The sequence below is a fragment of the Malus sylvestris genome, chromosome 12 (assembly GCF_916048215.2).
Source record: "Malus sylvestris chromosome 12, drMalSylv7.2, whole genome shotgun sequence".
Lineage (NCBI taxonomy): Eukaryota > Viridiplantae > Streptophyta > Magnoliopsida > Rosales > Rosaceae > Malus > Malus sylvestris.
Genome location: NC_062271.1, coordinates 5,262,732 through 5,390,744, shown reverse-complemented (window position 1 = coordinate 5,390,744; position 128,013 = coordinate 5,262,732). Strand labels below are relative to the sequence as shown.

Genomic DNA, 128,013 nt, shown 5'->3' with positions numbered 1-128,013 from the left:
AAATATACTATTGTGTGTGTGTGTGTAAACATGGGTACATTCATAAAAAATAACCAAAAAATTATTGTATCAAAACATGGGTACATTCTTCAAAATGGGTACATTTAGCAAAAATAAAAATGGGTACAAATAAATAAAAAAATATGGGTACAATACAAATAAAACTTTCAAAAATATGGGCACAAAAAGAAATTAATATATGGGTACAAATTAAAATTGAAAGGAAAATTGGTACAAATTAAAAAAGGGTTGCAAATTAAAAATGGGTACAAACTAAAAATAAAAATATATGATAAAAAATTTAGCCATAAATATAAATATACTAATTGTAACATTTTTAATATTAAATGAATATATTTAGAAATAAAAAATATTTTATTATTGAAATAATTAATGATATTATTAATACAAAGGACCTTGATCAAAAATTGAAAAGTAATAAGGTTTTAATCAATAGAGTAGTAAAAATAAGGATGAAAACCTAATTACTCCTTATTTTAATATATATAACATTGAATGATATGAAAATGAGTAGTTACGATTGAAGGTAAACAGTTTAAATAGTTATGAAAATTAAACCTAACGGCTCAAACATTCATACCATTGACTGATATGTAGCATTGGAATCACACTCACAAATCAAAGAAGAAAAAATATGGACTTCGAAATATTAAGGGGAAACTTGTAAACTGGTTAAGTTGATTAATCAGCATCTGAGTACACATATGACATGATTAATGGTCTTCTCTTCTAGCCATTTGATTGTCAGTAAAATTTTACACTAAAGGGTGATAGATTCGGACTAAACCGCACGAAGAATCAGCCATAATAATTTTTTTTTTTTAATCAAACTCGCAATCCACAAAATTCAAACTTAAAATATTCCACTAACAAGTGAAAAAAAATAACACTAGACAATACTACGAAGTGGTTTTGTCTTTTCTAATGCAAGCAATCTACAAGTTCAGAATTAAGTACTCTTAGCTGCTTGAGCAATATGTTCTTTGTTGCACCTCCTACAACTTTTTTATTTCATATATTCATTCTGCACATAACGGAGAACATAGCACAAAGCCGAGTACAGTGACGTTCTAGAATTCATATAGCCAACCCCATATAATGAGATCAGGCTTTGTTGTATCCATTCTGCACATAAGTTATCTGAAGTTAATGCATTGCCTTGCACAAGGAGTTGGCCAGTTTAGTGATTACAATTAATGTTGTTGATTGCCCAGAAAGCAATCTTTTAGTTCAGCTCACGTGGAAGACCAAAAACCACAAAGCTCAACAAATGCCCTAAATCCTGGGGCGTCTCTAATTGGTTCGGTGTCCGTCACCTCGAGGACATCCGAGAATATGGTTCGGTGCACCAATTCTATATTTTAACTCATTCAAAAATGTGATAATATGTATTCAAAACTATAGTGATGTAAGTATGCCTGGCCATGCATAGCTATACGCCCATTACCAAATTTCGGCATGTCAAATAGTACAATATTAAACGGAAACAAAAAAACTTGTAGGTTCTATGAGTCTATAGTGTAAGAGTTTTACTCCTAATGTGAGTAAGACCAAACTATATTTAGTGTGTGTTTTGATATGCGAGTACTTAGACAAATATTAGCAACGGATGCACGTCTTTGGCCTCTTTCTCAAGTTAATAGAAGATCGAAGCATGAATGAGTTCTTCTGCAGGTACGAACCGATATTAATTAGGGTTTACTTCTGAGTAGTCATTCTGACTAGTAGATGGTGGATTAATGGCTTTATTGGTTTCGATAGTTGCTCAGTGATGTCTGCATAAATAATGCTTTCATATAGTTCAAGTGTAAATTATTCCAAAAATCCATGTTTAGCAGCAGAATTCTCACAGCTCAAAACAATTTATTTGTTACTTTTCCTTACCAAAGAGATAAGAATTTGATACAAGAAAACTTTATCGCATATGGATTTAGGACATATTCTAGTTTCTTATGCCGATATTTACAATTTGACAAGATACAGATTCAGAAAATACTGACCGACGTTGCTAGATGAAAGGGAAAAGGATGTACTCGGCATAGAAGAGATTCCAAATAAATCTGTAGTAGTTGGCAATTGCTTCCTGCAGAATATGCATTCAAACTTGTACAATCAGATGATGAACTAAACATTCTCTGTCACGTTATCGGAATATTAAACATCGCAAAATAGTCGTGCTGACTTTCCGTATTCCAATTTGTAGTACTTGATTTCATTAGACCATTTACCTTGGTGTAATTCGCTTTCTCGAGCACCCAAGTCTGAAAGGACATAAGAATAAAGTAGTAAGAGTTTAACATTAGCCATAAGTTCATTCAACATTTATTTATCCATGAAAGGGGCGCAAGCTGTCGTAAATGCCTGTATAGTGGTAATCAGAGAGGTCCAAGATACGAACCTGGAAAACTAAACTCAGTGCCAAGATTGCATGCATGGGTATCATTAAGCTACGTCTGAATGCCTGCACCACAAGTAACTCAAGGACTTGAAAATTTTTGGGTCGAAGGACTTGAATGGCTATCTGTCCAAGTGCAAGGACTGCGCAATCATCTAAATGTAAACTTCAAAGGGATGCATACTCACCTCCGGCATTAAACTTGCTGCGAATATGGAACCAACATAATTTAGCAGCAGAAGCCCAGAACCAAGGAACGCAATGTTTCTAACACCGAGTTTTGTTGCAAACGTTGATATTTCAAACCTGCAATCATCCTAATTCAAATGAGTATCTGATGACATCTGTAATATTAGGCTTCAAACAGAAAATATTGGTGTATTTAAGCAAGAAAAGTAACAATATTGGTCAAGCATATTAAGAAAATTGAGAATTCACTAATTCAGCGACTAAGATCAACTAGGCCAGTTTGGGGTAGAGGGTCCAAGATATAATGTGTGGTTCATGTGTAAAATTAGTCAGACGAGAAAAAACAAAAGGAAACAGGAGTAACATTAAAACTAATAGCAAAGTTTGGAACTATTTTTAACCTTTCAAAAGTAACTTGTATAGATAAAAATTTACGAGGAGCAAGTATCAAATGAGATATCAGCAGCCACAAAGTAATTAGCCCTACAACTCACTTGCGGTCCCCCTCTACATCCGGAAGATCTTTTGTTATCGCAATAACCAAAGCAAACAATGTTACAAAGGTAGTGATAAAAGCAACGGCCGAGCTGCAGATAGAATTTGAATTTCAGCATTAGTATGTACACAGCTAAAATATCTGAAGTATATAGCGAGATTCACAAGAAAATGCAAGATTATAAGTAAAAATCTTCAGTTGTTAGAGAAAGATCGCTTTCTGTTATCTGTCATAAGTCCATACTCATGGGTCTAACTTCAACAACTCCTTTTCAATCGTGTACTAGTCCAATCTAATTTTGGAATCACACCATTGGTCATACACTATGCTATGGTTTTATCTGTATCTACATGACACAACAAAAAAAGGGCAAGTAACACACCTCCACTCAAATTGAAGCCCAAGGGCAGCTCTAGTGGCATAATATACACCGAAATTGAGAAGGAAACCCCGTACCTGCAATAGTTATTTTGTTAATCTCTTGTGACATCCCCACTGCTGGAGAAACATATGAAAAGATAATATTCATTTCACATATTTATACAAGAGATCACGGTAGCTATTTCCACAACACCATAAAAGCAACCACAGAGATCCTAACCCTTTTAAAACTCTTTACTTTTCAGGCTCCGTGCTACTAAGTTGTTTAATTCAGACACATTAATTTTCAGACAGTCATATTAGTTAAACCTATACTAATTCAGTAAGAGAGGGTGTTACACTATTGTAGCATTAGATGCTTCAGCAATATAATAATGTCAAACTACTGTTTTGAGCATAATTTTCACACTTGGAAAATTGTTTTGTTTCACTTGGCTTCTAAAATAAATTACTCCCTTATCTGTAACTTACCACGGGCCTGCTACCCTCCCCTCTTTTTCCACAAATTAAAAATAAAAACTCAATATTAGCTTTAATCTTTATTTGGAGGCTTTAAGGATAGCCCATGAATTTCAAATTCCACATAATACAATATCAAACGATTGAATTCTGAGTTGCACTAACTTTAGAATGGAGCCAAAACATCCAAAAAGAGCACATCATTGTATTGTTAGAATTGGAGAAGGGGTGAAAATTAGCAATACCGTGGCAATTATAAGAAAAGCAGCAACAGGAAATCTTTTCATTCTAAGCGGAGGAACAGAATATATGGTGCCAAGGAAAAGACCAAGACAGTAGAGAGAAGTAATGAATGGCCCAAAGTTCAGTCCAACGATCAACAAGCCAGTCACCGCAAAAAATACCACCAAGAGCCATGCTGATTTAACTGAAAGATCCCCAGCAGCGATAGGTAAATAAGGTTTGTTTACCCTGAAACGCAATGTAAAAGAGGCAGAATAAGTTCAAAGAAACTGACATGAAATAACTTTGATGAATATGTCACACAGCAGGAGAACAGATTAGTTGACAGTTTAGCAAAAGGTCAAGATCATCTGGCTCTTCAAAGAGTAAACAACACATTCTTAACAAGAGTCTCTAAGTCCGATGATTATATGCATCCACTTTAAGTCTATGACGATTCAAGGCATCGATAACATTCTGATAAGGGCCAACTTGTGCAGGATCTTTAAAAAAATAATAATGACCATTAACCCTTTTGTGGTTGTTTGGAACTAATATTTCAAGTTAAGGTTGTATAAATGTGTGCGGCGTACTTGTCAATTTTGATATCGTAAATCTGATTGATGCCAACTATATAACCATTCCCACATAGTAGAGCAAAAAGACCAGAGAATGCCTTAAACAGCAGAGACCACTTTATCAGATTGGAGTTCTCAATCAATGCTCTTGCCACCAAAGCACTGTGGACAAAACAAAAAAGAAACTCGGTCAACTACAGCAGCACTGAGTTGGAACTTAAACTAGTTTACTAGCCAGTGTTCTCTGTGGTAATTTACTTACGTAGACCCCAGAACTGTCCCACGTATGGTATGGGGCCTCAAGAATCTCCAACAAGCATCTTTAAAATCTGAAACTTTGGTCAATACTGGATCAGATTCAGCAGCTCCAACTTGACTGCAGGCCTGGCCAGCATTCACTTTCAGTTTAATGCCATAAGAAGACGCTCGAGTCTCATAAACTGATAGACTATAGTCTATAGTGTACAAAATTTGAATGCAACCGTGCATATGGAACCAAACCAATCACCAAATTTCCTTTTCTTCTACTTGCATTTTCTAGAGTAAAAAAAATAGGTTCATCAACTATCCCAAACTTCTAACCAGTTTTTGCTGCTTTGACATGTTCAGTATTAAGACTTTTTTCTCTTTGACAATGCGATACTCTATTCAAACCACTAACCCACATCCGTGTTCAACATGGATTAACAAACAAGTCAAAACTTCCAGTTCTTCTAACACCCACAACTACATTTACATGGATTAAACTTCCAAATATATAACTATATATAACTATATATCTTTCTCTCTCTCTCTCTCTCTCTCTCTCTCACTAACTGGAGTAAAACTAAATAAAACCATCTGAAAAAAAAACAAAAGATCAAATCTTTGTTGTGAATTTTGAGATTGGAATTGTTTAACAGCCACTGCCAAGAGAGACAGCCCAATTGGAGCAATTAAAACTTAAGAGTGGAGAAATGCAGCATACCCAGATGGAATTTCGCCTCTTTCGGCAGCTAAGCAAGGATTTGGAGCTGCTTCTGGACACCCCAATTGAGTACAACTTTGTCCTGCAGCTTGAGAGAAAAGCAACCGATTTTGTAGTGGTGGGCCGAACAGAAATTGGAGGCAAAGAGGATGAGGTGCTGCAGTGAGGTGTTATAGCTGGGAACCGCAGAGAAGAAAGCTCCATGTCTGGGGAGAGAGAGAGAGAGAAAAGAGAGAGGAGAGAGAGAGCAGGATAGGATCCCCCCAACGTGGCTTTTTGTTTTCAATAATTTTACTTAACTGTTAATTGTGATAAATTCAAAAAAAGAAGAAGTTTTCCGCTGCCGGGGTTCGAACCCGGAATCATAATCTTTGATTTAACCATTGCTACAGCGGATGCTATGTGAAACCTTGAGTACTAAAGGCATATAAATATGCACAAATGCTCAACCTGCAAATCCCCCAAGACCCCTACACAAGAAAGGACAGACTCCTCATCAATTGCAAGTAACATATAAGGGGTTGATGTATGCTTATTTAACTGAAAAATTATAGAAAAAGTAGAAGAGGACTTAGATACATAAAAAATAACGGATGAATGACATGTCATTTAAGAACAAATGGAGATGCAAGATATCGAACCCCGTACCTCTCGCATGCAAAGAGAACTACATCCCCAAATTGGTATCTTTTTTTTCCAATGGTTTTATTTAACTATTGCTTGTGGTTCGAACCAGGAATCAAAATCTTTGGTTTAACCATTGCTACAAAGGTTACTTTGTGAAAACTTGAGGATTTAATTGTATATAAATGTTTACAAATGCTTCACCTGTAATTGCCCCGAGACCTATACAGCAAAAATGAAAATCTCCCCCCTCAATTGCAAGTGAAATATGAGGGGTTGTTGTGGGCCTATTTAACTGAAAAATTATAGAGAAAACAGGAGAGGACGTTGATAACTCATATATTTCATACATCTATACCATCTATTTGTAGTCTCTTTGTGATGTTTTTGAGTTAAACTTGTTGCGCTTTACTCAATTGTGTTAATGTGCAGTTACGTGTACTTTAGGATAAATTTGAAGGCAAAAGAAGTGAAAACATACCATTTTTGGAGCTGACCCTTAGTCAAATGTGGAAAGGAGTTTGATGGCCTGTCTTGAAGTCTAAATAAAGGTTGGTTGCCTGTTTTGAAGCCTAAAGTTGTTAACTAATTTGAAGTCCAAATAAAGAATTCAAGGCGAATCTGGCTTGTTAGAGCATCTCCAAAGGAGATGTCAAATACAGTATGTCAAAACTTTAGTTGATGGCTGATGTGGCAAATTGAATACTAGTGCTAAATTTTTTTTTTTTTTTTTCTAATGGATGTGTCAAAATTTTATTTTATTATTTTATTGGGCCTAGAGTTACATTAACTATTAAAAAATAATCAAAATTAGAGAATAAAAATAAAAGAAAAAAATGAAAAATGGAGATGAAGGGTATCGAAACCCGACCTCGCGCATGCAAACCGACCCGGAATCATAATCTTTGATTTAACCATTACTGCAGTAGATGGTTTGTGATAGCTTGAGGATTCAATTGTATAGAAATGTTTACAAATGCTTGACTTGCAAGGGTTGTTGTAGGCCTATTTAACTAAACAATTATAGAGTGAGAGAGATAGAGTAGAAGAGGACTTGGAAACTGAGACACGCGAAAAACAGCATATGAATGACATATCGTTTAAGAACAAAAATAAATGGGAAAATGAAAAATGGAATGACATATCGTTTAAGAACAAAAATAAAGGAGAAAATGAAAAATGGAGATGTGGGGTATCAAACCTGTACCTCTCGCATGCAAAGAGAAATACATGTTGGACCAGGAATTTTATTTTCAACGGTTTTATTTAACTATTGCTTGCGATTAAATAGAAGGAAAAAAATATCTTCCGTTGCTAGAGTTTGAGCCTGGAATCATAAACTTTGACTTAACTAGTGCTATAGCAGATGCTTTTTGACAACTTAAGGATTTAATTGTATATAAATGTTTACAAACGCTTGACCTGCAAATGCAAGAGAGTCAGAGACCACTATAGAAAAAAGAAAAATCCACCCCTCAATTGCAAGTGACATATAAGGCGTGTTGTTCGCCTATTTCACTGAAGGATTATAGAGAGAGCAAGAGTGGACTAGGAGAATGAGATACTTGAAAAACAGTAGATGAGCGACATGTCGTTTAAGAACAAAAAATAAAAGGAAAAATGAAAAATAAAGATGCAAGTTATCGAACCTCGTACCTCTACCAATCATAAACTTCGATTTAACCATTGTTGAAGAATTGGAGAGAGAGAGAGAGAGAGAGAGTTGGAAACTGAGACACACGAAAAGAAACGGATAAACGGCATGTTGTTTAAGAACCAAAATAAAAGGAAAAATGAAAAATGATGAGGCAGGTTATCGAATTCCGTGCCTCTCACTTGCATAGCAAGCAACATCCCCAACTAGACACACGAAAAACAGCGGATGAACGTCATTTAAGAACCAAAATGAAAGGAAGAATGAAAAATGATGAGGCATGTTATCGAATCCCGTGCATCTCACTTGCATAGCAATCATCATGCCCAACTTGACATTTTGTTTTCAATGGTATTATTTAATCCCCACAACGTGGCTTTTTGTTTTCAATGATTTTACTTAACTGTTAATTGTAATATAAAAAAAAAAAAAAAAGAAGTATTCTGCTGCCGGGGTTCGAACCCGGAATCATAATCTTTGATTTAACCATTGCTACAGCGGATGCTATGTGAAACCTTGAGTACTAATGGCATATAAATATGCACAAATGCTCAACCTGCAAATCCCCCAAGACCCCTACACAAAAAAAGAAAGACTCCTCATCAATTGCAAGTAACATATAAGGGGCTGATGTATGTCTATTTAACTGAAAAATTATAGAAAAAGTAGAAGAGGACATAGATACACAAAAAATAACGAATGAATGACATGTCATTTAAGAACAAATGGATATGCAAGATATCGAACCCCGTACCTCTCGCATGCAAGGAAGGCTACATCCCCAAATTGGCATTTTTTTTTCCAATGGTTTTATTTAACTATTGCTTGTGGTTCGAACCAGGAATCAAAATCTTTGGTTTAACCATTGCTACAAAGGTTACTTTGTGACAACTTGAGGATTTAATTGTATATATACGTTTACAAATGCTTCCCCTGTAAATGCCCCGAGACCTATACAACAAAAATGAAAATATCCCCCCTAAATTGCAAGTGACATATAAGGGGTTGTTGTGGGCCTATTTAACTGAAAAATTATAGAGAAAACAGGAGAGGACGTTGATAACTCATATATTTCATACATCTATACCATCCATTTGTAGTCTCTTTGTGATGTTTTTGAGTTAAATTTTTTGCGTTTTACTCAATTTTGTGTTAATGTGCAGTTACATGTATTTTAGGATAAATTTGAAGGCAAAAGAAGTGAAAACATACCATTTTTGGAGCTGACCCTTAGTCAAATGTGGAAAGAAGTTTGGTGGCCTGTCTTGAAGTCCAAATAAAGGTTGGTTGTCTGTTTTGAAGCCTAAATAAAGTTGTTAACTAGTTTGAAGTCCAAATAAAGAATTCAAGGTGAATCTGGCTTGTTAGAGCATCTCCAAAGGAGATGTTAAATATAGTATGTCAAAATTTTATTTGATGGCTGATGTGGCAAATTGAATACTAGTGCTAAATTCTCCTTCTTTTTCCAACGGATGTGTCAAATATTTATTTTATTATTTTAATGGGCCTAGAGTTACATTAACTATTAAAAAATAATCAAAATTAGTTTTAGTTTTTATTCTATTGGTTGTTAATGGGACCCATGCATTAAAAATTAAATTAAATATATTTGACTCATTCTTTGTTTGTTGTAATAAAAGGCAGCTAGAAACATGGTCTTAAATATCGATATTATCGGCGATATTTCGCCGATAATATCGTTTTTTTTAGAGGACGATATTTTCACACTTATCCACTTAATTATCATCAATATATCGATATTTTTGTCGATATTATCGTGATAGTATCGGAGACGATATTTTCAGCATTTTAATACATTATTTAGGCAATATATCGCGATAATATCGCGAGATGAAACCCAAAAATACTTGAAGGCAGGGAATCCACTTGGAGATGCTGTGGTTCGGCGGTGGTCTCCCGATCCGATTTGGGGGAAATCGTTACAAAAGTCGGTGGGTATCTAGGCGGCCACCTAGGCACTCGCTAGGAGCTTTAGGCACTCAAGGCGGTGCTAGGTGGTGCTCAAGGCGGTTTGAAATTCTTGCCAGCATTGAAGGCTCTGCAACTATTGATGTCTCGAACTCTCATTGGATCTGCAACTTTAATTCCCGCATCTGCATCAAAACTCCCATCTGCGTCCGCATTTGAATATACCCATGGTTGCTTTGCTAGAGGTTTTTGGAAAAAGAACGAGAGAGAGGGAGGGAGAGAGATTTCTGGGATTTTGTGTTTCACAGGCTGATAGGAAATAAGAGAGAGAGAGAGAGAGAGACTTATGGGATACGAAAAAGAAAAAAATAAAGTAGAGGAAGAATAAGTGAGAGAGGAGGAAGAGCATACAAAAAAGAAACCCCAAATAAAAACTTTCCGTTTTCCAATGCGTCAAATGTGTTGGTGTGTGTTGATTTTGAAAATTTTACACTATTTTATGTCTGACATAGGATTGGGAGTCTCAATTTGGGACCTTGGGTTATGTGAGGGAGGTGAGGTGGAGGGGTCACTATGTGGTTTAAAGAAAATGTTAAACACTAATTTCATTCAAAATATCTTATATTTATTATTTTATTTTTTTAAATTAAATTGTTTTATTTGGGAAATCCATCTTTGAGACCTTAAAAGTCTCTTTGAAGATCAGATCATGCTATATACTTGAAAATCTAACGTCACATATACTATTTTTTTGTAAAAAAAATAACATATTTTTCATGTCTTTCTTATATTTTACATAGTAAATTTAATTAACTTATATAATATATAATTAAAATTTCTTAAATCCACTTAGTCCGCCTAGGCACCTAGGCGCTAGGCTCCAGTCCACCGCCGGACTAGCGCCTAGCGTCTTTTAGAACCTTATTTTTATTGCATTTTATCATTCTTTTATTATCTTATCCATGAATTTCATGTTTCAATTTCGCGCATAGAGAGGGGATTCGGGGGTTTGGGGTGTTAGTCTCACGCGCTCCTGAGAGAGTTTCTGAGAGATAGGATGCATGTTTCAATTTGACTTGCTGTATTACACACCGGATAAACTAATCCGACTCCACCAATTTAATACCTCTCACCCTCGCTAATTGATACCCTCCAAAACCTCAATATAATTGGCTATCACAATGGTAGATAGATGTGTTGCCTTTGCACTACGATGTGGATTCAAATCTCGTTGGTTACCTAATCTAGGATAAATTTCTATATTTAAAAAAACACCAAGGAGATTCGAACCCCTCCCATTTTACACTTACTCTACACATAGAGATGATGAAGATAGTGAAAATTTTGAACCTCATAGGTACTCTATGTGGTACTACTAAGTCACTCATATATCTTACCATGCAATGTATAAAGTGTAAAATATTGTACTAATTCATTATATATAAATGATTATGGTATGTTTAAACTTCTTTCGTTAATTACTACATATTTTCTACACTCACAATGTTTGCCAGCTCGGTATATAATCAACTTAAATAAGTTAAATCCATCATGCAATGCATTTCCTTCCAATTTTTTGTGATAAACTAATAGATAATTGACTAAATAAACATCCTGCAAAGTTTCAATAAAAATTTCCAAGTTTTTTCTTACAATTTCCGTGGTTTTTATTCAATTTTTATCGATATCGATAATATCCCGATATTTCCATTGAAATTTCCGTGTTTTTGGACTACCGATATTTCCGATATCATCGATATTTTAGACCTTGGCTAGAAAGCAAAGAGTCAAATGACTCACATGCCACATCATATATGGCATATCCATTGGAGAACACTTAAGTGTCTTTTAATCCTATTTGGCAGATTTGACATCTCATTTGGAGATGGTTTTAAAAAAACCAAGAATGGAATGGGAAAATAATTGGGATCTCTAGCTTGATTTGGAGGTGCCAAATAATGGATGAACGACATGTCGTTTAATAATAAAAATAAAAGAAAAAAATGAAAAATAGAGATGAAAGGTATCGAACCCCGACCTCGCGCATAGTGGCGAAGCCAGGATTTCCTGAGGGGAGGGGCGAAATTCAAAAGAGTGCAATGTTCATTGAAACGGTTGCCTTCACATTAAAGAGTACAAAGTTTTGAGTCAATATTCATAACAGAAAACAGTCTCTTTACCAAAAGCGTCGTAAGCGGTAATATCAAAGCCATGTAAGAAGCTTAAATTGGATAGGATTAGATTCTAAAAAACGTTAGGCTCTAGTCAGGCATCGAACTGGGGCCTAGTAGCTAGGCGCCTAGGCGAGATTTAGGTAGGAGCCTAGATGGATTTAAATAAATTTCTTTTATCGTAAAATAAGCATTATACAATATTTATAGATAATGTGAGAGTTTAAAATAAATACGCTGGGATCTTAAAAGAGGGAAAAAATACATACAAGAATAATTATAAAAAATAAAAAATAAAAAAAGAAGAAGAGAGAAATGGGTTAACAAATCACAAAAAAAAGGTGGGGTCATAAGGAAAAAAAAAAGGAAAATACTTGAATACTGATTAATCAGTACTCAATTTACTCACTATGACAAGTGCCCTAATAACATTATAACACCTATCTATTTAATATTTTCCCAGGATAATATTTGGGTAATCAACAATGAGTACCCAATTTCACTGACTTCATATGTGGAGAAACCATTTTACAACACATGTCCTTTAAAGTTTCTCCAAGCACTTTGGAGAGATTGGGATGAGGTCGACGGATGAGAGAGATTGAAGGGAAAATCTGGGTTGGATTTGACGTTGTGGGAGGTAGGAAGAAGGAATGAGTATGTGATTGACGGAGCAAAGTTTGACGGAAGTGAGAGGGACGGGATGAGCTCTGCGACTTGGGCTTAAAGGAGAAATTGGCTGTTTGGTTATAGGTGCAAGGTTATAGTTCCTTGTTTGGTTATAGGTTTCAAGGCTTTAGTAAATTACACGTGGCTATATGTAATTAGACCACATAGCAATGTCAGTATACTGGGCCTTCATAACCAAACACCTCATTTCTCCTATCATTACCCTTGCCATGGCAAATCTGCAAACTCAGAAGCCCTTCATCGATCTCATCGCAGCCTTCTCCTCCAACCTCCCTCCTCTGTCGAATCCACCCTCGTTCCTTCCACCCAACCTTCTCCCTCCTCGCCCTTCCTTTGAAAATCCGACGCCTTCGTCTGCAAATCCCGACCGAACCAACATCTGACCCTCGATTTCGACGAGAGCAGAGGGGCTGAACTAGCGCTCCTAGGCATGTTTTCCGGCGAAGGGAGGAGCGGCCGCCACTCTTCGCCCTCACGTAGCTTCGCCACTGCCCGCAAATGCCCTGAGACACCTATACAAAAAAACCCACCCCTCAATTGCAAGAGACATATAAGGGGTTGTTGAACACTTATTTAACTGAAAAGAGAGAGAGAGAGAGAGAGAGAGAGAGAGAGGACTTGGAAACCGAGACACACGAAAAACAACGGATGAACGACATGTCGTTTAAGAACCAAAATAAAATGAAGAATGAAAAATGGTGAGGCAGGTTATCGAATCCCGAACTTGGCATTTTGTTTTCAATGGTATTATTTAATTCCTTGCGATAAAAAAAAAAAAAGATCTGCTAGAGGGGTTCGAACCCGAAATCATAAACTTTGATTTAACCATTGCTACAACGGATGCTTTATGACAACTTGAGGATTTATTTGTATATAAATGTTTACAAATGCTTGACCTGCAAATGCCCCGAGACCACTTTTCAAAAAAAGAAAAACCCACCCCTCAATTGCATTTGACATTTGAAGGGATGTTGTTCTCCAATTTCACTAAAGAATTATAGAGAGAGCAGGAGACTACTCGGAAAATGAGATACTTGAAAACATCATATGAACATATCGTTTAAGAACAAAAATAAAAGGAAAAATGAAAAATGGAGATGCAGGTTATCGAAACCCGTAATTCTCGCATGCATAGTGAGCTACATCACCAGCGTGGCATTTTGTTTTCAATGATTTTATTTAAAAATTCCTTGCGATAAAAAAAGAAGAAAAAAAAAGACCTTCCGCTGTCGAGGTTCAAACCTGGCATCATAAACTTTGATTTAACCATTACAGATGCTTCATAACTACTAAGGATTTAATTGTATATAAATGTTTACAAATGCTTGACCTGCAAATGCCCCTATACCACTTTACAAAAAATGAAAAATCCACCCCTCAGTTGCATTTGACATTTAAGGGGATGTTGTTCGCCTATTTCACTTAAGAATTATGGAGATGCATGTTATTGAAACCCGAACGTCTCGCATGCATAGCGAGCTAAATCCCCAAACTGGCATTTTGTTTTCAACGGTTTTATTTAGGAATTCCTTGCGATAAAAAAAAAAAAAAAAAAAAAAAAAAACTGAACAAATGTCTTCCGCTGCAAGAGTTCGAACCACAAATCGTAAGCTTTGATTTAACCATTACTACAGTGGACGGTTTGTGACAACTTGAGGAGTTAATTATATATAAATGTTTACAAATTCTTGACCTGTGTATACCTCGAGACAACTTTACGAAAAAAATTGCATTTAACATATAAGGGATTGTTGTAGACCTATTTAACTGAAGAGTTAATGAGAAAGAGTTACCTAAAAATAAAAAATAAAAAAAAGAGAGAGAGAGATCATAAGAGGACTTAGAAACTGAGACAAAAGAAAAACAACGGATGAACGACATGTCATTTAAGAACCAAAATAATAGCAAGAATGAAAAATGGTGATGTAGATTATCAAATCCCGCACCTCCCGCTTGCATAGGGAGCAACATCCCCAACCTGGCATTTTGTTTTCAACGGTTTATTTAACTATTCCTTGCAATAAAAAGAAAAAAAAACGATCTTTGTTGGAGCGGAAAAATTCACTGTATGGGTTCGAACCTGGAATATTAACATTGATTTAACCATTGCTACAACAGATGCTTTGTGACAACTTGAGGAGTTAATTATATATAAATGTTTACAAATGCTTGACCTGCAAATGACTCGAGACAACTTTACAAAAAAATTGTATTAGACAATTAATAGTATGTTGTTCGCCTATTTGGCTGAAGAATTATAGAGAGAGCAGGAGAGAGAACTTGGAAAATGAGATACCTGAAAAGAGCATATGAACATGTCGTTTAAGAAGAAAAATAAAAGGATAAATAAAAAATGAAGATTCTGGTTATCAAATGTTACATCCCACATCGCCCAGGGGAGTGGATCTTGTAAGCCTTATATGTATATTCTCATATCTACCTAGCATGAGGTCTTTTGGGAGCTCACTGGCTTCGGGTTCCATCGGAACTCTGAAGTTAAACGAGTTCGGGTGAGAGCAATCTTAGGATGGGTGACCCACTGGGAAGTTCTCGTGTGAGTTCCCAGAAACAAAATTGTGAGGGCTTGGTCGGGGCCCAAAGTGGACAATATCGTGCTACGGCGTAGTCGAGCCCGGGATGTGGTGGGGGCCCAGGCCGGGATGTGACAATTTGGTATCAGAGCCAATCTTTGGCTGGAGGTGTGCCGACGAGGATGTCGGGCCCTTAAAGAGGGTGGATTATTACATCCCACATTGCTCAGGAGAGTGGATCTTGTAAGCCTTGTATGTATATTCCCATCTCTACCTAGCACGAGGCCTTTTGGGAGCTCATTGGCTTCGGATTCCATCGGAACTCCGAAGTTAAGCGAGTTCGCGCAACAGAAATCCCAGGATGGGTGACCCACTGGGAAGTTCTCATGTGAGTTCCCAGAAACAAAATTGTGAGGGCTTGGTCGGGGCAAAAAACGGACAATATCGTGCTACGGCGTAGTCGAGCCCGGGATGTGGTGGGGACCCAGGCCGGGCTGTGACAATTTGGTATCAGAGCCAATCCTTGGCTGGAGGTGTGCCGGCGAGGACGTCGGGCCCTTAAAGAGGGTAGATTATTACATCCCACATCGCCCAGGAGAGTGGATCTTGTAAGCCTTGTATGTATATTCCCATCTCTACCTAGCACGAGGCCTTTTGGGAGCTCATTGGCTTCGGATTCCATCGGAACTCCGAAGTTAAGTGAGTTCGCGCAAGAGAAATCCCAAGATGGGTGACCTACTGGGAAGTTCTCATGTGAGTTCACATAAACAAAACCGTGAGGGCTTGGTCGGGGCAAAAAACGGACAATATCGTGCTACAACGGAGTCGAGCTTGGAATGTGGTAGGGGCTCGGGCCAGGATGTGACATCAAACACCATACTTCTCGCGTGCGTAGCGAGCTACATCCCCAACTTGGCATTTTATTTTCAAAGGTTTTAATTAACTATTCCTTGTGATAAATGAGGAAAAAAAAAAGTTCTTCCCCTGCCGTGATTCAAACTCGGAATCAGAAACTTTGATATAACCATTGCTACAGCAAATGTTTGTGAGAGCTTGATGATTTAACAATATATAAATGTTTACAAATGATTGGCTTACAAATCCCCCGAGACCCCCTATACATAAAAAGAAAAACCCACCCCTCAATTGCAGGTGACATATAAGGCTGTTGTAGACTCATTTAACTGAAGAGTTAATGAGAGAGAGTTACCTCAAAAAAATGAGAGAGAGAGAGAGAGAGAAATGAGAGAGAGAGAGAGATCAGGAGATGACTTCGAAACTGAGACAAACGAAAAATAGCGGATGGACCACATGTCATTTAAGAACCAAAATAATAGGAAGAATGAAAATGGTGATGCAGGTTATCGAATCTCGGGCCTCCCGCTTGCATAGCAAACAACATCCCCAACCTGGCAGTTTGTTTCAATGGTTTTATTTAACTATTGCTTGTGATAAAAAAGAAAAAAGGAATACAAAACTTTTCGTTGCTGAGGTTTGAACCTAGAATCATCAGCGCTTATTTAACCATTGCTACAACGGATACTTTGCAACAACTTTAGGAGTTAATTCTATAAAAGTGTTTATAATGTCTGAACTGCAAATGCCTCGAGACAACTTTACAAAAAAAACAAATTGCATTTGACATTTAAGGGGATGTGTTCCCTTATTTCACTAAAGAATTATAGAGAGAGCCGGAGAGAACTTGGAAAATGAGATACCTGAAAACAGAAGATGAACAACATGTCGTTTAAGAACAAAAATAAAAGGAAAAATAAAAAATGGAGAGGTAGGTTATCGAACCCGATGCTTCTTGCGTGCCTTTTGTTTTTAATGGTTTTATTTAACTAGTCCTTCTGATATATGTGGAAAAAAAAACAGTTCTTTCGCTACTGGGATTCAAACCCAAAATTAGAAACTTTGATTTAACCATTGCTACAACGGATGCTTTGTGAGAACTTGATGATTTAACTGTATATAAATGTTTACAAATGATTGGCTTGCAAATGCCCTGAAACCCCTATACATAAAGAAAAGGCCATCCGTCAATTGCAAGTGACATATAAGGGATTGTTGTAGGCCTATTTAATTGAAGAGTTACTGAGAGAGAGAGTTACCTCACAAAAATGAAAGAGGGAGAGAGAGATTAGGAGATGACTTAGAAACTGAGATAAATGAAAAACAGCAGATGGACGACATGTCATTTAAGAACAAAAATAATAGGAAGATTGAAGATGATGATGCAAGTTATCGAAACTCGGGCCTCCCGCTTGCATAGCGAGCAACATCCCCAACCTGACATTTTGTTTTCAATGGTAATATTTAACTATTGCTTGCGATAAAAAGAAAAAAGAAATTCAAAACTTTCCGCTGACGGGGTTCGAACCTAGAATCATAAACGTTGATTTAACCTTTGCTATAGCGGATGCTTTGTGACAACTTGAGGAGTTAATTGTATAAAAATATTTACAATGCCTGACCTACAAATGCCTCGAGACAACTTTACCAAAAAAAAAAAAAAATTTGCATTTGACATTTAAGTGGATGTTGTTCCCCTATTTCACTGAAGAATTATAGAAAGAGTAGGAGAGAACTTGGAAAATGGGATAGCTGAAAACAGCAGATGAACAACATGTTGTTTAGGAACAAAAATAAAAGGAAAAAAATGAAAAATGGAGATGCAGGTTATCGAACCTTGTACTTCACGCGTGAGTAGCGAGCTACATCCCAACCTTGGCATTTTATTTTCAATGGTTTTAATTAACTATTCCTTGTAATAACTGAGGAAAAAAATGTTTACAAATGATTGGCTAGCAAATCCCTCGAGACCCCTATACATAAAAAGATAAATCCTCCCCTCAATTGCGAGTGACATATAAGGGGCTGTTGTAGACCTATTTAATTGAAGAGTTAATGAGAGAGAGTTACCCCAAAAAAATGAGAGAGAGAGAGAGAGAGAGAGAGAGAGAGAGAGAGAGAGAGAGAGAGAGAGAGAGAGAGAGAGAGAGAGAGAGAGATTAGGAGATGACTTAGGCACTGAGACAAACGAAAACCAGCGGATGGACGTCAATTAAGAACCAAAATAATTGGAAGAATGAAAATAATGATGCAGGTTATCGAATCTCAAAATCATAAACGTTGATTTAACCATTACTTCAACGGATTCTTTATGAAAACTTGATAAGTTAATTGTATAAAAATGTTTATAATGTTTGACCTTCAAATGCCTCGAGACAACATTAAAAAAAAAAATTAGATTTGACATTTAAACGGATGTTGTTCCCCAAGTTAACTGAAAAATTATAGAGAGAGTAAGAGAGAACTTGGAAAATGAGATGCCTGAAAACAACAGATGAACAACATGTCGTTTAAGAACAAAAATAAAAGGAAAAATGAAAAATGGAGATGCAGGTTATCGAATCCCATACTTCTCGCGTGCCTAGCGAACTACATCGCCAACTTGCCATTTTGTTTTCAATGGTTTTATTTAACTATTCGTTGTGATATATGAGGAAAAAAATAGTTCTTCTGTTGCCGGGATTCGAACCCGGAATTAGAAACTTTCATTTAACCATTGCTACAATGGATAACTTGATGATTTAACTGTCTATAAGTGTTTACAAATGATTGGCTTGCAAATCCCCCGAGACCCCTATACATAACAGGAAAAACCCTAACCTGAATTGCAAGTGACATATAAGGGGTTGTTGTAGGCCTATTTAACTGAAGAGTTACCTCAAAAAAAATGTGTGTGTGTGAGAGAGAGAGAGAGAGAGAGAGAGAGAGAGAGAGAGAGAGAGATCAGGAAATGACTTAGAAACTGAGACAAACGAAAAAAATTGCATTTGACATTTATGTGGATGCTGTTCCCCTATTTAATTGAAGAATTATAGAGAGAGCATGAGAGAACTTGGAAAATGAGATACATGAAAACAACAGACAAAAATAAAAGGAAAAATGAAAAATGGAGATGCAGGCTATTGAACCATGTACTTCTCACGTGCCTAGCGAACTACATCGCCAACTTGGCATTTTGTTTTCAATGGTTTTATTTAACTATTCCTTGAGATATATGAGGAAAAAAACAGTTCTTCTGCTGTCGGGATTTGAATAAGGAATAAGAAACTTTGATTTAACCATTGCTACAACGGTTGCTTTTTGAGAACTTGATGATTTAACTTTCTATAAATGTTTACAAATGATTGGCTTGCAAATCCCCCTAGACCCCTATACATAAAAAGAAAAACCCACCCCTCAATTGCAAGTGACATATAAGGGGCTGTTGTAGGCCAATTTAACTGAAGAGTTATTGAGAAAGAGTTACCTCAAAAAAATGTGAGAGAGAGAGAGAAAGAGAAAGAGAGAGAGAGAGAGAGAGAGAGATTAGGAGATGACTTAGAAACTGAGACAAATGAAAAACAACGGATGGATGACATGTCATTTAAGAACCAAAATAATAGGAAGCATGAAAGTGGTGATGCAAGTCATCGAATCTCGGGCCTTCTGCTTGCCTATCGAGCAACATCCCCAACATGCCAGTTTGTTTTCAATGGTTTTATTTAACTATTGCTTGCGATAAAAAGGAAAAAAGAAGTAGAAAATCTTCCATTGCCCTGGTTCGAACTCGGAATCATAAACATTGATTTAACCATTGTTACAGCGGATGCTTTATTACAATTCTTGAGGAGTTAATTGTTTAAAAATGTTGATAATATTTGACCTGCAAATGCCTCAAGACAACTTTACAGAAAAACAAATTGCATTTGACATTTAAGGGGTTGTTGTTCCCTTATTTCACTGAAGAATTATAGAGAAAGCCGGAGAGAACTTGGAGAATGAGATACTTGAAAACAACATATGAACAACATGTCGTTTAAAAACAAAAATAAAAGGAAAAATGAAAAATGGAGATGCAGGTTATCAAACCCTGTACTTCTCGGGTGTGTAGCATTTTATTTTCAATGGTTTTAATTAACTATTCCTTATGATAAATGAGGAAAAAAAAGTTCTTCCGCTGCTGGGATTCAAACCCAGAATCAGAAACTTTGATTTAACCATTGCTACAACAGAGGCTTTGTGAGAACTTGATGATTTAATTGTATATAAGTGGTTACAAATGATTGGCTTGCAAATCCCCCGAGACCCCTACACATAAAATGAAAAACCCTCCCCTCAATTGCAAGTGACATATAAGGGGCTGTTGTAGAACTATTTAACTGAAGAGAGAGAGAGAGAGAGAGAGAGAGAGAGAGAGATCATGAGATGACTTAGAAACTGAGACAAATGAAAAACAACGGATGGACGACATGTCCTTTAAAAATCAAAATAATAGGAAGAATGTGAATGGTGATGCAGGTTATCAAATCTCGGGCCTCTCGCTTGCATAGCGAGCAACATCCCCAACCTGGTAGTTTATTTTCAATGGTTTTACTTAACTATTGCTTGCGATAAAAAACAAGGTAGAAATACAAAACTTTCCGCTGCCGGGGTTTGAACCCAAAATCATAAACGCTAATTTAACCATTGCTACAGCGAATACATTGTGACAACTTTAGGAGTTAAGTTCATAAATGCTTGACTTTCAAATGCCTCAAGACAACTATCCAAAAAAAATTGCATTTGACATTTAAGGGGTTGTTCTTCCCCTATTTCAATGAAGAATTATAGAGGGAGTAGGTGAGAACTTGGAAAATGAGATACCTGAAAACAACAGATTAACAACATGCCGTTTAAGAAGAAAAATAAAAGGAAAAATAAAAAATGGAGATGTAGGTTATTGAACCCTGTACTTCTCGCGTGTGTAGAGAACTACATCCCAAACTTGATATTTTGTTTTCAATGGTTTTATTTAACTATTCCTTGTGATAAATGAGGAAAAAAAAGTTCTTCCGCTGCAGGGGTTCAAACCCGGAATCATAAACTTTGATTTAACCATTGCTACAACGGATGCTTTGTGAGAACTTGATGATTTATATGTAGATAAATATTTACAAATGATTGGCTTGCAAATGCTCCGAGACACCTATACAATAAAAGAAAAACCCACCCTCAATTGCAAGTGACATATAAGGGGCTGTTGTAGGCATATTTAACTGAATAGTTAAGGCAAGAGAGTTACTTCAAGAAAATGAGAGAGAGAGAGAGAGATCAGAGATGACTTAAAAACTGAGACTAACGAAAAACAATGGATGGACGACATGTCATTTAAGAAGAAAAATAATCGGAAGAATGAAAATGATGATGCAAGTTATCGAATCTCGGACCTCCCGCTTGCATGGCGAGCAACATCCCTAACCTGGCATTTTGTTTTCAACGGTTTTAATTAACTATTGCTTGCTATAACTTGAGGAGTTAATTGTGTAAAAATGTTTACAATGTTTGACCTGCAAATGCCTCGAGACAACTTTACAAAAAAAAAAAACAAATTGCATTTGCCAATTAAAGGGATGTGTTCCTCTTTTTCACTGAAGAATTATAGAGAGAGCCGGAGAGAACTTGGAAAATAAGATACCTGACAACAACATATGAACAATATGTCATTTAAGAACAATAATAAAAGGATAAAATTAAAAATGGAGATGCAGTTTATCGAACCCCGCACTTCTCGCATGCCTAGCGAGCTACATCGCCAACTTGACATTTGTTTTCAATGGTTTTATTTAACTAGTCCTTGTGATATATGAGGAAAAAAAAAGTTCTTCCGCTGTCGGGATTCGAACCCGTAATTAGAAACTTTGATTTAACCATTGCTACAACGGAGGCTTTGTGGGGACTTGATGATTTAACTGTATATAAATGTTTACAAATGATTTAACTGCATATAAATGTTTACAAATGATTGGCTTGAAAATTCCCCGAGACCCCAATAAATAAATAAATAAATCGACCCCTCAATTGCATGTGACATAAAAGGGGTTGTTGTAAGCCTAATTAACTGAAGAGCTGCTGAGAGAGAATTACCTCAAAAAAAATGAAAGAGAGAGAGAGATAAGGAGATGACTTAGAAACTGAGACAAACAAAAACAGTGGATGGACGCCATGTCATTTAAGAACCAAAATAATAGGAAGAATAAAACTGGTGATGCAAGTTATCGAATCTCGGGCCTCCCGCTTGCATATCGAGCAACATCCCTAACTTGGCATTTTGTTTTCAATGGTTTTATTTAACTTTTGCTTCCAAGAAAAAAGAAAAAAGAAATAAAAAACTTTTCGCTGCTTAGGTTTGAACCTGGAATCATAAACAATGATTTAACCTTTGCTACAATGGATGCTTTCTGACAACTTGAGGAGTTAATTGTATAAAAATGTTTATAATGCTTTTGCTGCAAATGCCTCGAGACAACTTTACCAAAAAAAAAAAAAAATTGCATGTGACGTTTAAGTGGATATTGTTCCCCTATTTCACTGAAGAAGAATTATAGAGAGAGCAAGAGGTAACTTGGAAAATAAGATACCTGAAAACGGAAGATGAACAACGTGTCATTTAAGAACAAAAATAAAAGAAAAATATAAAAGGAAAAATATAAAATGGAGATGCAAGGATTCGAACCCAGAATCAGAAACTTTGATTTAACCATTGCTACAACAGATGTGTTGATGCACAAAACCGGATGGTCTTGGTACAACGTAAATCCGACCATGAATCTGCAAGTAATGTAAATGACACAAGATTTATCGTGGTTCACCCCAAGGTTTGGGCTACGTCCACACTGATTGTATTATATTTCTCTGTTGAAGAGGGAGAGAGAGCTTAGGGGATGTGAGGAGCTTTGAGAGGGGGTGAGAGGCTTCAGAAATGGCCTCTGAGGGTGAGAATGAGCCTCCCCCAGAATGAGGGGAGGAGTCCCCTTTTATAGAATAAGGGGCTCCTCCTCTTTTACAAAGTATGGGCTTTAGTGTGAGGCCCAAATACAAGGCCCAAGGCCCAAATATACGAGGCCCTAAATATGGTATAAACAGTAGTCCCCCAAGTCTTCAGTCAAGAGAGTCTTTTGGCTGGAGACTTGAAATTCAGTCCATGTGTGGGCCGAAGTAACTGATGCTCGATATGAGGCGGTGCCCAATCTGAAATGATGCTCAACTAGAAGTAGCACATGTTGCGAGGCCGCTCTGCTTGTAGCTTATGTTGCCCTGGTTGGCTCGGCTTGTGGTGTTTGAAGGTGAGGGGGTCCCTTTTATAGAATAAGGGTTCGCTCCTCAATACATAAGTGATGGACTAGAGTTGATGCTCGCGGCGAGATGGTTGCTCAGTAGGCGGCGATGCTCTCTAATGGTGGTGAGGGAGTCCCTTTTATAGAATAAGGGCTCGCTCCTCAATACATAAATCATGGGTGATCTTTCAATGAAAGTGAGGGAGTCCCTTTTATAGAATAAGGGTTCGCTCCTTAATACATAAATAATGGGCTAGAGTCCCCCAAGTATTTTTCATGAGGCCCAGTTGAGGCCCAATATATGGTACATAATGTAGTCCCCCAAGTCTTCGGTCAATAGAGTCTGTTGGCTGGAGACTTCAAATTGAATCCATGTATGGGCCGAAGTGGCGGTTGTTCGGAGGCGGTATTTGTATACCCTGCACTGAAGCTTTGTAGGTGAAGCTTTGTAGGTGAAGCTTTGCAAGTGAAGCTTTGAAGCTAGAGCTCTGTAAATGAAGCTTTTGAAGCTAGAGCTTTTGTAAATGAAGCTTTTGAAGTTGGAGCTCTGTAAATGAAGCTTTGTAGCTAGAGCTCTGTAAATGAAGCTTTTGAAGCTAGAGCTTTTGTAAATGAAGCTTTTGAAGTTGGAGCTCTGTAAATGAAGCTTTTGAAGCTAGAGCTTTGTAAATGAAGCTTTTGAAGCTGATTGACATGAGTGATGCTCATGGATGTTGTCATGAGTGATGCTCATGGATGTTGTCATGAGTGATGCTCATGAATGTTAACATGAGTGATGCTCATGAATGTTAACATGAATGATGGTCATGAGTGTTTATGTATGAATGACATGAGTAATGCTCATGAATGTTTATGTATGAATGACATGAGTAATGCTTATGTATAATTTGGAGTACTGGGCGTACTTTTGATCGACTGGTTGGAGCTATTTTGGGCTTATGAGCCTTTGCCCTCCACAACATGCCAGCCCATTTATTTTGGGCTTTGCCCTTTATTGTTGTTGTTTTTTTTTTTTTTTTTTTTTTTACCCTCTGATGGGGTTTATACATATTACCCTCTGATGGGGTTTATACAGATGTTTCCAAAAGATAGGAAAATAAATTACATCATTTTGGTGGGATGTTTATTCCTTGCTTTTGTTTTCTGCTTTTGCTTTCTCTTTTGACTTTTCTTTTCACTTTAACATCATGGTGTCGTCTGTGAAGAGTGGGAACCTGCATGATGAAAGTTGGTGGGCATCTTCTGCATTGTCATCGTGCCAAGTTGATTCCCTTAATCGAGCTTGGGCTGCTGTGCATTAGTGGGTAGCCATGCTTTCTGTTTTTTTTTTTTTTTTGCTTTCGCTTTGTTTCTTGCATCTTCTTTTCTGTTTTTGCTTTTGCTCTTTTCTTTTTCTCTTTTCCTGATGCTTTTCTTGATCTCCCCGGTCCTTTTCTGTCCACCTTGATTTGTAAGGTATCTTTTGCCAAACCCACTTGCTTTGGTCGTGCCCATCCATTATCTCTGTCTCTGTCTTTTCCTTTTTCTATTTTGCTTTGCTTTTGCTGTCTCCCACTGCTTTTTTCTTTTCCTCTTTTTTCTTTTCTTTTTCTTTTGCGTCTCTTTTTCTGTCTCTGTGCACTGCATAGACCTACTTGCAATGATGACTCTGCAGCGAAATGTTCCAAAACACGACGGAGACACCAAACACCAGGCTGAGCGCCGCGATCTTCAAGAATTGAACCCAGGATCGAATCTTCATCCAAGCAATTGCGATGTAGCTGAGCAGAGAGCAAGCCGACATGTGGCACATGGTGAGGAAGATCGGGTATTTGAAGCATAATTGCTTAACAAGTACTTGTTCAGCAGCAAAACCCCAATGTTGGACGAGTACCAGGCGGTAACGAGCCCGATCGTGAACCGGTGGCTTTTCCCCTTCATCTTCTGAGGTGGGTCACGATCGGATTGCTATCCAAGTATCATAAGCTGTAGCATGAATAACCTATCCTCAAATGATTCATCAGCAATGTCTTCCCCATCCCGCTGTCACCGAGGATAATGACCTTAAGAAGCATGTGCCTGGAGTAAATCCCAGACTTGGAAAGGGACAAAATCTGGAGTTACACTGCTGGGAAATCCCTCTGGTACAACTGCTTCGAGAATTCGCCTCCAAACATGGTGGAAAAGGCTACCGGATCTTTGGATGGAGAGGGAATGAGACGCAGTGATGGTGGCGGTTCTGGAGAGTTTGGTGGAAGATGAGCCCTTCCATTCTTCCACTATGATCTCTGCTGATGCAACAGTGTTCACGGAAGTTACAGATGTGACAGAGGAATCAGAAATGGCGGTGAGCGTGACAAAGAAAAGACGTGACAGAGGATCGCATTCACTGCCCTTCCTGGTCTTTCACCAAACGCAGCTCAAATCGTTATACTCTGCAAAAGTGACGCCATTGTTGGCATACTCTTTGAAACTCCGACCCAAACCGTACGTTTTGAAACTCCGACCCTCCTTCTAGCGCCAGTCCGACCCTTCGACCCGGCTCCATACTCTTTGAACGAGTCGTTTCCGGGGTTGAACGATTTCCCGTAATTCGTGAATCTCACTTCCCGGAATTTGAATTTCTCGCGTACGACTGAAATGTATCGTTGCCGACATTCGCCCAACTCTGGTAATTGGAGAACCCAGCTCGGCATTCCCGCCGGCGCCGTAGCTCTTGAAATTGTTATGTGGGTTATTACCAGATTTCCCATACCCTGTAAACGAATCGTTTTGGCCGTTCCCGGACTCTCCGTAACCCGTGAAACCCGAGTTGGTGAAAGATTCAGAGCCCGAGTTGATGTCGTGGCCGTACCCAATGAATGAGAGACGGTGGTCATTGGCGTTCGAGTCGTAGGATGTGAATCCGAAGTTGAACGAGTCGCGAGGCGAGTTCTACTTTTTCGAGTAGTCGTTGAACGAGTCAACACCACTGGGTTGGGAGGAGCAGTTGGCGAAGTTCTTGTCGGCGATATCTTGTTGGTGGGTTTCGATGGAGGAGTCGAATGAGCAGCAGAGGTTGGCTAGGGAGCCAAATCAGGTGAAATGGGAGGACAATGAGTTTTGAGCTGCGAGTTCGGTGAGAATCGTTGAGTTGACTGGGTCAAGTTGGGAGGCTTTGGCGAAGAGGAAAACGGGTTTTGGGAGGTTGTTGGAAATGTCGCTGCCGGTGAAGATGATTTGGCGCAGCAATCAGAAGTAGTTGTTATCTCCGTGTAGGGCTCTTGCGTGACCTCCTCAATCAACTATTCTTTAATGGGAAACTCCAGCAAAGGCTCGTCAGTGAGCTCCGGTAAATTTCCAGCTATCTCGACGGAGATGGTAGACTCCGGCGGATGAGACTTTAGGGCAACTGCTTCCATGCGCTCGGACTCTGATGAGAGGGAAAAACTTTATGGTAAATGAGTCGTCGCCTAGGTGGTCAAGGACGGCGTGGATGATCTTGTCGGTGAAGATATCGAATGGGCGTGCAGAGTAAATAACACAGTGTGTAAAGTTTGTGTTTCTATGCGGGTTTTGCAGATTCACGATGAAGGTGAAAAAATGAAAAAGAACCGACACAACTTTTTGTATCGATTCCCACAGACGGCGCCAAATGTTGATGCACAAAACCGGATGGTCTTGGTACAACGTAAATCCGACCATGAATCTGCAAGTAATGTAAATGACACAAGATTTATCGTGGTTCACCCCAAGGTTTGGGCTACGTCCACACTGATTGTATTATATTTCTCTGTTGAAGAGGGAGAGAGAGCTTAGGGGATGTGAGGAGCTTTGAGAGAGGGTGAGAGGCTTCAGAAATGGCCTCTGAGGGTGAGAATGAGCCTCCCCCAGAATGAGGGGAGGAGTCCCCTTTTATAGAATAAGGGGCTCCTCCTCTTTTACAAAGTATGGGCTTTAGTGTGAGGCCCAAATACAAGGCCCAAGGCCCAAATATACGAGGCCCTAAATATGGTATAAACAAGATGTTTTGTGAGAACTTGATGATTTAACTGAATATAAATGTTTACAAATGATTGGCTTGCAAATCCCCCAAGACCCCTATATATAAAAAGAAAATCCCACCCCTCAATTGCAAGTAACATATAAGGGGTTGTTGTAGACCTATTTAACGGAAGAGTTAATGAGAGAGAGTTACCTCAAAAAATGAGAGAGAGAGAGAGAGAGAGAGAGCAACATACCAAACTTGGCATTTTGTTTTCAATGGTTTTATTTAAATATTCTTGTGACAAATAAGGAAAAAAAAAAGTTCTTCCGCTGCCGGGGTTCAAACCCGGAATCATAAATTTTGATTTAACCATTGCTACAGCGGATGCTTTGAGAGAACTTGATCATTTAAATGTATATAAACGCTTACAAATGATTGGCTTGCAAATGCCCCGAGACCCCTATACATTAAAAGAAAAACCCTCCCCTCAATTGCAAGTGACATATAAGGGGTTGTTGTATGCCTATTTAACTGAAGAGTTAATGAGAGACAGTAGGAGAGAACTTGGAAAAGAATTATAGAGAGAGTAGGAGAGAACTTGGAAAAGAAGATACCTGAAAACAGCAGATGAACAACGTGTTGTTTAATAACAAAAATAAAAGGAAAAATGAAAATGGAGATGCAGGTTATCGAACCTCGTACTTCTCGTGTGCGCTACAAGGTACATCCCCAACTTCGCATTTTTTTTTCAATGGTTTTAATTAAGGAGAAATTAGGTTCTCATCCTTCCTTTTGCTACTCCATTGATTAAAATCTTATTCCTTTTCAATTTTTGATCAAGGTCCTTAGGTATTAATAACATCATTAATTATTTCAATAATAAAATATTTTTTTATTTCTAAATATATTCATTTAATGTTAAAAATGTTACAATTAGTATATTTATATTTATGACTAAATTTTTTATCATATATTTTTAGTTTTAGTTTGTACCCATTTTTAATTTGTGATTCTTTTTTAACTTGTACCAATTTTCTTTTCAGTTTTAATTTGTACCCATATATTAATTTCTTTTTGTGCCCATATTTTTTAAAGTTTATTTGTATTTGTACCCATATACTTTTTTGTATTTGTATTTTTTATTTTGATAAATGTACCCATGCTAATTATATGTACCCATTCATGTAAAACTTTTTAATCTTAAAATTTACTCATTCTTAAATATACCAATTTGTTATATGTAAAATGTACCTTTTTTTTATATAAAATCTATTCAATTTTTTTCTAATCCATTTTTAAACTTATATGGGTACAATTTGTTTTCTTTGATTTTAAAATGTATCCATGTCAAGTTTAATCGAAGAAATTTATTAATGTTATTAAGCCTAATATCTTTTTGTTTTTTTGTGATTTTGAAGAATGTACCCATGTTTTGATACAATAAATTTTTTGGTTAATTTTGATGAATGTACACATGTTTATATATATACACACACACACACACAATAGTATATATTTATATTTTAATATTTTTAATATCACAAATTATGGTTTTTTATTATTTAAAATCTCATTTATATAAACAACTAAAATTTCAAATTTTTAATTTAAAAAATATAGTAACGTACATAGAAATAAATTATCACATTAATTTCAGGGACCTTGATCAAATATTAAAAACCAACAAGGTTTCAATCAAAGAATATTCATAACGAAGGATTGCATCTAAAGTCTCCCTTTAATTAACTATTCCATGTGACAAATGAATAATATCACAAATTATGGTTTTTTATTATTTAAAATCTCATTTATATAAACAACTAAAATTTCAAAATTTTAATTTAAAAAATATAGTAACGTACATAAAAATAAATTATCACATTAATTTCAGGGACCTTGATCAAATATTAAAAACCAACAAGGTTTCAATCAAAGAATATTCATAACTAAGGATTGCATCTAAAGTCTCCCTTTAATTAACTATTCCATGTGACAAATGAGGAAAAACAAAAAGTTCTTCTGTTGCCGAGGTTCGAACCTGGAATCATAAAGTTTGATTTAACCATTGCTACAGCGGATGCTTTGAGAGCACTTGATCATTTAAATGTATATAAACGTTTACAAATGATTGGCCTACAAATGCCCCGAGACCCGTATACATTAAAAGAAAAACCCTCCCCTCAATTGCAAGTGACATATAAGGCACTGTCATAGGCCTATTTAACTGAAGAGTTAATGAGAGAGAGTTACCTCAAAAAATTGAGAGAGAGAGATCAGGAGATGACTTAAAAACTGAGACAAACGAAAAACAGCGGATGGACGACATGTCATTTAAGAAACAAAATAATAGGAAGAATGAAAAATGGTGATGCAGGTTTACGAATGTCAGGCCTCACGCTTGCATAGCGAGGAACATCCCCAACCTGGCATTTTGTTTTCGATGGTTTTATTTAACAATTGCTTGCGAGAAAAAAGAAAAAAAGAAATACAAAACTTTCCGTTGCCTGGGTTTAAACCTTTAATGATAAACGTTGATTTAACTTTTGCTACAACAGATGCTTTGTGACAACTTGAGGTGTTAATTGTATAAAAATGTTTATAATGCTTTTGCTGCAAATGCCTTGAGACAACTTTACAAAAAAAAAAAAAAATTGCGTTTGACATTGAAGTGGATGTTGTTCCCCTATTTCACAGAAGAATTATAGAGAGAGCATAAGAGACCTTGGAAAACAAGATACTTGAAAACATTAACAGAAATAAAAGGAAAAAATGAAAAACGGAGATGCAGGTTATTGAACCCCGTACTTCTCACGTGCGCAGCGAGGTACATCCCCAACTTGGCATTTTATTTTCAATGGTTTTAATTAACTATTCCATGTGACAAATGAGGAAAAAAAAGGTTCTTCTGTTGCCGGGGTTTGAATCCAGAATCATAAATTTTGATTTAACCATTGCTACAACAGATGCTTTGCGAGAACTTGATGATTTAAATGTATATAAATGTTTACAAATGATTGGCTTGGAAATGCCTTGAGACCCCTATACATTAAAAGAAAAGCTCTCCCCTCAATTGCAAGTGACGTATAAAGGACTGTTGTTGGCCTATTTAACGGAAGAGGTAATGAGAGAGAGAGAGAGAGTTACCACAAAAAAGTGAGAGAAAGAGAGAGAGAGAGAGAGAGAGAGAGAGAGATATCAGGAGATGACTTAGAAACTGAGATAAACGAAAAACAGCGAATCCACGACATGTCATTGAAGAACCAAAATAATAGGAAAAATGAAAAATGGTGATGCAGGTTTACTAATCTCGGGCTTCCCACTTTCATATCGAGCAACATCCCCAACCTGGCATTTTGTTTTCAATGGTTTTATTTTACTATTGCTTGCAAGAAAAAAGAAATACAAAACTTTCTGCTGCTTGCGTTCAAACCTGGAATCATAAACGTTGATTTAACCTTTGCTGCAGCGGATGCTTTGTGACAACTTGAGGAGTTAATTGTATAAAAATGTTTATAATGCTTTTGCTGCAAATGCCTTGAGGTAACTTTACAAAAAAAGAAAAAATTGCATTTGGCTTCTAAGTGGATGTTGTTCCCCTATTTCACGTAAGAATTATAGAGAGAGCCTGAGAGAACTTGGAAAATAAGATACCTAAAAAGAGCAGATGAACAACAAGTAGTTTAAGAACAAAAATAAAAGGAAAAATGAAAAATGGAGATGCGGGTTATCGAAACCTGTACTTCTCGCATGCGCACCGAGGTACATCCCCAACTTGGCATTTTACTTTCAATGGTTTTAATTAACTATTCCTTGTGATAAATGATGAAAAAAAAAAGTTCTCCCGCTGCCCGGATATGAAGCCAGAATCAGAAACTTTGATTTAACCATTGCTACAACGGATGTTTTGTGAGAACTTGATGATTTAACTGTATATAAATGTTTACCAATGATTGGCTTGCAAATCCCCTGAGACCCCTATACATAAAAAGAAAATTCCACCCCTCAATTGCCAGTCACATATAAGGGGCTGTTGTAGACCGATTTAACGGAAGAGTAAATGAGAGAGATTTACCTCAAAAAATGTGAGAGAGAGAGAGAGAGAGAGAGAGAGAGAGAGAGAGAGAAATCAGGAGATGACATAGAAACTGAGACAAACGAAAGCCAGCGGATGAACGAGATGTCAATTTAGAACAAAAATAATAGGAAGAATGAAACTGCTTATGCAGGTTATCAAATCTTGGTCCTCCCGCTTGCATAGCGAGCAACATCCCCAACCTGGCATTGTGTTTTCAATGGTTTTATTTAACTATTGCTTGTGATAAAAAAGAAAAAAGAAAGACAAAACTTTCCACTGTCGACGTTTGAACCCGAAATCATAAATGCTGATTTAACCATTGCTACAGTGGATGCTTTATGACAACTTGAGGATTTAATTGTATAAAAATGTTTATAAATGCTTGACTTTCAAATGTCTCGAGACAATATTACAAAAAAAAAAATTATTTGACATTTAAGGGGTTGTTCTTCATCTATTTCCCTGAAGAATTATAGAGAGAGCAGGAGAGAACTTGGAAAATGAGATACCTGAAAACAGCAGATTAACAACAAGCCGTTTAAGAAGAAAAATAAAAGGAAAAATAAAAAATGGAAATGCAAGTTATCGAACCCTGTACATCTCGCGTGCGTAGAGAGCAACATAGCAAACTTGGCATTTTGTTTTCAATGGTTTTATTTAACTATTCCTTGTGACAAATGAGGAAAAAAAAAAGTTCTTCCGCTGCCAGGGTTCGAACCTGGAATCATAAACTTTGATTTAACCATTGCTACAACGGATGCTTTGTGAGAACTTGTTGATTTAAGTGTATATAAACGTTTACAAATGATTGGCTTGCAAATGCCCCGAGACCCCTATACATTAAAAGAAAAACCCTCCCCTCAATTGCAAGTGACATATAAGGCGTTGTTGTAGGCCTATTTAACTGAAGAGTTAATGAGAGAGAGTTGCCTAAAAAAAGTGAGAGAGAGAGAGAGATCTGGAGATGACTTAGAAACTGAGACAAACAAAAAACGGCAGACAGACGACTAGTCCTTTGCACGATGTTTTGTGTTTAAGGTCGCGTAAACATACTTTGCGTGACGAAATTTGCTGCGTCGAGCAAGATTCCGTCGGGCAAACATGTTTTTCTACTAATGAATACTCGAGTTTGTCGAGTTTCAAGTTTGGCCGGTTGTGTCGAGCTATTTTCCAACTATTTCCCGTCAGTTTTAGGACCTTTAAGAGGTAAGGATTTGTTCCCCTTGTTGAGAGCTTCAAATCTATATAAAATTTGTGAAGTTTGGTATTGAAACGAAGTAGAAATTCAAGTTTTAAATTTTTCCAGAAACGGCGACGCAGCGGCGACCGGCACCGGATTTCATCAGTGTAAATTTAACGGTATATGCTACTATTTAACAAAATATTCTCTAACGGCATTAAAGGTTCCATCAGTGTGCCATGGACGTGTCTGCGTGTGGTCGGCGCGTGTGGCCGTGCCTTGGCCGGCGCATAAGAGCGCGTGGGACCTTAGAAAATTATTCTAAAAATTTGGGGATGCTCGTGGTGTTGAGCATGGCACGATGGTTTATTCAAACACCCCAATTGAGCAAAGTATGAGAAATTATTACACAGTTTTGGTTATGTACTTAAAATTAACGTTAAAATAGTGGTTTCACATATAGGTATGACGTTTTCGGAGGACGAGCACAACCAAGCGAGACTTGGGGGTTATGATCCAGCTGCATACCGGTGAGTGGGCTTTTGGTTTTCTATATATACGTATATATATATATATATATGCTTTGCGTTTTCCCAGAATTTTTTTTTAAATGGATTTACGATTTTAAATGCCATGTCAATTGCATTATGCTTTAGAGTAAGCATTAGTATAGATAAGCATATTGTTGCTTGATGCTGCGGACGCCCAGGTAAGCTTCATGTGAGTATATATCAATGATAATGGATGCATTGTTTGTGGCTATACATAGATGTATTTAGAGCTCATTATCCTGCACCCCGGTGCTAGTGCTCCCGCCGGTGGCCAGGGCACAATCCTTCACGTAATGTTCACCTCCCACACTGCACGCTCACCTTGGATCCAAATTTGGTGCACATCCTTGTCGTACATACCACATTAGGTAGTTCCGACTCGTAGGTGACTCGCGATTATTCGCACAGCTTTCACGTGATCGTAGCACTTGAGCGTACTTATTTACACCCAGCCCTGTCGTACATACCACAATAGGTGGTTCCGACTCGTGTGCAGGCATACCTGATGAGCTATAGGTTCAGCCGTACATGTCACATTAGGTGACTCCGACTGACATCATTTTACATTGATTTATTTCACCTGGCTTACTTATTTCCATGCTGAGACACTTGACATGGCATATATATATATATATATATATTTGATTTTCACTACTCTCGAGCGTGATCTTTATATACATATGTATTATTATTTTCTGGGAAACTATACAGGTTTTACAGTGAGGGGTTATTACTTTTGAAAAGAGAAATGGTTTTGCAAAGCTTTGTTTTTGCTCACTCATGTTTTCTGTTTTTGCACCCCTCCAAGTTCTAGTTAGAAGTTCGTGTTGGTGGCTCACGATGACTCTACAGCGGTTCTGACAGACATCCATCAATGTAGGGTTTTCTTTCATATCCTGTATAATTAGTATTTAGCCTGCTAGACTGCACTTTGGTACCTACGCTCTAATTATGTGTATCTACACTCTAACACTTTCACTCGTACTTATATACTAGTCTAGTGTAAGTTAGTTTGATTTTTTATTTACCCATATTATCTTATCACCTTTACTTCCACACATCGCACATGGCTACGTCACCCTCACGTGACGGCCAGCATGCCTCAATTTAGGTCGAGGTGTGTCAAAAATCATCAAAATCAGAGTTAAAACTACTGTTAAATGGTGATTTTTAGTTTATAACCATCGAAAAGGCTTGTCCCGTTACATAATCTCTGAATGTTTGTTTTTTGCAATTTTTGGCGTATGCAATCTCGAAGCATATACAAACAAGTTTGATGGTTGGATAGTTAAAACTAGTTTCATACAATGCGTTTCCCATCAAAACAATAGATTCACTAACACTTTGAGTTTATTTATACTTTCATTAAGTATAACATAAGATTTTGTGGTATCCACTTGTGTAAATATTTTAAATTGGCGATCGAATTAGTTCATTGTATTCATATAGGATCTAGGAGTGTAGCTGTAAAAAATCATCAAAATCAGAGTTAAAACTACTGTTAAATCGTGCTTTTTCGTTTATAACCGTCGAAAAGTTTTATCCCGTTACTTGATCTCTGCATGTTTGTTTGATTTTTGGCGTATGCAAGCTCGAAGCATATACAAATAGGTTTGACGGTTGGATCGTTGAAACTAGTTTCGCACAATGCGTTGATTTATGAGGGTTTCTAATTTTCGAATCAAGTCCCAAAAGTTTCTGATTTTCGATGGGTTTTTGTTATTTAGGGTTTAGGGTCAAATTACATGTTGATTTATGAGTACTTTGTCAAAATCTCCAGATAAAATTGGATGTTGGTTCTGATTTGATAGGATTTCAGATTTGTGAGGATTTGAGGTTATGTGGGTTTCGAATTAGGGTGGGTGCAGCCGTGTTGGTTTCAGAGACCGGTGATTGTTAGGGGGCATGCATGCCAGCTAGAATGTCTTGCTGTACAAGATTCATTTCAGCCCAACTTGAGACATTTGAATTTGTGTGATGATTTGGTGGCTAATTAAAAGTATTATACATAGTTTAATGCTAATGATTGGTTCAAGTTTGTCCTAACACGTATACGTGCGGGTTGTCTACAAGCTCCAAGGTGGACCTCGGTTCTGGTCCCTGGTTTTCTTTACCAGATTGGCTGAAAGGACCAGGGGAGAACACATATTCTAAAACAATGGCGAGGATTTGGTGACTTCTTATTATTTTTTTGACAATGTTAATAGATGATTATATTACTTTTAATGCAAGTTGTGCGGGTAGCGGGGAGCAGAACATAATCCATTTGTGTATATGTATTGATATTTTTTTTCTAATGAATGCCCTTGTTTTTAGGGAGACCTTGGAAATGTCAAACCCGCCATGTTGCTACCTACAGGTGAAGCTATCTTGTTCTGTTATTTGTATATTTGGATTTGGTGTTGCATCGCATGGTTGAATAGACTGATCCCCAAGGAAAGAGAAAGAGATGAAAATAACACTTGCTACAACAGTAAAATGGCTAAAAATTAATGCTAACAATTCAGAATTGGAAATGGAAAAGCAAATTCAACTTCAAGAAGAACGTCCTGATGGGTGTGGTGGGGTTGGGTTTGGTTTGTACGACCGGCTTACATTTTCTGTTGAATTATGTGTGACAGTGATCAAAGTAAGATGTAGCCATTTCCTTGACATCTTCTTGTTGTTGTTCCAAGTTCTATTTTTCTCTTTTTTCCAAGTGAACAGAAACAAAATGATATATAGGAAAAGATAAATACATTGAGAAGGTAGTGATCAACTGACCATGATATGACTATTTCTACTGCTCTATCTCTCACTAAATATGGGTTTTGCTGCAGCGACGTTTGCAATCTGAAGAGGCTTTGGAGAGCACGGAGACTATGAAATGGATAGCATTTGCAGCTATTTTTGATTTGATCTGCCCCCTCTTAGGAAGAGGCTTTCTGCTTCTTAAGCATTTGGGGATTTCAGTGGCGGGAACATCAGACATCTTACTATTCATTTTGGAAGCTAAGGAAAATTGCAATATTTTTCTCTAGAAGATTTTTTGTTTGATGGACGTCGATACAGTGGCATTGGCCGGTGTTTATATAGCAACCCCAGCTCATTATATGATCCCAAGAATGGGGATCGATTGACCCGGGAAGGTCAGAGAAAGCTAGAAACAAGCTTTCTCCGACTGAAGTTTGTTAGGGGGCATGACAGCAAGATTGTTTGGCTGTGCCAAGATTCCTTTCAGCCCAACTTGAGGTAATTTGAATTTGTTTGTTGGCTGACTGCGATTGATTATGAATATTATCATCGATAGTCTAAGCGCCTCTTAACGTGAAGACGCGAACACGTGTGGGTTTCGAATTTGGGTGGGTGCAGCCGTGTTGGTTCCCAAAGTAGTATACAGTTGCAACATGGTGTGCTATGGTGTTAGTTTGATACACTTAAATCTGATAATAGTAATGTTGAGCGCTCTGGAGCAGCTCAAGGGTTGAGCGAGGTCAGTTTTACTCTTTAAAATAAGAATTTTTTTTTTTTTTTTTTTGTCTGAGCACTTTTAAACTTCTATTGCATCTCATATTAATTATTAATTTTTTAAACTGAAATTGAATTGCATGCTTGAAAAGCTGGGAACATGGTCATATCTGGTAACTTAAATGTATTTTTTGTATATTGAAAATAAGAGTTTTCTTTTGCATTACTTGGTAACTTAAATATACATTGATTTCCTTTCACTCCATTCCCACTAAGTTTAGATCAGCTTTCATTGATAATGTTAATAATTACAAGCCAATTATTTATGCTGTGAATTATAATGTCATAAGTTTTTAGACCATTTATTTCATCCATCGTATGCTTTTTTTATCGGTCAATTAAATGATTCTCGACCCATTTTACTTTCAAGGTATTTAGTGAAATATGGTATTTTAGATGGTAAGTACAGTTTGTGCTGTAAAATATGGTATCATGTATCACTATAGGACTTTGGTGCACTATTTAAACTTAATGGGAGCTTCTACTCTTACAGGTCTTGCTGATGAAAATGAGTCTGTACGTGAGGCAGCTCTAGGTGCAGGGCATATTCTGGTTGAGCATTACGCAACAATGTAAGCACTGCCCTGGTTGATCATTGTGATGTCTCTCGAATGAATTGTTTGTTGGAGCCGGCGCCTTCTGATCACTCTTCCTCGTCCTCCAGAGCACATTAGGGCCCAAGATGAGAAGATGAGTGTGATAGTACAGGCCTTAGCGATGTCCGGCCTCCAAATCCTAATGCCAGCATCTGATCTTACTCCACCTTCGACTTCCAAGCCACTTCGCCCAGCCAATACCCAATAGCATGATGTACTGAACCTAGAAGACTTGTAGTTTTTTCTTTTTTGTTCGGACATCTTGTATGTACATTTTCATATATTTTATAATTAAATAATTTTTATTGGTTTATTAATTATTGTTTAGAATTTAATTACAATATTTATTAAAAATTAAATTAAAAAAATTTTGCAAAAAAAAAAAAGGGTTTGCGCGACGTAGGTCAATTATTCATCGCACAAACCCTACTGTCATTGCCTTGGCGCGACAGTGGATGTGATAGCCCGTCCCTGATTTTAAGAGTTTCTAAAGTTTTAATAAAGGATTTTACAAAAAAAAAAGCCCTTTGAGGCACACGCATTGGTCGAGGTTAATCGTTGTGTCGTGCCATCTAAGATTTGTTTTCTTGGCATATCCTCGTAGTACTCGTCGCTACGGACACGTGGGCGCAAGCGGTTCGTGATTTGGAGTTATATCGAAGAAGATATTAACGTTTAAAGTTTGAGACATTTTAGTAATTCAATTATTTGTGGTAGAATTTCAGTTTTAAGAAGGGGAATTAAAGGTTGGGCGCTGCCCAGTTAGAGAGGGGAGAGAGGTGGACTGCCCTATCAGAAATAAAAGAAAGAAGAAGGGGGATTGGCTGCCCAACCAAGGAAGGAGGAGATGGACCAATCGGAACAGTGAGAGAAGGGAAGGACCAATCAGAATCAACGAAAGGAGGAAAGAAGGGAGAAGGAAAAGGAGGGGATCGGCCGGACCCAATTCGACCCGCGCGCGACCCGTCGGATTTTCTACACATTTCCGTCGAAATTCCACCATTTTTCCTGCGAATTTCTTCAAGAAATCACTTGGAAACTTCTCCATGACCTCTCCTCTATCCATTCCATCTCAAATTTGGAGACATTTGGCCTTGAAAATGGAGAAAACCGCAAGAAGGGGTGCGGCGACTTTGGCTTCGAATCACCCAATCCCGAAGCAAATTATTTCAATTTCCACCACCCATAGCTTCCTCTTGAGGCCTAGAACAAAGCCCAAGCATTGATTGGGACGACGGAGTTTATTTGAAGACGAATTGGAACTCACCCAATTCTAGGGTTCCACACGGATTTTGGTGAAATTGAAGTGTTTCCAGGCCAAATTGGCCTTGGCCTCAGGTATAAAGTTTGCTCTACTCATTGAGATCTTCAATTCTGTATTTTTTGAGAATTTTTGGAAATAGTTGGATTTTCCGGCGAGCCGGGGTGGCCAACCGCCACCCGCTACGGCCCGTGCGGCCCGTGCGGCGGCGCATGGCCAGTGGCCCGCCAATTTCATTCTTAGCATGTGTTTAATGCTCTAGGTTCAGTTTTGATAATTGATGGACGTAAATTGAGTAATTGAACCTAAGTTCGTTACGATTCGTGGTTAGGTGAAAATGTGAATTTACGATCCGACCGTTGGATCGTCACCAAACTTTGATACATCGTAGTATGTAATATTTTAGGATTATAGGAACTTACAGATCGGGAATCCGATTTACGGATCTTCTGGAATTTGAGTTGTAAGTTCATAAAATAGAATGTTAACCGTCACTTGGTTTTGGAAATTGACGGAGATCAGACCGTTGGTTGGTAATGAAATTTTAGGATGTTGTCCTAGAGGTATATTTTGGACCTCTGGAGTTATGGATTGGAAATCTGAGTTGCAGATCTTCCGGATTGAACTGCGTAGTGACGTGTTTTATATAAGTTATATTCTATCGATATGATTTCTGAGGTTGGATTTGATTATTGTTCTAGGCGCCGATCGTGATGACGCCTTGATGTATTGTGCTAGGGAGTTGTAGGGCGAACTCCAGGTGAGTGGGCAGTATTTTCTGTATTTACCTATATACTATTGATTTTTCCCAGAAATTGAATTTAAATGAAAGTATGATTTAAAATGCCATGCGTGCACATTATGAAATATATGAATTGATAATTGATGTATATATATGTGTGAATTGGTGCTGTGGACGCACAGGTGAGTATCAGGTGAGTTTATATGGTTTATACGAATTAATGATGATGTGATTTGTGTTGAGAGCTCATAACATGCACCCCTGGTGTTAGTGTGATAGGATTAAAAGCACACCACAAAGTAGCACACAAATGTCATATTTATTTTCCTTATTAACACTAAGATTTGTCAATTGTAGCATATGAAAATAAGGGTCTTTCCCGCAGAAGATTGTTTTATCTAACTACCTAAAATGTCACAAAAACTGGGTTGCTGTCCCTACTGACCAGCCACCGAAAAATAATTATTAGACTGACTTATACATATCTAAAGTCTACGAAATTTTATATGTAGATACTAGACACACAAAGCTACACTCACACAAATGTTGGGATTTTTGGAGTTGATTTGATATTTAAATTAAATCGAACAAAAACAGGATAGAAACAAATTTTAAGTAGTTCACAAATTAAGAAAAACGAGTTAGGGGTATTGCTATCCACCACCAAATAATCATGCAAACATGTTATGTTTCATTCAAATTTCTTTTATTTCCGGATGAAGATGCTCAAGTTGGCTCAATGTTAGAACACAACCTATTACTCTTTCTTATGTAGTATGTTAAGAGAATGACGTTTTCAACTTAACTTAGTCCCTAGCATGCAATCTAGAATGGCGTGTTCATATATTTAACAAGTAGGAATCATTAAGAACGAAAAGAGTTTGAGTCATCACAAGGCATCGTAAGTACTGGCGTTGTCTTACTTATCCTAGAAATTAGTTCACATGTTAATCGCAATTAACAAGTACTACTCTAGAACATATGTAGGTCCTCATTCAACAAGGGCAGGCACACACATATTCATAGCATTAGAATCCTAGATATGCTTACTACGTATGCATCCATAGAAAACAAATAAAGAATTCATCAATGAGACAAGTAATGAACCAATTTTCATCCATTCATAAAAGTAATTCAACGAAATGTCATAACAAAATTGCAATCATATTCGAGGCTTCAAAACAGCCCCTAACTACTAAAAATTTAGTTACACACAATCCTTAAGTTAAAACAAAAGATAGACATGAGTTTGAAAAGATAGAACCGAAAGAAATCGACCGAGGCTTCCTCCCCCCTTACTTCCTTCCCCAATGATGCTTTTAAACTCATTCTTGCTGCATCATTTTCTTCTCCTTAACTCACCCACTAATAGCCATTTAGTGATGACAATAAGTGAGAGGAAATGTGGTAAAACAATTGTAACACTTTAGGTAGCCTTTATGCCAATTACTCTCTCTTAATCCTCATTTTTAATTCCATTTCATCTGATATTTGAAGAGGTGTCAGCTGACTTGTTCTTGGCTGCATCAGTTTTGGCTGCTAGTTTTATTGGATTTATTGCCTTCAATGCAGTTACAAACTGCTCAGCGTCTTGGAAACCTTTCAGTGTTAAAACAGCCATAACTTCTTCTAGAAAAATGATATTAACAATCCGCGAAATGTTATAGAAAATAGACATCCGTAGCTTTCCAAGTATATAAGGATCATTCTCTAATTCATTCTGAACGGTTCGCAACTTGCTTCCAAAGTCAGCTGATCTGCACAGGCAGTTTTGACGAATTTGTTACTAAAAATCCTACTTGTGCTATTTTTCTTTTATTTGCTTGACAAATCCCACAAAACACAAAAACAAAGTAAATAGCTCAAAAATATAAGGAACTAACTAAGAAAAGACAAGTGAATTTGATGTAAAATATATATAAATATGAGCTTATCATAGTGCTTATAGTATTCACCGCACCACACTCTCACCTTGGATCCAAGTAGGTGCATGTCGTACAGACCATGAGAGGGTTCCGACATGCTAGTCGTACAGATCACTAGAGGTGGTTCCGACTAGTAGGTGACCTTAGATTATGCGCGCAGATGATTGATGAGAGAAGCACCAGAGCGTATTATTTCACCATTCTTGTCGTACAGACTACTTCAGGTAGTTCCGACTTATGTGCAGTGTAGTGCCGTACAGGTTACAGTTGGTGACTCCGGCAGTGCCGTACAGGTCACCGTGGTGACTCCGACTGGATTAGATATTGAGCTATAGAATTAACCGTACAGGACCAACTGCAGGGTCTCCGGTTGATTCCTTATTTCACCCGTTATATTGATGCATCTTTATTATGTTTTGATGCATTGCATGGCATATTTTCTTGAAAAGTGTTAAAGACTTGAGATTTGAGTTTGAGATTATATATGGTATATATATGTTAATTTCTGGGAAAGTATACAGGTTTTACAGCGAGAGGTTAGAAATGTGTTAATTGAAATGTTTTCGAAAAATTTTGTTTTACTGACCCACTCAACTTTGTTTTGCGTCCCTCCAGGTTCTAGATAGCAGAGCTTTGGTGGCCACGAGGAATCCAACGGTGTTCTGACAGAATTCACAAAAGTAGGACTCACCCTCGGGTGTTTCATCTTAGTAATTGTATTTTTTTTAAAGCTTCCGAACTGTGTAAATGGTTACGTCACTCTCACGTGACGGCCAGCATGCCCTCCTTCGGGACGGGGTGTGTCAGTGGATGCGCGATGAAGGTTCGTTGGGCTAATTTTTGCGCGACCTGTTTTTTACTTTGCTCGACGAAGGACCTGCGTCACGCAAAGTCTTTTTTGTACTAGTGATATATGATTTCACATTTTTCAGACTTCTACATTAATAATTATGAATTTTATTTATTTTGAACTCCCTTAAAAATACTATTCATGAGGGTTTGTATGGTTTTAAAAATACGATATACCCATACTCAAAGCGTAGCATCAATCACGAGCCTTTGCATATTTTTTCACATTTTTTCACACTTGTAAATTAATTATTATAATTTTTTTAGTGTGTTTAGTATTTTTAAATTACTTGATATTTTTATTTTGAATGTGTTTTATAATTTTTTAATCTCACTCTTGCCTATAGTATACTACTATAAAAATAAATAACTAAATAAAACTTAAACTTATTAAATTTATATAGAATAATAATACAATAATACATATTTAATATACAAGATATACATGTAAACTATGGTTACTGTATTTTATAGTAAGATTTTTAGTAGTTTAAAAAAATTAAAATCATCAAAATAACTTTTTTCCTAACGTATTGAAACGGATTACCCACGTGTCACCTTCATGCAAACCTGTTATGGACACATTATTAACGGGTTCTTATCATGTGACCCGATTAGTTATCGTGTTAAACCGAAACCCGCAATTTTTCGTGTTATTTACGTGTTGTGTTAACATGTCGTGTAAGAAATTGCCAGGTATACTATTGGCCAAGGTTTATGATGAAATTTTTTTAAGATATTAAATAAGAAATAATATCTTGAGATAATAGAGTAAATATTCCTAATTGATTTAAATAGGGATTACTTACTTGAATGGAGTCAATCTTTAATTGGGAATGTATTAAAGATAGGATTTGAGTATTATTCCTTATCTTTAATGCTTTGACTTTTCCTTGCCAATGGCAGGTGAGTTTTGGGCAGTCGTTAGACCTGGCAGTTTCTGACACGACACGAAAATAATGGGTTTCGGGTCAACACGATAACTTATCGGGTTATTATTGGGTGACCCATTAAGAACCCGTTAATAACGGGTTCTTAACGGGTATACACGTGGGAAACACGTGGGTAACCCGTTTCGACCCGTTAAGAAAAAAAATTATTTTGATAATTTTAAAGTTTAATTACTAAAAGATTTATTATAAAATACAATAGCCATATTAATATATACAATATATTCTATATTAAATATATAGTTTTGTATTATTATTCTATATAAGTTTAAAAAAAAAAGTTTTAGTCATTATTTATTTTTATTATGAGGGTTCCTTATTATCATTACTAGGATAAATTTTACTTAACATGTTGTTGTCCAAAATTAAAATAAACTAATATAATATGTGTATAGGCAAGAACTAAGAAGACATACATACAAGTATGAAAAATGTGAAAGAATATATAAACATTGGTGATTCATCATTATTCCTCTACGAGTAGATAATGGTTATATTTACATTATTGTTTAGATTTTTAAAATCCTCCAAACCTTCATGAATAATGTTTTTTATTTGAGGGCAAAATTAATAAAATTAATAATAATTATTGTAGAAGTGTAAAAAATGTAAAAAAAAAATATACAATCACTTATAGTGACAAACTTCACAACTTTCATGAAGGGGTCAGCTTCGAAATCCAACACTATAATTCATAAACCTTAAATTTATATTTAACCGTCAATTGCCATTTACACTTTATTCTTCTTACTGAATTTCATTTTTTAAATTTTCTTTTTTGATAACATGATCATCTGGCAGATGTAAGAAGATGAATGGTTCAGATCTTTGATATCACGTTTTGATATTTACAGTTAACTGAAATATGAGTCGATGTCATATAGTTTGTAGAAACTTAATAAACATTAAGCAATATTTTCACTAATCGTAAAACTCTGAATATAATATCAATGATCCAAACTGTTCATCTTCATGCATCCTCTAATAGATCAAGTTTTCAAAAAAACAAAATCTGAAAAAACAAAATTTAATGAGAACAATGAAGTGTAAATGTAAACAACAATCAATGGTTAAATTTTGATCTATGATTTATATGATTATAGTGGCAAATTTCGAAGTTAAGCTCTTTATGAAAGTTGTAAAACTTGTCATTACGAGTATTTATATATTTTTTCTACATATTTTTACACTTCTACATTAATTAAAAAATTATTAAAGACTTTAGGTAAGTGAAAATATACTTAAAAGAAAATTGCGTTTTTATGTTTTGGATGTGACAATATGGTATGTATATACTTATTCAGTATTACGTTTTTCATTTGATTATTTATTGGTTTAAAATATATTTTCTTTAACGGGTAACGGGTTGGGTCATATTACCTGTTAATACTATCGGGTCGATTTCCGGTCGGATCATTTTACCCGTTTATTTTAACAGGTGTTACACGACACGACCCATTAAGATATCGAGTATGACACGAAAACGACACGAACACAGAAAAAACGACACGAATGTCAGGTCTAGCAGTCATATTCAACTGCATGTACATTCAGGGGTGTGAGCTGCGCGTGGGAGTATTTGAGGAGCCTTCTCATTTAATGAGTGCAATCTTGTCTTTCTTGAGCAAAAGTCCACGTGTCGCCTCTAGAATTTTTGGGATTATTCTAGGCTCCACATGTATGATTCTTAGCAAATATTTGAGGTGTATGATTCTCAGAGAGGGTTTTACTCCTAAGTCAATTTAATTTATAAAATTAAAAATGAGTACTATAAGATTTGAAGATGTGGGATGTATAGAAAATATGGGATGTAAGTGCTGTGGAAAATATAAGATGTATGTTGATAATGTGGAGTCTAAGGGTATTATGAAGAAGTATGTGAGGTGTATTAAGATAATTTTTAATTAAAAAAAATAAATGTGGGGGTGTATTAAGTTTGTGGAGTTTATTCAACAATATATAGGGTGCTAATATAATAAGCCTAAAATCTATCATTTGACAAGAAAAAGGTAACTTCTCATTTTGGATAGTTGTATAAAATTAAATGAAAATTTATATTTATAATTAATCAAAGAAAGTAACTAGCGTTTTATAATGGTAATAAATCCATCTATGATAGCTAATTGGCATGAAATGTTACCATAGATATTATGCGGCATCCATACCACCATACAAAAAAGGTTAACTTCTTGGATTCTCAATTAAATCAGGATCTCTAGCTTCTATTTCCTATTAATTTTTTTTGGAAAAATACTCCTTAACTAATCATGATAATCTCCTCACAGAAGGTAAAGCCTAAGATTTTTTTCTTCGTTATAAATAGCTAAAGACCAAGCATTAGAATCACACAAGACCTGAAGATATTGGATTTCATGACAATGGCTACTCTATCTGGAGCTTTTTCCACCGTCCTTGTCTTGCTTCTTATATTCGCTGTAGGTATACTTTGTTTTATTCTCTTTTTCCTTGAAGTAATTGCTTTATTCATAATTTACACTAATATTTTGTTTTAATCTATGATGATGGTAAATGGTTTCATTAGGGACACTCATGCCCATGGTGAAAGGTGACGTTTGCACCGAAGATATGGGTGCATGCGATCCTGACTGCAGTTCAAGGTGCACATCTGCACATCCTGGGGCTAAGGCCGGTTGTGATTTGAACAACAACAACCCGGTTTGCAGATGCTTCTACGACTGTGGACCTCCATCGCCGCCGCCATACTCGAAAAAGTGCAAAATCAGCTTGGGAATATGGGGTGAGAACTGCTCAGAGAGTGATTGTAACTCACAGTGTGCTTCCAAATATCCTGGACCTCAAGAAGGAAGTGGATACTGTTATAGCGTTGGAGCTCCTTTCTATACTTCTTGTTTTTGTGAGTACAAGTGTTGAGCTAGGGTTCAACAACTGATGGAGAATAAATAAACTGAAAATATGACTTTAATCCCTCAAATTTAATTTTTTTTCATATAAAACCGACATAATTTTTTTACTCAAAAAAAAAAACCCAGTGATTAGGATCTACCTAAGTGAATTCATTAATTACATATTAATTTACACATTTTACATTTTTAGATGCCTAAAATACCCGTATTGCATATTTGATGTGCACAGTTAATTCTATATGCAGATTATAAGGAGAGAGTTAATGATTTTGCAAAAAGAAAAATAAGAAAAATAAGACATTAATGATAAAAAAATTCATCGCATATTAATATCAAATATGAGAATTGTTTGCTTAATTCTATGTATCTGGCATTATGTGTTCATATATAATTAGACCATATTAATTTAGGAAAACTAATGAAAGGTGCTTGAAAACTTTGAGTTTTAACTATAAGGACAAAATAAAGAATAAAATGAATAGTACCATGTTTGATTTTTTAGTGTAAAAATATGGTTTTTCGTTAAAATGAACAGTACCACGGGCTTTTCGTTGAAACTCCCTATTAATTTGCCTACCTACTATTTGAAATGTTCATTTCCAATGATGCAAAATATTGTATACCAACAACAAAAATATTGCATAAACTTAGGAATTGGATCATGCTTTTGATTGTATCTTTTTACCTACAAACAATCATATACATATTACTTTATATATTTTTACCAAAAAACGTCAATAATAGGCTAATATATGTAATAATACATGAAAAATAATTTACCTACCATGTATACAAAAATGTTATTTGATTCAAAATATATAATCTAGGTTTTCTCAAAAAAAAAAAAAAAAAAAAAAAAAAAAAATATATATATATATATATATATATATATATATAATCAAGGTGTATTATATATATATATTTATATAATTGGAACAAATTAATTTACCTACCCACAAATTAATTTCCAATAATTTACCTATGAAAAAATTATAACCCGTGTGTAATATAATATCTTTTTTTTTCACTAATATATGGAGAATAATTTACCCATAACAAGAAGAAATGTAATTTGATGTATTATATTGAAAAATATTATGTCATACCTATATTTATACAATAATAAAACGTGCCTAATATATGTAACAATACATGAAAATTAATTTACCTACAAGTTAGAGAAGTGTTATGTGATTCAAAATATATAATATGGATTTAGTATAATTTTTTTAATAATTGGAATAAATTAATTTACTTCCCAATTAAAGCAATATAAAAGGTAAATTTTTGGTATGATATGGATACAATTAATGCAATACAACATTTTATATATTTTATTTCACTTTTTCTACAACTTTTAGTTTGGAATAAATTTAGGGATTTGGAAAAGTGGCATAGGTGTAAATAAATTGTATTAGTAGGTCAATAGTGTTCTAATGTGGCTGCAGATTTTAAATTTGGGTTTTTATTAGATGTTTATATGTATATGGGTTTTTATCTAGAAATCATGAATTGTAAGAGCTAGAGCATCCTAAAATAAAATCATTACCATTTAGTGCTTTCTTGAATACCTACTACTTTTCATTCAAGAATGATACATGTATTGTCATTTATTCTCTTCTCGTTTAGCAAAGTACCTTATTTAATTCACTAATGCTATCACCTTACTGAAGGAAAATGATATATCTACAGTTTTATTCCGCAATAGTATTTTCTCAATGTTTATCTTCATATTACAAAAAGAAAACTAATGAAAATGATTTGAAAACTTTTAGTTTTGACGATAAGGACAAAATAAAGGGTAAAGTAAATAGTATCATGATTGACTTTTTTGTGTAAAAATGTGGTTTTTCGTTAAAATGAATACCGATAACTTTTCGTTAAAGGTCTCTATTACAAAGTCAACATAGATTTTTTTTTTTTTTTTTTTGATATTGCTATTCTAGCTTGTCATATTTTCTTACTCATGTTTGATGACAAGTTTACCTCGACCCTACCTCGTTACACTTTTTTACGAATATTTTACAAGTTTTATCTAATATCCTAATTAAATAATACAAAATATATTAAAATTGAACATTTGAACACTGCATCAGTCAAGTCGTTATGGTTTGGTTTCTGATTTTTTGCTCAAAATGCCAAGCTTATTTAATTGTTTCATAAAAAAAAGTATGTCCCTCCAATAAATTAAGCATAATTATATTTTATTATTCTCTTTCATTCAGATTACATCTACATTTATTTTATAGTTTTGTCATCTTTCTTCACATGAAATATTTTATTATAAGAAGAAATGTGAGGCATGATTTGCCTACTCAATTGCTTAGAGAATTTCTAATGGAAGATACAAAATGTTTTGAAATTTTTATTTTACATTTTAAGTTGGCTGTAAAACATTCTAATGACAGGATGTAGAATATTCATCTTCACGGGGAGATGTAAATAAAAATGTAAATATAATCTCTTTTTACATGTTTTGGAGGTGGGTCCTGTGACACACCCCGACCAGCACGCCTTGATTCTAGGATCGGGGTGTGTCATCCTGGCAGTTAAAGAACGAACAATAAATAGAATCTCAAATTTACATCTCTCTCGTAAGTGTAGAACCATCATTTACACCTCTTGAAAAATGCAATATATAGCTTTTATTACATCTCAAATTTTCTCTATTAGAGATGCTCCTACACCATTGAAGATGCTCTATCATGAATGCCAAAGCTAAAAAATGGTGCTATATTGTGGAGTGGAGAATGCTATTGGTTGATCAGGTTACTAATAGTACTGAGATAATCTCCATTGATGAAGAAAAAGATTAAAGAAAGTTTTGATGAATTTGGAGAAAGAACAAGAGAAAGAGAAGGAGATAGAGCAACGAAAGCAAGAATCTGAGTGGTTTCTAATTAATAAGAAAGTGAAAGCATTACGACACTTTATAACAGTAACAAACTACTCTATGATTGAAGGACTGTGGAGATATTACATTTGAGCAGTTTAAGACAATGATATCCCAGCCGAGTTCTTATGATTGAAGGACAGTGGAGAAATTACATTTGAGCAGGGTTCGGCCGAGTCCTAAATGAACTATAACTGTTAAGGATTGACAATCGATTCTGATAAATTTGGGGTTATTCAAAGGATCAAAATGCATGCTTAATCAGATAAGAATGATTTAAGTTAAAAAAGGAACTAGGTTTAGAGTCATGTTTCGAATGGATTAGGTATAAGTTTCGGTTAAGGAAGGATGGGTTGGAATATTCAGAGAAATGTCGAGGAGGCTTAGTCCTATCATGACTCTACCTCGATAAATCGACTTATCCTTAATGGTTTGCCTATAAATAGAAGGGGCTTCACAACGAGAAAATGATCTTCAACTCAACACAAAAATCAACGCTCTACACAAAACCTTCTCACACCCTGAGAAAAATACTAACTACTCACTAACGCGTCTTCGTTGGCCGATATTCAATTTGGTTAAACATCACTGTGTCAACAATCGGCGACACCTTTAGCTTGGTTAAACATTACTGGAGATGTAGAACCTACATGGCCTAGGAGACTTTCAGTTTGGTTAAACAACACTCTCATATCCTTGTTAGTTGTCTATCCAAGTCTCGGCAAACGAGGAATTCTCTATTTTTTTTGTCTGAAGAGATCATCTCATCAGTTTCGGCAAAGTGAGGTGTTCCCATGTTACTCATTGTTCAACACAACGAAATTCGAATCAATTATTGAACTTCGCACCGAGATTAGTAACCTTATCTTCATGTTTTAAGAACCCTAGGTCGAGACTGTTCCTTTCTCAACTGTAGTCTTTCGGTCTAGAAAGCAGCGCGCTTTGACAGCACAACCACAATCTTACTTGCTCGACTCACCTTGGTGGCAAGTTAGCACGCTTGCATCAACTACAAGAAGGACGCAGTTAGATCTTAGTTACTCGGCTTATCGTCACGTAGGCTTGGTAATTTTTAGAGTCAACAATTATAGAATTGTTTCAATTTATTTGCAATAATGTTGATACTCAATAAAATACACACACACACTAATTTGTTGGGGTACTTAATTAATTTTATCTAGTTTTTGCATAACACTTTCATTTCAAGCAACGGGATGTCCGTTGCTTCGTTTTAGGGCTTTGAGTTTGTCTCTTGAAATTCTGTAAATAATCAGAAATAACGGGCTTGTCAGGGTTAAGATCTGAAACTTTAATTTTTTTTTTTTAATCTTTAATTGGTTCATTGACTATTATGTCCATCTATGCAAGGATTTTGTTGGTTTTGGTTGTCATGCCCCTTTATGCAAAGAGAGATTCTTTGCCCGATTAGGGGTGGTGTGAGAGGAAATTGCATAAAAAGTGAGACAGGGTTAACATGATAGTGCGGTAGGACAGGATTCTTTGGGGGCGTTTGTTTGCCCTCACTAAGTGGGACTGGACTGGACTGGACTAGCTGTTAGTCCAATAAGGTGTTTGTTCCATGCTGGGACTAACATTAATGAGACTAAAGGGGACTAGCATGGACAAAACCCTTCACTAAGAGGTCTTAGCGAGACCCCCCAATAACCATGGGACTAGCTAAGACTATCTCCTCTCGTCCTCGTCATGCTCAACAACCACTCTTGATAGACTCCTCGTCATCTCCGGTCACCTAGATCATAATAAAATATTAATAATTTATATATTAAATAATATAATATTAGAATTTGTTATTATCCAGCTTCTTAGTCCAACACTGCACCAAACACTTCACTAAGTTAGTCCAGCTTAGTCTAGTCTAAGCTAGTCCAGCTTAGTCCTTAAAGCTAGTCCAGTCCGAGATAGTCCGACGCAACAAACGCCCCCTTTGTGTCTTAGTCCGTAGGGATGACCTGATCCTATCTCTAGACCTTAGAATTTCTTTGATTCACCAGCCACTACATGGATGAATAATCTCTCCAAAATCAGCTTTTTGATCAGTGATTCACCGACCACTACATTCAGGGATCCCACCTTATTCTCAAACCTTGCGGCTCGGTTGATGGGCACTCCGGTAGCTAGGCTCATCTTGCATACAAATTCTGGCGGTTATACAAGACTATTTTTGTTTTTTTTTTTTTTTAAATGTCCTGCAAGGCTCCAATTTTAAGCACTAAACTTTGATGTGTCAATATATGGGCCACACGATCATTTTTGCAGGATCACTAACTCTACTTATTGAGAAAGAATCTCATATTGATGAGAGAATAGACCTTGCATAAGCTTATAAGTAAGTTGGGCTACTTCACATATTACCAATTGATTTACCGTGAAACTTCAACTTTCTTCAATACTATTAAATTTTCCTACAAAAAAAAAAAAAAAAAACCCTGATAGGGTAGTATATTTATTTACAACTGCGATGCAATGACAGTGGGAGGTTGTATTTTATTTCGTTATAATATAAGAAGCTTTTCATTTTTTGAAACAAATGATATTACCACTAGACTGTAGTAGTAAGTAGCAGAAACTTTATTATTCTCTTCATTTTTACCACGCAGTTACGCTTGAGCTAGCTGATTAATATCAAATGGAACAGCATCAGTAGGAAGCGTGGCATTGTATGCTCTTCCGCCTAGAACAACATTTGAACTCTCACTAGGATGGATTGCATCCCAAAAGGAATACTGAGTCCTGTTTTGGCATGGGGTATTGAAGGGGACGCATAGCCCGGTCTCACGTACCACCTCACAGCATGGTGCATCAAAAATCACAGAACCTGGAATACCAAACAACTGATAAAGCTCTACACTTATTTTCCACCCTAATTGAGATTAATTATGTTAAATACCAAGCGAAAGAAAGTATATAAGAAAATAGTTACGTACCAAGAGATGCAGCGGCACTGGATAATCCAATCCCGTAGAAATCTATATAAGTGAACTTAGCGTCGGTTAGGTTGCTGTTAAGGTCATCGACAAGTGATTGAAGCCTTGCGTTGAAAACTTGGACTGCACTGTTCATGTTATCTGAGCATAAAGAGACGTTGTTTGTGCTGCGATTGCACATAGCCACTTCAAAGGGTATAGAACCAATTGTACCGAGCCCGAAAAGGGCTATCTTTCTTGCCCCAGAATTGTACAACGTCTAGCATTCCAGTAAGTTATTCAGCGAGTAGACGTAAATAACATATTTTTAGTTAATATGAATAGGTTAATCTCTTACTAGTATCACACATGGTATGTCGTCATACTGTGAATTTAGAATGAACGTTTGAATAACAGTGAGTTCACCTTATTTGTTTTCTAAATTAACAGTTTGATAACATAACATGCATGCTCGTGTCTAGGAAGAGAAAATTAAACTAGAATCGGGAAACATCAAAGTTTTACCACTAACTTTTATTTGCCCAGAATACTGTTGAATAAGAACTCCTGCATATTGCTCAGAGGTAAATTGGCGGCTAGTTGAGTATAACCTTGGCATAAAGTAGTTGTTAATGTAGTCATTACTGCCAATTGTAACTGTATATATGCACTTTCCCAGGTACTGGATAGCTGCTGAATTATTATTTCCCTGAAGGGAAACAATCTGTCTTACTATGTTTTGGTGATTCACCAACTGCTTATTAAAGGTTACTCTCATACCCTGCAAATTAAATATTGTATTATAGAGATATTTGTTGTTCCAATAACATAACTTTGCAGGGAAAATCAAGCATAAAGATAAAAAAATAAAAAATAAATAAAAATAAAAACGTACGTGAATAATTAGAAAGAAAAATTAATGAGTGTGAAATTATATAGTTACCTGGTTCCGTCCCGATTCATCACGAATACCTGCTGCACCGGATGCGTAATTCACACCGTGGAGTATTTTCCATCCTATTGCAGCAGCAAAAGGTGGAATGTAATGACTAAAGCCTAGTAATTCAGCTGTAATGATGAAATGTTAAACTAATTAGCATGATGATGTAGATTTATAAATGAGTTCATGCTAAGAAGTTTTTTTTTTTTTTTTTTTTGTACAAGCGATAATACTATTTACTACACTAATAAAATGGAAGATTTAAACTCCAGAGGTAATAGATTGAAAAAAGAATGTCATGTCCACCACTTGCTATGCCAAAAAGTGTACCAAATAAGCGACTTATAAATTACTTATCTATGTACCAAAAGTGTATCATATCTCTTCCATTTTCCCCTCGCATTTTTCCTTTTCTATGTATCAATACAAAAAAAAAAAATGTACCAATCTTAAGAAAAAAAAAAAAAAACATATCAATAAATCGATTTATAAATTACCCAAAAATAACCAAAATTGTTAACAAAATAAAACACATGAATTTCATAAGCAAAATAGAAAACATAAGTACGAAATTAAAAACAAATGTATTCGATATTTATGGTTAGATTAGATATTGAATATAAAGTTTTTTTTCTGGCAATAAAAAGGAAGACAACTGGTGGTAAGTTACGGTTATCCATTCTTTTAGGGACCGGAGTGACTATGGGGAAGTTTCACCAGCCCGTGGCCACAAGTAGACTCACCAGCTCGGAGTATCGAACCCAAGACCTCCCACATTTTTTTGTTTACTGGGGAGTCGCAATCTGCGTCATTACCACTGAGCCACTTGATATATTGAATGTAAAGTTAAGTATTCGGTTTTTTTTTTTAACAAAGTATTATTGGACTTTTAACATAAAGAAATGTCACTAAATTTTGTGCAAAAAGACCAAACGACTGACCAATAACATCAACCAAATTACGTCCATTGGAAAACCTTCCGGTTGGACCTCTTGGAAAATCAATGCCGTAGGGTTTATAATTTGCTTTAGCCAACGTTAAAAGGCCATTGTTGTTTCCACTGTCAGATAATGAGTCTCCAAATATGAAGTAACATGGAACTTGTGGTGCCCCATCAACAAAACAAGAATAATGTAAGATTGAAACCAACAACAAAATTGGGACCACCCACAAAAATGGCTTCATAATTTCTACGTGCATCCCAATGAAGAAGAAAAAGAAGAGAGACAGAGCCAAATGCAAAGGTGATGATGGGTTAAAAAAAATTGGTGGTTTGGTAAGTAAACTAAATGGGAGGACTTACATATATATATGCTTCAAAAGAATATTGGGTTGTTTAATTTTAACCAAAATTAACCAAACTAACGCCTAGTGGAGGTGATGGTCCTCATTTATATTTGACTTTGCATTAGTAAACTTTTATTTTTGACCTAATTTCTCTTTCTATTTTTTTTAAATGACCAGCAGGTGGCTTCGCCACGACAGGGAAGACACACAGAGATATTTCAGCCTCCTCTTAACCACCATCGTGTGATTCAAAGCCAATGGATGGTTAGGATTTGAGCTGACTTGGGATTTTGTCCCAAGCTTAGCTCTATGAGTTTTGGCTACGTAGTCGTTTCTCTTCCCCCATGAATAAAAGAGAGAAGCAGAGCTCCATGTTTGAGCTACTGTGAATCTTATTTTCTCTTGGCAACAACATCAACTCTTCTCCAAATCTTATCAGTTTTGGCGTACGGATCACTAATCTTCAAGTTAAAACACTTAAACCCAAAAACTTATACCTTAATCTAAAATTGAAATCTAAATATGAAAATGGTTAACTACGCTCCGTCGCTTTGATCAGCTACTTGTCAGTGGCCGTGGTTGCTGTGGAGCCAAAAATATTCACTAGGCGACACGTGGACTTTTGGACAAAAGAGGACAAAAATACCCTCGAGGCATACCGAGTTTCCTACACGCGAGCAGTGGAGAATCATCCATCAACCAAGTCAGGAGTACCCAAAATGGGTAACAATTCAAAACCTATTTCATTCCATATATGTTTTTACCTCATTTTTTCCTTATTCAATTAGCCATTTATTTCAAACATTCCATAACATCCTCAACCAATTAATATAATCAATATATTAAAGGCTAATTTAATCACCCATTATACCCCAAAAATCACACCAAGGGCCGGCCATTCCCATCCAAAAAGAGCCTATCATATTCTCTACCTTTTCCACCATTTTCCCTTTTTAATTATTTGGTAACTCCTAATTAAACCTAAATTAAACCCAAAAAACCCTAGCCACCCCTATCCCTATAAATATACTCTCATTCTCACCAAAAAACCAATTCCAACACTCTTGCAAAAATCCCAAAATTCTCTAAACACTATTTCTCTCTAAATTCTAACTTTGGCATCGGAGGTTCTTTGGCCAAAGCCCTCCCATTCATCGTGGGCGCGTGAGGCTTGTGGCCATAACCAAAGGTGTTATTTAATTTGTAGGTGCAATTTTGTCCAAGATCAAGGAGGAAGAAATTTGCATCCACAGTTGCCATGTTTTATTTGAATGCAATTATATCAATAAAATAAAAATGTAGAGGCTGGACACAATTTCTTCATGCGGAGAAAATTCATGTGAGGCTCAGCTTGTCACTGGATTTTCGTGAATGGCACTACTGCCCACTCAAAATTTGTCGCTTGTTTAGATTCATGCATGACTTTCTTATATATATTTAATGCTTTCATAATTACGCAAATAATAAAAAGATTTCGTTTTTAGTTTTACTATTATTAAAAACTTGCCCGATTGGCAGTTGGACTTGTCCGAATAAATTTAATTTTTGTCTGATTGTTTGTAATTTGCATTTTCTTCAAGTTATTAATTTGTTGTTCAAGTTATTACTTCGTTGTTGAATAAATAACAAGTGTCTAACTTTCTTTACTTTCTGTCTTTCCCTTTTCATGTAACTTGTCCTACATTATCTTCTTACATTTATATGAAAATTACATACTGAGTTAAATCAATACTCGACCGGATTGTGATTATCACTTGGCATACACAAAAAAATATTTAAAGTCTTTGGCTTAACGAGGCATAGAAAATAACTTAACATAGATTTAACCCCACTATAACACGATCTCTTGATTAGAAGCTCTATTTACTTGTGGCAGAAGTTTATGATCTAACAATAACATCATACAATCTTTCTATTGGCCTGAGTCAATAGTAGCATGCCTAACACTAACAATAACTCATTTAAAAGAGCCTAATGCCTATTAAGACTTCCAAAGGCATCTTTAAACTGACATAACGCCAACATGCCCCTTTTATCCTCAATCTCCTTCAGTGCCTCTAGATTATATTAGGGTAACCATAAATGAAGAGTAGAACAAACGCAATTTGAAAATGCAATTGTACAAAATAGTAGTTGGATGAGAAGAACAAAGAATTTGGACGGCAGGCTTGTTAGGTTTTCCTCTTGGATGCTTCATCGCCGCTTTTTGTTGATTTAATATTCATTTAATATTAATAAGTGAGCTTTAATTTAGGGTCAAATTTGAAATATTATAAATTTCAATGGGGTGTCCAAAGAAACTTTTAAATTAAAGTGAGAGTGTTCAGAGATGAAAATCTCCATAACAAAAAAATATATATTCTTATTCCGCTAGAATTTTAATGTCGAATTCGATACCAAATTTTTGTGGTTGGCCTATTATTAATTTAACCCAACCATTTTACTCTTTAATTCAATTATATTATTTTATTCAAGAAAAGAATTAATCAAGTTAAGATCCTTGGCATTTTTTAGCCAATTCATACCCCAAGCTTGTTGGCTAAAGAAACCTGTCACATCCCGGCCCAGGCCCCCACCTCATCTCGGGCTCGATTCGCCATAACACGATATTGTTTGCTTTGGGCCCCGACCACACCCTTACAGTTTGTTTCTAGGAACTCACACGAGAACTTCCCAGTGAGTCACCCATCATGTGAATGCTCTCATCCGAACTCACTTAACTTCGAAGTTCCAATGGAATCCGAAGCCAGTGAGTTCCCAAAAGGCCTCGTGCTATGTAGAGATGGGAATATACATATAAGGCTTAGAGGATCCACTCCCCTAGACGATATGGGATGTAACAATCCACCCCCCCCCTTAAGGGCCTGATGTCCTTGTCGGCACACTTTCAGCCAGGGATTGGCTCTGATACCAAATTGTCACATCCCGACCCAGGCCCCCACCACATCCCGAACTCGACTTCGCCGTAGCACGATATTGTCCGCTTTGGGCTCCAACCACGCCCTCACGGTTTTGTTTCTAGAAGCTCACACGAGAACTTCCCAATGGGTCACCCATCATGGGAATGCTCTCGTCCAAACTAGCTTAACTTCGAAGTTCTAATGGAATCCGAAGTCAGTGAGTTCCCAAAAGGCCTGGTGCTAGGTAGAGATATGAATATACATATAAGGCTTATAGGATCCACTCCCCTGGACGATGTGGGATGTAACAAAACCCCTCGTGTCATATGGTTGACTTGGTAAAACCACATGATTGACTGTCTTTGTGTTATTTTTAAGGCTTAGTTGGATCAATAGTCCCCATGATAATAGGGTAGTCGGAAGCTAGCCCATGGCATAACAAAAAATTAGGATTTAGACCCCTATGGTGAAGTCTGTTAGTATTTAGGCCCAAAATTAAAAATTTCGTCAATTATCCGTTAATTGCAAGCACATGAGGCTCACATGTGGGGCTAAAAAGATAAAGTAGCCTCCCAATTAATGAAGAGTTCCGTTTTAGCCTCATATGTGTGGCTCATATGCTAATAAATAACGGAGAGTTGATGAAAATTTCAATTTTGGGTGTAATCCTAACAGACTTCATCACATAGGCTTAAATCCTATTTTTTATTTTTTATTTTTACGAATTAGGCCTATTTTTAATGTATACAATGGTGAAGATTTAAGATAAGCTTAGTGGGTAGCCATAATTAGGTATCGAATTCTTTATTTATAAGAGTCAAATTTAGATATCACACTTAGTATTAGTGACACACTCATTATATATTCAATGTATATTAAAAGTAGAAGAGAATAATTATTCATTTTGAGAATATTAAAATTTAGGACGGCAAGAAGACATGAATGAATAAATAAATTATAAATAAAATAAACTTGTTACATTTAATCTTACCATTTTTCGTGGAGATTGTAATGGATATTTTCCTTAATAAGTAATTCATTTACTAATTTACGGTCTAGTGATATTTTTCTTTACTTGTAAGTGAGAGGTCTTAAGTTTGGTTCTCACCAAAGGTGGATTCTCTCCAAATTATTATGGCTTGTCCATCATGAGATTTAGCCCACCCCTCCACCCCACCCTTAAGGTAGATAATATCATATATATGTTTTCAGGAAAAAAAAAATATCTTCATCTATTTAGACCTCTCACTTACAATTGGACATTAATTTTATTCTAAACATTAATCTTTTAAAACTGTATATTTCCTTTAAAACATGTCAGACTATTATGTTTATTTACTGATAAAAAATAATATTATGTTTATTTGTATTTATTTTATTATTTTTCGATTATCATTAAGATTTCTTGCTTAGTAAGATGGTAGTTTCTTCATTGCATTAAACATGAGTTTGGTATGTCATAAAAGTTTGGTCAATAACAGCCCCCTCTATCAATATTTGTTATACATATTTTAACTACTAGTATTTAGGTTTTCATACACACAACCCAATATTTTCTTCAAAAGGATTTAGAGAATATATTCCATTGTACAAGAGGAGGCATCACTACAAAGTTGGAGTAGGAGCAAAATGATAAAAGATGTTGGTATTTGCCATATAGGACCATCCATGATCAAGGTTCTAAAAGACGGTAGGCTAGTCGGAAGGCGGACTGAAGCCTAGCGTCTAAGCGGTTAGGCAGGACCTAGGTGGATTTAAGTAAATCTATTATATTTCGTGTAAATAAGTGTATGTTATACTTAAAATATATATACTTTGATGATAAACAACAAAATCGAATAACATATATATTATGAAGTATTAGAACATACTGAAAACATGGGGAACAAGCCTATAAGGTGTGTTCATTTAAGTATTCAACAAGTCTCTTACAATCTATTGAAAAAAAATTAAAATTAAAAATGTAAGTTATATATTTTCTGTCTAAGTGAGACGCAACCTAAGCGGGTCTAGAAGGGCTAGGCCGGTGCCTAGGCGGTCTAGACTGGTGCCTCAGCAGGTTTAGACACCCTTTCTTAATTTTCAAACTCCTAGGTATTAATCATGACAGTTGACAACCACCTAGCGCCTAGGCGGCGCTAGGCGGAGATTTTTAGAACAGTGGTTAATTGTATAAAAATGTTTATAAATGCTTGACCTGCAAATTGCTTGAGACAACTTTACAAAAAAAAAAATTGCATTTGACATTTAAGGGGATGTCCTTCCCCTATTTCACTGACGAATTATAGAGAGAGCAGAAGAGAACTTGGAAAATGCAAGTTATCGAACCCCGTACTTCATGTCATTATAGAGAGAGCAGAGAGATAGATCAGGAGATGACTTAGAAACTGAGACAAACAAAAAACAATGGATGGACGACATGTCATTTAAGAACCAAAATGATAGGAAGAATGAAAAATGGTTATGCAAGTTATCGAATCTCGGGCCTTCCGCTTGCATAGCGAGCAACATCCCCAACTTGGCATTTTGTTTTCAATGGTTTTATTTAACTATTTCTTGAGATAAAAAAAAATAAAGAAAAGAAAAATCTTCCATTGCTAGGATTTGTACCCGGAATTATAAACTTTGGTTTAACCATTGCTACAGCAGATGCTTATGACAACTTGAGCAACTAATTATATATAAATGTTTACAAATGATTGACCTGCAAATGCCTCAAGACAACTTTACAAAAAAAAAAATTGCATTTGACGTTTAAGGGGATGTTGTTTGCGTATTTCACTGAAGAATTATAGAGAGAGCAAAACAGAACTTGGAAAATGAGATACCTGAAAAAAGCAGATGAATAACATGTTGTTAAGAACAAAAATAAAAGGAAAAATGAAAAATGAAGATGCAGGTTATTAAACCTCGTACCTATGCATAACGAGCTACATCCCGACTTGGCGTTTTGTTTCCAATGGTTTTATTTAAAGGAAAAATAATGAAAATGGCTTGAAAACTTTGAGTTTTAACGATAAGGACAAAATAAAGAGTAAAGTGAATACTACCAGGATTGACTTTTTAGTGTAAAAATGTGGGTTTTCATTAAAGTGAATAGTACCGAAAGTTTTTCGTTAAAGTTCCCTTTATTTAACTATTGCTTGCGATAACATAGAAATTTTCAATGGTTTTATTCAACTACTGCTTATGATAAAATAGAAAGAAAAAAAATAAAGTTTTCCTGCCGGGGTTTAAACCTGTAATCGTAATCTTTGTTTTAACTATTGCTACAGCGGATACTCTGTGTCAACTTGATGATTTAATTGTATATAAATTTGACCTACAAGTGCCCTGAGACCCTATACAAAAATGAACAACTCACCTCTCAATTGCAAGTGACATGTATAGGGGTTTGTATTTGTTGTATTTCAAGTCTTAAAAATATTTATCATTTTTTATAAAATATATATAACAGCTCATTCATTAAACAAAATCTCCAGTTGATATGAAGACACATTCTCCGTTGATTTGAGAAAATATTTCTCTCCTTCACTTTTATATCCCACCACTAATCGTTTGCAATGATAATTTGGCCCCTCTATGGATCTGCCGCTGCGTGCCACTTCCCAACGTCGAACCACTGGCTGCTTCTGCTTTCTGACAACTTAACTTTCCCGTCGAGTACAACTTTGCTTCAGAAGGCTGCTACTGAGAAGGTGTTGGTGCATGTTGACAAATGCAGTATATTGTTGTGATTAGTTTCCCGTAGACATTGTTCTTTTCATTTTACCTGTCTTTCTTGTACTTCTCAAACCCCTGGGATGAATATTTAAGGCATTTCTTTGAAATTTTGTGTCCTGTTTAATTTTTGTTCATATATTGGTGACTAAACTGTCAATCTGGTTTAATTTTTGTTCCTAAACTATAAATTTGTGAATTGAGATCCATGTTAACCAAACGTGCACTTTTGGTCCCAAATGTTAATTTCCATTTAACTAAGGAGTTGTTTGATAACCATTTCGCTTCCAGTTTTCACATTTTTTAATATTGAAAAAAAAATCTTATTTGGTAATTTCTTTTGGTTTTCAGTGTTCAAAAAAATTGAAAACTGAAGACCAAAATCTGAAACTACTTCCTTGAGTTTTCACTTTTAGATTTTTAGTTTTCGTTTTTATGAAAACTGAAAATAGTTACCAAACAAAATTTTAGATTTCGTTTTTCAAAAAAGTTAAAACTGGAAATCAAAAACTAAATATGAAAACTATAAATCAAATAGCTATATCACGGTGTTTAAATAAATAAATAAAAGTAAGGAAAAAATAGCAGTCATCATCATCGTTAGGTGCATGACCTATGAGTGTAACATCCCACATCGTCCAGGGAAGTGATCCTTGAATGTATATTCTCATCCCTACTTAGCACAAGGTCTTTTGGGAGCTCACTGGCTTCGGGTTCCGTAGGAACTCTGAAGTTAAGCGAGAAGGAGGCCAGAGCACTCCCAGGATGGGTGACCCACTAGGAAGTTGCTCGTGAGTTCCAAAAAATAAAACCATGAGAGAATGGTAAGCCCAAAACGGACAATATCGTGCTACAGTAGTAAAGCGGGCCCTGGATATGGTGGACTCGGGCCGAGATGTGACGGTGGGTGTAAATGGAAGAAACTTAGCTTCATACACTCACAAAGAAGCGAACTCAAAATGGTTCAACCAAGTATCAAAGTTAAATAAAGTATTTAGGAACTTACTCATAATCTCTCTCACACATCGATCCTTCTTTATTTTTCTACATAAGGAGGTATGTAGAAAAAAGAAAGGGAACTTTAATGAAAAAAATTTGACCCAATTTTATTTTAACAAAAAACCACCTTAAAATTTTCTTTAATCAAAAGGACTTAAATATTAACAATAAGGACAAACCCTAAAATTTGAACACGAGCTGAATTCTCTAAGCCCAAAACATTAAAAAGTCAATTTACAAAAATATCCCTAACGGAAAATTACACAACCAGCTAAAAGTTTCATATATTTACAATATTGTCATCCTCTAAATTCACACAATCAATTCCCACCAAACTCAACCCTTAAAATACCTAAAATTTGAAAATGGTTATTCTTCTACTGTAAACCAACCAAAAACCCTAAAATTTGAAATTTGAAGCTCAAAATCTAGCAACATTCAGTAATCGGAAGATCAAAATCAAGTTGAATACCTCTAAAAGTCATCAATGGCTGATCGATTGCTGAAAAAAAGTCGAACAAAAGCCAAAATTTTCATCCAAGCACACCATCGACGAAGAGGTATATATTTGAATGTTTGTGATTCCATAAATCTATGAATTTTACTTCAAAAAAACACTACAAAATCGATTAATTTTGTTTTAGAGAAGATGAGGGTGGATTTCCACAAGGACTTGGAACTACAGAAGAGGCAGATTATGGAGAGAGCACAGGTTGAGATAACGAAAATACAACGTGGCAATGATGAGGAGAATGATCTCTGCTGAAAATGTGAGTGGGTGATATTAGTATATATCTGTAATATTAATTGGTTATGTTAACTGCTACTTCTTGTTGTAACAATTGGGGAAGACTTTAACCCCCTTCTATTACTTTTTGTATGTTTGCGATTGATACAGTGGGCAAACATTTCTTTAAATAACATGTTTCTATAAATAACTACTAGTTCTCTGTGAAAAAACTACATCGTGAACTTTGTCTTTTCTTTTCTTCATGACTTCATTAAATTTTTGTAGTCTCATAAACACTGTTGTATTATCGTTCTGTTTCATAAATAGTGTGGCCTAGTTCTTAAATAGTGCTTATTTTTTGGTTCAGTTTCATAAATAGTGCTTATTTCTTGGTTCAGTTTCATAAATAGTGCCTAGTTCTTGGTTCATTTTTCATAAATATTACCTAGTTCTTGGTCCAGTTCCATAAATAGTGTCTACTTATAGGTGCAGTTCCAAAAACAGTGTGACCTACTTCTTGGTCTAGTTCCAAAAATAATGCCTAACTCTCGTTTTTGTTTGTTTTCATAAACAATGTGTACTTATTGGTCCAATTTTAGAAATAGTGCCTAATTCTTCCTTCAGTTTCATAAACATTGTGGCCTACACTACACCACAAACAAGGATGGATCCACATAGTGACCTGGGAGGTCCCAGGACCCGTCGGCGATCCTAAATCGCTGTTAGAAATTTCCGGGGACCCCTCGTACTCGAGCATGAGGTCTGTGCAGGTTGTAGGTTGCATGTTGCAGGTTACAGTTGCTGTCTTCTTCACGGAGAAGAAAGAAAATAGGGACCCTTCCAACCTCTCTCCTCCTTGCTTCTGCCATGGTCTCATCCATCGGTGCCATCCACTTCTCCTCCATCTGTCGTCTGGCGGGGCAGTACATAAGTCCAAATTTCCCCAAATTAGTTCAACCACCTTAGAAATTTTTCTTATGGGTGAAATTTCCTACATAAGGTTAGTAAGATGGGTATGATCTGTCATGGGTTGGTGAAATTTGGGGGTGGAGCTGCCCTGGCTTTGGGAGAATGGGGAGGGAGGCGGTTGGTGGAGGTATGGCAGCTGTGTTCTTAGTGAGAGAGAAAGTGGATGTTTGGAAACTAGTAAAAGAGAAAAATGGTGTGTTTGGTTAGAAAGATAGTGGGAGTTTGGCGAGAGTTTTATTTGACTGGTGTTTTAAATTAGTAGTCCATATTAGATAATCAATAACTTAGATACTCCCTAGTAACTTATGAAACCTCGTAATGGACGCTTGAATTATGATTTTATAATTTGTAATATTGTTTTGCATATGATTTTTGAATGAAATGTATTATATTTAAATTTTCAATGTTGTTTTTGTCTATAAATTTTTTTACCTTTATTATTGGGAGCCCCCGAGTTTAAAATTCTGAATCCACCACTGATCACAAACCTTCTTTAATAGCATTAATTTATGGAAGCTTTAATGAAAAGAGCTTCTCCAAACTTTTTAAACTTTAATGAAGAGGACAAAAACTAAAAGAAAACAACCCAACAATAAAACCCCACGTGCAAAATAAAAATTTATTTTCCAGCCATGCCCCTGACTTTCATTAGACCTGTTAGAATTATTTAGAATTAAACTTACATTTATTTACAAATATTCCATTGCCTCATTAAAGCCTAAAAATCACATAAAAACTTAAAATAAAGTTAAACATTTTCTTAAGGATACGAATCAACACCCAATGTAATTAATTAATTAGCTCCTAACGGTAAACCAGTTGAAACAACGAAAAATGTCTGTTTGTGAAAATTAACATGGATGAAGTCCATATTACCTCTTCAAGTTTTCTGTCATTTAAAGACTCTGCTGTTTTGGAAAAAATCTCGAGAGTCAGAGCTAACGGCACCTTACAATTACAATGACATAAACTCTTGTATAATTATAGCAAATAGGAAACACAATCATGCATGAATTTTAACTTTTACCATATCTTTTATTATTTCTTCTGCTATAGATATTGAGGGACAAGCTCCAGATTTCGAGAGTAAATGTGCAATGTTTTAACCAATTGAGTTACAAGTCTTTGTTATTTTAGCCATATTTAAAAGGACGAACTTAGTAATATCCGGGGTATATGTATACTAATAGGATGTCTAGATGCTTATGTTGTCAAATTGTCAAATGGTACCATTATTGACCATATATACATTTTTTATCAGAGTATGTCATTCTAATTCTCCTTAAAATAAGGAGACACTATATATGAAACTGGACCAATAAGTAGACACTATTTAAGAAACCAAATCAATAATGAGACATTATTTCTAAAACTAAACCAATAGATGGAAACTATTTATGAAACTAGATCAAGAAAAAGACACTATTTATGAAAATAGACCAAGAAAGAGATTATTTATGAAACTGTACCAATTGCTATACACTATTTATGAAACGTGACCAAGAACTAGGCATTATTTATGAAACTAGACCAAGAACTAAGCCATTATTATGAACGTGGACCAAGAACTAAGCCACTATTTATGAAACTGGATCAAGAACTAGACACTATTTATGAAAATAGATCAAGAAAGAGATACGATTTATGAAACTGTACCAATTGCTATACACTATTATGAAACATGACCAAGAACTAGGCACTATTTATGAAACTAGATCAAGAACTAAGCCACTATTATAAAAGTGGACCAAGAACTAAGTCACTATTTATAAAACTGGACCAGGAATTAGACATTATTTATGAAAGTGGACCAAGAACTATACACTATTTATGAAATTGGATTAATAAGGAGACACTATTTATGAAACTAGACCAATAAGGAGACATTATTTATGAAACCAAATAAAAAATGAGACACCATTTCTAAAACAAAACCAAAGGGTGGAAATTATTTATGAACCTAGTCCAAGAAAGAAACACTATTTATTAAACTGAACAAAGAACTAAGCATTATTTATGAAACTGGACCAAAAACTAAACACTGTTTATGAAATTGGACCAATTAGTAAACACTATTTATAAAACCGGATCAATATATAGACACTATTTATGAATCCAAACAAAAAGATAAGCATTATTTCTAAAACTGAACCAACATGTGAATATGCATTACATTACAGAGGACCTAAGAGGAGTGATTTATGGTTTTTTGGTTCATAAGATGTGGTACTATTATTCGAGAAATGTCATAAATTCAGGAATTTCTCTCATAAAACACCAAATAGATGTCGGATATAGAACAGCTCCATAAGTAATCAACTAGCCTCTTTTGGCTTTTTGATCTGGAATTTCTCTCATAAAACACCAAATGTGCCAAGAATGAAGATACCATAATTACGAATGGGGGCTTTTTTGCAAGCTTTCGAAATTAGTACAATCCAAAGTTGTCGAGACAAGCGAATCTATGATAATAATAAGGGAACTTTAACGAAAAGTACCCGGTACTGTTCACTTTAACAAAAAACCACATTTTTACACTAAAAAGTTAATCCTAGTACTATTCACTTTACCCTTTATTTTATCCTTATCATTAAAACTCAAAGTTTTCAAACCCTTTTCATTAGTTTTCCTTAATAATATTCTCAGATTTACAAGCCTGGAACTAGGCTATCCCATGACACAAAATAAAAATACAAGGCACAGGTGACTCAAATCAGACGTTAGAACACTGGATATGCATATGACCTTCGAGACTAAACAATGCTATAAAATATCCAAAAGACATTGATAAATCATCATAATCAAATTATTCACTTTCATCTTCATTTCAAACTTTTAAGCTCATAACAAAATGTGGCTAAAGCATACTATTAGCATCACCACATCTTTTTTGATAACCTTAAACCCCGAATCTTTTCCCCGTTGATACAACTTTGGCAAACCCATTTTACAATCAGCCTAAACCCCAAAATGGTATTCCAAAAACACAAAATTGAACTCAAATTTCACAAAATATAGGAAGAAAGATTCGACTTGGGACTGCAACTTTTTGACGAAGGCTATCTCGGTCGATTGCAATGCCAACGATTGAATCCCCGCCGACGACGGCAGGAAGTTGAACTTGAAGAGGTTCTCGAGCTCGCAGTCGAACGACGTCGCTAGGTTCTTGAACTCGTTTGGCCGGTGCTTCATCGATAGAAGATCCGCGTCGGCTGAGTGCTTCACTTCCCTCCACCCTTTCGACATGAACGAGAAGGCGTTGGAAGAGGCCGAAGCTTGGCCTTCCCTTCCATGGCGAATGAAGAGTTGGATCTTGATTTAGTTTGAAATGGGAAAATTACCTGTTCAATCGGAGAGCCATAGAATCAAGTGAGATGGGATCTCATTGATTTAACGGAAAAGAAGATCGGCGACTGGGGTGATGAAATGGGAAAATTGCATAGAGAAAAGGAATATGATATCTGTAGAAAATGTACAAAGCTTATATCTCTCTTCGTATGAAGTGAAACGAAACAAATAAACACAGCTAGGTTTGCTGTCAGGGTAAAATTAGAAACTCAGGGGTTGGACAAATTTTATTGGGCTAGTTTTATATTGGGTTTGTCCTAACCATTAAATAAGGTTAGTGATCGGTTTTTGGTTAAAATTTGGGGTGGGTTCGGTTTAAATCGGTTCGGTTTTTTGCCAAAACCGAAACCAAACCGAAATTTCGGTTCGGTTTGGTTCGGTTCAATTTTTTTTCGGTTCGGTTTTTTTTCGGTTCGGTTTTTTCCGGTTCGGTTTCGGTTTTTTGTTTTTATTTTTTTTCAAAAAATGAAAAACATTGAAATTTTAAATTTTAACATATCCAACACAATCATAAAATAAACATTCTAACTATAATCAAAGACAATGAAAATAAACATTTAAAGTTGAACTAAAATCATCAATAAAGTCTTTCAAAGTCCAAACTAACAACCTCACAACACAAAAATCACACAAAAATCGTACAAATGACTTAGAAAAGTTAAATTGTATGATGTTGTTCAAAGATCAGTGTTGTTTGCTTGTAACTGCATGTTGACAACTTGATTAGTAAAGGTAATGCGTGAGTGGATTTATTTAGTGTGTGTTGGATTCTTTTCCATCACAAATTACCCAAGTAATCTACCCGAAATAAATGTTTATGGATTATGTTACATGTTATATGAGAGTAGATTTGGAAAAGAAAGCTGGCGCAGAAGTAGACAGTGCTATGGAGATGGATGTAGGTACTTCGGGAAGAGGTTTGGTTCTGTAACCTTATATGGGGGAGAAATAATAGGTTAGGGTTTAGAGTTTTTATAGGCATTTTTTAAATATTTTGAGCTTAAAGTTTGGCAACACATTGGGTTAGCACATTTTAACTTACAAATTGGGTTTAGAAAATAATACCCAAAACAAATAATTAAATAAAAAAATTAATTTAATTAATTCGGTTCGGTTTCTAGATCACTAAAACCGAACCGAACCAAAAGAATTGGGTTCGGTTCGGTTTTTTCAATTCGGTTCGGTTTTTTCGTTCGATTCGGTTTTTTCGGTTTCGGTTCGGTTTGGTTTTCGGTTTTTTTCGGTTTTCGGTTTTTTGAACCCACCCCTAGTTAAAATTCAAAATTTTGAAGCTTTTTTATTAATTTTCCTAAAAATGAATCCTATATCCGCAAGTACAACGACTGTACCTAAATATTACTTCCTCATGTAAGTAGGAGAAAATCCTAAATCGACAAGTAAATCTAAATCCCCATGGATATTGTTTCCTTATTAATGTAGGAGATTAGAACTATATAATCCCAAACGATTTGACGAAGGTCGAATAAATATTTTATCATTCTCCAACAGAAAGAATCTGTCCAAACGATGCTGACGTTACAAGAAGCGACTGCAGTTGTTGGCCACAATAGTGGTGTGGCAGTCATGGCGGCTGTGGGGGAATGTTGGTGGCGCGGTGGCAGTTGCAACGAAAGTCGAGTAAATAACCACCACCTATATGCCGGTGAAGCTGGGGATATTGTTGTTACTCTGGATTTTGTGAGGGAGATGATGGAGGATTTCAAGAACCAGAAGACATTGCACCCGCGAGAAGCTTTCCAAATCATCTCACAGGCGAAAGAACTGTTGCGAGCCCTGCCCTCCCTGGTTGATATAAGTGTTCCTGCTGGCAATCACATTACTGTCTGTGGCGATGTGCATGGTCAGTTCTATGATCTGGTAAATATTTTCAAGCTCAACGGGCTTCCATCGGAGGAGAATCCGTATCTGTTCAACGGAGATTTTGTCGACAGGGGATCGTTTTCTTTGGAGGTAGTCCTAACGTTGTTTGCATTGAAGTGCATGTGTCCATCAGCGATACATCTCGCAAGAGGAAACCATGAGACAAAGAACATGAACATGATATACGGTTTTGAGGGCGAGGTCCGGTCGAAGTTAGGTGAAAATTTTGTGGAGTTGTTTGCTGAAGCGTTTTGCTGTTTACCGCTGGCTCATGTAATCAACGGCAAGGTTTTTGTAACGCATGGCGGTCTTTTCAGTGTCGATGGAGTGAAATTGAGCGACATTAGAGAGATAAATAGGTTTTGTGAACCTCCGCAGGAAGGGTTGATGTGTGAATTGCTGTGGAGTGATCCACAAGCTACACCCGGAAGAGGCCCAAGCAAGCGAGGTTCAGGTGTTTCTTTTGGTGGCGACGTGACAAGACGATTTTTGCAGGATAACGATTTAAGTTTAGTTGTGCGATCTCACGAACTGAAGGGCGAGGGATATGAGTTTGAGCATGATGAAAGACTCGTCACAGTTTTTTCTGCTCCGAATTACTGTGATCAGTTCGGTAACAAGGGTGCGTTTATTCGTTTCGAAGGACCAGATTGCGCTCAGATTTTTACTTTCTCAGCAGTGCCACATCCCGACGTCAAGCCAATGGCATACGCAAATAACTTCCTTCTATCCGCTATCCGACGACAACTTACCTGTTGAGTGCAACTTTGCTTCAGAAGGCTACTAGAGATGGTGGTGCTGCACGTCGAGTTGTTTTGTTTTTTCATTTTACCTCTCTTTTCTTGTACTTGAACCCTAGGACGAACACTTGAGGCATTTTCTGTGAAATCCTGTGTGCTTGCCCGGAAGCCAGGTCACGATGAAATGTGCCAATCAACGAGGGGTGTCGTCTATTCATTTTCAATCTTTTACACAATGTAAAAATCAAGTTGAGTTAATCACGACCTAAAAAAGCTGGAAAACTCCCCCGATACCGCCAACACTGCCGACGCTACCAACCTCCGAAAGGACGGTGGGTGGCAGCAGGCGCATCGTACCATGGTGGGAGCCTGCCCCGAGTGGTACGTGCACTTGCACCATGGCAACACTTCCAAAAGAATCAGGTGAGTCTCCAAGTAACGACCATTACAAGTGCGAAATGATTATCAAAAGTTCAAAAAGCATAATCTTAATAAAATTCAAAGCATCCGCATCCAACGCTATAAAATTACACAACCCAAGACTGGTTTCATAACATAAATGACAGAGACATGTCTCACATTCGAAGCCTAGTGCGATAACTTCTACATAATGAGTGATTAAACAAGACACATACAAAATTCTCCTTGGTGCATAAAACTTCTTCGCAGCCCCTTAACGGTTGGCCTTGGCAACTCTTTCGATCTCATCCTTCTTCTTGATTGCATAACTGCACATAAAACACCACTAATTGTCAGCGAAGAAACAATGAATCAATGGAAAGAACATAACTTAAATGGAAAAAGCAAACTCAGATGAAAGAGCTTTGGAGAAAATAAAGTGTAATAGGCAAATAAGCGCACTACCTGTTAGAGGAACCTTTGGCAGCATTAATAAGTTCATCAGCCAAACATTCAGCAATAGTTTTAACATTCCTGAAAGCAGACTCACGAGCACCAGTTGTGAGGAGATAGATAGCCTGATTCACACGTCTCAGAGGTGAGATATCCACAGCCTGACGCCTAACCACTCCAGCAGATCCAATACGAGTTGCATCTTCACGTGGACCACTGATTGGCACAAAGAAGACATACAACATGAGAAATAAAACAAGGATATACAAACATAGAATTCAAAGAAGAAGAATGGTCATATCCATTGTAATCCAAACAGATATAAAAATCAACATGTAATCAGAAAAACTATACTAAAGGGCACATGAGCATCTGGTCAGGCATCAAACAATATTTGCGTATGTACCTGTTAACGACAGCATCAACAATAACTTGGATTGGGTTCAGATCAGTTAGCAAATGGATAATTTCCATCGCGTGCCTAACAATCCTGACAGCCATGAGTTTCTTTCCATTGTTTCTCCCGTGCATCATGAGTGAGTTTGTAAGCCTCTCCACAATAGGGCACTGAGCTTTCCTGAATCGTTTGACCGAGTATCTCCCAGCAGTGTGAGGTACATAAGTTGCATGCTTAGAAGGTGCAACTCCAATGTAATCTGCCAGTGAAATGTCACTGACCTACATGTTAAAATTATACGTTATCATTCCACATAAATAAGGGAAATAGATGTGATGAAGAATCACATAAAAAAAATTAGTCCATACATTAGAAGATGCAAGACAATAAAATTAACAAGCTTTTGTCAACAAAACCCTTTTCAGCGTCTAAACAAAACAAAAAACAACTTGAGGCATAGAAACCAATCAATCAATAGAAACACTTAATACTGAGGACAAGATGTAAGACGCACATGAAATAAACCAAAACATACATAAATGCTGACTTTATCAGTATAAATTTGAAAATCATAGTAAAAACAAAATCAGCATATTCAGGAAGACACAACATACATGTCACCAAAACAAGTGCAATAAACTTTAGCCTACTTTGTTAGACATACAGTGAATCTAACTCATGACAGCCACAAGGAGGACACACATATTTCTAGATCAAATCCAATACATCTATTGACGTTTGAGCTACACATCCATCACGTTACTTACAACTACCCACAAAGAAACAAACACAAAGAGGCCTACAGTGCATTTAACACAAGACGGCCGCAAGGACGCCACACACATTTCTAAGCATTTAAAAAAACAAATGCAATCAATATATTGAGGCTGAGGCAGAAACCCGTCATGTTACTTGCAACTACCCAACAACAAAACGAACATAAAAGTTACCTCTGTTAGTATCCAACCATCAGTATATTCTAAAACAGAGTATAACAGCTCAAACCTACCTACATTAAACCTATTGTAGCTGTAAACATACACGTTGAAGGAAACCTTATTTCATCTAAATCATCACAGATAAGAGAAAAATATAATTCACTAAGCCGAATAATAAAATCCAGAAACCTGGACATCATCAAAGCTCCACTTGTTGAACAGCTTCACGTCATAGTGAGGCTGCGTTGGTTCGGCTACAGGAAGAGGTACATCAGCAGCAGCCATGGTTCTGTATAAACACAATTAAAGCTAGGAAAGTCTGAGCATTGGCGCGATAAGTCGTTGGTACAATAAAAAAATTATAAAAATATTTGGTAATAGCTGCCATTAAAACCAAGCTGCAAAGCAATATGCTTATAATCAAACTTCGCAATAATATCAAAAAACCAGAAAATGAGATTGCAGAACAATCACAGTGCCTCAAATGCTTCAAATTTTAAATAAATTTTAAAAAATTATGGGAACCCTAACCCATATGTTTCTACTAATCAAGCAATGAAACTGATGTAAATAAAATTCCAATAAAAATAAAAGGGGAAAAGGATACAAATCAGTAAATCCCTAACTTAATCACCTTAGTACCGTGAACCCTAATTTCCCATTTCAATCAACATACCCAACTAAAAATTCAAATCTAATTCTAATTAAAGGAATAGCCTAATGATAATTAAATCCAGTTTCACAGTAAGTAACAGATGTTATGCGAAAGTTACGCTATCAACGACGGGAAGCGGCGGAGGTGGGTGAGAGAGAAGAGGTCTGACCGAGAGGTTCGAATTTCAGACGAGTGAGCGAGAGGTGCCGGGGAGGGCGTGCTGAATCGCTGAAGACTAGGAAACGGCTAAGAGTGAGAGGAAGAGGGTCATTTTATCAGCTAGGGCATTGGATCTCGGGTCGGGTCTAGTTTACCTTTCTTCTAATTTTGTTGGCCAAATTTCACTTTTGGTCCCTATATTTTTACTGAATTTCGGTTTTGGTCCCTGTGGTTTCAATTGTATCAATTTTAGTCCTTGTACTTTTGCAAACGATGCAACTCAAAGACACGCTGTATTTTTTTTTATCTGTTTGCTATTAAATTACTAAAATGCCCATGCATCTAAGTGACACATGCTTTTTCTAGTTTAGTAGTTAATTGATTGGATAAAAAATGTAACGTTTCATTGAATTGAGTAGTTTGAGAAATTACATGAACTAAAATTGAGATAATTGGAACCATAGAGAATAAAAGTGAACTTCAACTAAACTATAAAGATCGAAAGTGAAATTTTGCCTATTTTATTAGTTTATTTATTTATATTTTTAAAGTGTTTATATTAAAATTCAAATTTGGATGAAAAATGTATTGTGTCATTCAATTGCATAGTTTGAGAAACTACATGAACTAAAATTGAGATAGTTGAAACAATAGAGATCAAACGTGATCCTTAACTAAACTATAAGGACCGAAAGTGAATTTGCCTATTTTATTTATTTCAAATTTTTAAAGTGTCTATATTGAAAATCCTAATTTCCAGATTATGCTTTATCAAAATGACAGAAAGCAATCACTTTTAAGACCATCTCCAACCCTTGGGCTAAAAGCCAAATTTTTTAGCCCGGAAAATTTAGCTTTTAGCCCAGAAACATATTTTCTGCTCCAACCCTTCTATCCTAAAATTTTAGCCCGGAATTATTAAAGAATGAAATTAGCCTAAATTTTTTTCTTAAATCAATTTTTTTTTTAAAAAATAAATATGTAGATTATTGTAAATTAATTTTATGAACATTTTGATCTAAAAAAATTTAAATTCCGATAAACATTTCGCATTTAGCCCGGGGGGAAAGCTGGGGGGTATTTGGCCCAGAAATAGCATTTGACATTTAGCCTAAAATTTTAGCATGGGTTGGAAAGTGTTTGGAGGGGTAATTTGGGGGGTAATTTGGCTTTTAGCCCAAGGTTGGAGATGGTCTAAGGGGAGGAGAGAGATGGCGGCAAACCCGCATTAAAGTGTACATGTATAATTACTTTTCACCACTATCATAAAACACCATACACATATTCTTTACACACTTAATTTTTTTATACAGGAAAACTAATGAAAAAGACTTGAAAACTTTGAATTTTAACGATAAGAACAAATTAAAGGATAAAATGAATAGTATCAGAATTGATTTTTTAGTGCAAAAATATGAATTTTCGTTTATGTAAACAGTACCAGAAGCTTTTCGTTAAAATTCCCTTTCTATACTGCAAAAGCCTATGGTTTTAGTGTTTTTCCTACTTTTATTATTTAAATTTAAACTTTTCACAAGAGATTTTATACAATTATGTTCTTGTTTTTGCAACTTTCTTACCCCGAGTGGGGTTGTTTGTCAACAGCTACTAAGGTTTTGAAAATTTACTATTCAAATGTATCATAATTCAAATAAAATTCAACTCAACAAGATTAATTGAGATCTTCATAACAAAAAAAATGACACACAATTCTCATGCTCAAGGGTAAATCCGACTACTTCTTAAGCAACAATCGAATAAACAAAACGCAGACAAAACTCCCGCGTCATAAAAAATTTCGGCAGCTCCTTAACGGTTGGCCTTAGCGACTCGTTCGATCTCATCCTTCTTCTTGATTGCGTAACTGCACAAAAAGGAGCACAAATAGTCAGGAAAGAAACCAATGAATCAAGGGAAACAGATGAAAAAAGCACAGAAATAAGAGTTTGGAGAGAAAATAACAAGTAATAGGCAACGTGCATATGAAACAAGTCGTCAGTACCTGTTAGAGGAACCTTTGGCAGCATTAATAAGTTCATCGGCCAAACACTCTGCAATAGTCTTGACGTTCCTGAAAGCAGACTCACGAGCGCCGGTTGTGAGGAGATAGATAGCCTGATTCACACGTCTCAGAGGTGAAATATCCACAGCCTGACGCCTAACAACTCCAGCAGATCCAATACGAGTTGCATCTTCACGTGGACCACTGGTCGGTAGAAAGAAGACATACAACAGAAGAATTAGAAAAAGGTGTCACAAATACAAGTAATTACAAGGCAAAATATGTTACTACTATGAGACAGATATTAACATATTCCCGTCCAGGTACCTGTTAACAACAGCATCAACAATAACTTGGATTGGGTTCAGATCTGTTAGCAAATGGATAATTTCCATCGCATGCCTAACAATTCTGACAGCCATGAGTTTCTTTCCATTGTTTCTCCCGTGCATCATGAGTGAGTTTGTAAGCCTCTCCACAATAGGGCACTGAGCTTTCCTGAATCGTTTGACAGAGTATCTCCCAGCAGTGTGAGGTACATACGTCGCATGCTTGGAAGGTGCAACTCCAACATAATCCGCCAGTGAAATGTCACTGACCTATATGTTGCACATCACATAGTATAAATAGTACAAGTGAGTAAAACAAATTAACCAAGTCAAATGTCACTGACCTAAATGTTTCACATCACAGAGTATAACATGTTTATATTTAAACCGAGCACAGTGACGTTTTAGGATTCATACAGCCGACCCCACTTAGTGGGATAAGGCTTTGTTGTTGTTGTTGGTTTGTAAATTTACAGAAATACACGCTAAAATCATAATAACAACAAACTTAGCCTATGACTTTCACTGTAGGCCATAAAGATATCTAAATTTATTTTAAACCAAGACAACAACCGACATGGAAATGCAAAATGAATACATAACCTATGGTGACCCACTACAGGTCCACTCTAAAGCATTATCAATATCCACACGAAACCTAATGTACCTCTGAACATAAACAATCAGGAACTTAAGTCCAGCTGCACTTAGTTTTACCAAACTCAGCCTTGCTTTATCAAATTCATCATATATTAAAAAGCCAGAAACCTGGACATCATCAAAGCTCCATCGGTTGAAGAGCTTCACGTCATAGTGCGGCTGTGTCGGCTCCAGCACCGGAGCAGCTATATCAGCAGCGGCCATGGCTTCTGTATAACAGCAATTCAAGCTACAAATGTTAGAAAATCAGCTCTAAACCCTAGTTGATTAAATTTAAAACACCTTCACCCAGCAAATGAGATTACATAAATTTGATCACTATTGGACACTGCCTGCCTCAAATGTTCCAAATATTGAACAAATTAAATAATTATGGGTTCTTAACACATAAATTATACAAATCAAGTGGAAAAAATAAGATAAATAAAATTCGAAAGAAAATTAAAAATTGAAAAAGGGCATAAATCACTAGCTTAATCACCTTAAACCAAAATTTATATTCTAAATATCGTATTTCAATTCAGAAATTGAAAATGCAAGCTTAATTCTAAATAAATGGGAAACACTACGAAGCATTAAGAGTAAAGGATAAAAAATAAAAAATAAACATTAGCAATCGACGAAGGGAAGTTACAGTGGTGGTGGGTGAGAGAGATGAAGACTGACCTGGAGGTTGGAGTTTCAGAAGAGAGTGAGAGAGACAGAGCGTGAAGAAGAAGACAATAAAAATGGCGCCGCGATGTGGAGTGCTGAATCGCTCGGGACGAGGGAACGGCGCAGGGCAAGGAGGTCAAACAAAGGAAATAGTTCGGATTCTGAATCAACTAGGGTTTGGGTTAGGTTTACTCTTTTACCCTTCGTTATGGAATTTATTTCACATCACCCATGATTCTCCATATAAAATAAAAATTAAAAATTGGTCGATAAGGATTTCGTTTTCTCAATTTACATCGTGTATTAAAATTGTATTAATTTTATGTCATTGATCGGATTAATTGTTTAATCTTTTATTAAATTAATGACATATTATGCGTGAAATCCTATATGAATTAACACGAAAGCCACATGTGCACCAAATTGACAAAAGAAATTTATCAACTTAATAAAAATTAGATAATTAAAAACAAAAAAACGTAAATTGATATAATTTTAAAACTTCACGGTAAAATTTGAGGCTTTGAGCAAATTAGAAACTCGTAACATTCTTTAATCAAACCAACCTCTTTCGAACCCGGAGAAATGTCAAAGCGAGCCAATCGATAGGCACTTCATTCGCTTGTCGACGAACACAAGAAAATCCAGCGGACGTGTTTTGTTAAAGATTGTAACGAAATCGGAAAGAAAAAATTATTTGAAGGACCAAAATGTGAGAACTCCAAAAAATTTAGGGGGCAAATATGATACTTAGCACCCTCTTTAGAATTGGGATGACCATGTGAATTTTATCAAAATTTGGGGTCTTTTTGTTGCTGATTTGCTTCCAACCATGGTTCGTAGGTGTTCTATTATTCCGAGTAACTTAGGACGTGCTTAATGACCTCATAACACATCAAATCCGCCCAACAGTGGTGCAGAGACTAGAAAGCCTTCGCCCACTCGACTTAGGCTCCGTCATACTACCAATAACCTTAACACCATGCTTAGTTACAGCCGACGCTTCAAGATTCGATGGCTCTTGTTTGTTGATTGAATCGCTTCTCACCAGATATTTGCATTCACCAAGTGTTAGAACCAGAATCATATGACGTATATTCTCTTGCAAATAGCTTGAAAAAGTTTTAAAATTAGCAAAATCTGAATGGCTAGGGAAAGAACATATGCTAAGTTCTTTTTCACGGACTTGGATCCTCTCCTAAGCTAATGAAGAGGATCCTCCTGACCACTAATCATAGGCCGTTGGATTTTTATCCAACAACTACAAACAGGAAGGTCTCTTTAAAGTTATAATAATTATAGCCGTTAGATAAAAATCCAACTGCCCATGATTAGTGGTCAGGAGGATCCTCTCCATTAGCTCAGGAGAGGATCCAAATCCCTTTTTCACTATTCAAAACGAAGACGAAGCATAAATTTGATACCAAATTTCAACGCCGACGAAGCAACAAAACATTGTAACTTTTAAGAACTAAAATTGTTGCTCAACAACCATAACATCTCATCACAAAAATAAAGTCTGTAACGCTAGTAGTACGCAGTAATGGTAAAAGCATAGTCATTCAGTGACACAAAATAACAGTTGTTTGCAAAGAACCTAAACTCAGACATAGGAGCATCGACAAACAAGACCATCTCAGATGATTACCGCAACCTTCTTGCCTCCCTCTCGGACTCGAGCAGGGTAAGGATATCCCCCTCCCTGACTGGTCCCTTGACGTTCCTCATGATGAAACGGTTCTGGTCATCCAGAAACTTAACTCTCACTTGAGTCACCTGCCCACGAGATCCAGTTCGTCCCATAACCTTGATCACAATAGCATGCTTGATCGTGTTTTCCATTCTTCACAGAAAACAACATAGAAAAGAAAAATTTAGAAAACGCAGAACATCAATTAACCCTACAATCTAGCCAGCAAAGCAAGCTGAGTTGTATGAGAAATATATTGAAATACAACATATATGAAACAAGTTAGCGGGTAAAGGAAACCAACAATGCAAAATTATGCCTCTTATCTTAGTTTGTAAAACAAGAAACAGAACAAACCAAAGTACAACCACCAAAGAGGTAAAATGGAAAGCGAAATCCCGCCAGCCTCACGAGATCACGAGGGCAGACCGCTTTACACAGCATTACGAATTTCAGATAATAAGTATAACACAAGTTAAGATTCAAGACCCACCACAAAACAGAGCAACAAAACTCAATACAACAACAACAACAAAGCCTTTTCCCACTAAGTGGAGTCAGCTATATGAATCCTAAAACGCCATTGCGCTCGGTTCTGTGTCCCGTCTTTCCGTTGGAGCAACAAAAATAGGGTATAAAAAATAATGGCATTTGGTAGCTTCCATTAACAATTGAGCTGCAATGTAACTTTCAGATGATCGAACTTCCTCCGAAAAAGTGATATACAGAAATATGAAAGCCAGTAAATCAGATTAAATAATCACTATTGACAGTTCCTTAATTATTGCGAAATTAAAAAAAAACAAAATAAAAATCGAGTGTAAGGGACCAAACCCAACGATATTTTTCTCCAATTAAACAAAAATTTCGACAAACAAACAAAAATTAGTATAAAATACTGAAAGGATGAAAAAAAATCCAAACCTAATTCTAATTAAAAGAATAACATAAAGGAAGAATTAAGACAAAATATACATTGCGATGGCAGATGCAATTACAGAGAAAAGCTATGAACACTGACCTGGAGGTTGGAGTTTCAGAAGTGACTGCAGGAGCTTGGAGAAGACGATAAAACGGCGTCGGAAAAGGGTGTGTTGAATCGCTCAAGACGAAGGAACGGCGCTGCTAAGGGTGTGGAGAATCGCTCAAGAGAGTTAATATAGTTTAGTCGACTAGGGTTTGGGTTGGGTTTACTGTTTTACCCTTCTTATTGTACGTATTTCACATCCACCGGTACTTCAAAGTTCACGGGCATATCGGTAAATAAATAAATTCAGGGAAAATGGAAAAGCGAAGTACTTTAGGCTTATTTATTGTTGAGGAGAAATTGTAGCAATAATTTATAAATTTTAATTTAATTAGAGTAATAATTATATAACTAAAAATTTGTGTTTATTAGTCTTTTAATTCATCAAAACGTGTAGTTATAATCTTTTTCGTTTCGTCAATTTTTTTAGAATTTATGTCAAAATGAGTCACGTACGCAAGTAAGCTTAAATCAAGGAACAAATATGATAAACCAAACAAGAAAAATTGTAGCAATAATCATTTAACTTTAATTCAGTTGTAGTAATGATCCTTCTAACATAACTCATTTTGACGGGATTCTAGTAAAGTTGATGAAAATAACCATATTTTGATGAGTTAAGGAATGATCATGGATTTTTAATTAAGTGATCATTACTCTAATTGAATTAAAATTGAAATTCATTTCTACAATTTTATCTTGTTGTTCATGTGGACACGACGTCGTTTCTCCTCGCGTTCATCATATTCTGCCCAGCTTTGAACCCCGCCACTCCCTCTCTCTCCGAAATGAACCGCTCTCGCCTGACGTCGCTGTTCAATTTCTACTCTCGTTTCGGTTTCCGAAACGTACCGGGCGTTTCGCTCTACTCGACGGAGACGTATGCCCGTCCTTACAGAGAGTCCTGGAGAGGCACACTGAACACCCTCTACCGTCGGATTTCTCGCTCCGGAGATCCGGCGGCCCCCATTACGCCGATTCTCGACAAATGGGTCGAAGAAGGCCGAACCGCACACAAAGATGCCCTCGTCACCATCATCAAGGAGCTCAGGCAGTACAAGAAGCACAAGCACGCTCTTGAGGTACTAGTATTTTCTATTTTCTGTTTGGTTGCCTGGAAAATGTGGAAATGAAAATAATTTAGGGTTCTTATTCAAATTTTTAGTTAAATTAATGAATATTCTGTTGCATTCGGTGGCATTGAATTGTCAATGGATGGAAATTGTGCTAATTGAGTAGCTTAATTGTTTTCCTATCTCCTTTTGAATGCATATAGTGACTGTTTATAGCTCTGTTTTTGCCCTGTTTTGGTCCCACAATAAAGTGTTATAGGGTCTAATAAATTAGAGTTCTCATTCAGGATTTTACTTAATTTATCAACTATTCTGTTGAACTCGGCGAAACTGAACTGTCAATGGATTGAAGTTGTGCTATAGGGTAGCCTAATTGTTTTCCTATCAGAGTTTGATTGCATATAGACCTATAGGGCATAGTTTGAAAAATGAAAAATAGAAAATGATGAGATAGATACTTGTACCCAGAAGAGCCTAGTGGTGTTGGATGATCACCCAGAAAACCCCAGCAAATTCCCATCTTTATTATTATTTTTCTCTTTTCTCTTCCACTTTGATCCTTTTTCTAATGCTTTGTAAACAAAGGAATAATTAAGCTTTGCTCTGATTAATTAATTTTGTGGTTTTCTGTCCTTGTAAATGTGTTTTGTTTATTTTATCTGTTAATTATCTGTTTAATTTTTCCTTAAACTGAACTATCTAGGCTTCTGATTTTTATGCTTATCTTGGTTATGTTTAACTAAATTAAACATTCCATGGACCATGGACCAAACTAATCAGAGTCGTTACTAATTTACCAACTCTCTAATTTCGAACAAGGCTTCTATTAGGCACTAAACCTAAATTTATAACCACAGCTTCCAGAATAACAGTTTAAGTTGGAGCTTCAAACAACAGTTTGATCTGTCACTTACTACTACGGTCTAGTAGTATTCCTCTTCATTTGTGAGTGAGAGGTCTTAGGTTCGATTCTCGCCAAAGACGAATTTGAACCACATTATTGCTAGCCCATTGCGAGGATAAGCCCACCCCCTCCCCCTTAGTGTAGATAATATCGTTTGTTCAAAAAAAAAAAAAGAACAGTTTGATCTAGAGCTTGGCATGTACAATCCGATCCATTGAATTTACTGGATGGTCAAGATTAAAACAAGAGCATGGTCACATTAATATATACTGAGGAAAGCAACTCACGTTGAACAAGTTTACTGTCATGCGTCGTTCTGGTTCACACGTGTCCTTTATACACTAAATAAAAAGTCATCTTGCATAAAATAAATACATTGACAACTCATTTCAATAATGACATATCACGTGTTTTTTCTGCTTAACATAATATTATTGAATTAAAACATCACATAACGAAAAACTCACTTCATGTAAGGCATCGAAATCTTAAGGTCAAAGAAAAGCACGTAAAATATGGGACGTGGGAATGATTGAGTGCCAAACTGAGTGGCTTTGGTCGATGCTTACGAAAGAAGGAATAAATTGCGTTGATGATGTCACCCGAAGGATATTGAAATATGGCCGTTGAATGGAAGCCTTCTGACCTAAATGGAACCGTATAAGAGGGATCCTGCTATTGGAGCGGCATAGGATTGTGCCCTCGTATCCACCATTTCAAGGCCATGTATTGACCATGTAGTGGCCGTTTAAAGTTCAGTGTTTGGCCCTTTTTAGCCCCATTATATATGGTTGCTATATGATCAATACATGGTCACGAGACAGCCCATACAAGGGCACTGTCCTATCTCGCTCCAAGAATGGAAGGGGATCCCTCTTAGAAGGAGCTCATATTCATTTAGACTGTTAACTCTGAGAGCCATTATTAGAATTCAAAATAAGACCACCCCAAATGGTCAAGCTTTCATCTGTTTCATCATCTTGATACTTGGATTTCTGGAGAGTGATTGTTGTCTAGTATGTTATCAAGTAGCAACCCAACTTCTGAAAGTTTGATTTTGTTTATTTATTTGCAGGTATCAATGTGGTTGTCTGACAAACGGTACTTTGAGCTTACGATTCCTGATGTTGCCATCAGGCTTGATTTGATTGGAAAAGTTCATGGAATAAAACAAGCTGAGGATTATTTTAACAACATTCCAAAACAGTTGAAAGGTCGGGATGTTTACTGTGCTCTACTGAACGTCTTTGCTCATGCAAAACTTGTGGAAAAGGCTGAAGAAATTATGCAGACGATGAGGGATTTGGGGTTTGCTAGGACACCGTTGTCCTATAACATTTTGCTCAATTTGTATTATCAGAGTGGAAACACTGACAAATTCAATGTTCTAATGAGTGAAATGGAAGAGAGGGGCATTGGTCGTGACAAATACACTTATTGTATCCAGCTCAATGTATGTGCAGCTGCTTCTGATCTTGAGGGAATTGACAAGGTTATGGCAGAGTGGGAATCCAATCCCAAGGTTCATATGGATTGGGATAGTTATACCAATGCAGCAAATGGTTATACGAAAACACAAAATGTGAAAAAGGCTTTGGCAATGCTAGAGAAGGCTGAGCAACTGATACCAAGTTCTAAAAGAAAGAGGGCAGCATATGAGTACCTTATGACACAATATGCAGCACTAGGGCAGAAAGATAGTGTTATGAGACTGTGGGAACTATACATGAAGCACTTGAAAATATACAATAGGGGTTATATAAGTATAATAACCTCAGTCTTGAAGGTTGGCGACATTGAAAGTGCCGAGAAGATCTATGACGAATGGGAATCCAAGAATTTAACTCCAGATATTCGTATCCCAAATTTCTTGATCAGTGCTTATATCAAAAAGGGCCTAGTTGACAAGGCTGAATCCATTATTAACAGGATAGTGCTGAAGGGTGCGAAGCCGGATGCAAAGACTTGGTACTATCTGGCAAAGGGCTATCTCAATCATGACCAAGCTGAGAAGACAGTTGAGTCGATGAGGAAAGCACTTTCAGTTGTTGAGGGGTCACGGTGGACGCCAGATAGGGATGTTGTGGCTGCCTGTATGGAATACATGAAACAGAAAGCAGATGTGGAGGGAGCTGAAGAATTTATAAGACTACTCGGGGAGAAGTGTAGTTTCCCTGAAAGTATTCAGGAAAAGTTGTTGGCTTACATGAATAATGAGGATTCAGTCACTGTAGAAATCGGTGACCTGGAATGGGATCATCTGAACAGAGTTCTGAAAGAAGTGGATTAGGGTTTAGGTTCCAATTATCCGAATCTGTCAGATACGGATTTGAAGATCATTGACGGTGTCTTGTTCTGAAAATCGTTGGAGGGTGGATTCTGATTCGATTTCCTCTGGGGTACGTAGTTTAGTCGATATTTAGTTTCTCTTTTGATGAGCAGTTTGTTGTCCCAACTAGTGGACTTGCTGGTGGTCTGATCTATCCACTGTTAAATGAAGGATGTTGGTTCTAATCATTTATCCTAATCACCATTTGTGCAATTTGCCTATTGCATGATAACAAGTTATGACAAAATATTTGATGAACTACTGATAAAGATTCAAAAGCACAGAACTCAATCCCAATTCATGTACAAAATTGGTCAACTGCCAACGAAGATTCCTTTTTATCTGACAAAGTGCTAGTATAAAGAGTTCAACTTTGCTAAACCCCGACGGTGATGGTGATGTTCACCTCCCATTTGATTGCCGTTAAGTTAGTTTGGTTTAATTGATTTGGCTCTGCAGCCTGTGCCTGCCTCCCTGAGCTCCAATTGCTTACAAAGCAACACCGATTGATGAGTTTGGAGCCCGCCCTTCTCCTTGACTTGTATTACCCTCCTCAACCACTGCCAACCTGTAAGGTCGCTCTCAAAGAAGTCTCGCCTCACCTACGCAATTATGCTATGCCTTGAGCTGACCTGGTACGACCGGACTGAGTCTGTATATCTAATTCACTCACTATCATGTGGTGTAAAAACAATGAATCTCGAAATTTAAATAGTTTCATTAAATTATGCTATGCCTTGAGCTGACCTGGTACAACCAGACTAAGTTTGTATATCTAGTTCACTTACTATCATGCGACGTAAAAACAATGAATCTCGAAATTTAAATAGTTTCATTAAATTATGCTATGCCTTGAGCTGACCTGGTACAACCAGACTAAGGGCTGGTTTGGTATTGTTGTGCTTTGAAAAAAAACTGCTGTAAGAATAAGCAGCTGTGAAATAAATCAGCAGAGTGTTTGGCAAACTTTTTTGTAAAAGTGTTTTTGGAAAAAAAAAAGAAAAAAAAGCAGTTTGATAGTGGGGTCTTTTCATTAAAGAAGCACTGTAGCTCCGTGTGCTTTGAAAAAAAACCAGTTTTCCAAAGCTGCAAATAGCTGCTTCAGCTTTTTCCTTTGATTTCAGCTTATTCTCACAGCAGCTTCCAAAATAAGCCATTTTTTTTTAGTTTACCAAACACCTAAAACCCTCACAGCTTTTTTTCATGGGTGCTTTTTTTTTTTAAGCACCTCACTCCCAAACCACCCCTAAGTCTGTATATCTAGTTCACTCACTATCATGCAATGTAAAAACAATGAATCTCGAAATTTAAATAGTTTCATTCAATTTCTTTTTCCGTTGGCTTCAGACTAATTAGCTTTGGGAATATGGTGTTTCAGAGAAAGCTAGCTGTGAAGTTACAGCATTGTAGGTGTTCTGATGGTTATGAACAAATATTCAGTAATTAAGTCTGGCGTTTAAAGGGTCAGGAGTGCTTGGAGAAAGTCGCATAAACAATCTCATTTCTTGCACCATCAGAAAAATCTTGCCTCTCTTCAAACTGATAACTCTGCATTCTCGTCACTTGTCACCATAAACTGGTAAGTGACAATTGGTCGGGGAAAATTTCTTTCTTCCTTCAAACTGATAACTCAAATCTGCACAGCACAGGGTCAGGATTGTTGAGCGAGTCTTGCGCACAGAGAATGCTTCAAGCTGCAACGACTTGGATGGAAAAATATTTGAACTGCTCAGCATCAAACTTTGTTGCCTGCCAGTCACAGATGGATACTACAAAGATGTTGGCGGAAGCTCTCATATTGCATCGGAGTTATGAGACCCGAAATCAAATGACATATGACACCCTCGAACTACTAATTCAAATATTCCATCTACTTCCCGCGGTCTTTCCCTAATCCCCCCAAGTTTTTTGCAAAACACATTGGTTAAGAAAGGGTGTCCGAGAAATTAGTAGCTACGAAAATGGTTGAAAAGGATCAAGTGAAGAGGTTAACGACTTAATGTGTATCGATTTTCTCATGGTTCACCGATATAAATGATAGTCTTCTTTTGGAAACCTTGGATCTGTAACACCATACCTCAAATGCCTCAGTCAGGTCAGGATATTGAATATGTTCATTCTCCAACCATTCAGTCAATATCTCCGCCTGCTCGACAGATGGAAGTGTAAGAATTATGGAAACAAATGTGGATTCCAAGGATTGCCACAGTTCACTATCCATCTTTAGCGTAGGAGCGTCATCACCGGTAGTTGTGGCAGAATCGATCACTGGTCTCGCAACCCTCACAAAAGGAAGCCACACCTTAACCATATGAAGCCGTTTTGCAGTTGGCAAAATGACAGTGCCGTAACCTATTGCCTCTAGAATCTTTGCTGCAACCTCAACAATCCTAAGCTTTGTCTCAATTAGTTCAGCTGTCGGCCTTGCTTGCTTTACAACGTTAACTATTTTATCCGATGCATCCATCCAATTGCAGACAAGTTCCCTCATAGTTTCCAACTTAGTTAATATCTGACATGCCCACGACAGATCTGATAAAAGCGTTTGAAACGACTGCATCTTCCCTCCATCAGAAGATAATTCTACTTCACATAACAAAGCTTCTAATAGATTACTAAATCTTCCAAATAGTCTATTCACACATTCTTTCACCTCGGATTTGACCTCATCATCGGCTGTTAAGAGCGGGGCATCATCATCTTCAGTAAGCATGTACTCAAGCTGCTCCTGGGCAGAAGACTTGAGATCATTCATGATTGGAGGAGGGGACGATGTGGCAAATCGGATGGTTGACAAAAATATCCCCATAATTGATGAGTGATTGACTGGAAGAAGACGGGCAAGAATTGGCTCCACTTGTGATCCCAGGCGTGGTACGATCTTTAAAATCTCCTCCTCCTCGGACTCTTCCCAGGGAACTGCTTCTAAGTAGTTCACACAAGCAGTTATGATTTGTGGGCATCCAAGCTTGACAGCCACCTGGAGAATTCCAATGGCGTTTTTTACACCATGCCACAAGTTATCAACTAAGCCATCTACTGCAACGTAAAAAAGGCGGAGAACACTGACATGGTGGTCAAATTCTGATTCTTGGCAGTATACGTCAACGCAGTTGCGTGAGTCAAGAATCTGACATGTTGGCCAATTTTCAGAGAGGCGATCAGCGAAATACTTGCTCTTTTCCATGAGGATCTGGGAATGACAATATAGCCGATCATCCCGCCCATCCTCTGTGCGTATCCTCACAACAACATCACTGGTTGATCGGTCCCCAATCTGGCTAGAAGTACTTTTTTCAGAACCCTGAAAGAAAAGAACATTAAACGAATAGAAGAAATAACAGACTAACCATACAAAAACTGAAATGAGGATAGCAATGACAAAAACATTTAGAGTTAACAAATGTTTGGGGAAACTTACAAGATACTCCATTGAAGCATTAAGCACTAATGAGTATACCTTGAACACATGTTGGAATCTGTACATAAACATGATTAGCACAAATGTTAGAAGTGACCATCATTAAATTTCCATACAAACCGGATAAAAAGGGTGACCCCGAGCCAACAAGGCTTCCCACTCGTCCACAGTCTTACCCCTTGCTTTGCAAAGAGGCTGTTTCCACGACTTGAACCCATGACCTTTTGGTCACAAAGTAGTAACCTTTCGTTGCGCCAAGGCTCACCTTCTTCCATACAAACCGGATATTTTTCAAAATTTCAATTGTTTTCCGTTTCAGTTTGGCTTGAAATAGTAACAATTATCAACATATTGAGCTGATTGTTGCAAATTGGGTCATAAAAGAATGAAATCACACCTTATGAGAAACATTATGTGACCAAAAAGAGTTGAAAAGTAGATTTGTGATATTATGGGACACTTTTCCTAGACTAACCAAACCATTTCACTATTGCCAGGTGCAGCAAAACAGCCGATTGCATGTGAGTTCTTGTTACATTTCAACTATATACCAGTTCAGATGATAGCAAAACAAAATTCAACCTAAGCCTTATCGAGCGGTAACGACTCCATTTACTTCTAACTAACTAGCTTAAATCCAAATTCTCAACTAGTTGATGCAGATACTTCTTATGTTTTTTCTCCTTTAAAATTGCTCAAAAGAACTTGGGAACCCATACCATATCAAATCTATATGATCATATCAAAATACGATCTGCCGATCTACTCTGACAAACACAGTCTACAACTCCAACTTATCCGAAAACATGGCAAGTAATAGAACAAACAGAAACAGAAAAAAAAAAAAAACATTTAAAGATTTCAAAATCGAACATAAACTAATATGTCGTCAAAATTAAAAACAAGAACAGAAGAACAAGAAGATGAAAACGAATGCATACATAAATTCCTTTTGAGGATGAAATATATTGATACATAACGAAGTGCAGTGGCATTGTAAAATTCATATAGGCGACCCCTCCTAGTGGAATAAAGCTTGTTGTTGTATCTACAGATTCGATTAAAAATTTGAACTTTATTTGACAGGACTTCAATTTTTCTTCTTCCCAATATTACATAAATTAATGTAAGTATTGGGACTAAACCCATATATTTCTACAAATAAATTTACAAAAATGAGAGAAAAAAATAGCAAGAAAAATAAAAGAAGTAAATTAATCGCCTTTATACCAAATTTTGTGATTCAAAATTTCAAATTTCAATTCACAAACCCAACTAAAAATTCAATCCTAATTCTTATTAAAAGAATAACAGAACGAAGAATTAAGAAGTGACATACAAACTGAATTTGATAGTCAGTAGTAGATGTGATAAGAACGATAAGCTATAAGGGACGGGGAGTTGCAGAGATGGATAAGGGATGAACACTGACCTGGATGTTGGAGTTTGGGGCGGGTGTGAGAGAGCTTGCGGATGACCAGAAAACGGCGCCGGAGGGGCGTGCTGAATCGCTGAGCAAAAAGAACGGCGCAGTGCAAAAGGTTCGGAGATGCAACAGTTGTCGAGTTTATTTTTTAATTATTTTAGTTTTTGTATTAACACTCTACATTAAAATTTAATATTAAATAACTTATTTATCATACTATGCAATGACAATTTTAACTTTACTAGGTTTAAAAAAAAGATTTTTAAAGAAAAGCTCCTGATATTATTCATTTTAACGAAAAACCATATTTTTATCCTAAGAATTCAATCTTGGTAGTATTCACTTACAACACATTTTTATCATTTTCATTAAAACTCAAAGTTTTCAATCTCTTTTCATTAGTTTTCCTTTAAAAAAAAAAGTGAACTGTTATTAGCACTCCAAAAATCTCATTATATACCCCAAATCACTTTTAACATATTATTTATCTTCTTCAACTATCAAAATCTAGCATACCATCTATTGTTTAACAAAACCCTAATAAATGAAACTACAAACATGTTGATTGAGAAAATTTGTTTTTGGCGAATGAAACACGATGTCGATGTTTCGGAAGCTTCACATGAGGTAAGACTTCATATTTTTTTTATTGTTTTAGTGATTTTGACGACATCGATAATTATTTAATCCTGCTTTTGATTCATTTTCAAGCTTCTATGTTCGTATTTATTTTTTAGAAATCACAGAGATTACATGAAGAATTAAACACCTAAAATTACAACTAGATATTAAAAACAGACGACATGGATTTTAATGGTGGAATTAAAAACAACTCACATATGTTTTAAATCCCAAAGAACATATTTTGTCAAAATTCCAGTCGGCATTTTTTGTCCAAATTAAAAGCTTTATAAGATTTGAGAAATGTGGGGTGTATAAAAAATATGAGATGCATGTAGAAAATGTAATATGTAGAAAATGTAAAGTGTATATTAAGAATGTAGGGTATGAGGGTATTATGGGAAAATATGTAGAGTGTATTAAGATAATTTTTAATTGAAAAAGCAAATATGAAGTGTATTAAATATGTGAGGTTTATTTAACAATTTGTGGGGTGTTAATATAATAAGTCATTATTTTTCTGTATTTTCTTCTTTTAAACGTTAAATCATGTGCTTTAGTGGGGCATGTGATATCTACTGTTCTAAAAACCTCCGCCTAATGTCGTCTAGACCTCGCTTAGGCTCCGATTAAACTTTAGGTGGCTGGTCACCACCCCCATTAATCTTTACGCGTTTGAAAAATAAGAATGGACACATGGACCTGCTTTGGCGCCCGCCTAAGCTCCTGCCTTGCCCGTTCATTCCTGCCTAAGCACCTCGGCCTAGGTCGCGACTTTCACTTAGACAAAAAGTAGATAATTTTCATTTTGTGTTTTATTTTTTATAATAAATTGTAAGAGACTTGTTAAATACTTAGATGAACACATATTATATGCAAGTTCTTCCATGTTTTCATTATGTTCTATTACTTTATCATTTATATGTTATCTTATTTTGCAATTTTTTATCCTAATGAAATTATGTATTTTTAAAGTATAAGTAGACACTTATTTATACGATATCCTCCTAGCCACCTAAGCACTAGGCCCATGCCATCACCAGACTAGTGTCTAACGTGTTTTAGAACTTTGATGATATCATATTATTGGATAGATACTGCACCTGTCTATGGTGAGTTGGAGAAATTCTAAAGTTTGGTTTTCGTATCAGCTCATAGTCACCACTGCAAATCCAATCACAAAAAAAAAAGGAAAAAGAATAGTAATATTCACACACTCGTTTTTATCTCCTACACACCTTTGTTAATTTTTATCTTTTATTTTCTTCAATTCATTTGATCCGAAACCAATAATTAAAAGAGGTATGCAATAAGTAAAAATGAGCGTACAAATATCACTACCCTAAAAAACCCAATCTCAAACCCGATTTGTTTTGTGGATCCCGACCCGCCCGTATTCAACGATCCGAGGGGAAAAAGACGGTTCGCGGATATTGGAGAATTCGAGATCCCCGCACAACGCAAATACAAAGCGATTGTTTCAAAACCAAGTCACGCTCACTCGGAGAAAGACCGAGAGAGCGACCAAGAAAAATGAGACCCAACATCGTTTCCGAGGTAAATTCTCATATCCGATCTATCTCTCTTTTCCCTTTTGTCCCGAGAAAATTCCAGTATTTTCTCCTATCTTCCGTTTGGTTGCTGAGAAAATGCAGAAATGGAAACCGGAATTTTGATTTTTTTTTTTTTTTAACTGCGAAATGAGGAGGTAGATGTTAAACAGTGAACTTAGCTGCTTTGAACTTCTCAACTTCTAGTTTTCTTTCTGAGTGATATTTTCATGTTTGATTTCGATTCGGTTTTGTTTGTTGTGTTTAGCTTCAGCATCATGAAACCTGGATCAACTCTGTTTAAAATTTGGAAACCCTAAATTTTCTTTAATTACATTTTGTTTAATTGAATTATGCTGAAATTAGTGTTTAATATGGTTTGTATGTGTGTTTGTTTGGGTTATAGTGAATTTGAGATTGATTGTATGTTTGGGTGTATGTATAGGCAGGACTGCAAACTAGGTTGAGGCAATGGTGGGAAAGCATTCCTTTTCTTACTTCAGCGGTGGTCGGCGTGTGCGCGACTATTTACTTGGTTTGCCTCCTGGTTGGATATGACTCCTTTTACGAAGTGTGCTTTTCACCCTCTGATGTTGTATCCCGATTCCAAGGTAAATTTTTTCATTGTCAGTGTGGTAATCTTTAGTTATTAGAAAGAAGTAGAACTTTGCCACCCTCCTTCCCGGGGTTAAACATGCGCTTCCTTGTCCCTCATTCTAGAACTATTATTCTCGATTGTTCACTTCTGGATACTCTTGTGGACCTTGCAATTAACGTCTTTTGTTTTCTTGTTTTTCTGATTGCTTCAATTTTTATTATGCAACTAAAATTTGACTTCACCACAAAACACCTTAGGTCCACTCTTCCAACTTATGTTCAAGTTTTTGTGCAGTTTCGTGTATGATTTGATCACAGATTTTATAAGCACTGGGGCTTTATAGTTTATACTAATGAACATATTAATGACATTGTTCAAGATTATTGCTTTATATTTAATACTTACAGTGATGAACTATTTGATGGTCTTGTATCATCATTATTTTTCTAACATTTGGAGATAGTGTGTTACGTGAATGTGGATACTTTAAATTATAGTTCCTGATCAAGTGGCTTTAACACCGGTGCTGCTTAACTTATTTGACCCCTGCACACTGACGTAGAAACCTTTTAGTAGTCTTTTCAAAACAGTATTTCCGATCATGATTGTTGTAAACCTAAATATTAAGCCTACCTAACAATCCGTAATTTAGTCCCCCTAACGTCAGACTTTAGCACAACCTTAGGGTCACTTGTCCGGCCCATTTTGAAATCAAATAGAGAATCTCTGCTCATTTTTAACTACATTTTGTTTCTCTATCAAAAGTATCTACTTTTAAATTAATTAATCTATGAAAGTTATATTTGTAGGATTTATTCAGCTGATAGAAAAATAATATGCCATTTTTGTATGCAAACTGATTTCATCCAATGGTCATCAACCTTTTGTTCTCTTGTTCAGTCTACAGGATTTTCACCTCCATTATCTTCCATGGTTCAGTGCTGCATGTGTTGTTCAACATGATGGCATTAGTTCCTTTGGGTTCTGAGTTGGAGAGAATCATGGGAACTGTCCGCTTGTTGTACATGATCATTCTATTGGCCATAAGCAATGCAGTATTACATCTTCTGATTGCGCTTTTGGTATCCTATAACCCTATTCACCCTTCTCAGTACCTCATGGATGAATGTGCAATAGGCTTCTCGGGAATCTTGTTTTCTATGATTGTTATAGAGACAAGTCTGAGTGGACACCAGTCTAGAAGGTTAGTGCTTTTAATTTTTCAACCATATTTGACTTTTCTATTGTCTCAGTGGGAAAAGGCTTTGTTGTTGTTGTTATTTGACTTTTCTATTGTCTAGCTTAAGAGAGAAAATTTCAAGTATTGTCTTTCTCTTACCTAGAATAATTTTTATTCATCTTTTATAAAATGAAGAATAAGATATTTAGAAGCTTTTCATGTGATCATACAATGGGTGCACTAAATTGTGCGCAGTTGTCTGTATAGATGCACATTTGAATTGTTTTCGCTGTTTTCGTTTGTTCCTGGAGAATGCATTGGCTTCTACTAACACAAACATTATTTGCCCTGCAGCGTGTTTGGACTCTTCAATGTACCTGCTAAATGGTAATGGCAGTAACATGCTTATGCCATGTTTAATTCTTATTCTTTTACATTGCCATATATTTTATTAATTATCTGACATTGATTACGCCATATATTTTATTAATTATCTGACATTGATTACGTTAATCTGTTTCAGGTATGCATGGATCTTGCTGGTAGTGTTCCAAGTTGTTATGCCAAATGTTTCTTTACTGGGACACCTATGTGGCATTTTGTCTGGCTTTGCTTGTAAGTTTCTCCCATTCTAATCTCCTGTTTCTTTTTTGTTGTGTCACCCGAGGAAGTTGGTGATAATGCTTTGTGTTGGCTTTGCAATACAGATACTTACAGCTTATTAAATTTCCTCATTCCGGGAACATCCTTCTATTCTAAAATTGAGGCCTCCTCATTGTTTGTGAGTAAACTGCTTTTGATGATTCATCAATTTGGAAACATACTATTGTTCGTCTTATTTAATTGGACTTATGCATTTATTGCGCGGATCCCTAATCTTTTTATTTTTTATTTTATTTTATTTTATAACTTTATGCTTCCAGTCAAGTTGTGTGAGGAGGCCTAAATTTATTGTGTGCACTGGTGGGAATCCTTCTGCCTTCATCCCTACATATTCAACCCAAGGTACACCCTCTAGGTAAGTAATATTTCTGTTCCTTTTACTTTTCCTTTGACTGATGAATTTTGGTAATTCGATTTCTTGAAGGACTACAGTTATTAATGTTAAAAGAGTTGTAAAATGGAATATTTTATTTACCAGTGGATTCTCTGCTGGAAGTATCTGGAGAAACTTGTCTTCATGGATCCCACAGAGGGAAACATCTGTACAGGTATTGTGTTTTTCACCTTTTGAGGATGTAAATGTTGAAAACCCTTTACTTACCGACCCTCTTTAAGATCCATATTCTACATCAAATGTCACTTGGATGTTAAGAGTGTTGTACCTTAATTCAATCTTTGAAATACACACTTTCTTGTAATTCCATTCCCTCAATGTTTGGTGAATATAAATTAAGTTACTAAATTTGATGACTTCCTATTGCAATAATGAAGTCAGCACAAGATGGTCACATGTTTCCTGGGAGAGGAAGAACACTTGGATCTGGTCGAGGTACTATTTCTGATGCTGATTCAGAATCAAACTTACAGGCTAGACTCTTGGACAATAGCAACTCAGAACGTCCATCAGATGCGGCAGTTATTGGTACAGGACAGAATTTATCTGATGGAAGGTATAAAAACTTAATGCATACTTATAGCTTAACGAGTTTGTTCTGGTCATGGATAGTGCTTTTATTGTTCTTTTACTCTTGTTAAAATGTTATCATGCACTCCTACCTATGCAATTACTCTCTTATGTTATAAACTTATAAGAGAGGAGTGTAACCACAGCTGCCTTTTTATACTAGAATGATTACGAAGGTTTTTTTTTCTCGTTTCTTTTGTTCTCTTAATCTAAGAGTTCCATTAGATCTTTTGATTGACCGCAAAATTTCTGCCAAGAAGGCAAGAGTTCGATTTCTTCCCAAATCTGGTTTTGGGCATCTTTCACCGTCTGTGAATTATTTATTCTCTGGATGTTTACATCTGCTGCCTTTTTACTAAATAGTTTACTTCATAGTAAGAATGTTCTCAAAATTCTTCTAGCAAATGAGGTAAACCAAAGCAAATAGTAAGCAGTATGCGGGAAAATGGTATTACCTCTTTTCTTGATATTTTCAGGCAGGCAACACTAAATAATGCAGCGGCAGAAATTCCTGTACACCATCAGGTTTGTCTTTTTAATTAATCATTTAGGTTTGCCTTGACAGTTCTTCCAGTCCATCTGGTTTATATAAGTCTCTTGTTTAACTTGTCCTTTGATTGCAGGATTATGTTGCATCTGAAGAAGAAATCCAAAGGCTTGTATCAATGGGTTTTGAGAGGGTAAGATGTTAAACCGCCCTGTTTTTCTCCTTAATCGAATGAGCTAACCATCCTATAGTACGCATTCTGTTAGCTGCATTGATTCATATCGATAGAGTTAGTGGATGCGGAGATTAGATATGAAATATGTTACCACACATCTGGAACGGGTTTAGATGATATTAGCATTTTAATTCATGCTTTCTGGTATGAACATCTTCTAATGAAGTCTTGGTAATGGGCTACAGACACAGGTAGAAGTTGCCCTAGCAGCTGCAGATGGGGATCTTAATGTGGCAGTGGAGATTCTGAGCCAACAGGTCTGTCTTTTGAACTCGTTGATTTCCCACGGGTGTTTCGATTTGAGATTTCGTGTTTTAATACGGAGATTGGGGATTATCTGCAGGGCTAAATGCAAGCAAGCAAACGAACTCTTTGACTTCCCAAAGATACGGTATCGCGTTTATGTAAAGTTTCATGTCTGCATATTGTATATTGTTTGCCGTGAATATTTGATTCGGTGACAAAAGATTCTGGATATGGGATATGACTACACACACTAACATCTTGTTTAAATGAAAGCACTGATATGGTTTACAACATTGCTGTGAAATCTACCAAAACCCGTCTACTGTATGCGTTACCGTTTGTGACTATCAGCTGTTGAAGTTTGTGACTATCAGCCGTTGATGTGCGTGTTCTGCACTCTGCAATGATCCACGGCTAACAGTCGCCGGGCGACTGTCCTTTAGCATTCCGAGGCGACTGTCCTTACCACGCATCTAGGTGATGCATTATTGGTGTAAGGAGGTTCTTAACTCATTGGATTGCCATAGTAAATCATTCTGCTTGTAATGTTCCTTGAAACCTGATCAATTTCCATACGTCATCAAATCAAACTAACTGAAAGGAGAAATCAAAGAGAGAGAGAGCTGGTTTGGTGGCTCGTTGGCACTCTAAAAATTTAATTGTGCACCTCAAATGTTCTAGTTCAATCCAACGCATAAATTGGAAACTGCCGAGGCTAATTTCATTATTTTCCCCCCCTTGGCTTATGTCATTAAAAAAAATGGAAAACTAATGGAAACATCCAAAAAAGTTATCTTTTAATCATCAAGACAAAATAATTTGATAATACCCAAATTGGGCATAGGAAAGAAGACAAGGGAGACAAGGCATTCAGAAAGATCACATGCATTTAGCAAGGCATTCAAAAAGATCACATTCATTCAACAAGTTCACATGCTGTTCAAAACAAAAGCAAAAGAAGACAAAGTAAAAATAATTTAGTCCACGTTTAGAAACAGTGCCGACAATTTCAACAACAGTAGAAGCAAATGGACAAATGACAAGTACCCAAGGACACAATAGTATCCTCATTCAGTGTATATAAGGAGGAGTTTCATTCATATTAAGGACACAACACCTCAATACACACTACTCCAATACACCTCAAGCATAGAGCACCCAAAGCATTCCTAGCATTCCTTGTAAACACTTATTTTTGTAAACATTTTATATATCAATAAAAGTTCAAGTGTACAGATTCAAGCAATCTCCAAGTCTTAAGTAAGTTTTCTTTCTTTAGTGTGTTTGTTTAATTAGACTTCTAGTCCAAAACAGGGAAACACTATTGTAGTTATATTATTAACCTGCTAAATTGACAATCATACTTTGTTCGAGCATTCTGTTATAATTGAATGTTTGCTATACAAATAACTGGACCTTACCTTTGAGTTCTTCATATCTCTGAGTTCAACCTTTAAGGTCTTATACCTACATTGTGAGCGGTCGTCATGCTGAGACGTGTCAAGTTCCATGTGCAAGGTTTTATGTCTAGTTGTTATAATGGACATCCGACTATGTGACCGGGCCTTTGCTTTGCGAATTTGGTATCAAAACCAAGTTTAGCATTTTAATAGTACAATTATAATAGTAAAGTACCTTGAGGACTGAAATCATTAACACAACTAATATCACACACTTGTTTAATTTTGTATGAATAATAGATATTATCGTCCTTGTAGACCTTGTCAACCACAACCACTAGGTATTTATTGTCCTAGTCATCCAAATATAACTAGCATAAAGAGAAGATTAACATATATATCCAAAAGAAATAGCAAAACTTTGAAGAAGCAGAAGTTTTATCTTGGTTATCTTGAACACTCTTCATTTATTAGTAAATATAATACCACAGAAGTGCATCATAGAGTTATAGAAGCATAAAAACAACAGATCAAACTTTAGATACCATGAGAAAAGAAGAGTTTCTAAGAAACCAGTTAGCCATAACTTTAGATAAATGTAGACTGTAGCTTATGATAAATTACCTAAATTTAGAAATTAGCGAACCACAAAAAAGAAAAATAACTTTAGACCAAAATAGTTTAGTTTGTTATTTTCCATTAAGAAAGCATAATCATATTTTGCATAGTGAAGAAAATTCACAAGCCAATAGTATTGTAAATCTTATTATTAGTCAAGTAGAAAATATAAAATTAAAAAATAATAAGCATAATTATTTATTAAACCAGTTGATAGAACATTTTCAGAAAAAATCCATAAAAACAATTAGACAAAATTTAGATTATATTACATCTCAGTTAGAAGATAATAATAAAAATATTCAAATGTTTCCGAGCAAAAGAGAGAAAAGAAGTTATTGACCTTATAGATAGTAAACCTAAGCAAGTAGAACTTAGATCACTAGAAATAGCTAAGCAATTAAAATTAGAAGTTCAAAAAATTCAATTAGTGCAAAAAGAGTTGAGTGAACAAGTAGATAAGTTAGATTATAAAATAAATAGATTATTAGTTTAATGACCGATTCTAGAACTAATAGAAAATAGATCCAAGTTTTGAAAGAAATTAGTAAGTTAGATAAAGAACCAGTATGTTTAACAGATTTTTCAACACCAGTAGCTAGTAGTATTATCCCTATTAGACAAAATAATTTAACTATCCAATTAGTTTTAAGTTTAGCCGAAAAAGTAGACCAAGTTGAAGAACAAATAACATAAATAAATCAAGTTTTACATAACACATCTTCATCACTTCCACCATCTTTGTTAGAAAAGTTAGAAAATTTAACTTGAAGAAGATAAATCATTTTGACAATAGAAAATGGAACTATTTAGGAGAAAAGGAAAAAAAGTAGTTAGAGTTGAAGATATTTATTCAAATGAAGAAGAAGCACAATAATTTATTAGAAGATGATTTAAGAGAACACAGAGAAATAAATATAATTTGTATCAATTAGGTTTATTTGAAAATAGAAGTAGAATTGTAAGTAGCATTAGTCAACATGAAGTTAGCTATATTGATAAAGAAGTTACACTTAATATACTCAATAAAGAAGCAGTTATCCACTTGAGAAAATCACTTTTTAGTAAAATTCATATAGGAACAATATTAATTGGAATAACAGGATTAACCAGGGCATAAGTAGGCACAAAAGCATTAGCGTACATATATGATGACATATGAGATAATCACCAACAAGCAGCAATAGCAACAACTGAAGTAGACTTAAGTTCAAATTACAGTAGTGTTAAAAAATGTCATTTCTATCATTCTGAGGATCACCTAAGGAAGGATTGTCCTAGCTTTAAAGCTTGGTTGATCAAGAAAGGTAAAACAACAATAAATGTTTTTGTGATAGTAGAGTCAAATATGATTTGTATTTATTAGAATTCTTGGTGGTTTGACATAAGTTGTTCTATACATATAACAAATTCTTTGCAGGGATTTCAAAACCAAAAGAGAACAAGTAAGGAGGTCTACAATGTTTATGTTGGAAATGGGAATAAAGTTGCAGTTGAATCTGTTGGTTTTGTAAAACTGAGATTGTCAACTGGCTATGTTTTAACTTTAAGTAATGTACTTTATGTTCCTTCCATGAGAAGGAATTTGTTTTCTGTTATGCAATTTGTAAAAGATGGTTTTTCATTTGTAGGGGATATTAATCAAATTAAGTTTTATTTTCAAAATCAGTTTGACAATCTACTCGGTTATGCATTTCCAAATGGTGATCTTTGGCAAGTTGAATGTTCTTATCACCAGGAATTCTCAGTGTTGAGCATTCTGCTTCAAAACGTATGTCCCTAAATGATAAGTCTTACATGCTTTGGCATCAAAGACTTGGACATATTTCGAGAGAAAGGATAATGAGGTTAATCAAGAATGGAATATTGCCAAAGTTGGATATTAATGATACTGTGGAATGCATTAACGGTTTCAAAGGCAAAACTAACACCTCAACAAACAAGTGTGCAACAATAAGAAGCAATGGTTTCTTAGAGATCATACATACAGATGTATGTCGACCATTTCCAACAAGAACCATTTGTGGAAATTCATACTTTGTTCTCTTCATTGATGACTTTTCAAGATATACTTTCATATATTTAATTTCTCAGAAGTCCCAAGTTTTAACTTGTTTTAAGAATTTCAAATTAGAAGCTGAAAAACAATTGGAAAAATCAATTAAGATTGTGAGGTCTGATCGTGGAGGTGAATATTATGGAAGGTACACAGAGAAAAGACAACAAAAGGGTCCATTTACCATATTTCTAGAACAAGAAGGAATTGCAACCCAGTATACAACTCCTAGGACCCATCACAGAATGGTGTTGCTGAAAGAAGAAATAGAACACTGAAGGAAATGGTTAGAAACATGCTTTCTCATTGCCAGTTACCAGAATTTCTTTGGCGAGAAGCAGTGAAAACAACTAATTATATTTTGAATAGGGTTCCAGCAAAAGCAGCGGCATCAACACCATTCAAATTATGGACAGGTAGGAAGCCTAGTCTAGCTCATTTTCACACTAGGGGATGCACATGTGAAGCTAGACTTTATAATCCAACTGAACGAAAATTGGACATGAGAACCACTAGTTGTTATTTTGTGGGCTATGCAAAAAAGTCCAAAGGCTTCAGGTTCTCCTGTCCTAATGCATTAACTAGGATAGTGGAGAGTAACAATGTCAAATTCATTGAAGAATGCAGTGATGTACATTCTTATTCCAAAACTTCATATGTGTTTGAAGAGAAATGTGAAGAACCTCAAATCACTGAAAGTGAGTTTACTAAAAATGCCACTAGGAATGTTTTGATACCTGTGCCAATGGTGAGTTCACAAACAAGGAATATTGCACATTTGCCTTCTTTACCAAGTCATAGAGTGCAAGATGTTGTTGCAGATCCATTGCAGTACGATTTTCATGATCATATACTACAACAATCCCATTTTGTATCAATTCCCAATTCTTCTCAGCAAGTACCTGCACCTGCATCCACTTCAACACATGTGCTAGAGACTTTACCAATTCAAACAAGAAAGTCAAGTAGGCCTAAGAGGTATGCCATTCCCAATTATTATCTGTGTTACTTGCAGGAAGTAGAATTTGACATTGGTGATCATGATGATCCTATCATATACCAAGCAGCAATGGAGAGTTCAAAGTCTTCACAATGGCAAGCTGCCATGGAGGATGAATTGGATTCAATGTACAAGAAAGTGTTTGGACATTGGTTATGCCTGCAGCAACTGTCAAACCCATTGGATGTAAATGGGTGTATAAAACTAAAAGAGATTCATAGGGAAGGATTGAGAGATATAAAGCAAGGTTGGTGGCAAAAAGTTTTACACAGAAGGAGGGTCTAGATTATAATGAAACATTCTCTCCAATTTCAACCAAAGATTCATTTCGAGTGATCATAGCACTCATTGCTCACTTTGATCTTGAACCACACCAGATGGATGTTAAGACAACTTTTTTAAATAGTGGTCTTGATGATGAGATATACATGAAACAACCAACTGGATTCATTGAAAAGAGGAAGGAAGATATGGTTTGTAAACTTAACAAATCAATATATGGACTCAAACAAGCCTCTAGACAACGGTATAAAAAAATTGATCAAGTTGTGACAGATTTTGGTTTTGTAGAGAACAAGATTAACAACTGCATTTACTTCAAAATGGTAAAGTCCACTTTTATCTTTTTGGTTCTCTATGTGGATGACATTTTACTTGCCAGTTGTAATGTTCATTTGCTTAAAGAAACCAAAAGCATGCTTTCCAGTAGCTTTGACATGAAGGATTTGGGTGAAGCACACTATGTTTTAGGCATTGAGATTGCTAGAAATAAGTCTAAACGATGGTTAGGCTTGTCACAGAGAGCCTACATTGATAAGGTTCTCAAAAGGTTTATTATGGAGAATTGCAGTGGTAGAGATTTACCATTTGGCAAAGGTGATAAGTTGTCATTAATTATCTCAGTGTCCTATAACTGACTATGAAGTGCATACAATGAAGGATAAACCTTATGCTTCCTTAATTGGCAGTGTGATGTATGCACATGTTTGTACCAGACCTGATTTGGCTTTTGTGTTAAAGTGTCTTAGGAAGATTTCAATCAAATCCAAGGTTGGCTCACTGGAATGCAGGCAAAAAGGTGTTAAGATACACGGAAAGGACTCAGTTGTATGTGTTGTGTTACCATCATGTAGATAATCTGGAACTGGTATGTTATATTGATGCAAACTTAAGTGGATGTATAGATGACAGAATGTCTACCAATGGCTATATTTTTCTAATGTGTGATGGTGCTGTCTCATGGAGGAGCAAGAAACAAACTACAAGAGCAGTATCCACTATGGAGCCTGAATATATTGGTTGTTTTGAGGCAATGAAACAGTGTAATTGGATGAAAAACTTAATTTATAAGATGAAGATTGTGAGAAGCATTGAAGGACCAATCAAGCTTTACTGTGATAATACAGCTGCAATATTCTTTGCTAAAATCAACAAGAGATCAGATGCATCAAGACTTATAGATATTAAGTATTTGAAAGTTCAAGATAAAGTTAGAGAGGGTGTGATTGACATTCAACATATCAGCACACATGACATGGTTGCAGATCCAATGACAAAGGCTTTGAATGTTACAGTTTTCAACAAACATGTACAGAAAATGGGTTTGTAGTCAACATTTGATGTTCTTTAAGTGTGGGAGTAAGCTACACAAATCTGTATGTATTGTGTAAGCCATCAGTAATGTCATAATGTTAATACATGTGTTGTAATGCTAAAGGTTAATGTTTTTAACATGCTTAATGATTATTCAAGTATTCAAGGTATCTGCAGTACCTTGTGACCAAAGAAATGTGGGAGTATTTGACTTGCATGCAATTATGTCCCAAGAATTTTCTTCTCTAGAATACAACATACATTTATATATATATATATATATATATATATATATATATATATATATATTGTAGGTTAATCAGTTTGTGGTTTTAGAGTTCTGACATTGTATTCAATGTTGAATAGCTCTAAAACTCAATTGGTGAATTTTCAATGTATAGTTGTTTAAGTCATTGAGAAAATGCAATAAGTGATCACATTTGTATGTATATTTGCAATTCAATTTATTGAACAGATTTTGCTCATCATGTGGGAAATGTAAGAAATCCTAAAATGAAGTGAGCCTCATCAGTTCATGTTTAGTGCAATTATATAGAACAAAATGGTTGTATTTCATTTAGGACTTATTCGTGTGACTCGTACAGGTTCAGAGCCACAAAGGTGGGAAACTTTAAGTTATAATTGTTTGAATTAATTAGCAGTTAAATGGATAAACTGCTTGTAACTGCATCCTTGATGGGGGGATGAGTTGCAGTACATATAAATATCACTTTGGTCTCTCTTCTCGGGTAAGTGTGATCCTTCACGCTAGAAGCAGTCCCATTGAGTGTTCTAGGATCAATTTCGTAACCAAGAAAAGAGAAGACAAGTGATTAACTTGCTGTTAATGTTTTCTACTACAAGTAAGTAAACTCCTATTATTTGTTGTAATCGCTGCATGCATAATAATGTAATAATTGCAGCAGTTATCATTTAATGTCAAATTGTCAAGATTTTGGCTTAGGGTTTGATTGTTAACGATCCTTATATATATCAAACACAGTGAGGTTGCTCAAAAGATTGTGCTAGTATCCGATTTTATATGTCAAATTTGTATTGGAGTGTTTGACAGATCACTCTCTTTGTTCCATACAAGACATGGTTACGCTTTGAAGAATTCGTATATCGACATATGGGTTCTGAAAGCGGATGCTTGGAAAATGATCCGTAGGATTTATTTTCCTGATGGGACTGGATTTGTAGCCTGGCCATTGGGGATTAGAACAAATCTTGGCAAAGTTCACATGATTCAGGATGGTGGAAAACCTAAGCTTGTTTTGTACGATCCCGAGTCACACCAAGTTAAAGTTACTGGAATCAGAACTAAGTCAAGTTAATTTCACTATGTTGACGCTTATTGTCAGATTTTATTTTTACCCTACTAATGATGATCGAATTCTTAGTTCTTAGTTATGAGTTGTGTTTTGGGTGATTGGAGATGTTTTTAGTTAGTAAAATATTGTCTTCAAACACTTTTATTTTTTAACTTTTGGGTTGCATAAATGATCATTTATAAGTAAGGACAACATATTGAACATATATCGACGTCACAATGATGACATATATGAGGCAAAACTGTTAAAATATGTTTTAGATCATATGTGATGATGACTAATAATTTTTGTAATCAAATGTCATATATTTATTGTAACTAATTACCCTTTTTTCTTAACTACAATTATGTACGTGTGTTTGGGGGTTATGTAATCATCAGCCAGATGTTTAGGTCAAACTGAATTTCATGTTGCTAAATCATTGATATATTATTTTATGTTCAATCACTTCAAAAACAAGGAGTGCTTGGGTGGTAAGTTGGAGTGCCAAAAAGATGATCACGTCCCTTTCTAATAAAAAAAATTAGCAATTAGCTACAATAAACATATTTTGATTTCCATATCTATTTAGAATTTGTTTTACAACGATAATGTTGGTAGTTAAATTGTTATATATTAAGGTAGGAGGATAAGTGGGAATTCAACTCACACCTAGATGAATATGAATTATTGTTTTTCAACACTGCGGTAACTTTCCCTTCTATTCATTTCCTCCTAAATAACTAGCTCTCTGAGTCTGTTCTAACTTTCCCTTCTCTGTGTGCGTCTCGCTCCTCATCGTATCGTTGCAGCGACCAAAAATTGCAGAGCTCCTTTCAAGAAGTTGGGGTATACCCGTTTTACCCCCAGTCTCCCTCTCTGTTAAGGTTTCATCTTCCCCTCTTTTTCTTACCGTTTTATTGTAGCAACACAGAGAAAACTGTGGAATACTGATAAATTTGGCTTTTTTAGTTAATATTTTATTGAATTTTCAAATGTATGCTGTAGCATTCTAAGTTCCTTCTGTGAAATTTTAATGGCTCATGATATTTCTCAATGATTTTGTTTATGGAAAATACCTTCAATATGTGAGCCGTGTGGAGCACGTGAAGGTAAAAGAGTAACACATTAGTGAAAGGAAAAATTTTGCAATGGCTACTCTCCTTATTACCAATTAGTTTTATGGTGAAATTTCAACTTTCTTCGTGGTATCAGAGCAGGTTGACCCACGTATGAAGCCCAACGACCATACATGCTCCACATCATCCAATTTGTGTGGTCAACGTGTTTGGCTTGAAAATTCACTCATATAAGCGTGCATGTGAGGATGCGAAATTAAAAGAGTCCCACATTGGTTTTTAATGTTTGTCCTATATTGAATGATGGCTTTTAGTAAAATGGTATTTCCTTTTGATTTCCCAATTTAACGATGAGTAATTCATCCCATTTTCTTTTTTCAGTTCTGTAGTCTGTATGCGTTTTATACTTCATTTGTTTGAACATGATGCGTTATATATGTGTTTGGTGAATTTGATTTGGAGAAGTAAAAAAGTCTCGGTTCTTTGTTAGAAAAATGAAGGACAATTTGGGTGTCTCTTGGTTGAGAAAGACATTCGTGGTGGTATAGTGTATAGGCCGAACCATCGTTTCGTTCATCATCTTAGTTCATCATCGTATAAATTGGCGATTCGATTGTTTCTCGTCCACATTTTTTGTTCGAAAACGAGGCATAATTTTGCATTGTACGTTGCTTTCCTTTACCCGCTGTCTTGTTGCATATATGTTGTATTTCAGTATATTCCTCATACAATTCAGCTAGCTCGGATTATTAGATTGTAGGGTTTGAACTAAATTGACGATTTTGTGTTTTTCTAAAACTTTCTCTTTCTATTTTGTTAACGGTGAAGAATGTAAAACATGATCAAGCATGCTGAAGAAAGCTGAGGTTTTACCATAAAATTAATTGACAATTTTCTTGATGTAGAATTCACTCTAAACACGTCCCCCCACATGTGACGAATTTTCAAGCCTAGCACGTGGACAATACAAATTGGGTGACGTGGAGCATGCGTTGCCGTTGGGTTTCACACGTGAAACAACTTGGTTCTGATACCATGAAGAAGGCTGGAGTTCGGTTCCACCATAAACTAATTGGCAATTTGGAAAGTAGCCCAACTTTTTATAAGCATATGTAAGGTCTCTCATTTTTCTAATGTAGGATTCATGCTCAACACATGCTATTCTGGTCAAAGTTATGGGACAGACTGGATCTCGTGCGCAGATGACTCAAGTGAGACTCGAGTTTTTAGATGACCGGAACCGTTTCATCACGAGAAACGTCAAGGGCCCAGTCAGGGAGGGTGATATCCTTATCTTGCTCGAATCTGAGAGGGAAGCCAGAAGGTTGCGCTGATCAGTCTTCTGTGCTGGTTTTCATACCTCTTCTAGTTGAATATTAGAGTATGAGATAACCAAGATTATAAAATAATAAGAATATTATTAAACAAACAAGAATGTCGAAACGACTATAAAATCCCAAGATGCTACATCACGATTAACTTATTCTCTAATGAATAACAAAGCACTCTATCTATAAAAACTAACCCTAATATCTAAGAAAACCTAATTCTAACGGGCTGAGCCCAAATCCTAAATCTATTATGTTCCAACACCCCCCGACAAACTCATAGCGGTAAACAACATGAGTTTGCCAACAAGTAGATGTGGATGCAAGTTTCGTTAGTTGGACAGACAAGCAAGCTTCGCAACGCAGACAAACAGGCAGGCAGTCTCTGCAACGTGGACAGACAAACAGGCAGGCTCCGTAATGCGGATAGACAGAAAGGCAAGCTCCGCAACACGGTCAAATAGATTGGCAGGCTCCGCAACATAGATAGACAGGCATGCAGGCTCCGCAACTCGGACATGCTCCATTAGGCGGACTGGCAGACATGCAAACTTGACTTGATTGGCAAATTGATTCTTGTTGCCAAGCTAATCTGGCTGGTAAATTGATTCTGATTCAGACTAGCTGGTGTTGAGAGTATGGAAAGAACCTTTCACTAAACGGACGAGATTTTCATATGTCAATTGTAGCAACGAACAAACAAACACATACACTATCACTCGAGTGGTCACAATTCCAAGCACTCGAATGACGGTCACAAAACAATTCCAAACAACCAACAATTCATGCGGGCCTAAAACAAACTTAACCATATTATTTTCTTTGCCCATGTGGGCCTAAAACAAATAGCCAAAAATAATTTCTTGTTTTTTTCTTTTTTAATTTTTAATTTTCTTCTCTTTGTTTTTTCTTTTCTCATTTCTTTCAACCACTCTTTCTGGGCAGTGGTTTTCTAACAAACAAAACAACTGCGAGTGCAGTGGTTAGATGGAGGTGCGCATACAGTAGGTATAGTGGTGCAAAGGATCTGGTACAGCTTGACAGAGACAGGTCTGTTGTGGAGGTTAGATTGCAAGTCGGGTTCTAGTTCAAGGCGGGCATGGTCGACATAGCGGCAAATGTGCAGCAGCAGGTCAGGGAACGAAGCATTTGGAGTCAGGGATGGTAGCAGATACAACAGCAGTGCGAGACAAAAGTGTAGTAGTGGTGTGATGGATTGGTCAGATCGGCGGGTCGGGTTGGGATTGCAAGCAGCAGTCTTGTGCGGGTCGAAGACAGTGCGTAGTGTTAGGGCTTAAAAAGACTTCACTACTTTGGAGATGTTTATCTCATAAAAAAGAATGTAATGCAGCGGAATTGATAGGCAAGAGAAAGAAAGAACACTCAATGTATTACACAAAATTTTTATTCACTCACAAACTTAGTACAAGAGGAAACACTCAAACACTCTTACACTTCTTCACTCTTTTCTCACTTCTTGCTCTCTTGCTTGGCAACACACACACATACCTATATTTATAGGGCATGTTTGCCGACTTATACATTCACTAGAATTTTCTAGTGCATTGATCATGCACACTTTTCCAATTTCAGCCAATATGTTTCTAGATTCTACCACAAACAAAAACATTTTATATTTTCTTAAGCATAAGGCGGTGGACTTGACTATACCACAAATTGCTGCACTTTGCTAGAGTTTTCTAGCATATCACTTCACCGACAACCTTTTGCTAGCATTTTCTAGCACATTTCATGAGTTTTCTATGGGCTGGATCATCTTCTTGGGCTAAGAACAAGATTACATTTCAAGATCCCCCCTTAATCTTGTCTTGTGACGCCGATTGAGTTCCTCAGTCTCATAAAGTCTTCTTGTTTGAGTGGCTTGGTGAATATGTCGGCGACTTGGTCTTGAGACTTCACGTATTCCACTTGCACATCCTTTCTTGCAATGCACTCTCTTATGTAGTGATAACGGGTATCTATATGCTTGCTCCTGTCATGAAATATTGGATTCTTTGCTAAAGCTATTGCAGATTTGTTGTCGACATAGATCTCTATTGGCTCTTCTTGTGGCATGCTTAATTCTTTTAGCAAGTTTCTCAGCCAAATTGCATGGCAGACGCATGCGGTAGCAGCTACGTATTCAGCTTCGCAGGTAGAAAGAGTGACAATCGGTTGCTTCTTCGACATCCATGTGAATGCAGTGTCTCCCATGAAGAACACAAATCCAGTATTGCTTTTTCTATCGTCGGAATCTCCTGCCCAATCACTGTCGCTATATCCAGCAAGTTTGTAGTTATCAGAACTTGAATAGAACAAGCCAAAGTTCATAGTACCTTTAAGGTATCGAATAATTCTTTTGGCTGTCTTCAAATGTGTAGTTTTGGGATTCTCCATGTAACGACTGACTAATCTGACGACATAGAGAATATCTGGTCTTGTGCAAGTCAAGTAACGCAAGCTTCTAACTAGACTTTTGAAAAATGTTGGATCTACACTTTTTCCTTCGTCATGCTTGGTTAGTTTGACTCCGCACTCCACTAGCGTGCTTATGGGCTTGCAGTCGTCCATTTTGAACTTTTTCAGTATCTCTTTTGTGTAACTTTCTTGGGAGATGAAAATACCTTCTTCGTTCTGCTTGACTTCAATGCCTAGGTAGTATGGCATCAACCCGATGTCGGTCATCTCGAATTCTTTGGTCATCACTCTCTTGAACTCTTCATACATGCTTGGATCACTTCCAGTGAAGACTAAATCATCCACATATAAGCACACAATCAGAATATCTTCATCTTTGACTTTGACGTAGAGAGCATGTTGATGAGGGCACTTGATGAAGTTGTTCTCCTGAAAGTACTTGTCGATGCGACTATTCCATACTCGTGGGGCTTGTTTTAACCCATAGAAGGCTTTCTTCAGCTTCAGAACTTTGTCTTCATGCCCTTTGATTTCATAGCCTGATGGTTGCTGAATGTAGACTTCTCCTTCAAGGACTCCATTTAGGAAAGCGGACTTCACATCCATTTGTTGAATCTTCCATTTGTTTTGAGCTGCCAAAGAAATTAGTAATCGTATAGTTTCCAACCGAGCAACGGATGCAAATACCTTATCATAGTCGATTCCGGGTCTTTGACAATAACCCTTCGCCACTAATCTCGCCTTGTATCTTTCGACCTCTCTGTTGGCATTCTTCTTTGTCTTATACACCTACTTGACTCCGATGGCTTTGTGTCATTTCGGAAGAATAGCGAGTTCCCAAGTATCATTTTTCTGGATTGCTTCGATTTCTTCATCCATTGTTTTCCTCCACTTAGTATCTTGCACTGCTTCTTCGAAGTCGACTGGTTCGCAACCAGCAAAGAGATAGAAAAGCGTAGGATTATCAAGTCTTTTAGCTACCTCATAGAGATCTCGTAGACTTCTTGTGCGTGGTACTTCTCTTTCATTTAGACTCCCACTTGATGATGCTGATGCTGGTGAATTATCATGATTGGTTGATGTTGGTAAAGCAGGTGGAGTAGTGGACTCTTGTTGAACCTCTCTTGCTTGCTCCATCATTCCTTGTTCATTATCTTCTTCAAACTGAGGAAAGAAGCTGAGATCACTTGCATGAGAGCCAAAATCCCATTCTCCTTCTTCATTGAACGTCACGTCTCGACTGATCATCATCTTCCCATTGTTTGGATTATACAGCTTATAGCCTTTTGAATTTGAGTCATAGCCGATGAAGATGAACTTCTCACTTTTGTCGTCAAGTTTGGTTCTCCTCTCGTCTGGTACATGTACATGGGTTATGCTTCCAAAAACTCTTAGATGAGAGATACCCGACTTTCTTCCACTCCATGCTTCTTGTGGAGTCTTTCCCCACACACTTCTTGTTGAAGACCAATTGGATAGGTAGATAGCACATGCTACAGCTTCTGCCCACAACTCCTTAGGCAATCTCTTACTTTTGAGCATGCTTCTAGCCATGTCGAGGATGGTTCGATTTTTTCTTTCCGCCACACCATTTTGCTGAGGGGATCTTGGAACTGTCAAAGGTCGACGAATTCCATTGGCTTCACAAAATTCTTGAAATTCCTTCGAAGTGAATTCTCCTCCTCGATAAGATCTCATGGCTTTGATCTTGCAACCACTTTCTTTTTCTACAGCGGCTTTGAACATCTTGAATGCTCCAAATACCTCTGATTTCTGCTTCAAGAAATACACCCAGGTTTTCCTTGAAAAATCATCAATGAAGAGAAGGAAATAATTATTTTTACCCAAAGAACTTGGTTTTATTGGACCGCACACATCGGTGTGAATAAGCTCGAGTGGCTTCTGGGCTCTTATGGTCGACTCCTTTGGAAAGCTTTTCCTGAACTGTTTCCCAAGTAAACATCCTTCGAAAACTTGATCAGGGTGACTGATTCACGGTAAGCCTCTCACCATCTCCTTTTTGGATAATAACTCCAGTCCCCCAAAGTTAAGATGCCCAAAACGAAGATGCCAAAGCCAGGATGGGTCTTTGTAACATATCTTGAGACACTTTGCAACATCATTTTGAATATTCATAGGAAACATCCTATTCTTTGACATTTTCACCTTGGCAATTAATCTTCCTTTGTCATCTCTAAGAAAAAGGCTATAATTTTTCATGTGAATATCATAACCTTTTTCTAAGAGTTGTCCCAAACTCAAAATGTTGCTTTTCATATTGGGCATGTAGTAGACATTTGAAATTAATTGGTGACCGCCATTTTTTAGGGGAATTAGGATGTTACCTTTTCCTTTGACGGGTATTTTGGATTCGTCTCCAAAAAAAAAACGTTGCCACTCACCGATTCATTGAGCTCTACGAACATGCTTTTTCTTCCGCACATGTGGTTGCTGGCGCCGGTGTCAAGGTACCATGTATAGTCTTGGTCTCCATCATTGTTCTTGCATGCTAGTAGCACAACGCTATTGTGGAGCCAAAAATATTCACAGGGCGACAAATGGATTTTTGGACAAAAATGACAAAAATACCCTTGCAGTACAACGAGGTTCCTACGCGCAAGCAGCGGGCAACCCTCTTTCAACCAAGACAGAAGTGCCCAAAATAGGTAACAATTCAAAGTCCATCTCATCAAATCCTTTCTACAAGGTAATTCCCAAACACATTCCTTTTAAATTATGTTAATTGGCTAATTAATGGGTTTATTGCCTAATTAACCCATTAATTGTCAATTAAACCATCCATTATATCCAAATAACTACAAAATACATCCAATTCAACCCTAAAACACCACATGGCCGGCTATCCCCATTTCAAAACCTAATCCATCACTTTTTTCTACCTTTTTCACCATTTCTTCCTTTTTATTACCCAATAAATTCAAAAACCACCAAAACATTCATCTTATGTTTAATAGCCAAATAAATTGGCTAATTAAACCTAAATTAAACCTAAAAACCCTAGCCACCTCCTATCCCTATAAATATACTCCCATTCTCACCAAAAAGCTAATTCCAACACTTTGGCAAAAATCCCAAAATTCTCTAAACATTCTTTCTCTCTAAATTCTAACTTTGGCATCGGAGGTTCTTCGGCCAAAGCCCCCCCCATTCATCGTGGGCGCGTGAGGCTCTTGGCCTTAACCTAAGGTGTTAATTGTTTTGTAGGTACAAAATCGTCCAAGATCGAGGAGGAAGAAATTTGCATCCACAGCTATTATCTTCTTTCTCTTCTTTCACATAATTGACCTTCTCATCAGGCCTGTTGCTTGGAGCTCTACATTCCCAAGCATAATGCCCAAACTTTTGACAATTGTAGCATTGAACTTGAGATTTTTCATACCTCAAGTTTGAGCGTCCTCTTCCACGACCTTTTGTTGAGCTTTCTCCTCTTTCGTAGTTACTATGGTTGTTGAAGTTCCAACCACGTCCACGTCCATGTCCACGTCCGCGACCTCGACCACGACTTCTTCTGTACTGGCTTCTCTCGTTGTCGAAGCTTTCTTCTTTCTTCTTTGGCTGGACATGCGTCTTGAGGAGTTGCTCATCATTCCCTTGCCTCTTCTTATGTTTCTCTTCATATGCTTGTAGCGAACCCATTAATTGCTCTATACTAATTTCTTCCAAGTTTTTTGTTTCTTCAATTGTCACGACAATGTGCTCGAACTTGGGGTCCAACGAGCGTAGTATTTTCTCCATAATTCTAACATCTTTTAACTTTTCTCCGTTTCTTTTTAATTGATTGGAAACGGCTAAGACTCTTGAAAAATAATCAGATATTGATTCAGACCCTTTCATTTGTAGAGATTCGAACTCACCTCTCAGTACTTGAAGACGAACCTTTTTTCACTTGTTCGGCTCCTTTGTAAGAGGTTTGAAGCTTCTCCCATGCTTGCTTGGCAGAGGTTGCACTCGAGACTTTCTCAAAGCCATTTTCATCTAATGCTTGGTAGATGAGGTAGAGAGCCTTCTTGTCTCTCTTTCTTGAATCTTTCAAACTCTCCTTCTGGGGTTGGTACAGAGTAGCTTCATCTTCTGGCTCAGTGTAGCCTTTCTCCACGACTTCGCATACATCATGTGCTCCCAAAAGGGCCTTCATTTTGACACTCTAATTATCGAAGTTGTTGTCGAGCACTGGAACTTGGAAGACTGCCATAACGTTGCTAGCCATAGCTCTGGTACCACTTTGTTAGGGCTTAAAAAGACTTCACTACTTTGGAGATATTTATCTCACAAAAAAGAATGTAACGCAGTGGAATTGATAGACAAGAGAAAGAAAGAACACTCAATGTATTACACAAAATTTTTATTCACTCACAAACTTAGTACAAGAGGAAACACTCAAACACTCTTAAACTTCTTCACTCTGGTGGTCTGGTACATCAATGGGCGAATTTTGGTAACATGACGTGATAGATCAGACAACAGTAGCGCGGGCTGGGATCTGGGTTGCAGGTTCCTTCAGTGCTGGGGTTTCAGGTATGCGGGATGGATGCAAGCGGCTTGACAATGGCGTTTTCAGATGGTGGTGCCAGACGGGATGGAACTGGGTTTGTCATGACGTTCAAGACAGGTGTGAGATGGTGGTGGATTTGTCGTTGTGGAGGGAACAGAAACAAACGCAGCGGTGGACGACAGCAGAGGCAGTGGCTGGTGGCTCAGCACAACTTCAGCTTCTGACTTTAACAAATATATATATATTTTTTTGTAACAACAACGAAAGGGTAATTCAAACCAGAAAACGAAACCGGACAAAAACATAGGCAAACTGATACGAACAAACAGAAGCATATTACGTCTGAAAGAATCAAACCTGCTCTGATACCAAGTTGAATATCAGAGTAAGCGATAACTAATACTATAAAATAATAAGAATATTATTAAACAAACAAGAATGCCGAAACGGCTACAAAATCACAAGAGGCTACATCGCGACTAACTTATTCTCTAATGAATAACAAAGCACTCTATTTATAATAAACTAACCCTAATCTCTAACAAAACCTAATTCTAACGGCTGAGCCCAAATCCTAAATCTATAATTTTCCAACATTCTGTATGTAGGACTTTTATTACCTGTGTTGGTGAATGCCATTTGCCCTGCGAATGCATGCTCTAGTTTTTTTCAGTTTATGGTTCTTGGTGTTATTAGCTGATGGATTGATAGATCGAGCATCACAGACTTGAAAATTCGGGATGAAATTTGTTCTTATGTCTGGTTTATAGTTGAACATGGTGAATGTTACTATTTATTTAGTTTGGATTTGGAATCGTTATATGGCTTAATATTTTGGTTGACTTGAATTCCATTTTGATTGTGTTGCTCTTTGCGGTGAATTTGTTGAGTCTCTTTATAGGTACACGACCTACCATTATCTACTGCGCTCTTGCTTGATTGTTTCCAAACGTGAACATGCTTACCTTTGTTGCTTTTGATAATGTAAGCCACTGCTGTTATTGTGTTTGTAGTGCTTTTAGATGCGTCTTCAGAAAGTGCTTTCTAAAACTTTTTGCAGCAACTATTGCTTTTGTGATCCGTTGTGAAAGAAAGGACTGTAAGAGAATCCTAAAGCAAATTAAAGCATCGATCACAGGTTGGGAAGGGGGTTACCTTGCTGCCTTATGCAGTTTGGGCAAGGAAGTAAACGTTGTCGGCGTCGCTCATTTGAAATTAACGAGACACCAGTGAGAAAGTGAGAGAAGCGGGTTTGGATTCGAGAATTGGTTGAAGAACGCTGTTTACTTCTCTAAGGAAGCAGAGTGGAGTTCCTTTCTCTTGAAGAAAAAAGTGAGAAATAGAATGGGGGAGGGATACGGCTGCGAGTAGGGGTGGACAAACGGGTAGAGGAACTGTGAGTCGGGGCGGGTTGTCTAGGTTCGGGGCAGGGATGAGCTAGTTCCAAATGTTTTAGAGAATAAACGGGGCGGGGTGGGCCCGTGTCATTTACGGGGCGGGCCGAGTTCATACACTTAGAAAAAGGGGTTTCGGACCAACCCGTTTCTAATTATAATGAACGGTCGAGATTGAATGATAACCTATCATCCAATCTCAACCGTTAGTTTCTACCATAGTCATCCCGAGTCCAGGTTTCCAGATTTAGTCTCACTCCCACCTCTCCACCATCCGTCACTCCCTCGACTCCGACGACATCCTAGAGAACCCAGCCCATCACCGCCGCGACCAACACAATGGCACCACCCATCCAACCATCCTCCTCGACGACATCCTAGAGAACCCAGGTCCCAAAACCATGACGGCTCGATTATCTCCTCTTCGACAACACCACCGCCGTCAAGGACACTGCTACCAGCCATCATCCCTCTAAAATTTAGGTAATTTTGAATTAGGGTTTTGTTATTAATGTGAATTTCTGGTGTAGGGATTTTAGGGTTTTTAAATTAGAATTTGTAGATTGATGATTGATCAGTTGCCACCATTTAGGGTTTCCTTAAAATTTGAATTGCATTTTATTGCAGTATTGCTGGATGGATAAATATCGAGAACTTCCACCACAGTGGACTCTGCTTGAGCCCTTCCACCATAGTAGACTCCGCTTGAGCACTTCCACTACAGAGGTGATTTCATTGTGTTGCTTGAAACAACTAAAGGATTGCTCAATATAAGCATTGATGGCTTTTGTTGGCTGCTACGTATCATCTGGCTTACCCTTTATGTCACATTCTTCACAGAGTAACAATATCTTATATGTGTTGATGTTGGTATTTGCGAATGGAATTGCTTTAGTCTGCATTAAGCTTTTAGATTTTCTTATGGATCAGCATTACGAGATCGGTTACCCCTCTTCCAAATTCCAATAGTTAGTATCTTTCTCCCCCTTCCCTGTGATCATTTTCAGTCCTGCTGTCTTCCTCCTCACTTAAAACCTTGTCCTGCCTTTGGAGATTGAACCATGTACTATATTAGGATTGGAACTCAAGAACTTCCTGTTAGAAATAGGAAGAGGTACCACTAAGCTACGGGTTGCTAGTGGTGTGGCGAGCCTCTCTTACATTGTTTACTGGACCACAACCATGGTTAAAAATTTGTACAGCAGATAGGACAAGTGGGCTGCTTCCAATGGAATTTTATGGATGTGAATATGAACTGTAAAGGTCTCCTTAAGTTCGCAGCTTATTCTCTTTGCGCCGAAAATTATGTCAGTATGTAATGGCTAGTTTATAGGTTGTTTCTAAATTTTGACGTTCCATGATGATTAGGGATCTGTTATAGCACCTATAAACTGAGCTCTAATATCTAATAAAACGACTATTGCAGTATTGCTGGATTTATAGAGGTAGCCTCTATGTCTGACAAAAATTATATATGGTATTTGCAATTTTCGATGGCACATCCCACTTCATTAGTATCTGGTCATAAATTGGTTTGAGTATATCAAACCGTTTACTAAATGTTTCATGAAGTTGAAAATGGAAGTGTTAAGACATGATTTGATACAATACTATACTAAACCAAGTTTTACATAAGTAAATGGAAGTGTTAAGACATGATTTATGAATCACAGCTTCAATAGAGTTTGGCTATGGCTTGAGAATCTTTGATCACATTGGTTTTTTATCATTGGACAAAAAATGGAAATGTAATGCCATATTCTGCTTATAAGTACGTTTTTATATATGGTTATTTTTTATTTTAAATAATGGATATTGATGCAAATATTTACTATGTAGAAGTATGCAAATGGTGATGAAATCAAGAAAATATTGATATCGGTGTAAGTTGGATGGAAATTTTGAATGGAGTTTCAAAAAAATGTCATCGTATCTAATATTAATTCTTGCTAGATGGATAAATATCGAGGATATTATGATATCTATGCAGCTGCTGTGCTGTTGTTTTTTTTGTCTTCAATCTGTGCTGCTATGTTCAATTGTGGGACATTTTTGCATAAGCAGTTTGTGCATATATATATATATATAGACACACACACACTCTCACACACACACACACACACACACACACAAAACATTTATATATCCATGGTGACATGATTCTTGTTGTCTCCTTTAGCTGGTTTTGTGTATGTATTGATTTGAACTGATCTTGGTGTTAGAATTAGGAATATAACCCTGTTTTACTGAAAGTGAATCAAGAAGAAGATGAATGATTTCTTCCAACACAGATGAATGCAGTAAGAATGTTCACACCAGAAATAACAAAGGTTTTCTCATTCATACATTGCACACAAGACATGTGCAAAGATATATCCGTAGAGAAGAGAGTTCACAATTCAATCTCAACCCTTCATGTAATCTATCCTATAAGATAGATACAAGTGGCAATAGACACTACTAAAAACTAAGATTACATCTCAGCTGTCCAATTGGTCTATAATCCAATGGTTCACATTTAAACTTAGACACATTAAGAAAACACAGCACACACACTTATATTCCAACACTCCCTTCTAAGTGTTGTGCTGAAATTACTCCAAGCTTCTGTCTCAAAAATTCAAATCGATCTCTGGCCAAAGCCTTAGTGAAAATGTCTGCAACCTGCTCCTCTGTCTTGCAGTACAATAAGTCAATTTCTCCATCTTGTAGTGCATCACGAATGAAATGAAACCTCCTGTTTATATGTCTTGTCTTATGATGATGCACAAGATTTTTGGTTATGGCAATAGCGGATGTATTGTCACATAAGATTGTAGTTGGCTCAACCTGTTCTTCACCAAAATCCGAGAGAACAAATCGCAACCAAATTGCTTGTGCTGTGGCCTCTGCTGCACTAACATATTCAGCTTCTGCAGTAGATAATGCAACACTACTCTGCTTAACTGATGCCCACGAAAACACTCCTGAACCAAGATTAAGTGCATACCCAGATGTACTTTTCATGTCATCCTCACTACCTGACCAATCACTGTTACAGTAGCCAATAAGCATTGCTTCATTTCCCTTCTCATATGCAATACCATAATCAAGTGTGCCTTGAATGTATCTCAGCACTCTCTTAGCTGTTCCCATATGTTTTCGAGTAGGACCATGCATGAATCTTGCTAACAAACTTGCTGCAAACATGATATCTGGCCTTGTTGCAGTCAAGTATAATAGGCTTCCAACTATCTGCCTGTATAGACTCTCATTAGCTTGTTCACTACCATCCATTTTAGACAGTTTATCATTCACAGCCAGAGGAGTAGCAACTGATTTACAATCTTTGAAACCAAACTTGTCTAATAGTGTCTTTGCATATTTCTTCTGATGCAAGAAAATGCAATTATCAGTTTGTATCACACCAAGACCTAAGAAATGATGCAACAATCCAAGATCAGTCATTTCATATTGTCTCATCATTGCAGTTTTGAACTCCATCAACAATTCTTTAGAATTCCCTGTGTAGATTATATTATCCACATATAGTGAAACAATAAGTATTCCACCTTTAGTAATCTTCACATATAAGGTTGCTTCACTAGGACTCCTTTGAAAACCTGCCTTAGTGAAATATTAATTAATTTCTTCATACCAAGCTCTTGGAGCTTGTTTAAGACCATAAAGTGCCTTCTTGAGTCTGTACACCCCATCTTCCTTGTTTTTAATCACAAACCCAAGGGGTTGATCAACATAAACCTCTTCCTGCAATACTCCATTTAAAAATGCTGACTTCACATCTAACTGATAAAGTTTCCACCCTTTCTGTGCAGCCAAAGCAACCAAAGTCCTTATTGTATCAAGCCTAGCAACCGGTGCAAAGGTCTCATTGAAATCTATACCAGGCTTTTGAGAGTAACCCTTTGCAACAAGTCTTGCTTTGTTTTTCTGAACCGAGCCATCAAGATTCAGCTTAAGTTTATAAACCCATTTGACACCAATTACTGGTTTATCAGATGGTCTATCAACTAACGCCCAGGTATTATTCTTTTCTATCATTGCAATTTCACTTTCCATTTCTTTCTGCCATGCTTCATCCTTGACAGCTTATTCAAATGTTTCAGGTTCAAGTATACACAGATTACATCTTTCATACACTTCTGCAATACTTTTATATTTCAGAGGTGTGTGATCAACATCCTGTGGACCTGAATCAGATCTAACATGTATTTCTTCACTCTCTTCTGGTATTTCAACATCATTTTCAGAGATCTCAGCTTGACTCAACCTTGTTTCTTCAGTCTCATTTCCTTTCTCAGTGAGAGAGTCAGTAACTGGTATTGTAAAACTGCATTCCTTTTGTGCATTCCAGTCCTAACAAGCTTCCTCATTGAACACCACATCTCTGGAAATAATGACTTTTCCAGAGTCAATATTGTAAAGCTTGTAGCCTTTCTCACAACTACCATATCCCAGAAACACACATTTTGTACTAGTCAAATCAAGCTTTTGTCTCTGCTGCTCTGGAATATGTGCATAGCACAGAGAACCAAACACTTTTAGATGTTTGATTCCTGGCTTTCTTCCACTATAAGCCTCAAATGGAGTTTTCTTGTCTAATGCCTTAGTTGGACACCTATTTAGAACATACACTGCAGTGTTGACTGCCTCAGCCCAAAACTCCAGTGGTATATTCTTTTCAAACATCATACATCTAGCCATCTCCACAATAGTTCTGTTCTTCCTTTCAGCTACTCCATTCTGCTGTGGTGAGTATGCCACAGTGAGTTGCTCTGATACCATGTTAGAATTAGGAATATAACCCTGTTTTACTGAAAGTGAATCAAGAAGAAGATGAATGATTTCTTCCAACACAGATGAATGCAGTAAGAATGTTCACACCAGAAATAACAAAGGTTTTCTCATTCATACATTGCACACAAGACATGTGCAAAGATATATCCGTAGAGAAGAGAGTTCACAATTCAATCTCAACCCTTCATGTAATCTATCCTATAAGATAGATACAAGTGGCAATAGACACTACTAAAAACTAAGATTACATCTCAGCTGTCCAATTGGTCTATAATCCAATGGTTCACATTTAAACTTAGACACATTAAGAAAACAAAGCACACACACTTATATTCCAACACTTGGTTGTTTCGTTTATCTTTCAACTCACTTTAATCATTTTGATTATTAGGCAAAGATCCCTGATATTGAGAAGTGCTTAGACATTGTCGCCACTTCGCAAGCCAAGAAGGGTACTGGTGAGGTTCCTTTTTTGTGATTCTCCATCCTTTGCAGTATGTGTAATACTATACTTGTTCTATCTCTATTTGTATTTGATGGACCTGTTTAGCAGCATGATTTAAATGGCTTATATTCTTCCATTTCCGCTTGTTTCTCATTTCTTTCTTTCTCAGTGAGGATTTACCCTACAATTAGGACTAAATGGCTTACATATTTTTGCCTTCCTTACTGTGAATTTTGTACTGTCCCTTTAGGCTCTCAAAGAGGTGTTTTTGTTTAGTTAAAAGGTCAGAATTGTTGCAAGCAATGTGGTTTTAGATTGTTGGATATAACAAATGACCACTCAAGATTTCTACTTTGTTTCCTTCTTGGATGATTACTATTTTGTGGTAATTTCATGAAATTGGTGTGCATTTTTCTCTCTTTATTTGATTAATGAATATACTTCCATTATTTATTTTTTTACAGATTTCTACATAATGTCTTAAAGTCAAAGTACCCCTAGTACTAATGTAGCATCACCTATGGCTACATCATCATGTCTTCCACAACCAACACAACCCACACAGTCAAAATCATCAATGCCTCCCCCAAAATCCTCCTCCTCCAGAAAAAGAAAAGCACCAACTATTCCAAAGACAAAACAACCAACTATATTAGCTTCACTAGAGAAATCTTGTTCTTAGAGATCTTGGGTTTGGGATTATGTCACTAAGTGTACTGTCTTGGAACTAAAAGAAGTAGAAAATGATGGAAAGAAAGAGATGGTGGAGGTACAAGCATTGAAGGCTAAGTGTAACCATTGTAGCACCCTTTTTGCATGTAATACTAGTGGAGGAGGAACTAGTACTTACATTAAACATATCAATAAACATTGCAAGATGTATAAACCAACTGATGAGTTGCAAAAGGTTCTAGACAATTCTGGACCTTCTGGGGATGTTAAAAACATGCTTGTTGCTAAAGGGTGGAGCCAAGAAGAAAGTGCGGAATGTATTGTTGAGTATATTGTGATCGACGAGGTATCTTTTAGTGTTGTGGAGGGTGAGGGGTTTAGACAGATGATATGCAAAGTCTAGCCTAGATTGCATGTTCCATCTTGGAGAACTATTGTGAGGGAGTTATTCAATATGTATGATACCATGAAAGATCAGTTAAAAAAAGAGATACACAAGCATAGAGATGGACAAGTGTGCAAAATTTGAACTACATGGTGCTAACCGCTCATTTTGTAAATGATGAATGAAATATGCACAAAAGAATTCTAAACTTCTGTTTGATTTCAAGTCATGAAGGCAAAGAAGTAGGGAAGCTGATTGAGGAATGTTTGGTTGAATGGGAGATAAAAAAGGTGATGTGTATCTCAGTTGACAATGCATCGGCTAATAAAATGGCAACTGACTATGTTGTTTTTAAAATGCAGAAATAGCCTAATAGTAAAATTATTATGAATGACAAGTTTATGCATGTGAGGTGCTTAGCTCATATTATCAACTTGGTAGTAAAATATGGGTTGAAAAGATTATATACAAGTGTGGATACTCTTAGAAATGTCGTGCGATTTGTGAAATCAAGTCCTTGAAGGTTTGGTTATTTCAAGAAATGTGTGGAGAATGAGAAGTTTGATAGTAGGGGTCTAGTTGTTATGGATGTGCCTACTAGGTGGAATAGCACATACATGATGCTAGAATCTTGCTCGAAGTTTAAAAAGGCATTTGAAAGGATGTCCGAAGATGATGAAGCCAATGTATACTCGACCTATTTTAGGGAAAAGGTGCTTAATGATGAAGGAGGAGAAGTGGCGAGTAAAGGGAAGGTTGGACCACCTAAGGAGGAAGATTGCGATGGTGCAGAAGCGTCTGTGGAGTTTTTGAAGGTTTCTATCTTGCAACTTTGAAAGTTAATGCAAGTATCCCACATCTAATAAAAATGTTCATGATGTCATTACTGTGGAGAATGAGATTGAAAAGCTTTTTTTGCCTGAATATATGCAAACTAGAAGAACTGTGCAATTGGTGCTATGTGATATGGCAATGAGCATGTGAGCCAAATACCGAAAGTATTTTGGTTCAATGGAGTCCCTTAATCAAATATTTGTTGTTGCCCTTGTCTTAGACCCAAGGTTCAAATTAAGGCACTGCATGCATTTGTGTAGAAAGTAATTACAACTTCCTTAAGAAGAGATTCAACAGAAAAGTAATAAAGTGAAGACATTGTGGAAGGCGATGTGTGATGAATATGCTCAACAAGCTTTTAGTTCACAAACACAACAAAAGGGTAAAAAAGATTTAGTTGTTGACACTACTTGTTCAAGGGTAAAACAATCATCTTCTAGTGTACCAACAGAAAATCCAATGATATTAAGTCAAATGATGGATGATTGAGAGAAGGAACTAGAAGACACTGAGCATATTACGCTTGCACATGAGGTTGATAGGTATCTCCTTGACACTCTAGAGAAAGTACCACATGGTCAACCATTTGACGTTTTGAAATGGTGGAAGTTGAAAGGGAGGAGCACATATCCCACACTTGCTTTGATAGCGAAAGATGTGTTGCCAATTCAAGTGTCAACAGTTGCTAGTGAGAGTGCATTTAGTGCAGCAAAGAGAGTAATTGATCCCTTTAGATCATCTCTCCTTCCTCAAACAGTGGAGTTATTGATATGCCTCCAAAACTAATTAAGAAGTGAACAAATTAGCGACATTGAGTATGAAGCAAGTCCGGTAGAGCTTGAATTTTATCAAGAGTGTGAAGAAGGTAATTATTTTGTTTTGTATAGTTTGGTTTACATTAATTGTTGTCTTCTATTCATTTACAATTATGTGCTTCTTTTGTTCTTTGTTGTAGAATATAAAATAAGAAAAGCAAATACTATATCTACAAGTTCAACCCTCTCACCAAGTGTTTCTGAAATTGAAGCTCCTCAAACAACTCGAACGAATAAAGGAAAAGGAATCGCAGTAATATTTTAAACTCAAATTAATAAACTTTAAATTCAAATGATTCAATGAGGATAATATGATATTGGATGATAAAAATGTCATGTTTATATTCTATTTTTCTTTACAAAGTCAATGAGAAATGTTGTTGGAACTTGGACGTTGGATGTGGTTTCGGATGTTAATTTGGAATTTATTGCGAATATCATGTTTATGTTATTTTGGATTATTTGATTTTGGACTTCGGAATTTGGATGTCTCGGACTCTCGGATATTTTGTATGTTGATTTGATCTTTAGATGTCACTTGAATGTTATTTTGAATGTCTTGGATTTAATGTATCGAACGATGTTAGACGATGTAATGTTGTTATTTTGGATGAATTGTTAATCTATGGACTTGGATGTTGGACTTTGTAATGTTTGGATGTGAATCTGTGTAGGGAGTGAATTTGTGCAAACTGTAAAATCTACACTGGTAGTGAATCTGTGCAAATTTTAGGTTTTTTTTTCTACAAAAAAAAAAAAAAAAAAAATGAAGGACCCATGGACTTGGCCCATTTCAACCTGGCCGGGTTAGGTCCAGTTCCTATATTAAAATATTTTGTCCCCAGCCCGGCCCGGCAAGTCTCTTTTAAACCCGGGTTTGGTCCGGTCCATTCAAAATTGGGCCCGTGCTCAGCCCTAGCTGAAAGGGATTCTAAGAAGAGGGTGGGAGAAAAAGAGAAAAAATTTTGGGCCGTTAGATGAATTTGATCTTGTATATTAATTAGGATAAAACTAATTATGATAACGCTAAATATAAATTTGTTTTGAAAACATTTTAGCTAAGGGAAGTGATTTCAATACATTACGTTTCATTTTCTGCACTCCCTTTTAATATTCACCATTGATTTTCCTTTGATTATTTAATTTAATGGAAACACAAGTGTAGTGTGTAAGAGGTGAAAAGAGAACAATGTTTGGCTACTCATGGAAGAGTAAGAACTCTTACTCAAAAATCTTCGTCTTCGAATAACTGTCTTTTGTGCTTATGATCATAACCGTTTATATCACAAACCATTATGTAAAAGATCCGACTTGCTTCCCACTTCGTAAACTTATAGCTTTTGCAGATTCGAATCCACCCTTTGGATTGACCACGGTTGAGCTAGGCAACTTACCTTGCTCTCGGAATTACCCCATAAACTCCGTAATCTGCCCTACTTGCTTCTCTAACTCGTCTACCTTCTTGTCCCTAGTTTGCATACCCTACGCCATAGAAGTTAGTAATTGAAAATTTTGATCATTATCAATAGAAGAACCTGATTTGTTTTGGGCAGGTTGTGCTTGGGATTGAGTTGGTGCAAACGGCTTTTGATAGAAACCCAGGGGTTGTTGCCTAAATGTGCTTTGTTGTTGGCCTTGTTGAAGTTCTCGCCATTTGAAATTTGGATGATCCCTCCATCCCGGATTGTACGTATTAGAAAAGAGATCATTTCTTTGTTGGTATTGCTGCCCAAAACCCACGGCATTGAGGGTCTCCTATCCTCCATTTTCTATCAATTGTGGGCACTTGTCCGTAAGGTGTCCTTGCATGGAGCACACGCCACAAGCAGCCACATTTTGTACTTTTGGTCCTTCCACCACCTGAGAAAGCAAAGTAGTAAGGTTAGCCATTTGATTTTGAAGTTCGGATATGGCATTTACCTCATTCACTTGGTGTTGCCGTATGGTGGTTCTTTGCCCAACACATTCGTATTGTTGAGCGTTCAACGCTTGATTAGCAATCAAAGTCTTTGCTGCCATGGGGGTCTTGTCCACCAAGGCTCTTCCCGCTAAGGCATCTAGCATTTGGCGTTCGATTGGTAAAAGCCCCTCGTAGAAGTATTGTAGAAGAAGATCCTCCTTCATTTGATGCTGTGGACATGAAGCAACAAGAGATTTAAAACGTTCATAATAAGTAGGAAAAGATTCACCTTCATCTTGCTGAATTCCACTTATCCTTTTTCGTAGAAGGATGACTCGAAAAGTTGGGAAAAACTTCTCCAAGAAAGCCCGTTTCATGCTCTCGCAAAATGTGACAGTTCCGGGAGCTAATTCATACAACCAATCTTTCGCCTTTTCCATGAGAGAAAAGGGAAACGCCTTCATCTTCAATATGCTCCCGTCGATGTTGATAGGAGTCATGCTTGAACACACCACCTCGAACTCCTTCAAGTGCTTGTTGGGATCTTCCATGGACAACCCATGGTACTTCGGAATATGGTGCAACAAGCTTGACTTCAACTTGAATTCCTCGGTCTTTCCTTGAGCAACCGCATGGTATTAGATGCATAGAGGTGCGGCATTGTCCAATCCCGAAGTGGAAAGCTCCTTGATTGTTCGGTTGTTTACTTCCATGTCTTGCTTTACTTCACCCACTCTTGCCGTGGGTTCCTCGTCCTCAAACTCAGATTTGGCCTCTGAATTTGAACTTGATTCACTAGGTTCTGGATTCTTCCTCTTTCGTCTCAACTCTCGCTCAAAATCGTCGTCAAAGTCCAAGATATGTTCACGAACCGGATGAGAACTCCGAGTCATAAACTAGTACCTAACACAAGAAACAAAAACAAGGTCAGAATCTGGAACGATTTAAACAAACTGAAATAAAACAATCCAAGGGATTAGCAAAGTTGCTAATCCCCGGCAACGGCGCCAAAAATTTGATGCGAAATATATAAGCACCCAAATTAAACCCTCTTTTTATCAATTGTAGTAAAGAATATAAGTAGGGATCGTTCTAGGCCGGGGATTAGGAGGGATTGCTAAATCACTTGAAAACTGACTCAAAAACGTAAAAACAAAGTTTAAAACACTAAACTAGACTTAAAGAATGCAAAACTAAACTCTAAAACACTAAAACAAACTAAAAAACTCAAAGCAGCACATAAACACTCAAAACTGCCTTAAAAACACAATCTGGGCAGTTTTGAATACCAACACAAAGTTGGATGAAAATAGGTTATAACTTGACTCAAGGCACTTCAAAACACAAACTAAATTGATTTCTAACTAATCTAACACTTCAAAATAAAGGGGGATTTGGTTTTGACGAAATTGAAAACAAAACAAAAACTTTTTAAACTAAAACAGATTTCAAAACGAATTTGATTAAAGTGAATGGATGGAAAGCTAGCTAAGGGGTTCTTCTCCACACATGTCACACTTGCATACAAAACGATTTCCAATTGCTTTTCAATAAACTATGAATTCTCCACGCCCCAGATTAACTGTGAATTGCACTAATTAACCCTCAGATTTTCCTAAAGTTAATGAATTGGATGATTGCATACGACAACCCAAAGCATTCCCCACAAGTTCCCTACATGAATTGCATAATAGAGATACAAGCAAGAATCATTAAGTTCTATGAAAACCATGAGCATTGACGAGGCACTTGTTACTATGAATTGCATGAAACTTATGCCAAGAATTTACTTAACATGATTGTGATCAACAACCTTTACTACTTGCGAATATAAGTTCATAACGATTAGGTGAAACTCCCTTATATCCTAGCATTAGATTTATGCATGAAAATTAAGCGTGCACTCTCAACCAACATACACAAATCAGTTTTAATTCATATCGATAAGCAAATTGAATTCACAACTCATGAAACACAATTAGAAGTAATCAAATCATATAGCAAGCATAAAACATGGTTTCGAATCCCCCCTTAGCCAAGGGGGGTTTAGTTGCTCATACGCATAAAGCAAAGATAAATAAGTTTAGACATTGAAATCCAAAGAAAGAAAACACCTAGACGCTCCAACGATCCAATCTTGAACAGCAAGCACGCATATGGATTGTCCTCCTTCCTCTTTGCTGCGGCACAAGACTTAGGGACAGATTCTTGGGGTTATGAATGGTGTAGAATGGATGGGGGATGGTATGGTAGTGTTTAGGATGGATGGATGGTGCGGCAAGGGGTGGTTTTGGTAAGGAATTATGGAAGAATGGTGATGAAAGCTGCGGCAGAGAATGGCTTTATGTTTCTGGCGTGAATGATGTGTATGAGAGGTGGTAGTGTGCGGCATAGGCTGAAAATACATATTTATAGGCACCTAAACCCTAGGGCAATCAGATTAGGGCTTCTAGAACCCAAATCCAGTAGGAAAAAGGCTTAGAAATCAGAATTAAAAGGGGAAAAGGCCTACAAGGTGCGGCTGGATGATAAAGCTTCTAGAAAGCCTTGCAAGGCAAGGAAAAAGGGTTCTAGAATGTCTTGTCATGCAAGGAAAAGGGTTCCCTTGCTGTAATAAGTGCGGCATTCCTCTAGAATAAGAATAAGGCTAAGGTGTCCTAAAGTGTTTAGGACTCCTCTTTGTAGCTGAAACCCTTGCACATTAGGAATAGGAAAGCTTGTCTTGATCAATCCTTCTTCTTTTTGGACTCCTTTTCCTTCTTTGACTTGGAATACTTCTTTGTTGCTGAAACTCAAGGCCAATTAGGTTTAACTTTCCTACTCCAAGTAGGAAACCTTGTTTGAGTAGGAATCCTCATTCTTCTAGGAATCCATCTTTGACTAGGATTCCTCCGTTGATTAGGAATCATTCTTCAATTAGGACTCCTTCGTTGATTAGGAATCCTTCTTCAATTAGGACTCCTTCATTCTCGTCCATTCCTTTCGTTCCAAGCATGTGATATCCATTCCAGGCTTAATCTTGCTCCAAAAGGCTCCAAAATGCATCGTTTTGCATACTTTGCCCTTATAACCTGAAAACACATGAAACTAACTTAAAAGACTAATTTAACTAAGAAAACACAACGTAAATACACAAGAACAAGCTCACTAAGTCGCATAAATATGCTCATATCAGCTACTCAAAACTATTCGTTGTTGATTCACAAAATTTCATGTTTATGATTAGAACCATTTATAGTATAATCTAGTTGGAGTTAGATGGAATGGGAGTGGAAACTAGATAGGGAATGCAATCAAAGCGAGGAATGAAATCAGTTCTAATTGTAATTAAATCGAAATTAAGTGTGGCCACTAGCACTATTGTTTAGTGGTATTCATGTGCTTGTAAGTGAGAAGTCTTAAGTAATAATTGATGTGTTCATTACCTAATTATGATTGACCCAATTAGGATTTAATTAATATTTTGAAAGATTTCAAAAGAGTTCAAAAATCTCAAAGTTATAAGAAAAAATAAAGCTCAAGAGTATTTAAAGAGGATTTTAAACAAATCTTAAAAAGTATGAGGTATTCAATTAAAATTTATAAAAAAGCTTACCAAAATCCAAAGAAATCCAGTTGTATTATTGAACAAGACTATAAAAATCCAGTTTATTCAATTAAGATAAATGAATTTCATAATGTATTTTGGGCTTTAACAAATTTAGTCTTTCTCCTTGAGACTTCGAACAATTTCACATAGGGCCTATATGGAAGCTCATTAAAACATCATCAAACTACATGAATTTATAAGAGGGGAGTCCCATAGTGAAAATCAAACATCTTTGTGATCCTCCTCACCCAAATTCGAGACTTACCTACTCTTTGTCTCCCATAGAACCCCACCTAACTATTGAAAAAAAAAATGTTACATATCATGTCGAAGTTTTTCTACAGTGTGAGGGACTATTGTGCGAAAAAGGTAGGAACGTATTAAACTATGGAGATATAGGAGAGATATCTCTACAACACTCCCTGGGGAATAAATCACTGTTCTAAAAATCCCCGTCCAGCGCCGCCTAGGCGCTAGCTGCGCTAGGCGGTTGGCCACCTCCTTGATTAATGCTTAAGTGTTTGAAAATTAAGAAAGGGCGCCTACACCTGATGAGGCACCCGCCTAGCCCACCTAGACTCGCTTAGGCACCCATTTAGGTTGCAACTCACTTAAACAGAAAATAATAACTTTCATTTTGTATTTTATTTTATTTAATAAATTGTAAGAGACTTGCTGAATAGTTAAATGAACACATATTATATGATTGTTCCCCATATTTTCAGTATATTTCAATACTTCATAATATATATAGAGTGGTACTAAGTCTATATTCCCACCCACTATAAAAAGGTAAATAATAGCATCACTCTTTTCCCACCCACCATGATTCCAATTATAACATTTTAAATATCTTTAAGTTCTTTAAATTTTATTTTCTGTAATATGTATATATAAATATGTATGTAAATATTTATCTCAAAAAAAAAAAAAATCCAACCATGGGATGAGATAGCAAGCTCCTTGGCTTGGGGCAACAATGATTGAAGAAGGAATACATTAGGGAAATGATAAACACACACCCTTTATAGCTTTCTACACACCCCTGGTTAATCATGTCCGTTGTTTTCATTTGATTTATTCAATCCAATGGCCTGGACCAAAGAGGGGTGTGGGAAAAGCTATAAAAGGTGTGTGAAAATCAGCTCCCATACATTAATGCTATTTCCCCTGTTTGTTATTGGATAGAAAAAGCCCATCTTACACATAGGAAGAGGCTCATGCTACTAATATGATATGAAACCAATTTTCAGAGAAGACGAAAGGGCAAGTTCAGTAGAAATCAAACCTGATCTCATAGGAAGCATGACTAATCTCAGTTGTCGTTTGTCACATCCCGGCCCGGGGTCCACCACATCCCAGGCCCGCTTCACCACCGTAGCACAATATTGTCCGCTTTGGGCCCCGACTACGCCCTCACGGTTTTGTTTCTGGGAACTCACACGAGAACTTTCCATTGGGTCACCCATCCTGGGAGTGCTCTGGCCTCCTTCTCACTTAACTTCGAAGTTCCTACAAAACCCGAAGCCAGTGAGCTCCCAAAAGGCCTCGT

General features: G+C 36.5%; 10 protein-coding genes, 1 long non-coding RNA gene and 1 other non-coding gene across 18 annotated transcripts; 6 read left to right on the top strand and 6 right to left on the bottom strand.

Moving 5' to 3' along the window:
- Nucleotides 1-1,864: 1,864 nt before the first annotated feature.
- On the bottom strand, nucleotides 1,865-5,982 carry LOC126594281 (homogentisate solanesyltransferase, chloroplastic-like). Its single transcript, XM_050260524.1, has 10 exons — nucleotides 5,709-5,982; nucleotides 5,004-5,125; nucleotides 4,757-4,903; nucleotides 4,187-4,412; nucleotides 3,484-3,557; nucleotides 3,100-3,192; nucleotides 2,605-2,722; nucleotides 2,420-2,482; nucleotides 2,250-2,282; nucleotides 1,865-2,104 (listed from the first exon to the last, which is right to left on the bottom strand). Exons 1-10 carry the CDS (start codon nucleotides 5,910-5,912, stop codon nucleotides 2,030-2,032), a joined length of 1,155 nt encoding a protein of 384 aa, XP_050116481.1. The 5' UTR covers nucleotides 5,913-5,982; the 3' UTR covers nucleotides 1,865-2,029.
- A 29,766-nt stretch (nucleotides 5,983-35,748) lies between these two features.
- On the top strand, nucleotides 35,749-37,377 carry LOC126594290 (uncharacterized). Its single transcript, XR_007613201.1, has 3 exons — nucleotides 35,749-35,953; nucleotides 36,026-36,437; nucleotides 37,207-37,377. It is a non-coding gene; the product is annotated as an uncharacterized LOC126594290 (long non-coding RNA).
- Nucleotides 37,378-45,414: 8,037 nt separating this feature from the next.
- LOC126593648 (defensin-like protein 182) lies at nucleotides 45,415-45,928 on the top strand. Its single transcript, XM_050259739.1, has 2 exons — nucleotides 45,415-45,475; nucleotides 45,579-45,928. Exons 1-2 carry the CDS (start codon nucleotides 45,415-45,417, stop codon nucleotides 45,926-45,928), a joined length of 411 nt encoding a protein of 136 aa, XP_050115696.1.
- Nucleotides 45,929-51,299: 5,371 nt separating this feature from the next.
- LOC126594282 (GDSL esterase/lipase At5g45670-like) lies at nucleotides 51,300-53,950 on the bottom strand. Its single transcript, XM_050260525.1, has 5 exons — nucleotides 53,620-53,950; nucleotides 52,682-52,806; nucleotides 52,271-52,519; nucleotides 51,760-52,018; nucleotides 51,300-51,650 (listed from the first exon to the last, which is right to left on the bottom strand). The coding sequence occupies exons 1-5, from the start codon at nucleotides 53,876-53,878 to the stop codon at nucleotides 51,433-51,435; spliced, it is 1,110 nt and encodes a 369-aa protein (XP_050116482.1). The 5' UTR covers nucleotides 53,879-53,950; the 3' UTR covers nucleotides 51,300-51,432.
- A 14,208-nt stretch (nucleotides 53,951-68,158) lies between these two features.
- LOC126593647 (serine/threonine-protein phosphatase 5-like) lies at nucleotides 68,159-69,271 on the top strand. The gene has a single exon (XM_050259738.1). The coding sequence runs from the start codon at nucleotides 68,159-68,161 to the stop codon at nucleotides 69,269-69,271; it is 1,113 nt and encodes a 370-aa protein (XP_050115695.1).
- Nucleotides 69,272-69,714: 443 nt separating this feature from the next.
- LOC126594284 (40S ribosomal protein S5-like) lies at nucleotides 69,715-72,415 on the bottom strand. 2 transcript variants are annotated; one of them, XM_050260527.1, is made up of 5 exons: nucleotides 72,264-72,415; nucleotides 71,629-71,728; nucleotides 70,511-70,782; nucleotides 70,117-70,320; nucleotides 69,715-69,980 (listed from the first exon to the last, which is right to left on the bottom strand). In XM_050260527.1, exons 2-5 carry the CDS (start codon nucleotides 71,722-71,724, stop codon nucleotides 69,926-69,928), a joined length of 627 nt encoding a protein of 208 aa, XP_050116484.1. In that variant the 5' UTR covers nucleotides 71,725-71,728; nucleotides 72,264-72,415; the 3' UTR covers nucleotides 69,715-69,925. The 2 variants fall into 2 exon arrangements, with proteins under 2 accessions (XP_050116484.1, XP_050116485.1); XM_050260528.1 differs by having other exon boundaries at nucleotides 72,213-72,356.
- Nucleotides 72,416-73,862: 1,447 nt separating this feature from the next.
- Nucleotides 73,863-78,632, bottom strand: LOC126594285 (40S ribosomal protein S5-like). Of its 3 annotated transcripts, none has more exons than XM_050260531.1 (5): nucleotides 78,610-78,632; nucleotides 75,353-75,473; nucleotides 74,583-74,854; nucleotides 74,256-74,459; nucleotides 73,863-74,117 (listed from the first exon to the last, which is right to left on the bottom strand). In XM_050260531.1, the coding sequence occupies exons 2-5, from the start codon at nucleotides 75,446-75,448 to the stop codon at nucleotides 74,063-74,065; spliced, it is 627 nt and encodes a 208-aa protein (XP_050116488.1). In that variant the 5' UTR covers nucleotides 75,449-75,473; nucleotides 78,610-78,632; the 3' UTR covers nucleotides 73,863-74,062. The 3 variants fall into 3 exon arrangements, with proteins under 3 accessions (XP_050116488.1, XP_050116486.1, XP_050116487.1); XM_050260529.1 differs by lacking the exon at nucleotides 78,610-78,632 and adding an exon at nucleotides 75,911-76,077; XM_050260530.1 differs by lacking the exon at nucleotides 78,610-78,632 and adding an exon at nucleotides 75,911-76,077 and having other exon boundaries at nucleotides 75,353-75,453.
- Nucleotides 77,327-78,758, bottom strand: LOC126594288 (40S ribosomal protein S28-like). The gene is made up of 2 exons (XM_050260534.1): nucleotides 78,610-78,758; nucleotides 77,327-77,741 (listed from the first exon to the last, which is right to left on the bottom strand). The coding sequence occupies exon 2, from the start codon at nucleotides 77,738-77,740 to the stop codon at nucleotides 77,543-77,545; it is 198 nt and encodes a 65-aa protein (XP_050116491.1). The 5' UTR covers nucleotide 77,741; nucleotides 78,610-78,758; the 3' UTR covers nucleotides 77,327-77,542.
- A 565-nt stretch (nucleotides 78,759-79,323) lies between these two features.
- LOC126594278 (pentatricopeptide repeat-containing protein At2g20710, mitochondrial-like) lies at nucleotides 79,324-83,134 on the top strand. The gene is made up of 2 exons (XM_050260518.1): nucleotides 79,324-79,697; nucleotides 81,668-83,134. The coding sequence occupies exons 1-2, from the start codon at nucleotides 79,404-79,406 to the stop codon at nucleotides 82,880-82,882; spliced, it is 1,509 nt and encodes a 502-aa protein (XP_050116475.1). The 5' UTR covers nucleotides 79,324-79,403; the 3' UTR covers nucleotides 82,883-83,134.
- Nucleotides 83,135-84,215: 1,081 nt separating this feature from the next.
- LOC126594279 (BTB/POZ domain-containing protein At3g05675-like) lies at nucleotides 84,216-87,934 on the bottom strand. Of its 4 annotated transcripts, none has more exons than XM_050260522.1 (4): nucleotides 87,775-87,934; nucleotides 86,343-86,400; nucleotides 85,992-86,225; nucleotides 84,216-85,901 (listed from the first exon to the last, which is right to left on the bottom strand). In XM_050260522.1, exons 2-4 carry the CDS (start codon nucleotides 86,352-86,354, stop codon nucleotides 84,918-84,920), a joined length of 1,230 nt encoding a protein of 409 aa, XP_050116479.1. In that variant the 5' UTR covers nucleotides 86,355-86,400; nucleotides 87,775-87,934; the 3' UTR covers nucleotides 84,216-84,917. The 4 variants fall into 4 exon arrangements, with proteins under 4 accessions (XP_050116479.1, XP_050116478.1, XP_050116477.1 ...); XM_050260521.1 differs by adding an exon at nucleotides 86,519-86,610 and having other exon boundaries at nucleotides 84,216-86,225; nucleotides 87,775-87,930; XM_050260520.1 differs by having other exon boundaries at nucleotides 84,216-86,225.
- A 1,849-nt stretch (nucleotides 87,935-89,783) lies between these two features.
- LOC126593810 (rhomboid-like protein 15) lies at nucleotides 89,784-94,605 on the top strand. The gene is made up of 13 exons (XM_050259930.1): nucleotides 89,784-89,946; nucleotides 90,385-90,550; nucleotides 91,438-91,741; nucleotides 92,072-92,104; nucleotides 92,241-92,332; nucleotides 92,425-92,498; nucleotides 92,641-92,735; nucleotides 92,859-92,928; nucleotides 93,152-93,330; nucleotides 93,821-93,869; nucleotides 93,968-94,024; nucleotides 94,252-94,323; nucleotides 94,410-94,605. Exons 1-13 carry the CDS (start codon nucleotides 89,923-89,925, stop codon nucleotides 94,413-94,415), a joined length of 1,221 nt encoding a protein of 406 aa, XP_050115887.1. The 5' UTR covers nucleotides 89,784-89,922; the 3' UTR covers nucleotides 94,416-94,605.
- A 9,254-nt stretch (nucleotides 94,606-103,859) lies between these two features.
- Nucleotides 103,860-104,001, top strand: LOC126594676 (small nucleolar RNA snoR111). The gene has a single exon (XR_007613399.1). It is a non-coding gene; the product is annotated as a small nucleolar RNA snoR111 (small nucleolar RNA).
- Nucleotides 104,002-128,013: the final 24,012 nt, after the last annotated feature.

Bases quoted from the DNA above. Each gene is read 5' to 3' on its own strand.
- LOC126594278 (XM_050260518.1), top strand. From the start codon at position 79,404: ATGAACCGCTCTCGCCTGACGTCGCTGTTCAATTTCTACTCTCGTTTC. The intron at 79,698-81,667 runs GTACTAGTATTT...ATTTATTTGCAG, and splicing joins AGCACAAGCACGCTCTTGAG to GTATCAATGTGGTTGTCTGA.
- LOC126593810 (XM_050259930.1), top strand. From the start codon at position 89,923: ATGAGACCCAACATCGTTTCCGAG. The intron at 90,551-91,437 runs GTAAATTTTTTC...TCTCTTGTTCAG, and splicing joins TGTTGTATCCCGATTCCAAG to TCTACAGGATTTTCACCTCC. The intron at 93,870-93,967 runs GTTTGTCTTTTT...CTTTGATTGCAG, and splicing joins AAATTCCTGTACACCATCAG to GATTATGTTGCATCTGAAGA.
- LOC126594282 (XM_050260525.1), bottom strand. From the start codon at position 53,878: ATGCACGTAGAAATTATGAAGCCATTTTTGTGGGTGGTCCCAATTTTG. The intron at 52,807-53,619 runs GTCAGTCGTTTG...TCATCATTACAG, and splicing joins TAATTTGGTTGATGTTATTG to CTGAATTACTAGGCTTTAGT. The intron at 52,019-52,270 runs GTTAGTGGTAAA...CTGGAATGCTAG, and splicing joins AGTATTCTGGGCAAATAAAA to ACGTTGTACAATTCTGGGGC.
- LOC126594285 (XM_050260531.1), bottom strand. From the start codon at position 75,448: ATGGCCGCTGCTGATATAGCTGCTCCGGTGCTGGAGCCGACACAGCCG. The intron at 74,460-74,582 runs GTACCTGGACGG...TCTACCGACCAG, and splicing joins GTTGATGCTGTTGTTAACAG to TGGTCCACGTGAAGATGCAA. The intron at 74,118-74,255 runs GTACTGACGACT...CTTTTTGTGCAG, and splicing joins GCCAAAGGTTCCTCTAACAG to TTACGCAATCAAGAAGAAGG.
- LOC126593648 (XM_050259739.1), top strand. From the start codon at position 45,415: ATGGCTACTCTATCTGGAGCTTTTTCCACCGTCCTTGTCTTGCTTCTT. The intron at 45,476-45,578 runs GTATACTTTGTT...TGGTTTCATTAG, and splicing joins GCTTCTTATATTCGCTGTAG to GGACACTCATGCCCATGGTG.
- LOC126594279 (XM_050260519.1), bottom strand. From the start codon at position 86,414: ATGTTTATGTACAGATTCCAACATGTGTTCAAGGTATACTCATTAGTG. The intron at 86,226-86,342 runs GTAAGTTTCCCC...CTTTTCTTTCAG, and splicing joins ATGCTTCAATGGAGTATCTT to GGTTCTGAAAAAAGTACTTC.
- LOC126593647 (XM_050259738.1), top strand. From the start codon at position 68,159: ATGCTGACGTTACAAGAAGCGACTGCAGTTGTTGGCCACAATAGTGGT.
- LOC126594281 (XM_050260524.1), bottom strand. From the start codon at position 5,912: ATGGAGCTTTCTTCTCTGCGGTTCCCAGCTATAACACCTCACTGCAGC. The intron at 4,413-4,756 runs GTACGCCGCACA...ATTGCGTTTCAG, and splicing joins TACGATATCAAAATTGACAA to GGTAAACAAACCTTATTTAC. The intron at 3,558-4,186 runs GTATTGCTAATT...TAACTATTGCAG, and splicing joins CTTTTCTTATAATTGCCACG to GTACGGGGTTTCCTTCTCAA.
- LOC126594288 (XM_050260534.1), bottom strand. From the start codon at position 77,740: ATGGAAAACACGATCAAGCATGCTATTGTGATCAAGGTTATGGGACGA.
- LOC126594284 (XM_050260527.1), bottom strand. From the start codon at position 71,724: ATGGCTGCTGCTGATGTACCTCTTCCTGTAGCCGAACCAACGCAGCCT. The intron at 70,783-71,628 runs GTTTCTGGATTT...TTTAACATGTAG, and splicing joins GGAGCTTTGATGATGTCCAG to GTCAGTGACATTTCACTGGC. The intron at 70,321-70,510 runs GTACATACGCAA...TGTGCCAATCAG, and splicing joins GTTGATGCTGTCGTTAACAG to TGGTCCACGTGAAGATGCAA.